Here is a 144,179-nt window from a genome sequence, read left to right on the forward strand (position 1 = left end):
TGGATCGAGATTAAAAAAGGTTGTGTTGTGAGCACATGGAATTCATGAGGTCTGAAGTGTGTTTTTAAACCGGGACAGTTAGAATAATTTCCCAAGCCTAGGAATCTCCAGTAGCCTTAACGGTAGGTCGGAGGGAGGGGGAGGGGGAGGTGGCTATCGAGCGCGCCACGATCTGCAGCCCTCTCCGACGTCGTCACGCAAGCGAAAACTGCCCCACCAACGGCTGCTCACATTCGAACAACATTCCTTTCCGGAAATTGGCCAATCAGCATTTACTTACCATATTCTGGAAAGCGTTTGCGCCTCAATAATCAAACCAATCACAGAGTTCGTATTATCCGAGCGTTGAAACTGACAAAATGAAGACGCTTTCGACTTAGTGCTAGATACTTTCGGTATTGAGAGCTTGAATTCCCTTCAGAGAGAAGCCATAACAGTAATTATAGAAGAGAGAAGAGATGTTTTTATAAATTTGCCCACAGAATTTGGGCAAACAAAACAGCGATCATTATCTGATATTTTCTTCGGAGTTTCGATGACATCAGATTCCATCTTTGGAAACTAACGTTAACGCGCTTCCTATGAATTCGCGGGAATAAATATACCGCGTGTTCATTGGTTGTTTGTCAGACAAAAACTTTATTTTGATTGGATAACACATTACAATGGCAAAGGAATACTGTTCGAATGTGAACAGCCGTTGGTGGGGGAGTTTTCGCTTACGTGACGACGCCGGAAAGAGCTGCAAGGGAGACTACGTGACGACTCTCGAACTGGCTTTGTCTTCTTTCTTTCATTACTCGAACCTCGTTCACAGGGTCTCTGAGGGAGAGAAGAAAGACCCTGGTTTAGGCTGGTGACGTGTCTTCCAGATCTTAGTAGATTACAAATCAGCGGTTTGAATGAGAAGGGGGGGGAGGGTGGGCAGATAAGTAGGAATTTATCCCTACTTAGTCCACTGGCGAGTGTAGCTTAACGACAATAAAAACAAACTCTACGTGAAGCGCTTCGAAGCGAATGATGTCAACTGAGAATATTTATGATGTCAACTGAAAAATTTTTGCCATGAAAGACGCTTCAAAAATTTTATTTCCTTCAGTGAAAGTCAGAGGTCTTTCGAAATGGTAAAGCGATGTACAAAAATATCACCATCTGTCCCACACACCTTGGCCATGAGTGCGAGGGAATCTGAGAGAAGACGTCGCGGTCTAAATCTCGTAACAGTACCAAAACAAGTGCAGTCTTTTCCTGGAAAGAGGTAAACAACTGTATTATCGATAGTGTTTTGCCATATTTGTTTCTAGTTACGTTTCGACGGGACCAGATACTTCTTTGCCGCTTTCTAGTTGCAAGTGTTTTTACGAAAGGTGATAAGTTTCTTTCAGAATGAGCTACCTTCGATCGACTCAGCCACTGTCGGATATCTTTGTGAAGACACTGTCCATGACCAGGAAAATTCGTACACACATTTTCTTTTTTTGTATGTGTGTTCGTCTAACTGATCTCTCTTTTTCTAGATAATTTGGTAGTGTCAACTAAGTTGAAATAGTAAATTGGCCACCCCAAAGAGTTTAAAAAGCTGACACGAATAAATGAGTAAACTTTAATAATTACTCCTGTACAGGCTTTTCAGAAACTATTTACAATGGTCGACAATTTACAATCACAACTGAACAACTTAAAATAGAGTAATAAAAATAAAAAAAAATAAAAACTATATATATATATATATATATCTAATGGGTATCATACAAAGACTATTAATGTGCCCCTCTTAGGGAGTCCTTCACAGAATGTTTCAGTGACCTTACTTAAGATAAGTTCACTAGGTCACTACTCAGGGAATTTAATAGTGAAACTGCTCTATAGGAAAAGGTTCGTTAACCGTTTGCGAAGGGATGTGAAGTTTGTTGCTATGCTGCGTGGCTCGATCATGTATGGTGGTGCGTTTTTGTAACTTGTTACCTAAGTAGTCGGGTGCTAAATTATTGGCACACTTATGGGCCATAACTTTATCTCTAAGGTGAAATGTCTGGCTCAGTGACAACCAGTTAAGTTGGTGCAATAGGAACAGTAAACTTTTGTATAGTGCAGAGCGTCCTCTATATGCACCAACCCCAAATCCAGCTATAAAAAAAAAATAAAACGGACTTTAATCTGCTAATATAAGTGACAAAAGCCAATGGAAATGTGGTTTAACTTCAGTCTGCGGCTTAGTCCTTTTGCTTATCTACCTGTCCGTCTGGATTTTTTTTTTTGTTTTTCTTTTTTTCCAGAGAGATGTGGTCTCCCTTAGAATCCAAAGACTCTTACGTTCATAAGTTTTTCCATTTCCGAAAAATCCAGTTTTGCAGGCACAGTGATAAGAGCCTACGGTGTTCTGACAATGAGCTTTAGTGTCACATACGGATGGAGAAGCGGTGCACTCGTCGATATCGGTGAAAAAGAAAATTTCTTTAACCGATTTTTTCTCAGACTCTTCTAAGAACTTCTGATCAGGGCTCATTCCTCAAAGAAAAGCGATTTTTCTTGCTTCCTTCCCAACTAATTTTATAACTTCAAAAGGACATCTCTCCTACGCGACCTTCTATCACCTTAAAATAACACTTAGAATAGCAAAGACGTGCGTAACAATGTATTGTGGAGTACCCTTCCTAAACTTCTCAAGAATCGGCAGCAATTAATTCAGCAGTTTGCTAGACTGGGCTCTTTCAGTTAAAATTTATTTGCAGTATCTAGCACCATGTTTGAGTTGGATCTAAGCCCCCTTCCCCCATTCCCCTCTCCCTCCTTTATCTCTGCCATCTAAGCGCATATTTTTCTCTTTTCCCAAAAGCATCATCCTGACATTAAATCGACAACGCAAGGGCCATCCATGCCCTAAAGACGTTTTGAGAGTATCGACGCAGGAGGCTAAATTGTGAAAGAGATCATCATGAATACCACTGGCGTACTCTTCAATATCTGTCTGTACAAATGGGTAGGTTGTTGAAAATTATGATAAACAGTGACGCAAGGTATCTCGTCATCAAAATTTCTGGTGTAATAGGACGCCTGACACAATTTGAGATATGCCGATTCTTTCCATCGCCCCGTCAAAGTGCTCCATGTGTAATGTTTGTTGAAAGAAAATATATGACATGTTAAATACTCGGTTCTCGTCAATATTTCTTGGATACGAGTGTAGCTATTTTTCCATCAGCATTTTATTCTGTAGTTTCAGAATCACGATAAGAAATCGTGTGCGTTTGTAAAGAGATCAAGTGTGCCAGTTCTGTCATGAGATGCAAATCCAGTCTACGATAACAACAGGGTTTCAGTATGACTTTTAATTGTGCATGTGTTTCCATTTCCAATAAAACCAGTTTTACAGGAACAGCGACGAGAGCGGCAGTCGACATTGATATTGCTGCACATGCCAATGGAAGCTCGGCACTCGTCAAAATCTTGGAGGATAACAAAATAAATTCAGTAATAATGATAATAGTAATCATCATCATCATCATAATGAGAAACGAAAAAAGAAATTAGACAGGAAGAATATAAAATATCTCAATTGCTCCTTTACTTAGTGACACCATCGCCCTTATAACGGCTTAAATGGCAAAACGTTCACGATACTGATAATGATAGCAGTACTAATGATGCCTGCTACAAAATGGGAGTTTCTGGATCATGTACTCCTACAACGATGCAGTTAACCGGAACAGGAACCGGGAGAGGAGCAGGAAAAGGAGAGGCAGAGAAGAAGGGAAATTGACGAAAAAGTGAAAAGCTGTGAAGACATGTCCGAGGGGGAATTTGAAGCGCACGTCTACAAGGTGTTGACGAAAGCAGCCAAACGACCAGCGGAAGAGGAAGAAGCCAAGATTCGCATCGTCAAGTTTTGGTCGAAAAACTTCGAGAAACGGATGCGAAACTGGAAGCCATCAAAATTTCCGTGGCGATACTTGTAAAAAAACAAGAGATGGGCAGGTTTTAAAATAAAAGTTGTTTATTATGTATGGTTTACACGTTTCTTTGGTATCCGCATGGCAATTTCCGCTCTAATATATCTAGAAACGGTTTACAGTATTCTTTGGTATCCGTAAGAAAAACTCGCGTCACTTTCCGCTCTAATATATCTACAAATGGTTTACACTGTTCTTTGGTATCCGTAAGGAAAACTCACGTAACTTCCAGGCTCTATCACCCTTTTATCGAATACTAGTTGGTAAGTTTTTATTTTCGGTTCCGTGCGAATTTTCTTTTCTACGAGATCTCTTACGAAATGCACCGGGTTGTACACTTGGGTGACTGCGTGATGATGATCTATGAGCTCTTGCAACACATCGTCTTTTAGAACTTGAAAATTAAGTTGTTGCCTACCCCTCACATTTAACGAAAACCCTTTCACTTTGGTACACACATGTCCGAGTCGCGTGCGATACCCGTAATTTTTCGCGCCTGCACTCACAAATTCCTTGATCCAGTCTCCCTCGTCCAATTCATTTGTCATACCGCCTAAATGATCGCCTAGCGGAATTTCGGCCAAACCGGGTTTCCAACGGTACAAGACAGAATCTGTGTCGTAGTACAACACCTGCTGTTGTACTGTTTCTAGCGATTCGTATAGTTTTAAACGCGTTAACGCCGTGGTAAACGCTGCGATGAAAATGTTTGTGGTCATACATTTGAGAGGATCCTTTCAATCTCGCTGATGCATGACTTCCACAATTTCAGGCGATAAAATTCTTACTTCTTGTACGTGCACTAACGGGTCGTCCAACATGTCCAGCAGTCCGCAGGCTTCGGTCATTTGGCAGGTTTGCGACTTGTTGGTCTGCTGTCGGAATTTTCTCCAAAACGAATTTAACATCAGTTTGGCGACTGCTTTACTCCCTGGGTTTCTCGTGATCTTGGCGGCGTCTAAACGAATTCCCTCTTTTCTCACGCATTCAATCACATATCGCATGCGATCTGTTTCTTCTCGACACCAGGGAGGATAACCGGCGCTCTCTTGTTTTATCTTGAGCCAAGTGTCGACGTACGGTGCAAACAATCCTTCTTGAGATTCTTCAAAGTGCCACACTTCGTGAATGCGAAGCACGCGATACCCCAGAGACACAGCTTTTTCCAGTTCTGACGAACACCAAGTGCGTCGCAAGGTGCGTTCGGCGTCTGCGTGAGCGCACTCGTAAGATTTTTCCAGCAGCGGTTTACCACTTTCTTCTTCAACGCACTTGGTGCATAAGGGAAACGTCAGCTTGTACGAACCAGAGCCCATTTTGTGTCTGTACGGTAACAAGGGGTGAAACAACTGAGCGGGAGGTAACACGTCCACTTTCAATAGACCGAAATAGGCTGAGGGATCTTGATTTTCGGGCTCGCACAACATGACGGGGTGCCCTATAGGGTACACACCATTCTTGTTCACCCACGGGTATTCGCTTGTCACGTCGACGTAACGTATCTTTTAATCGCCTGTGACCCGATGATAGAGCGAAACGGCACCAGTACGCCCACCAAAAAATGCCTCGCGCAGTTCTAACGGTTCCACCAGATGTAAATCTGATACAAAGTCACGGCACTCCCCAACTTGCTTTTTCAGATCGGAAAACTCGCATTCCCACATTTCCACGACCGTGTACCCGGCGTCACGAACACGCTTTGAGTTTTTGAACCGTCTGACGCCTTAGCGCCTCCACGTTTAAATCCCTGGTACAGTGAGGGACTTGTTTCCTATCGGGAAAGCAGGTACGGTATCCGTGGCACAAACACCCTTGAAACTCGAAACAGGTGCGCGATTCTTGGTGATATCCGTCCACGTGATAGGTGTGACGAGCCAAACGTAAGCCCACTTCACCGCCATTTCTTGCGTGACGTATGCGAATTCCACGCCGCCTCTCTTCCCACAACAACCACTCTAAAGATTTCAAAGAATGCGGTGGACGAGCCCCATGCCAACCCCTACACGATTCTAAGGCGATACTATCTTCCTCATGACTCGTTTGCACCAGTAGCGATTGCACGCATGGGCGATGGTGACGCATTTTTTTGAGCGGGTCAAAGCCAGCGACCGCGAGAAATTCGGCCACAAGTTTTTGACATCCGGCTTTCAATAATTTAACATCCGAACCGCAATATTCGATCAATTCACGTTTTAGATCGTACACGGCAAGCGGTTGACAACGGGCAGATTCTTCTCTGTACCACTCCTCAAACTCGGTCATTTTTTTCTCTGACATGGACGCTGGTCGAAATAAATGCGATCCGGTAAGGCACCCACATATTCCGCAATGTCGGGAGTGTGAAAAGCGTGTGGGAAAAACCCTTTCTTCAGTTATTCGATTCCAAACGTGCTGGAAAATTGGGCGAGCGAAGATGGAATGAAACAGAAGGAATCTTTGAATTGCACTCCTTCATATGATAGAGACAACTGTTTCGTTCCGTTAGGGATCATGAATTCAAATCCTCGGTGTTCTTTTAAGAGTTGTGCTTGTAAAAAAACACTATCGTATCCTTTGAGGTTGTGAAATATGCATATGACGTCACGGCTCTCTTCTTTAGGAATGGGGTGAGTGTCCGTGCCGTAGATCAGGGTATCTAAAAATTCCAAAAATTCCCCAGTGCATTCTGGACCGTAAAAGGTGTGGCACTCGTCCGAGTCCCCCGTTTCGGCGCGCACCAAGATGGGGACATGGGTACCGTCAGACTCGATCATCGCTTCAAAATCGGCGTAGACAAAAATGGGTGGGTCTATGTAAGGGCTGACATCGGGATTTTGTCGTTTCTCCTTTTTGTACAGGTCTTTGGGTTTTTTCACGGGCTCGTCTTCCTCTTCATCCACGCGTTGGATGTAACACTGATGTGATGTCAAATCTACATCTTCCCTGCATGCGCGATATCGCCCGGCATAACATTCATGCGGGTCGTCAGAAGGCGTGTATTCTTTGCAACACAGCTCGCAACGCATCCAGGTAGCGCAAAAACCTTGTAGGTCATACATCTCTCATCGTAAAAATGGCAATGTGGAAACGTGGTATTTCGTCCTGTGTGAGTTAGTTCAGGCAATTTTTTGCTTCTAAAGGTGCTCTCACGGACCTACCTTACCCTGCAGGAGTTCTTTCATTTCCTTACACAGGCTGAGTATATAATGGCATATCAATAAAATGCGTCTAAGTTTTCACAATACTGCCTAGGGGGCATGATACTGAGACAAACGTCTCTACGATATAATTGATGAAGTTTTTGTTTGCTTTTTAATTTTTCGCGGTAGACTAAATCCCATTTTCAAAATTTTCAAAGTAGTCTGTTTGAAACAGCTTCCTGGAGTTTCGACAAGCAAAGATATTGTTTAGGTATAGGGTATTTCTCAAATGAAGGAAGCGATAACGGAAATAAATAATTCTCTTACTAGCTTGATGATGTTCGTCTGTATGGCACTTTTGTGGTGCACGTAGTACTGATAAGATAGATACTTTAAACAAGCGAATTCTTAGAGTTATCTTGCAGGATTATAATTCTCCCTATGACTCTCTACTGAGTAAAGTTAACTCAAAATCTCTGTATAAAAGACGCCTTCAGACTTTCTTAATTATATTGTACAAGAGCCTGTTTTTTAACTGCTATCCAGGCTATCTAAGGAATATGTTTAGTTTCCGGTCAGTATCCTATATTCTACGCGGAAATTATAATTTGTCTCTACCGTCTACAAAAACTACTACTTATGGTCTTCACTCCTTTTCATATATGGCTTCAAAACTAAGGAACTCTCTTCCCGACTCTTTTAGAACGTCTGACTTTTCTGATTTCAAGCGGAAGATTCTACAGTATGACTCTTTCTCATAGTTAAATTTTATACTCTTATAATTTTACATTTTAGATTTTACATTTTAAATTTTACATTTTAGATTTTACATTTTACATTTTACATTTTACATTTTAGTAGTATTTAGAATTATAATTGTAACTCGAAGATACTAGCTTATCCTTTAGCTATTCCAAATTCGAGATTAAATAAAGTATATGTAGGTATGTATGTATGGCTTAGTTGTCTTGAAAGTTGAAGACTCTAACGTAAATGATGGAAAATATTACGGTGGTCTTCCTCATTGATCAAAAACACGTGAAGGTGTTTCCATGTAAAAATCATAATAATCGAGACGTTTTTCCTTGTGTTCCGCATTCTTAGGGATACCTTTGTTTCTTCCGTTCATAAAACGATTCGAATGAATACTCTGTTATTTTAAGACATGGAGATAGAACTGAAGTCAAACACTTTTGAACCACCTGCTGTTAAAAGCTACGATGATATGAAGTGCTACTCAGAGTTTTCTTACTCATTCCATTTGCTATAGCTAACGCAATGAGTATTTTTACGAATCTAATGGTTTTAGAGACTCAAATAAAAACTGCAACAGATAAATCTTGAGCATCAAAAACCTTTAGATATAACTACATTATTTGATTTTCTCTCCTCAAGTTACAAAAGTCTGTGTGTCTCTTATTCATTGCCATCCGAATAATTCATCAGTGTTTCTCTGCAAGCTTGATTTGAATTGCTGGTTAATAACAACCAGGTAAAATATTTCTTTCCCTCCAAAAGATAGTTTTTATTGCGTATTTCTGATTGTTTAATGATGAAATTGATCTGAATAAATATTGTAAAAATTCAAAACTTAGGAAACGTCGCGGAAAAGTTTCAACCAAAATACCCCAAATAAAGTTCCCGCACACGATCGAGTTTGTGCCAACTCGTTTTGAAAGTTTCTAAATTTTTCAGCGCTTTGTAAAAAACGTGGTTACCTTCTTCATCATTTCTAATTAGTTACTCTTATTGACAGTAGCAAACTTTTTTCACTTAAATTTCCGGCCCTTTCTTTCCTGCAACTCCAGATTTGCAGGCTTCGGGGTTGCCAAAGTTACATTTTCATCTAACCCACACAAAAGAATGTCAAACTTAACTCACCATGGTTTGCAACTGTTAAGGTGTAGAACCAACCTCCAAACAAAAAAAGAAGAAATATGAAAGCGAGCATCGGGCAGCGAAGGCGGACCATCTTCAGAGTATTGTTAAAAAAAAAAAAAAAAAAAAAAAAACCTTTTTAACCCACTATTCAAAAATATTTTCAATAAAGTGAGTAAAATCTAGCAAAAATCAGTTGCCCATCTCTGGCACTGCTAAGTTCTTGAACAGCGAAGTTTTATTCTTACCGTCATTTATTATTAATCAAAATTTGGCGGGATAATAAGATTCATAACCGTTTCATGTTTACTATCTTCTTCAAACATCATTTATGCATGAAGTGTGCCCATTACAAGCCTCTTGTTTTGTGGAATTTTAAAAGAGTAATTTCTCTGAAACGTTGATCAAAACGAAATGAAAGAACGACGGAAAAAAGAAAACAAAAAGAAGAAGAGAAAAATCCAGATACTAACTAGGGATGATTATTTCTAATGTTACTCATTAACTTCCCTTGGGGTACGTAGATTCTTAGCCATTGGAGCCAATTTTGACTAATGTAAGTCTTTTCTATTCTATGTCAAAACAATTCCACAATTGAAAAAACTCCTTAAATAAAAACACATAAGCGACTACCGGGTTTGGTGTTTTCCCATTCAATGACTTGGCATTTGGGGGTAGAATGATTATTTCAACATTCAATAAAGAAAAAGTTCTGAAACATCACGCAATGTGAACTAGGTCCCAAAAATATTCTTTTTGGATCTTTTCCCAAGCTTTTTTTATCGCCAATAAAGATAATAAGTTACATTGATTTTTCAAGGCGAAAATAAGTCTGTTTAAACGACAGCGGTGCGTAACAGTGAAAAAAACAAATTACTGTCATGTCAGCCAAGCTTTTAGAATATTCATCACGATTATTATCATAATGAAGTGTACACAAACTCATTATTTTTATTAAGTTCTTACGCAAGTTTGCAAGTTTTGTGGACAAATAAACCATTGGCTAAGTGAAGAAAGAACAACCTTACATGCCAGAAGGCCATCAACTTAAGTTCACAAACGTTTCTTTTCTAAATTACTTCATCTCGAATCAGTGGGTGGATCACTATCCATTTCTGGGGATGGAAAACGATCGAAAAAAAAATTGTTAGAAGAGAAGAGTTTGACAGCTGTAAAATCCCGTTAACGCCACTAGTGTTATAAAATACGATCCCATTCCGACTGTATTATTTTATCAGACAGTTTGAGGCACTTCTTGTAAATAATCAATGTAATCTCGAGACAATTTTCATCTTTCAACGCATGGCAAAACCAAAAGTAATAACATTTTAATCCAACATCAGATGTTATTAATGCAAACAATAAAAAACTAAGATTTAGCCCTTTTTTGCGACGCAATATCCCAAGTCTGATTCACGCTAGTGATAAGAGCTTGTGGAATAAACGTTAACGACATAAGAGGACTATTTTGTTGTTAAAATGTGTGGTGTAAACCCGTGGGCATAACGACGACACAATGAAACACGCTCTATGAATAAACAGGCTAGCGCTGAGCTGTACATGATAACATCACTGATTAGCACACTTATTTGGTTCGCTAGTTTTGGAAATTTTCCTTCGGTTCTGGCTTCACCCGCTTGCGCTCAACAACCGGCGGGGCTTCGCCACATGTGGTTAATTCACCAAGAACAGCCTTCGGAACTCAAATGGTCCATTCCTTTTCTCTTTTAAGATTTTCGTCATTGCACGTGTTATGATATTGCAAATTACGGCGCTTAGCATGCCTGCAAACTTTGGTTGGTTCTTCTTTTACTACCTGCCTGCTCGCTTATTCCGAAATCACACTTTAATTGATTAACGAACAAATGCCAGACACAGCACAAATTGGCAGATACCGTGACAGCCTTGAATCAGCTCCATGCTCTATACTCTGTTGTAGTTCATCACTAAATTTTCTCCGATTCTTGTTGGTTTAAATTGATCTCGTGACGCGATAGTGTTCATCCATGGAAAAACACTATCAACCCATAGTGCCCGGCCGCGGAAAATACCCGGATGGATAGTACCCGTCCGCTGAAAATACCCGGATGGATAGTACTCATCCGTGAACAATTTTGAATGCTTTGACGGCCGGGAATTTGGGGAGATCGGAAAAACAGTGACTTTTCAAGTCTGACATGTACAACTTATTATTTAGCCAATATAAAGTTGCGAATTATGACATTTATGACAAGCTGTACGCATGAATAAATATTTGATTGATCTGCGTTTAGTGGGTTTTGACTGTTTTTCAAGTGGCGCACAGAAGAAAATTTAGAGGTGAACAATAAAGACAAAAGAGTGTTTGTCTCAGCACTATCGGTCTGATAGTTCCACGACAGAAACACTCTATTGTTTAAATAGAGCACGTCTTTCAACCGACAATAACGCGCATTGTATCCAGTCTCTATCATAATTACAAATATTACCCAAATTTTTTTGGCATATTTTTCGGAAAACAGTAGGGGTCGTAGTTTTACGTTCCGATTCTTCTCGTTTTCCCGCATATTTTCATAGCACCCTATCCTCGGGTATTGATGGTATGCCCAACTTTGATTTTAAGCGTCCCTGTCTGAGAAAGTGTTCCAAGAGCCAACAGTGGTGGTCCACCTGAACCTTGAAACAAGCTCTATGAATAAACAGGCTAGCGCTGAGCTGTACATGATAACATCACTGATTAGCACACTTATTTGGTTCGCCAGGTTTGGAAATTTTCCTTCGGTTTTGCCTTCACCCGCTTGCGCTCAACAGCCGGCAGGGCTTCGCTACATGTGGTTAATTTACCAAGAACAGCCTTCGGAACTCAAATGGTCCATGCCTTCTCTCTTTTAAGATTTTCGTCCTTGCACGTGTTATGATATTGCAAATTACGGCGCTTAGCATGCCTCCAAACCTTTGGTTGGTTCTTCTTTTACTACCTGCCTGCTCGCTTATTCCGAAATTTCACTTTAATTGATTAACGAACAAATGCCAGACACAGCACAAATTGGCAGATACCGTGACAGCCTTGAATCAGCTCCATGCTCTATACCCTGTTGTAGTTCACCACTTAATTTTCTCCGATTCTTGTTGGTTTAAATTGATCTTGTGACGCGATAGTGTTCATCCATGGAGAGACACTGTCAGCCCATAGTGCCCAGCGGCGGAAAATACCCGGATGGATAGTACCCGTCTGCGGAAAGTACCCGGATGGATAGTATCCGTCCGCGGAAAATACCCGGTTGGATAGTACTCATCCGTGAACAATTTTGAATGGTTTGACTTTTCAAGTCTGACATGTATAACGTATTATTTAGCCAATATACAGTTGCGAATTATGACATTTATGACAAGCTGTACGCATGAATAAATATTTGATTGATCTGCATTTAGCAGAAGAAAATTTAGTGGTGAACAATAAAGAAAAAAGAGTGTTTGTCTCAGCATTATCGGTCTGATAGTTCCACGACAGAAACACTCTATTGTTTATATAGAGCACGTCTTTCAACCGACAATAACGCGCATTGTATCCAGTCTCTATCATAATTACAAATATTACCCAAATTTTTTGGCATATTTTTCGGAAAACAGTAGGGGTCCTAGTTTTACGTTCCGATTCTTCTCGTTTTCCCGCATATTTTCATAGCACCCTATCCTCGGGTATTGATGGTATGCCCAACTTTGATTTTAAGCGTCCCTGTCTGAGAAAGTGTTCCAGGAGCCAAAAGTGGTGGTCCACCTGAAACTTGGCGCAAAAGTCAGATGTGATAAGGTATTTCAAAAGCCACTTTGGCTCACTTCTCTGACTGTTTGTTCTGGAGTTTCAGAGGGGTCCCATTTGTGGCTTATGGAGCACCAAAAATTCATCCTCCTAAAGGGGTTAAAGTTAGGTCAGATTTGAGGTCAAAATCACTACCCAGAATTGCCATTTTTCAAAAAAACACAACATTTACCTGCCTACATGAATAAAATTGATACCAAATCCAGTGTGTACTTTAATGACCCATTTATCCAAATCAGTTGAGAAAAATTTGGCTTATTAAGGTTTGTTAAGTTTTTGGCACAAACTCTCCATGCCCCTCTAAGGCCAAGCAAAATGGAATTCTTGAGCATAATTCCTGCTATGAACAGACAAAAGCCTTGACATAAAGCCTTTATTTTGTATTTGGTGAGTGAAAAAAATATATTAAAGCCAAATCAATGTTATTGTCTAGAAATACCAGCTGGACTCATAGCTGATAATTACTCTTAGAAGGCCACTCACTAGCACTGTAAACACCCAGCGGTTTAGCAAAATAAAGGTAAATTTTTTTCCTATGAAAACCTAATAACCATCATAGAGTACAAATGATGATGTTCTGACCTTTAAGAGCTGGATGACAAAAAATTATTGTTGCTGTTTGAATTAAAAATTCCACACGGGACGTGAGATGATGCCAATAGGGCCCGCCATTTTGGACGTGAGAGTGTTAGGACTGAGCCGAGTTTCCATTCCTCCCCCTATTCAAGTGTAAATGTTTGTGTTATTATCAAGTCTTAAAAGTATAGCGATGAGATGTTTCAGGATAATTTTACGATGGCGCTTTGTTCCTTTGGAGGGGTAAATGATCAATGCGGTGCGGCGTCCTGGGCTCTGCACGAAACAGGAATGACTCCTTTGTTGTCTTGCGAGAATGCCATGACTACTTGGTTAAAACAAAACAATACCAGTGAAGATTTGAAACGGATCCAAAGAAGTGCACTCAGAATCATCTATCCTAACCTGCCATATAGTGTAGCACTAGAAACAGCTGGCCTACCGAAACTTCACGAGAGGAGGGAAAAATTTTCAACCAATCTGTTTGACGAGATAGTCCGTAACCCCACCCATAGACTCCACAGCCTCCTCCCAAAAGGAAGAGTTGTAGGTACGCACTGAGGCGCAAAAGTGATTTCACTCTCCCCATATGCAAAACCGAGCGCTTGAAGAACAGTTTTATTTTTAGCATATTTATCAGATGTAGATAATTTTCCTTCTTTCTTAACGACGAAGTTGTAATATTTTATACCTCCCTTTTTTATCATCTGTATTTGTAAATATTCCGTAATTCAGCCTATGGCTGCAAGATGTTTATAATAAAGTATCTATCTTTCTAATCTATCTATTCTGAGATATATGTTTCCTCCATGCATCAAAGGCCATAAAAGGCTGCAATGTTTGCAGCAACAATATCAAAACAAAGTCATCAGAATGCCTTTACAAAAATAATGACTGAGGTATTGATACCTCATTGGGCTGGACCCCTTGTCATGTCTTGAGCCTGGATTCTACAAAAAAATAATACTGCATTCCTTTCTTTTTTAAAACAGGTGAACTATTTCAAACAGTTTCACTAATATTTAATTTTTTTTTCTGTGAACAATGGCTTTACAAACCAAATGCAGTGAATTCACAGGGAAACAAGTAGTTTCCCAAGATGAAATATTTTTTTGGAAAAGTGCCGGATGAATAAAGAAAATAATATCAATTGATATGCCATTCATTTACCATAGAAATTATCATTGGATAATTTATACAATGTTGATGTAATTACATTGACAAATATTTATTAATTCCACATTTCGAATGATATAACAACTTGGTGAACCACTTGTTTCTCTGTGGAATGTAGTCAGCACACTTGATCACTTCTCAAAATTCAATGTTATAAGGCAATTTTAAACATGGAAATTGCAAACAGAAAGAAACCATTCCAGCAATCAAAACGGTGGCATAAATCCATCAGTTGATTTGCCAGTTAATGCAGACTACCTGAGAATCCAAGTATATCTCAATATAGCATTTTGGTTTAACTAATCGGCTAAACATATTTCCCATTGCAACATTGAGTTTCTATGGTGCATACTGCAGAGACTAGTAAAAAGTGGTAATAAATATGAACAGTAATGCCTAAATGGTATTTGATGTCGCTGGGACAGACATATTTTACCTGTTATCGTTTCATTTCCACTGTCTAGCCATTTTGTAAATATTTCTTGGGTGAACATTTTACAATCAGTTGGCTGAATACACTCAAGATGTCTTTCGATTTCGTGTCGTCTCGGCTTACCTGTGAAATCCACGCGTTTCGGAGAGCTTCTGTTAGCTGTTTGTAACTTTCACCGTTCTTCTCAACAACTATAGGTATACGGAACAAACAAATACCTTCCTTGTTTCCAGATTTTACTTCACAGCCAGGTATTATACAGAGAACTATCGCACCACAACTCACACCCATCTCTCTCTAAACGTCTCTATTTACTTTTTGAGGGGCTCCACAAGCCTGGAATGGCGGTTAACGATATAACATCAAGAAATGGTTAGATATTCTAGTCTTCTCGGATAGGGACGAATAAATGTAGGTCCCGTCTCCTGCAGGGCTGGGGTAGGAGACGTTATATTCCCACACACGAGATTACTGTGTGATGGATGTCCTCCCCTGGGGTGGGATGGGTGGGATATTGGGCGCACTTAATTTGGAGCCTCGCTCTGTTGTGCGACCCTCACCATACTCTGGTGAAAGTGATTAATAAATAAATGTTGTCAAGGACTGAGGTCACGTGGTGAAAACCAAGAGTTTCTTATTTACTGCCGATTGATTCAATTTATACAGCTCTGGGGAAATCGAATGGATCACAAAAACACTAAACTACATCTACCAGACAAGTGTTAGCTGTGTTCAATTTTTATTACCGTATGTAACTTTACAATCTGACTGGGCATGAAAGCCTTCGGAACTCAAGTTGTCCATTCCGTTTTCTCTTGAAGGATTTTCGTCTTTGTACGCGTTGTAATATTGCAAATCCTGGCGCTTGACGTGCCCACATACCTTTCATTGGTTCTTATGCCCGCTCACTTATTCCAAAATTTCACTTTTAATCAATTAACGAACAAACGCCAGACACAATAGAGTATTACTGTCGAGGAACTATTGGCTGGTAGTTGCCCCGCGAAAATTTCATGTTCTTAAAACAAATGTTTGCCTGAGAAGCGAAACTTCGAGGGCAAATATGCTAGTTTTAAGAAAATCAAATTTCCATGGGGCAACTATCAGACCGATACTTCCGAGACATAAACACTCTATTGTCTTTAATGTTCAGCGCACCAGTTGAAAAACAGTCAAAACCCAATAAATGCAGGTCAATCAAATATTTATTCATGCTTACAGCCTGTCAAAAAGTTCAATAACTCGCAACCGCACATTGGCTAAATAATACGTTATACCTGTCAGAATTGACAAGTTACTGTTTTTCCGATCTGCCAAACTTCGCGGCCGTCAAACTATTCAAAACTTTCCACGGATGACTACTACCGATCCAGGTATTTTCCGCGGACGAGCACTATCCATCCGGGTATTTTCCGCGGGCGGGCACTATGGGCTGAGAGTGTCTCTCCATGGATGAACACTATCGCGTCACGTGATCGATTTAAACCAATAAGAACCGGAGAAAACTTAGTGGTGAACTATAAGGGCTAATAGTGTCTCTCCACGGATGGATACTATCGCGTCAAGGGATCAATTTCAACCAATAAGAATCGGAGAAACCTTAGTGCACTAAGTTTCCAGTATTAACTATTAGCAACAGCTTTGAATGAAAGTTTTAACGTCACGTTTGTTTATTTAACAATCTATTTCTTAATAGTAAATGTAAGTAATGTCCCCGGCCATTACAGACACTGCTGCCATTTCATAAAACCCTTTTGACACTTATCTTCTACTTCAATATCGTTATAAGAAAATGTTTCTTTTCCAAATGTTACTAGCTCCCTGTAAGAGCCCGTGGTCTTTTTTGCAATTGCTTGATAGGGGGCTAAAACAATTCAGTATTCAACGGAAAGGTTATGGGTCAAACAGACACCTTTTTCGCCGATGGCAATGACATATTTCTATTTATAACAAGTACTTCTACGAAATCCATAGTATGTTTTTCTTAAATTCAGAACAGACTGTCAAGCGTATGATATAAATTATTATTACCGAGAGATAGGGAATATTATTCCGTTATTCAAATACTTAAGCAATATGTATACCTCACACAGCGAAAGGACCTTTTTTTACGAAACTAGCAATGCTTTTTAACAACTGTCGTTAAATGAAATACTTGTGAATACTTCCTACTTAATTCTGGTCCATAATTTACAATTTCACATGAAAATTTACAAAGTTGCCGTAGCAACTCATTGGGTTTTCCGGTTGTTATACCAATTTTCAAATGATATCCTTTCCCGATGGGCCCGGGAGGGATCTCAACTTTGACAAAATCGTGACTGTCATTATCCCCTCATGCTAGTCTTCATCATTTAACAACACATACTCAATGTTAAGATTAGTGCTACGTTCGAAAAGCCATACTGATTCCAGACTGTTACATTGTACTAGGCGTTTTTACTGTTTGATCTCAAAATCTCCACTGATCTCACTGAACATCGGTAAAAGAAGGTCAGTGAAGATTCGTATCAAAGGATTGATTTGAAAGAACAGGCAAAACTCAATCCTAGGCTTCCAGAGGATATAATCATCTGGAATTATTTCTCATCGTTCTAGGTTGTACAGTGTGATAATTGGTCTGTAGGATATTGTGACCCTTCCTTAAGACCCTCGTAAAAAAGTATAACGAGGGAGACTCGACTTCTAAAAAAAAAATTGTTCTTCATTATCTCCAGTTTTAGAACCCTATTTGTACTTTTCAACTATGAAAAAAGCACCGAGCTCATTTAATGTAATAGATGACCGAAAGAAATGATGGCTAAAAGTAGATCAAATGAAAAAATAAGATGCGTGACTTTTGGGTTTCACAGACGGTTAAAAAATTAAACAGTTACACTTTATTTGGGACTTTAACTGAGTGTTATCAGTCGATTAGAATGATTGTAAATTAATGAAAGCTGAATTCTAAGTGCTATTATCATATTAGATAAACGTTTTTTTACTCCAGGAACGTAATAGTCACTTGACCATGACCAGCGTTGTTATAACAACATTCATTGTCCTGGTTGTTTCCATCGTTGTACGAGCCTCCCCCACCCCCACAGGTGTCACGACCATCATTTCCACTGCTTCCCCAAGAGTACCCTCCTCCTCCTCCTCCTCCTCCTCCTCCTCTCAATCCATAAGCTCCACCACCTCCACCAAACCCACCATCGACATCGTTATACTTGGCTCTTCCACCCACCCCTCCCTGAATAAATCCCTTACCACCTTCTCCACCAGATCCTTTGGTTCCATTAAAATTCGTTCCACTTCTTCCACTGGAGTAAAACCCGCCACCACCACCACCTGAAATACAATGAATATATTTTAAGATTTTCGTAAACAGAAGCGAAACTATATTTAAATGGGATGCTAATCCATTCGATTTTTGGAATTTTTTACTAGTATTGTAAAACGCTTCAGTAACCCCATATCAGCTCGGCCAAACCTTACATAATGCATATTAATTGAGCCGCTATCCATGAGGTTTAATATTTGTATATAGCATCTGTAATACCTAGTTGTATAAACTGTTTTGTCTTACTTCCCCTGTCCAAGATATACTATCAGTTGATTTAACGCGTTACCTAATGCTAAATTTCAGGTTTATACCTGATGATAATTTGACCCGTACGGCCCCACGCGCGTAATCCCATTAAAAACCGTCAAAATGAAAGCTGACGTGTGTAAGGTCGGACGAGTTAATGAATAGTGAGTTTCTTGTTCTGACACGAAAAAACAAAGGAAAATTTTTTCCTCTAGGATCTTTATTGTGATTGTTCAGCGCGCGCTCTTGCACCGCTTCCTATTTAGGTTGAGACCAAATTTTTGAAGAGGTCATATGATAAGATGCGTGTTAATCAAGTTTGGTCGGGCTGGACGGGAAAATATTTGCCTCTCGGTCACGAGACACGGAACATGCTACATTCGGTCCGTACATCACGACCTTGATTCAAATAGTTTCTGTTCTCCTGCCAACACTGGTACCCATACCTAGACTCGTCTTTACAGTAAATATGACCTATACGAGGATCTCAATTGGGTTAACCGTCAACCGTCAAATAAGCAAGCCAATATTAACCGTCAAATGTCTCAGATATCCTTAAATAAGATTCATACGATTGCCTTAATAGGGATCAAGTTCCATTTTTTATGAATAAAATTTTTGATAATCACAAAAGTACATTTATGTAAGTCCTTTAACTTCTATTCGCAAGTAAAACTGGTTAGCAACAGAGCTGACTTCCGGTTTGGAAACACTTCCGGAGTCGTAAAACGTTGGTCAGTTATCAATAAAAGGTGTCATAAATTAGGAGTTCTTTACAAACGCGTCATCATGAAAATCTACTGCCAAATTCGCGTTTAATTCGTTTTCTAAACGACATTCCAAAAAATGTTATGCTTACAGTTGCTGAAGTGATGGAGGCTTTGTCGAATATTGATCCAAGTAAGGCCGGTGGACCAGATGACATCCCCGGTTCACTCCTAAAATATACTGCTGGTTAGTTGGCCCTTCATTATGCAGGCTCTTCAACATGTCGCTATCTACGGGTTCTTTTCCAGCAAATTGGAAGCGCACGAACATTGCACCCGTCTTTAAAAAGGTCGATCCTACTCTAACGGAGAATTACACGCCAATTCCTCTCTTATGAATTGTCTGCAAAGTTATGGAACGATGCGTGTTTAATCACTGCTACCCTCATTTATCGTCTATTCTTCACCAACTCCAGCATGGCTTCCAGCCAGGAAAATCCACAGAAACGCAACTACTTGAGGTGTATCACGATATATTATACAAACTAGCCAATGGCCAAGAAGTGGACGTAATCCATTTTGACCTGTCAAAGGCATTTGATAAGGTTGCACACAGGCTACTCAGTAAAGCCCGAAATGCGAGTTTGCTGTTTCAAAACTTTTATTTACGGACATTTGTAGCCCAACTAAAACAAAGAACCAGTTTAGAGCGACTGTACACTCGAAGATCATTTAAAGAAGAACGACTATTGATGTTTGCGTCGCCTCCTAAACACACCTTGAGCCAGATAAACCTAAATCTACTGTCAGCATACCGATCTAAAACATATTCAGACGGGACAGGAACTGGTCAAGAGTGGTTTTGAGGAAAAAGAGGCAGAATTGCTGTTTATGTGAGAAGTAACCTAGATGTTGTTGATGTTTATAGATTACAACTACATAGTTTAATTTTTAGATATGATCTTTTATAAACACGCAGCAAGTTCTATTTTTCACATATGTATAATGGTGCGCGTATCCCCATTAAAAATCATAGTGAAAGCTGACGTGTGCAGGGTCGGACGGGTTAATGAACTGTGGGTTTCTTGTTCTGACACGAAAAAACAAAGAAAAAAGTTTTTCCTGCAGGATCTTTGTCGTGATTGCTCTGTGTGCGCTCGTGCACCGCCTCCTTTTATTGTGAAACCAAATTTTTGAGGTGGTTAATCATGTTTGATCATTCTAGACGGGAAGATATTTGGCTTACGGTCACGAATCGTAGCACGGACCGCGCCGCATTCGGCCCGTGCGTCATGACCTCGAGCCAAAAACGCAATATTTTCACCGTCAGCTGCCAAATAAGCAAACCAATGTTAGCCGTCAAATGTCTCAGATATCCTTAATTAAGAACTATGCGACTGCCATAATTAGGGTCAAGTTCTACTTTTTGTAATAAAATTTTTGATATATCAAAAAAATATATTTATGGAAGTCCTTTAACTTCTATTCGCAAGTAAAACTGGTTAGTGACAGAACTGGCCTCCGGTGTCGTAAAACGTTAGTGATTTATCAATAAAGGTGTCATGAATTAACAGTTCTTTACAATCGCGTCATTATGAAAATTTACAGCCAAATTCGTGCGTTTAGTTCCTTTGATAAACAACATTCCAAAAAGTTAACCGTCAACCCTCAAATGACCTAAAGAATTTATCTGTCAACCGTCAACATCACCTTATCCCCCCCTATTGAGACCCTCCTAGACGACCCTCGATCATGATCATGACCAAATTATGACACGTTACATTTTACTGAAATGATTACATGGCATTCTGAAAATCTCGAGAAACTGAGGAGGATAAAGACGCATTAATTTTAACAACACAAAAGCTTATCGGATACCAGTGGTCATCACTCAGTAGCCTGCAGAGCGGGCGTTCTAGTAAAGTTTGGGCGAAAATTATAACGCGCGAAAAATTAGGAGGTGGGGGGAGGAGGAGAGGAGAGAAGGGAACATCTGCCAGCACTTATTGTTGTTTTCAAACACTCGTTCGCGGACGAACGAACGCTTCTGATTGGCTTTTCTTGTTTAGTTTGATTGATAGATATCAATCTCGCTACATTACAAAACCATTGGAGCAGTTTTAAAATAGCCGAATCCTTCGTACAAGACCCCATGAGGGCGCTAAACATTTCTTTGGATTTATCAGGAGTCGTTTACAGAATTTCGATGTGATCTCAAACTTCAACAACTACACAGTTTGAGGAAACTTGTCTATGAGGGCGATTTACTAGCTGTTTTGCCGACTGGCTTTGGTAAAATCCTTATATTCCAACTGCTCGTAGCTATGAGGAAGGGGATGCTAACGAAAAACTGTATTGTAATCGTTGTTCGTCCTTTGAAAAGTATTTTAGAGGACCAAGTATCCAAAGAGAATTCTTTGGGCCTCAAAGCAGAGCATGAAGCCAAATTACAATGGGAGAAGCAGAGCTCTCGTAGTTCGAATTGCTGTTTGGTCCTGGCATGACCGCGCGAAGGACCTTTTAGTTGGGTAGCTTTCGATCTTCGCCAACAAGGGCTCGCTAAAGGTCTTTTTCCCCCTTCCTTTACTCGCTTAGATGGAGTTGAAATCTGGATTGTTTTACCCTTTATAAAGCTGTAAAGTTGTCCTAAATTTATAACTGTACGTGCACACGGGTTGCAGCATCGTTCTGAACAGTTGATGTTCTTCATAATCTTAAGACCAACTTGCTCATAAATATCCTCAAAAACGATTCCAGTCGAGTCTTGTCTTTTCGATGGCTTGAATATATTTTCGAAAGATAGGAAAGAAGACTTTCCTGTCCTTGGTTTTCCGAATTTAATTCGAAAACAACAATTACAAAATCCATAATAATCGTTCGCCTTTGCTTCCATGAACGCTCGTGTTATTATTTGTATTTAACATCGTTCCACGTGTATTAATCTTTATTTCCGCTGGAAATATGCCGTTCCGTGATTGTTTGTTTTCTCGAAGCTCAAATTTCGGAATGCATTATAATCATCTGGAGGCGTGTTTGAAAACATTAATAAGTGCTGCCAGGCGTTCCCTTCTTTCCTCTCGCCCTCCCCCCACCTCCTAATTTTTCTTCTAGCTCCATTTTTCGCGCGGTCTCATTTTCGCCCAAACTTTACTAGAACGCCTGCTCTGCAGGCTAATCCCTGAGAGACATCCAAACACCACGGCTAAGCATGTACAGCGAGACCGCTTCCTTGTTTTAACCACCAGACAATCGACCTCTTCAACAAGTCTGCAAAGCCCGAAATGCGAGTTGCTGTTTCAAAATGTTTATTTACGAAGATTTGTAACCCAACTAAAACAAAGAACCGGTTTAGAGAGGCTGTACATTCAAGATCATTAAAAGAAGAACGATATTGATGTTTGCGTCGCCTCCGAAATGCACCTTGAGCCAGATAAACCTGAATCTATTGTCAATATACCTATATAAAACATATTCAGACGGGAAAGGAACTGGTCAAGAGTGGTTTTGAGGAAAAAAGGGGGAATTGCTGTTTATGTGAGAAGTAACCTTGATGTTGTTGATGTTTATAAATTAAAAGTACGCAGTTTAATTTTTAGATATGATCTTTTATAAATACGCAGCAAGTTCTATTTCTCACATATGTATATTTCAGCTCACCGCACATGTTTTTATTTATCTCGGGATATTCATATTTTATCCGAGATTTATTAAAGATTTATGTGCCTCCGATGCATATTTCGAGTTATGGTGCACGCGGAAAGTGTGGAGAGTACAAGAGAGGAGTTGCTCGAAGCGCAAGCGCGAGCGTTCGGAGTTATCAATGCAACACTAAAAATAATACCGGCCGTTCAGAAAACTAAGAGGAAATTTTCTAAAATGACGAGTCCCGTGTGATAGATTTACCTCCTTGAATTGTTGGTTACTAGAATTGACGATCAGAAATTGCGTCGCTTTGTGTTGAAAACATTAAAAATTGTACGATTTCAAAGGAAAATCATCTATTGAACAACACTTTTGGTACATACATGCAGCAGCTCTTCAGAATAACATTCACCCCAACGTCGCGAGGCCTCAGTCGAAGTAAAAAAACTCAGTTTTGTTTTCAGCCACATTCACACATCGCGTTTGGCATATAGAAAGTGTTGTCGACTCCAAAACTAACTCCGTTGCTTTGAAGAGTTACAAGCCCATTGTTTTTAGAAACGATTAACATTTTAGCACATTTTCTTTTCAAATATAGCTCCAAAAGGTTAAAGGGAAAACAATCTTGAAAGTTTAGAAACTTCGCGGGTAAACTCGATAGGAACTTTTCGCCGCCAATGAAGTCAGCCTGAACAATCTCTATCAACCATCCATTTTTCATAAATTATAAGCCAATTAGAGAGCACGTTATGATATGATTATGATATAACATTAAATGAACAGCTGAGATGTAAGGAATCATCACGATATACCCTTACCTGACCATTTATTATCAGCAGTCTGTGCACCATGCCCATTGCTACCCCCTGACCATGATTCGTATCCAGGATTCCCTGTTGTGTTTGTGCTGGCGTCACATCCTTCATGTCTTGACTCAGCTCTATGTACCCCTCCTCCGCCTCCAGCTATTATCAAAGGTGTGTTGGCTCCTCTCACCACAAACGTTCCTCCACCACCTCCAGAGGAGTAATCGAGCGTGTTTATTCCTCCTTCTTGATCAACAAGTATCTGAATGACTTCACCCTTGTTTAAGCGGAACGTTCCAATCGTTCTCACTCCTCTCCCTCGGTACTTAGTGGCAGAACCAGTCATTTTTGCTCCTCTTCCTCGGTACTGAGTACTGTTAGCGCATATATCGTACCCTCCTGCAGCTGCTATTGCTTTCATTCTGTAGTCACCAGTGTACGGCACAGTCCACTGTTGAACTCCGCTGGACAGTGTGACTTGCCTGTCATGATCCTGACCTGTGTAGTGACTGCCCAGCGTTGTTGGACCAATTCTTCCACTGGCGTTGAGGTTTGTAGAAACGGCCTTGAAAGCTGAAAGGGAAGGGTTAAGTTATCTACATCGTTATAACCATAATTGGTTTAGCTTTTTACTTTCATTAAAGGTAGATGTAAATGACAAGGACACATCGAAACCAGTCGCTAGACATTTTAATTTACCTAATCATTCTAAGCAACATATGGCAATCTGCGGTCTTTCCTTGCACTTAGGTGGCACGGAAGCCGTAAAAATCTTGAACAAAAGCTTATCTTTCAAACCGGCAGTCTAAATCCCACAGGGATCAATGAACGCTTTTCATTCCACTAATTTATTCATGTTTTTCTCGTTGCCATGCACCCACCAATAACGTAGCTCCATTTTCTGCCTTTAAAAGCACACACGACCCACAATTCCTCTTTTCGCTCCGACGAAGGGCTAACGCTCGAAACGTCAGCTTTTATAATCATTACGGTGGCCAATTTACCATTTCAACTTTGTTGATATATCCAAGAATTAAATCCCCTGGTTCAGTGCCCCTGAGATCAAAATTTTCGTACATCATTTTTTTTTCCATTTTCGTGTTCAGTGTGTCTCCTTCACCTACTCTGCCAAATATCAGTTTACACCGAGCACCAGAAATATCTTTTTTTGGGCCGTTAAATTCACGATTTCGCGTCTGCCATAATTTGATGATGTTCCGGAAGTTGATCACAGGACTCAGAGGAAGTGACGTCAAAGGCTCAACGCGAAAAACTCACATGGCAAAATGTCAAGCAAACATAACAGAGTGCTTTACTCTATTCTTACAAAAACTAAACCAAAATGACTGGGCATCGATGCGTAATTCAAAGCTGAAGTAATCGTACAGACCACGTTGCAGGTATTTCTCTGCATCGGAGCCTTGCAAATAGATCAGAGCGGGAAAAACGGATGCGATTTGTGCGACCTCGCCGAGTAAACTTCAATCCTACAGAAATATTTGTGATCTACTCTGAACACTTCTCGGAGGACTGTTTCGAGAGATCTGTGTACTTTGAAGGATCTAGGCGAAGAATTCTGTCGGGTTCAATGCCTACCTTTCAAGAGGAGAAGGGACGAGAAAAACCGTGCTCAGTGCGATCTCGACGTCGCAAAGCGAAGTCTACGAACCTCCACGGATTTTGTCACCTTTACATATGAGCTGATCAATATCTACCTTTAACAACTCTCAGGCAGAATACCTTACACAAAGGAAAGTACTCGGTGAACATTGAATGATAAAATAGCCCAATTGAGGACTGAGATTTCTGACCTCAAAGAGCTCACTTTTATACAAAAGAGATGAAAAATATAATTGTGTGCTCTGATTCTAAAAGAATCTGGCTTTAATATCAGCGAAAGCAGAACAAATAGCTTAAGACACAGAGCGTAAAAACACTTTAAAATGTAGGCTTGCAGCCAAAAAAAACAGAAAATTAAAATTTCTTTAAAAACCTGTCAAACTATCAACCATCTGACAGCCAAGTCAGCGTGCTATCAAAGTGTCTCAAATTCATCACAACGCCCTTGATGAAGGAATTTAAAATCAGGCCAACTTTTGCGAGATTTATTCGCAAGACGAATGTGCCTCCGTTACACCTTTTACGGACAAAACACAGAACTACTTCTGTTTCATATCAAACTGAATGCCACCGGTTCAGTCTTCTATCGTCCTTCAGAGCTACTTGGAAAATTGTCATAACGCTACTTGCGGACTGCATCTAAGCCAAAAAATACTTTGTAACGCAATGAGGTCAGGGCTCTAAAAGACTTGAAACAAACTCTGCTTTAAACCTCACCGATTAAGCATCACAACAATAGTCATCATGAATAAGACAGAAAAAACAACAGAGGCCAAAGTGCAACTCAACAACAGAGTTCACTTCAAACCTCTCAAAGCACCGATGGTAAGAAACAGGTAGGAAAGGGTTAATGAGATCATTAACCAAATGCATCGGGGAAAACACATTGATGGCTTAGAAATGGCTTTCACAAACTCCCAATATCTGCCTTCGGATACACAATTAGCCATTGCCGAGAAATATTTATACTAATCACCCGATCATTTCTTAGAAAAAAGGAAAATCCCTTACGACAAGCAAAAAATACAGTTTGAGTTTGCCACATGGGGAGTTCGCGCCGTTCTGTGTATATCTTTATTCGCATGGCAAAAATGCATCGTTTGTTGGCGCAAAACCATCCACAGAAGCTTCAGATGATTTCTGGGACAGTTCATCGTCTGAAAAAGTCGACATTTCCCGACTGACAACGAAACAGTTCTCAAAACAGTAATATGTGTGATTCTCTGTGCAACGAACAAAGAGAGTTGTGACAAAGCAAAGCATAAGTTTGTTGAGCCTTTGACGTCATGACGACGTTTTTGCGGGCTCGGCTGGAACATGTTTTCAGCAATGGCGGACGATTTTTGGACGACTTTGAAGCGATAAAATTGGTCATCGAAGGTTTGTTTTGAGTCTTTAATGGCAAACAGGGTCTTAACTTGACCCAATTCAACATTGTGTAGACAATTTCGGCCAAAAAAAAATGGTCAATTTTCGTCTCAGGGGCACTTTAATGAGTCATATTTCAACGGCAGGCATCACAACCTCATTACGTTCAAAAAGTTATTATAAATAAACCCTCAAGGGTTACCCCTTATGGGGAAAAATTTATAGGTAAAGAAAGCGGGGAATCTATCTATCCTAACTCTGGGTCTCCAGATCTCTACAAAGAGGCAATCCCCTGAGCGAAGATTGTACCCGACATAATTTGCGTTGCACAGAAAACATTACGGAACTTAAGCACCGGTCATTTTAGAGGCAACGGCAACTTTAGCGACCGAAAGAGCCTGGGAAGAGAACGTCGTTCCCGCCAAAATATAAACGTTAAGCAGCTAGACGAGGTTTGCGGCAGCGACGTCGGTAGTAAACTCTGTTCGCTTTTAAGATAAGCTGTATGAGAGCATGTCATCCTTCAGTGAGATGAGAAACCTATTTCTTTTTTTGTACGATAGTAAAATCATCAGTGATGAAGAATTTTTGACCTTGTACGAAAGTTACAGCCCCAAGAATCCAGAATTCCCTTACAGCTCCTACCCAAAGTTTGATTTCGACCAGATGGATGAATCAGAGTGTTTAGCGGAGTTCAGAGTGCGAAAACAGGACATAACGTTATTGGCAAATGTCCTTCAATTACCAGACACTACATGCTGTCCACAAAGAACAACGTGTGTCCGAACTGAAGGGTTTTGTATGCTTCTGAAGCGCTTCTCGTATCCATATCGCTATTCAGACATGATTCATCGTCTGGGGTAAAGTCCAAGGTAGCTAAAAGCGCGTTTTATTGGTAGAAAACGTCTAAGCACGTGAAAATTGCGTGGAAAATTGGCTCACTGTACCATTTTGTTCCTTGTGGAATATTTTTCATTGAGGTAGAATTATGTCATAAAAGCTACGTTGTTTTTCATGGAAAATGGCGGCATTTTCTCTGTGGAAGTCCAGTCCATACTGGTGAGTAAAAAAGTAAACACGTAATTGTAGAAAGAAAAGAAACGGATATTTAAGACGCCAGTCGAAGTAGAAAGTAAGTATAACTTGGTGATGTTTTCAACCTTTGCAAAAAGAGGAACCACAAGGCAAAAACAAGATAATCAATCAAATATGATTTATGCAAATGATTTCGCTAGTTTTACCTGAGTCAGGAAACCTAGCCCTTACCAACAACTCACTCTCGTGCTAAATTCGTGTTAGGCCTTTAGCTGACGATGCGTGCGTTTTGAGTGGTACACAAAACATGCACATTTTAACTTGAAAATGGTAGAAGAAAATTTCCTGACGACCTTTCTAATCCCAACAGATCATAGCGAAAAAGGTCTCACAAAGGACATGAACTGTTACACTGAGTAGATGAGCTCGCAATTCTTGTACATGTCATTCTTACCTAGTTCTTTACCCGAAATTCAAAATGGAGTCGCTGATTAACTCCTATATAGCAATGAATTATCCCTTAGTCGAGAAAACGAAATAAAGTAAGCATGGGACTGCGTCAACAATAGTTAAACTGTCCCTTTCTTTCAATTATTCTTCCACTTCGAAGGCGCGCAATTAGGGGAGCACTAGTTGAACTGCCCTCTCTTTTATCATTCTTCGACTTCGGGAGCGCGGGAATACGGGAGCACTAGTTTAACGGCCCTATCATTTCGTCATTCTTGGATTTCGAGAAAGCTGGAATGCAGAACCAATGGTTACACGTCCTTTCTTTTAATATCATTTTTCGAAATCGGGACTGCGGGAGCAATCCATTCATAACGGCCAAAAGTGGCCGGGTAGTCTGAAGTTGCTCCCATCAACATCTCAAGCAATACTTGCTTCAATGTTTTCTCTCATGTTTCACTTAGTCTCCTCCAGAACGAAGAGTAGCCATAGTCGTACAACGAAGACGCGAACCGCTCTCTCCGAGTCACGTATTGATTCGCTTAAATTTAAAGATCTGTCAAACCCCAAATTAGCACGAACGCTCTGATTGGTGCAACATACAAAATACTTTAACCTGATTGGTTTGTGATACACAAAAAAACTCGCCAATCACATTGTTTTGAGAGACACCACCAAAGAATACGCCTATCACACTGCTTAGAGATATACAAAAAACACACCCCTATATACGCTAAAATAGAGTTTTTTATTTAATAACTAAAAATTGGATACAGGCTTTTGCTGGTATGTTCTGATTGGATGACCTGAGATACTCGACAACACTGAAAGTTCCCTGAAAGAGCACCACGCAGAATGATGTTTGAGGACCAATCATTTTCTATAGATGATCACATGGTTTTCAGGGGGAACGGATACAAAGTGTGATACATTTATCTTAATAAAGGTCTTGTTGTGTAGAATCGCTGAGTATTTTTACGAGTTGCATTGTTCCGCATTCGGATGATATTGATACACGCAAGATGTTTGGAGAGCACTAGAGAAGTTCTCGTCATGTTAAGGTAAATACAAACCAACAAGGGTTATGAATCTATTGTTTTCGATTAACTTTTGATGGTAATAATAATAATAATAATAATAATAATAATAATAATACCTTTATTTAGACACGATAATGTTTAAAGCTGAAAAGCTTGTGGGGTCGTGTGTAAATGCAAATAAACTCTAAATTAAACAAATTCAAATGATGATGGCTTTTGAAGATGGTTAACTGTCATAGTTACCTGTACAGTTCTTGCCATCGCCATTAAATCCTTCTTTGCAGCTGCAGTTGAAGGAACCTTCGGTATTATTACAGTGAGCATGGACACCACAGTTGTGGGTATCAGTGGCACATTCGTTTACATCTGAAGAAACAAATGCTTTCCGTTGAAAAGAAATAATGACAAATGATAAAAGCATATTCAAGAATTAGTCTGATCGTTTAACCTGTGAGAGGCGACTTTTTACAATACTCAAAATATCACTGAAAGCGCCCGCGTCAAACAATTTTTATCATTTAATCCACATAAACAACCAATCCAAAAATAAACAATCTGAAATCAAATTAACATATACATCATCAAGAAAGGACACAAGTCTTCTAAAGCAAAAGAGGACGCGAGACGTGCGTGACGTGATGCTTACAATGATTGCAGAATGAAAATAGAACTGTGCTTAAAAACACAGTAAACTTGACTAAACTCCAAACACAAATAGTATATGGTAGCCAAAACTAAACCAACACAATTTGTCTTCCACGACTCGTAAATCGTTTGACAACAGGAAGTAGTACTCTAGACACGAAACGCGTAATGAAATGAACACTGCAATCGATGCAAAGCATGATTAATGACACATTAGCAGCTGACTGATCCCTCTACATTACTATACACAGCTTTCTTATGAAAATCGTTGATGTTCCTATACGCTCGTCAAATTTAGGCAATATAACAAACTGATTTCGATGCTTGGAACAATTTAAGTGGACAGATTTCGTCGTTACCTGTGCATTTTTTGCCATCGCCATTAAACCCAGCCTTGCAGCTGCAGTTAAAGGAACCTTCGGTATTGTTGCACTCAGCATTGGCATCACAGTTGTGCGCATCTGTGGTACACTCGTCTACATCTGTAGAAACAAATCCTTTCCGTTAATAATGCAATTAAAAAAAATTGGTATAAGCTTTTGCATGTATGTTCTGATTGGATGACCCGTGATACTCGACAGGACTAAAAGCTCACTGAAAGTGCAACTCGTGGAATGATGTCTGCGGACCAGTCATTTTCCATCGGATGGGGAAAGAGGAGTTTGGGAGGATCACATGGTTTTCAGGGAGAATAGATACAAAGAGTGATACATATATCTTGATAAACTTTTGATTGTGTAGTATCGCTTAGTATTTTTACTAGTTGTGCCGTATTATGACGAGCCCTTCGGGCGAGTCAAAATGCATACAACGAGTAAAAATGTTATTCTTGGCTTGTGTCAGTGTTGGGTTGATTCCATTACAACGTATAATGGAACCCTAATGATTGGCATTAGAAAGAGCATTCTGATTGGTGGAAGAATACCCTAATGCTATGATTTAATTGGAACGTGATAAATACCTAAAGTGGCAATCTGATTGGTTTGTGATAAATGAAAAATAAGCAATCAGATTGGTAGGTGATACCTACCATAGTGCAGCAATATGACCGGTTTGTGATCCATGAAAAAAGCAGCAATCTGATTGGTACGAGCGACATACCACTCTTAACGCTGGCATCGAGTTATTAATTAGTTAATTTTTTTAAAATAACTCAATAATGGATGGACTTTCTCCAATGAAAAGGCGGAACATTTTCATATTTACTGCAGCTGAACTCGGTTTTGCATTTGCATGAGTAGGATTCGTCTGTGTTATTGCAAATTAACGCAATATAGATACACGCAAGATGTTTTGATAGCAAAAGAGAGGCTCTCGTCATGTTTAGGCAAATACAAACAAAAAAAAGAATTACGAATGCTGGGTAAACTCTAGATGGACAAATGTCATTATCTCCTGCGCAGTTGTGACGAATCCGCGCCACAAAGGTGGGTGCCCCCTAACACAAACAAAACGCAGAACATAAACGAGTCCGAGAACACACGCCACAATACAACTAAACGTAGGCCTAGAGATATTTATTATGCTAATTAAAACAATAAAGCGACTAACAATAACGATAATACAATGATCTAATTAATTTACAGGAATACGCTAACTTAAACTACAGTACACTAAAACTATTTACAAGATTATTACTATTAAGATAAAAAAAAGGTTTTTTTTTTTTTTTAGTTCAGTTCGGTTGGGTTTCACCTTACGCCCGCGTCCGTGTTCTTCTCTTGTCCACAAATCACCACGCTCCACCAACAAACAGTGCCCTGCCAAACCAAACTCCCGTTTCTCCAACCAGGTTCCTGTCTCACCAGTTCTCAACTTTGCTCGTTTCCTTCGTTTCAACTTTGCTTCGTCTTCTGACAACTTTGCAGTTTCCAACTTTTTACTTCTCGTAACTTGACTCGCTCAGACTTGTTATTGAATTAGTTACTATCTCTTCTTCCTTTAGCTCACAGTCTGGTAGATTCTTTGCACACCCGTTCCCCCGCAAATGGTTTTCTACCGTGAAATGGAACGATTGTTCTGAATGAATTTCTCAGAAATGATACTGTGCCGAGTCTCCGTTGACTCAAATTTTTCCACGCTCTTCGCTCGTAACTCACAAACCTTCACCTCACTTCTTCAAAAAAAAACCCACACCGTACCAAACCACCCAAATCCTTAAATACACATGGACGCAAGGTGCCCGAAAAGAATGAAGAAAACTATTTGATATACACAATAAAGGTTAATTACACAACAGGTTACACAAGTGAAGAATAAAAATTACGTAACAGATACAAATAATCACGAACTACACTGATCCTAAGAGAATAAAAAAAATAATTTACATTTAATAAATAAATTCCTAACACTTCCATGACACCTCCCCCCTTAAATAGCTATTTTTTGGGGACATGGAAACACAAAAATAGTGCTTAATTAAAGATTACATTAATATACTGTAGAGCAATATGAGGTATTTACGCCCTACTAAGGGCATCTACGTTACAATTTTGCTTACCACTCTTATGTTCTATTTTTATGTCGTACTCCTGTAAGGTAATGCTCCACCTTAATAGTTTCCTACTCTTGTCGCGAACCTGATTTAACCACACAAGGGGATTGTGATCCGTTTGCAGCTTAAAAGTTCGGCCATATAAATAATAGCGAAATAGCTCTACAGCCCAAACAATTCCTAAACATTCTTTTTCTGTGGTAGACAACTTTTCCTCTCTAGGCTGTAACTTTCTACTAGCATATGCTATGGGGTGTTCCTCCCCGTCCTGATCTTTCTGACTTAAGATGGCCCCAAGACCTCTATTTGACGCATCTACTTGCAAAATGAACTCGTCATTCCAGTGTGGTGGCCTCAAAACAGGGGGAGTCTGCATTGCAACTTTCAAATCCTGAAAAGCTGATTCATGATTAGTACTCCATTGAACCTTAGAGGGATTTTTACCCTTAGTGAGGTCGGTAAGGACAGCAGCCCGTTCCGAAAAATTTGGGATAAATTTCCTATAATACCCGATTAAGCCAAGAAAAGATCTTACCTGCTTCTTAGTTTCTGGTCTGGGATATTCTTTAATGGCTTGAACCAAAGCTGTGCGGGGCTGAATTCTATCACCTCCAACTCTGTGACCAACAAAATCGACCGTTGACATCGCGATCTTACATTTGGACGGCCTAGCATTCAGTTTGCACTCTCGTAAACGTTGTAAAACCTGTTGGAGCTCAAAAAGGTGTTGGGGAAAAGATGTTGACGTGTCAACCTCGACATCATCAATGTAGGCATCTGCAAAATCTAACCCCTGCAAGACTTTCTCAGACATCATCCTCTGAAAGGATGCTGGAGCTGTTTTCATACCAAAAGGCATAACTAAGAACTCATACAAGCCTTTGGTAGTAATAAATGCGGACTTTTCGATGGTAGAGGTCTCCAAGGGAATCTGCCAGTAACCTTTTGTGAGATCAATTGTACTAATGTACTTAGCAGAGGCAATCTTCTCAATCATACGTTCCATGGAGGGAATAGGATAAGCATCCATCTTTGTGACAGAATTCATTTTTCTGTAATCAACACACAGTCGTATTGTACCATCTGGTTTGGGAACAATGACAACAGGGGCCGCCCATGGACTAGTAGAATGGCGTATTATGCCCATTTCCAGCATATTTTCAATCTCTTTGTTAACCTCCTCCTCAAGTTTTTGAGGGACCTTATAAGGGGTGCACCTAATGGGTGGGGAATCACCCGTGTCGATTTTATGCACCGCTACATTGGTTAAATTTGGTTTTCCTGAAAATACATCAGAATACTCATGTAGCAAGTTTTTTACCTGTCGTCTTTGATCTTCCGTCAAATTATCAGAGATCACTACATCTTTACAAGTCTCATCGTGACCAAATGGGAAAACGTTGCTTTCGTGCGGCAGTGGCATCTCTGGGGACTCCGCCATTACTAAAGCAGCCATTTCATCACGGCTCTGCCATTTGCTAAGCAAATTAATGTGATAAGTGCGATGCTGTTTGTACATCTTGCCTGTATCAAGCTCATAATTCAATCCGTCCTCTAGTGCTCTAGTGACTTTGAAGGGTCCTTGCCATCTCATTTCTAATTTACTCCCAGGGGTGGGAAGCAAAACTAAGGCTTTGTCTCCAACTTCTAAGTGTCGTTTTGAACTATGAATATCATACAACCGTTTCTGCTTACCTTGGGCTTGCTTCAAGTTTTCTTGAACAACTTGTTGCATCGTTGCAAGTCTTCTTCGGATCTCAAGAACATGAGTTATCAGATTGTCTTCTAAAGATGATCCTTCCGACCAAGTCTCCTTGATAACGGCGAGGGGTCCTCTCACCGTATGTCCATAAAGTAATTCAAAGGGCGAGTAACCAGTGGACTCACAAGGAATCTCTCTATAAGCAAAGAGTAAGTATGGGAGATACTTGTCCCAGGTTTGAACCCGCTCTCGAACAAACTTCCTCAGCATACTCTTTAAAGTGCCGTTGAAACGCTCCACTAACCCATTTGCCTGGGGGTGGTACACTGATGTCTTAATCTTCGTTATGCCTAATTGCTCATACAGCTGGGCCATAAGCTTACTCATGAAATTGGAGCCCTGGTCAGACACTATCTTATCGGGGATACCCACCCTAGAGAAATACTGAATCAATGCATCTGCGACCGCTTTTGAGCTCGTTGACCGTAAAGGAATGGCCTCTGGGTATCGTGTAGCATAATCTACGATTGTTAAAATGTACCTGTAACCCGTTGTTGTCCTGGGTAATTCTCCTACAATGTCGATGGCAATTTTCTTAAAGGGTTCAGTAACAATATCTACAGGCCTCAAGGGTGCCCTTTTTGACTTCAGCTTCCTGGCTACCACCTGACATTGCGGGCAAGTTGCGCAATATTTGCGAACATCAAAGCTTAGACCAGGCCAGAAAAAATGTGCGGTTATGCGTTCAACTGTCTTCTTGCTACCCATATGACCTGACAAGGGGATTGTGTGACCAACACGCAGGATTTCATTCCTATAGGATTCTGGTACTACAATTCGATCAACAAACCTTGTTCCATTATGTTCTTCGGGAAGATATTTACGGTGCATCAGGAGGTCGTTAGTGAAGAAGTACCCATCCGATTCTTGTGGTGCCATTTTGGATGATTCCTTGCGTACTTTCTCGAGAGTCACGTCTGACTTCTGATCCGCTATCAGCTGGTTTCTGTCTCTATCTAGGATGTTTACTGGAGGTTTAACTTTACTAGGTTCTATTATCAAAGTATCACTCTCAGGATTCTTCTTACTTGTCTCTTCCTGTACCATGCCCTCAAATAACCTTTGCAAATCTCCTTCCTCTGGAGCTTCAGGCTTTATTTCTTTCTTCGCTAAACTCTTGACGGCGAGTGAATTTTCCCTGTCAATTAGCTCGTCTGCTTTCAATTGGGCTTCTTGTAATGCTTTCTGTCTCCTAGTCATCACGAAGGCCTCATCTCCACCAATGTCATCAGCTAGAACATTTCTCTCCCATTGGTCCAAAACATTTTGTCTCGACAGTGTTCTTCCAAAAGACGACCTGCCAAGTAAGCAATCTACGGGTAGCCTCTCCAACACTCCTACTAATTCTACGTGTTTACCTTCTTTGCTGTCAAATTCAACGTTTGCAAGTGGGACTGTAAGACGTTCTCCCGCAGCTGTTAATACTGTGATATTCTCCCCTGTGAAGGCTGTATTGTTTACATATCTTTTCTGGACTAAAGTCCTAGTACAACCAGAATCAATGACCATTTCTGCAAATTTCCCGTTTATTTTACCTCTAAGATTGCAAGGAGGGAACTGAGATTGTTCTGACGTTAGGGGTGTCATACACAGGAGGTATCCCTGTGAAGGCTTCCCACGGCCCTTTCCACAGTTGAACGACATGTGACCTGGTTTACCACATCTGTAACATTTAATTTCAGGCCTCGTGGTTCTACGGGCTGGAGGGGAGGATGGTTTGGAGGGTCTTACATGGTATTGGTCTTGTTTCTGTTCAGACAATAAGTTATCCGCCTTAACATCTGGCCTCTTCTTTTTCCCAAATTTCTCATAACTAGCGGTTGACATATACTTACCATCAACAAGTGGCCCTTTCCTAGATTGAACATGTAAATTAGCAAGGTTGCCAAGTTCTTCAGCAGTTTTGGGCTTTTGCTCCTTTAACCAAGCTCTAAGCTCAGGACTTACCGCATCAAGAAGTCGCTCCATCAATACCTGTTCAATTATCTTATCCGCATCACCAGTAGCCTCGGCAACAGCTATCCAGCGGATGAGATACCTTCGGGTTCTGTTTCCCCACTGGACGAAGTCCTCGTCGGGCTTTTTCTCTGAGGTTCGAAACCTATATCTATAGTGATCTGCGGTTAACTGGTAGGCTTTAATAATGCTTGCCTTACTCTCGTGGTAATCCTGGCATGCAGGGTCTGGGATTTCTAAATAAATAGACTTAGCCTTTTCAGTGAGCTTGGGTACTAAATTACCAACCCATTCCCCCTCGGGTAAGGATTGCGCCCTTGCAGTCATTTCAAAAATCCGGAAAAAATCATCTATATCTTCACTCTCCCTCATTTCCCTGATTTTGATAAACTTGGGCCTTTTAACCTCATTGTCACTTACCTGTTTCCTTTCAAACTCCCTTACAGCAAATTCTTCCTTTTCAGCTCTAAGGTTTCTGAGTCTCTCCTCCTCTCGTACCAAACGCCTTTCTTCTTCTTGGGCTTTTTGAGTTTCAAACTCCCTTCTCTCCCTCTCTAATTCCCTTTCAGCCTGACGCCTTTCTCTCTCCACCTCCCTTTCTAACTCCCTCATTTCTCTGTGTTCCTGACTAATTCTCTTCCGCAGTTCTAACATCTGCAGCTCACGCTCTTGTAACTGTAATTTCTGCTCAAAACTAAGACCAGTCTCCAAAGTTTCCTCCGCAAGGTTTTCTTCTGGTGCATCGAAACTCTGACCTATGCGATCTGAAGTTCTGAGTTTGCTCGCTAAAGTCTTAACACCATCCTTAGGAGAAAAATGAATACCTCGTTTGATAGCCTCAGCTCTAAGATCTTTAAGGACCCAGGAATCATAGCCGATCGCTGCAGTAGCCATATTAAATAATCGTATACTATTACCTTGCGTGTCTCCTGTTGAGCTGTTTATGTAAACCATTAAGGAGCGATCCCACTCCTGACACCAAAATATGTGACGAATCCGCGCCACAAAGGTGGGTGCCCCCTAACACAAACAAAACGCAGAACATAAACGAGTCCGAGAACACACGCCACAATACAACTAAACGTAGGCCTAGAGATATTTATTATGCTAATTAAAACAATAAAGCGACTAACAATAACGATAATACAATGATCTAATTAATTTACAGGAATACGCTAACTTAAACTACAGTACACTAAAACTATTTACAAGATTATTACTATTAAGATAAAAAAAAGGTTTTTTTTTTTTTTTAGTTCAGTTCGGTTGGGTTTCACCTTACGCCCGCGTCCGTGTTCTTCTCTTGTCCACAAATCACCACGCTCCACCAACAAACAGTGCCCTGCCAAACCAAACTCCCGTTTCTCCAACCAGGTTCCTGTCTCACCAGTTCTCAACTTTGCTCGTTTCCTTCGTTTCAACTTTGCTTCGTCTTCTGACAACTTTGCAGTTTCCAACTTTTTACTTCTCGTAACTTGACTCGCTCAGACTTGTTATTGAATTAGTTACTATCTCTTCTTCCTTTAGCTCACAGTCTGGTAGATTCTTTGCACACCCGTTCCCCCGCAAATGGTTTTCTACCGTGAAATGGAACGATTGTTCTGAATGAATTTCTCAGAAATGATACTGTGCCGAGTCTCCGTTGACTCAAATTTTTCCACGCTCTTCGCTCGTAACTCACAAACCTTCACCTCACTTCTTCAAAAAAAACCCACACCGTACCAAACCACCCAAATCCTTAAATACACATGGACGCAAGGTGCCCGAAAAGAATGAAGAAAACTATTTGATATACACAATAAAGGTTAATTACACAACAGTTTACACAAGTGAAGAATAAAAATTACGTAACAGATACAAATAATCACGAACTACACTGATCCTAAGAGAATAAAAAAAATAATTTACATTTAATAAATAAATTCCTAACACTTCCATGACAGCAGTTCTTGCCATCGTCATTAAACCCCTCTTTGCAGCTGCAGTTGAAGGAACCTTCGATATTGTTGCAGTGAGCATGGACACCACAGTTGTGGGTATCAGTGGCGCATTCGCTTACATCTTAAGAAGCAAATGCTTTCCGTTGAAAAAAAAATAGTGACAAATGATGAAGGCATATTCAAGAATTAGTCGTATTGTTTAACCTGTGATATGCGACTTTTTACAAGACTGAAATATCACATATACAACTAATCCAAAAGTAAACAGTCTGAAATCAAATTAATTAACAGACGCGTCATCAAGAAAGGATACAAACCCTCTAAGGCGAAAGAGGGCTCTAGACGTGCGTGTCGTGATACTAACAATGATTGCAGAATAAAAATAGAACTGTGCTTAAAAAACATTAATTGTAAACTTAACTAAACTCGAAACACAAATAATGTAATGCAACCAAAACAACAAAGACACAATTTGTCGTCCACGACTCCTAATTCGTTTGACGACAGGAAGTAGCACTCTAGACACGAAACGCTTAAAGAAATGGATACCGCGACGGATGCAAAGTGTGATAAATGACACATTAGCAGCCATCTGATCCCTCAAATTACTATTCAGAGCTTCCTTATAAAAATTGTTGATGTTCTTGATACGCTCGTCAAGTTTAGGAAAATATATCAAACTGATTTCTATGCTTGGAACAATATCGATGAACAGATTTCATAGTTACCTGTGCATTTCTTGCCATCGCCATTAAACCCAACCTTGCAGCTGCAGTTAAAAGAACCTTCGGTATTGCTGCACTCAGCATTGAAGTCACAGTTTGGGGTATTGGTGGTACACTCGTCTACATCTGTAGAAACAAATTCTTTCCCTTAACAGGTATTTTCTGGTTGGATGACCTGTGACATTCGACAGCACGTAGAATAATGTTTGGGGACCAGTCATTTTCTATCTGGCGGAGGGGGGGGGGGGGATTTAAAAGGATCACATGGTTCTCAGGGGGAACGGATGCAAAGTGTGTTACATTTATGTTAATAAACGTTTTATTGTGTAGTATCGCTGAGTATTTTTACGAGTTAAGCTGTATTTTGACGAGCTCGTAGGGCGCCAAAATACAAACAACAAGTAAAAATACTCAGAGATACTTCGCAGCAAAATGTTTGATAAGAGATTTATTATCCAACGCATCAAACTGTGTTTCCAGTGCGGGCGAATTTCGCGGATATCTATTTACGGGGAGTGCAAAGCGGTGCGGAATCAGCGCGTTGTCTTGTTGTTGTTTCTATTTTCTTTAATAAATGATGAAATTTCAATGTCGTCTAACTGTTTTTCTTCCTTCGCTTTATCTAATAAATTTGGATCAATATTCGCCAGCCATTCCGACTCTTCGTCGTCAGAAAAAAAAATTTAAATTTTCCGCCAGTTTTGTTTGTAACTTCAGTCCAATTCGTCACTTGCGCGATGTGAGAAAACCTGTCTAAGCGGTTGTGTGAAGTACAAATACCGCGAGACATTTGTACTCGTCATGGGCCTTATTTCTACTCTAAGAAGCACAGTTGGATAATAAATGACTCGTAAGTCATCGGAAGACATGTCGAGGCATACGAGACCATGGTAACATGAATGCAAAAGAGACGAATAATTGTAGTAGCTAACATGATTATTAGAGCGCACGTGCAAAATAACTCTTGCCTTTTTCACAGTGTTCGCCCGTGTAACCAGGTGGACACAAACACTTGTATCCCTTGTTCGTAAATCCAACCAGGCAAGTTGCATGGTTGTAGCACACGTTGAAACAACACTTGTTCTGATGGAAAAAGATACTATGCTTTATTTTATTGCGAGCGATTTATAGTTTTCATCTCTACAGGGCATACTTACACTTTTTCATATTTTGTGTAACAAATAAAGAAGCCTCGAGTTTGCTCTGTTGTGTTGCAAAGTACGGAGTAAGCAGCTAAAGAACAAAAGAAGTGAGGAGGGAGAAATGAGTCGTTCTCCATTCTTGATACACTGATAAAACATGCTGTCTCAGCCAATCAGAACGCGCTTCATATAAGAACTTTATTTTTTCAATTAATATATCGTTTTTCCTTTTTAACCGATTCAGGTGTTTTTAGACTCATTTTGAAAGGTTTTGAAATGAAATTTGCCTCATCTGAGTTGCCGAGGACTCACAGAGGAGCGAGGAAACTCTATCAAACGGTACACAAGGCTTACGAAAAGCAGCAAACTCAAAAACAAAAAATTAAGTATGAATAAAACTCTTACCTCCGTACCCCTCTACATAAAGCCAGCCATCAATTTCAGATCATTTGGGTGTTGTAAGTGATCCGAGTCACTCAATTGACATAAAACTTTGTCTTTTTCTCCTGAGGGTCCCATGTTGATCGATTTACATCTGTCTTCCATAGTGCACCAATTTCTGCAGTGACTATATAGATGCATTCCGACTGGTAATGAAATGTTTTTAAAGACGTGGCCCACCAATGCATATCCGTCTTTCTGTTTCAAGAACTTGAGACGCCGACAGCTATCTATCAATCAGACATTAGAGGATAGCTTTGTTAGGCGTGCAGAACGTTTCACGTAGGCTGGCGAAGAAAATCTCATATAACAATAGAACAGAATATAATTGAGTAACTTGAATAGAACCATTATTTTGAGAAAACCGTGAGTTCTTAGGGATTTGACGATTTTCACGGACACCAATTCACGGGCTAAAACCTCTTTCCATTCGGATTTTGAGATCCACCTGCCCAAAAATTGGATTGTTAATCGCATCGTCTTCCCATGGTTAGTGTTCGGTCGACAAATATTGAACCGCTTGTTAGCCAGGCTATTTATTTCATAACCCTTCTGCGATATTCTTTTTCCTTTAACACCAGCAAAATAAAATTCTGACAATTCCGCCATATAAGCACCGGAGGTTATATTTTTTTTAGGTAAAAAAAAAAAAAAATGGTTGTAATGTTTTATTTCGTTTCCATTTTCATGCGTTTTTCGATGGATTAAAAGTTTCAAAATGTAAAATACTTTCGGAGAAAAACGAATCCCAGCTGATGTGGCTCAGAAAAAAATAATAAAGGAGAACACCGCAGAACCTTAGATAAACAAACTTTTTTTCTGATTTAAAACTTTTATCATTGCTATTGTTTTCACCACAAATTTTATAAGTAGAATGTTTCAAACAAAAATGAATTTGAGTGGTAGGGTACAGAAAAAAAAAAAAGTGGAAAAAGAAAGCTTTCCACAAGCTAAGCTGAGCGAGCTTTTTGGATTTAATTTAAGAATTTTTATCATTGGTATATTTCCATTCATCACAATGCTTTAAAAATATGTTAGTCCCCCGAAGTGGTCTCTTCCTTTCTGTAAATATTTCCCCATGTACTTTAATTAGTTATTAAATTGTCAAAATTTGAATTTTTGCAATCGATCATAGCGAATAATATATAATGTTATGCCCCTAAATGTGCTTATTTTGACGATCTCTGAAGCTTTATCCCAAGTTGAAATCACGGGTTTATTACGAATCAACTTAACGGCCTGCTCCCAGTTGGCTTGTTAGCTCAATTGGTAGAGCGCTCCACTAGTATCGCAGAGGTCAGTGGTTCGAATCCGGTACAGGCCTGCTTTTTTTCAGGTCTGATTTTCGCTATTGCTTCAATAGCGCTATCTACTGCGAGGATCGTGCATCATACGTATCTAATACCGCAGTTCAAAATACATGAACTTCATATATTTCATTGTATCTGATTTATCACTTTCACGGGTTTATTAATATTACGAATCAACTTAACGGCCTGCTCCCAGTTGGCTTGTTAGCTCAATTGGTAGAGCGCTGCACTAGTCTCGCAGAGGTCAGTGGTTCGAATCCCGTACAGGCCTGCTTTTTTTCAGGTCTGATTTTCGCTATTGCTTAAATAGCGCTATCTACTGCGAGAATCGTGCATCATACGTATCTAATACCGCAGTTCAAAATATATGAACTTCACATATTTCATTGTATCTAATGAACCATTGTTCAAAACTTATTTGTTATATACAGACATATAGGGAATAATAAAGGATTAATTCACATCGACTATAAAAACTTTGTTTCCCTACTTAATTTCCTTCACAGGCTAACACAGCTCAAGAAATGTTTGAAATGTCCTATTCGCAAGCTATTGCTTAGATTTCACGGAAGAAAGGTCCCTCTGCTTCAAGAGAGGCCATTGTAAAGAGGATGAAAATTTAATTTTTTATTAGTTTTCTTAATGTTCTAAGAGTACGAAGATGATTAAGATGATAAAAATTAAGGACGAAAGCGACATTAGAATGTTTCACCTAATTTTAGGTTTTTAGGATCGAAAAACATGACCAGGTGTCTGCTTAAAACTAATCGAAAATCATAAATACTCAATGTTTTTCCATCGACATTACTGTGAAATGTTATGAGTTGGGTTTTTTCTCTATGAAAAACATAAGAGTCTCTGCAAAAAAAATTAACTTGATGAGATTCTTGCAATTCTTGTGATGGAATCGCGTGGACTTACGTGAAATACTGACGTAAAATTCCTGCCACAGAGAGTGTTTTAGTAGCAAGAGAGAAACTGTTTTGTTGAAATTAATTGTAACCTGGTGTCGACGACATTTTTTTTTTCTTTCTTCAGAAGATTTCTATTTAAATTCCGCACATCTTGTGTTCTTGGCTTTCTAGATCTGGTTAGTTATTTTCAAAGGAGAAATTGTATGCTGAGTTAGTTAGGCAATTCTTTGTTTCTAAACGCTGCAGGAGTTTTTTTTAGTTTCCTTACCCACGCTAAGTAGTAATAGCATTTCAATAAAGTGCGTCTAAGTTTTCGCAATAACATCCTGGAGACAAAATACTGAGACACACGTCTCTACAATACAATTGATGAAGTTTTTGTTTGCTATATTCAATTTTTCGCTGTGGACTAAATCCATTTTTAATATTTTCAAATTTTTCAATTTTCAGATTGTTTAAAACAGCTTCCTGGAGTTTTAACAAGCAGAGATATTGCTTAGGTGTAGGGTAACGGAAATAAAGAATTCTCAAACCCGCTTAATGCTGACTTCGTTCTCTTACAAGTTGAAGGCTCAACTGTGTTAGTGAAGGTGTTTCCATATAAAGTTTATGCGGTAACGGAAATAAAGAATTCGCATACCCGCTTGATGATGACTTCGTTCTCTTGAAGGTTGAAGACTCAGCGTAAATAAAGATGTTTCCATGTAAAAACTATAATAATCGAGACTTTTTTCCTTAAGTTCCGTATTTTTAGAGATACATTTGTTTCTTCCGTTATAAAATAATTTGAATGAATACTCGGTTATTTTAATACATGGAGACAGAACTAAAGTCAAACAGTCTTGAATCACCTGTAGTTAAACGCTACGACGATATGAAGTGCTTCTCAGAGTTTTCAGACTCACTGCGTTTGCTATAGCTAACGTAATGAGTATTTTTACTAGTGTACTGGCTTTAGAGACTAAACTAAATTCCCCCCTTTGGTTTTTTTCTCCTTAAGTTACAAAGGTCTGAGTGTCTCTTATTCATTGCCATCCGAATTGTTAATCATCCCGATTAATCTTCTTGTTCCTGTTTTGTTCTTCTTGTCATGTAAAAAAAAAAACTTGCGCGTTTTTATGAACCACAATTCTGCCGGGTTTCACTGAACATTTCACGTTCAGAATTTGTGTTAAGACAAAAGCTTCATGCAATAGTGTTTCTCTGGAAACTCAGTTTGCTAGGTAACAACAAACAGCAAAAATATTTCTTTCCCTACCGAACAATAGCTTTTATTACGTATTTATGATTTTGTAATGATGAAATTGATCTGAATAAATTTTGTAAAAAATTTAAAACTTAGAAAACGTTGCCGAAAAGTTAAAACCAAAATACCCCGAATGAAGTTCCCGTACACGATCGATTTTGTTGCAATTCGTTTAGAAAGTTTCTACATTTGTTAGTGCTTTGTAAAATCGTAGTTTCCTTCTTCATCATTTTCAATTAGTTATCATTATTGATAAAATAGCAAATTTCTTTGCACTCAAGTTTCGGACCCTTGCTTTTCTTGAACTCTAGACTTTTATTACTTTAGGAGTTGCCATAGTCTACATTTTCTTCCGATCCACACAAAAGAATGTCAAAGTTAACTTACCATGGTTTGCAACTGTTAAGGTGTAGAACCAGCCTCCAAACAAAAAAAGAAGAAATATGAAAGAGAGCCTCAGGCGGGCCATCTTCATGTAATATGTCAAAAAAGGAAGTTTGTAACCCACTATCACGGCAGTTTACTTTTTAAAAATATTTTTAGTAAAGTGAGACAAAAGCAGGAACCGTCAATTTCCCATCTCTAGCGCTTTTAGGTTCTTGTAGAGCCAAAACTGCGAAGTTTTACAGTTAATGTCATTCATTATTAATCAAAATTGGGCAAGACAATAAGTTTCTTAACTGTTCCTCTGCACTACTTTATTCAAACATCACTTGTGCATAAAAAATGCTAATCACCAGGCCTCTTGTTTTGTGGAATTTTAAAAGAAAAATTTCTTTGAAACATTAATCAAAACGAATCGAACGAACGATGAAAAAGAAAACCAAAATAAAAGAGGAGAAGATAAATCTAGAGATACTAATTGTTATTGTGATTTTTAGTAGTATCACTCATTGACTTCCGTTGGGATACGTAAATTCCTAACTCTGCGAACCAATTTTGACAGACCTAAGTCTTTTGTATTCTTGACTATGTTGGAATCAAAACAATTCCACAGTTTCATTAACTCCTTGAATAAAAAGAAATCAAATAACCACTGGGTTTGGTGTTTTCCATTCAATTGGGTAAGTGAGAGTGAAGACTGTCAATCAAAATGATTATACAGTCAATAAAGGAGTCCTCACACGTCACACAACGTGAACCGATTTGCGAAAAGTTTTCTTCTTGCAACTTTTCCCATATATGTTTTTAACACCAAAAAAAAAAAGAAATTGAAAGGAATGAAAAATGCTATAAATTTGAGCGTGCGAAAGTAAGTCTGTTTACATGACAGGTGTGAATAAACATTTTAATCAACAAATAGACAAGCCTCCTTTGTGCTCTGTTCTATTTCAAGGCACAGCGGAAGCAGATAGAGCACGAAAGAAGTGTGGGGGGAAACACGAGATGTAGTCTAGCGTTTCTATCCACTTCGTGAGTGGTCTAGCCGCTTTCCGAGTGCCTAACAATAGAACAGAGTACAGTCATGGCTCTTCTATTTGTTTTATAATGAAGAATCCGTTAACTTCGCCACGCATTACTTTCAATTTTCAAAACAAGCTTTATTTCCATTCCGGACAACAGTGTCGTCAACATGTTGTATACTCTCATAAAGCAGGCTACAATAAGCCAGTCAGAATCACTACTAGAATGGTTCAAGTAATCTGATTGGTTAAACAAGACTAAAGCTGTCAAAAACGTCAAGCCATCAAAGTTCATTCATCATCGAAGTTCGTTCACGATCTACAATAGTTCACAAAAAAAAAAGGAAATAGTTCGGCGGGCTGAATTTAACACTATTGCATGAAGTTCTAACTTGTCTTACACAAATTCTGAAAGTGAAATGTTCCCTGAAACTCGCTTGCACTATTGTCATTATTGTAAGAGATAGACAACCTTTTTGAGAGACATGTTTCGGCATGCTTATGCCATCTTCAATCAATGAGTAACTGAACGTGAGTAATTATATAGCATACAAGAAGATGAATAAAATATTTACAGTATGATGTAATATAAAAGCGGGTACTAGTTACAAGGTGACAACAAACCTCATAGGTGTGAACTAAAACGCTAGAAAAGCGTTATAATGCTGTAATTGTTTGTTAAGTTTAGGTGTGGTCTTATTTATATAAAAAGCTTCTTTGAGTTTTAAATCAATTGAGTTGTTAGCAGAATCCAGAATACTAACGCATGAAAGGGAGTATTTGTTCTTACGAGAAGGAGATGTGTTGAAATGCTTAAAAATGTCGGGAACCGTGTACAATGCCTTATTTCGTTTAGTTGTTATTGTTCTTTGTTGGGTATGATCGGAGATGAGTTCACTCAATTTCCCAGAATGTACTTTGTACTCTTAGGTATCACGTAGCTACTTAGTTAAATATAGCGATCCTGCATGCGTTCGTGTCGGTTGATGCTGTAGGTAAGCCTGGAGTTTAAACGGAATGATTCTTAGAATAAAGGAGCTGAATAATTAGGAAACGTGTTGGTTAGTTTTCGACAAACTGGAGACCCAGAAGGGGCGGCTGAACGAGTATGCAAAAGGAAGAGGCAGAGTAAAACGCGAAAACTAAAACGTTAAGGTTTAGAGTCAAGAAGACAGGCGAAATCCTCCAAAAGGATGATCGAGCGGCGTTGGAGAGACACAGAACTTCTCTTGAGAGTGTGGTGACCGCAGTTACGACGACCCTGAAAGAGTCTATAGAGGAAAAAAAGTTTGCTGAAGGTGAAGACGAACAAGCCGTTCAAGAGTGGGCGGAAGAATTTGAAGAATCGGTTGACGAGGCGAATAAATGCATGCGATAGTTGGCAAGCAAAATAGAGCTAATCCATCGGAAATATAAACATGAAGCCGCCGTCTTTGAGCACAGGCAAGCCATTCGTACATTTCATCGACCGCAATTGAGTTAATAAAGGTACGCCCTGAGTCTACGGGGTTACGACAAGTCGCCATGCTGACAGGAATCACAACAAGAGCCATGCAAGTATTTGATGTGGTCATAAGTTCCGTCGCCGGTGATTTTGAGCTCGACGTGGACATTAGGAAAGTAAACAAGAGAGAGTTATTCGTCCTGGAGAATCCTAGCTCCAAGCACTTAATTGAAGCAAATCCACACCTCAAGGGAGTACGAATGGATGATGAAGACACGAAGCAAACGTTACCTGTTCACATCATATTGGAAGCCAATGACTTTGTCAAAATACACACTGGGGAGCGGCTGCGAGTAGGACGCCGGGGAGATCCTGTTGCTGAGTCCACCAGATTTGGATGGACAATTATGTCGCCTGGGGTTGATAGTGGTCTATCGCCTCCGCTGTTGGTTGTAAACTCTAATGCTGACTATGAGAAGTTGTGCGCTCTTGACGTATTAGGACTGGCGAACTCTGCAACCGGAGATCAGCGTGCTGTTTATGATGAGTTCAAGGAACAGTTAGTTCGTTCTCCGGAAGGATGGTACGAAACCGGGCTACCTTGGAAGGGAAACTACCCTCCTTTACCAAATAACCGGGAAGGAAGTTTGCGCAGATTAAACACTCTTGCACGGAAGCTGAGGAAGACTGACCTGCTAGATGAGTACGACGCTGTGATCAGAGAACAGCTGGAATAAGGCATAGTGGAGCGAGCACCAGTTGAAGTTACTGGAAGAGAGTTATTTCTATCTCATCGTGCAGTTGTGAGAAGAAATGCTGAGACAACGAAACTGCGAGTGGTGCACGACGCTTCTGCGCGTGCAGAAGAGAAAGCCCCGTCGTTGAACGATTGCCTCCATGCTGGACCTCGATTACAAAACAAGCTGTGGAGTGTCATTGTTTGAAAACGATTCCATCCTAAGGTAGTGGCTGGCGACGTTCGTCGTCGTGCATTCCTGCAAGTGCGAATCCGAGAAACCGAGAGATACCCTACGATTTCACTGAATCGCGGACTGGACAGCCAAGCAAGTTGAAACGCTGGGTTTCACTAGAGTGGTGTTTGGTCTCGCCCCTTCGCCATTCCTTCTCAATGGAGTGATCCAGCAACATCTGGCGAATTAGTTGTCCACATATCCTGGTGCTGTGAAAGAGATCCTTAAGAGCCTCTACGTGGACGACCGGTTCTGTGGAGGGCCTACAATCGAAAAGGCGAAACAGCTAAAACGAGAAGTCACCGAGATCTTCGCTGATGCCAAGTTTGAACTGCACAAGTGGTATTCGAACAGAAAAGAGCTTGAGACAACCTGTGAAGACTACGAGCCATCATTCACCAAGGAGCAGTTTGAGAACATACCGGCAAAGGGAGAATGTAAACTCCTAGGCGTTGGTTGAGACAAGGTCGAATATACTCTGTATGTGTGTTTTCGGCCACACCAGCCGAGTAAACGAGGTGTGGTATCCTGACCAACTTGGCTAAAGTGTACGACCCACTTGGAGTGGTGTCACCTGTCATGCTTGAGGGGAAACTTCTGTTTAGAGAGTCCTGTATCGAGAAGAACGCTTGGGACGCCCCCTTGTCAGAGGAGACCATGAAGAAATGGAAAAAGGGGGAGAGAGGTCTACTTGAGGCAGTATCGGTGAGACGCAGTATTCCTCTCTACCAAAAAGAAATTGACGAGATTTAACTTCATGCATTTGGTGATGCCAGCGGTCGTGGGGTGTGTCCAGCAGTTTCTGCCGTGGTCAAGCAAGCTTCAGGTACATCACAAGGGCTAGTTACTGCAAAGTCCCGTCTAGTGAAACAAGGTCTTACGATTCCTAGGTTGGAGCTCTTGTCAGGTCACATGATCGTAAATCTAATCACCAATGTACGCCAAGCGCTAGAGGGACTAACTTGCGACTAAAGACCGTTGCTGGTTGGACAGTTCTGTTGCCCTACACTGCATTGCCGATAAAGGGGAGTACCGTCAGTTTGTGCAGAATCGTGTTAGTAGAATCCAGTCTCATCCAAACGTGCTGTGGCGTCATGTTCCGTCAACTGAAAACCCCGCCGATCTAGGAAGCCTTGGTGGTAGTGTGGTAGGCGCAGACCTGTGGTGGGATGGACCTGCTTGGCTCTCAGAACCTGCTAAGTGGCCAGACGACAACATACCAGAACCAAGCCGTGAAAGTATGGCAGAACGAAAGCTCCAGCAAGAAGTGTTCGCGGTTGGATTCGAGACCCGTGATACCTTGGATTTGGTCCTATGGAAGTTCGAACTGCGTAAGGCCATGAGGATTGGTGCTTGGCTCATGCGATTCCTGCATAATTCACGTAGCTTCTCCAGCAAGACGAAGGGACCACTGACTACAGCTGAGGTTGAGAAATGTCAGATGTTTCTAGTCAAGAGAGCACAGCTACAGGGGATGATACACGCCAAATTTGACCAAGACCAAGAACAACTGAGCCTGCAGCCTAGTGAAGGTATGTTGGAATGTCAAGGACGGATCCAGGGTGAGTACTCAATACACCTGCCTGACTCAGCTCTACTAGTAGCGAAGATAGTGCAACGGGCTCACGTCACTACACTCCATGGGGGAGTTGGTCTAACCATGGCGAGAGTGAGAGAGAAGTTCTGGATACCACGTCTTCGGAAATTGACGAAGAGAATAGTGAAAAAATGCAACGGGAGCAAACGCTTTCAAGCCGTGGCCTTTGCAAAATTTACCACCAGCACCCTTGCCAATAGAAAGAACGGAAGGTAACACGCCTTTCAACGTGATAGTTGTGGACTTTTCCGGGCCTGTGAAATACCGTGACAAGCGCAAGGAAGAGAAAAAGGCCTATGTGGTGTTGTACTCCTGCAGTCTAACACGAGGAGTGTTTCTGGATGTGCTGCCCAGTTTGGAGACTACAGAGGTAATCAAGAGCCTGAAACGGTTAATTGCCAGAAGAGGACGACCATCCAAGATCTATTCGGACAACGGCCAGACGTTTGTCGCTGCAGCCAAGTGGCTAAAGAAAGTATAGAAAGATGAAAGATTCCACTCGTATCTAAGTGATCAGTCCATCATTTAGCATTTCAACCTCAGCCGAGCACCCTGGTGGGGCGGGAAATTCGAGTGACTGATCGGGTTAATGAGTCAGCGTTCTATAAGACAGTTGGTCAAGGACAACTCAGCTGGGAGGAGTTAGGCGAAGTAATCCTGGACGTCGCAGTGACCCTTAATAATCGTCCGCTGTGCTACCAAGAGGAAGATGTCCAACTTATTACATTGACACTAAACACGTTACTCTTCCTCAATGCCTATATCCTGCCTGAATTACAGCCACACCAGCTGGATGACAAAGATTTACTTAAGCGTGCCAAGTTCTTGTTGAGAACTAAAGATGCAATGTGGCTTTGGTGGACGGCCGAATACTTGCGGTCGTTACGTGAGCGCCATCGCCTTAAACACGGTGACAAGAAGTGTACCCTTGCTATTGGAGATGTAGTCGTCATCCAGTACGCTCGGTAAATAAGATATATATATACTGTATATCTTCCATCGTTCATTGCGAGTTAATACTGTTCGCCACTCTTCTTTCTCCGGTCAGAATCGAAATGTTGGAGTGTACTTCCTGTGACGTTACTTCTGCCGTAAAAGGGAGTAATTATTTCATTTGTACTTTTTTTCTTTTCTTGTTTAATGATATATCAATATGTGGTTAATGATTGCAGATCGATTAGATACTTGATTAATTCCGATTAGTACTTCGGACTCGTAGTGGGCTAGGCCGTTTAGCTAGGTCTATGCATACTACTAGTATACGAATGTCGAAAGGACTGACTGCTTCTGGACAATGATGGTATAAATGAAATAGCAAAGTTTAAGCGCGGTGATATATTTTTATAAGTATAATAAAGGTGTTTTTCGTCTTGTCACGAGCGCTGGACAACGAAAACATTCAATTCTGAGTCCCTAGGAAGATCTTTTGGATTCCGCGTTCCAATGCTCCCTCACTGAGCCATAGGGGCAATGGTGGGCTAGCCATTTCGAAGTGATACGAGCCCTGCATACTGCTACGAGCAGCAATGTCATAGCGTCATGTTTCTAAGTAGAATAGGAAAGATGGCTAATATTTTAGCTCAATAAAGAAGTGAGAAAGATGTTGTTGTGTATGAAGACGTTTTGTACAATTTTTCTTTGCTCCACGCGAGGGACTAGACGAAATACATCTTTCTTTATGTCTTCACGGAGCTCAAAACTCATCATCTTTCTTATTCCATAATCATTTATTGACAAGTTTTACTTTTCCTAGACAAAAGATGTTTAATGGAAAGGGCTGGACCATAAGGTTTTAAGTCCATCTCCTACCAAGGGCAAGGGCAAGGCAAGGGGGATAACTCGCGAGAATACTTTTTCAAGACAGACTTAATATAAATGATGATAGTGATTTGAAAAGAACTCAGTTAAACGTAGTGAAAGCTAACCATACCCTGACTATTCCATGACGCAATTAGGGTGCAATTCAAATGCAATCCTGCTGAACTGACTGAAAGAGGAATCACGGTGAGAACATAGAATGCAATCTGCCGTCAACACAAAGCTATGTGCATAATACGTAATATGTGATATGTGATAAACCTAATTATATAGTCTTTTGAATAGCTCACCACCCCGTTTGTTGTTCTCTTTATCCTTGATGGTCAGATGCTGTAATGATCCAGAGGGAAACTTTACCCTCTCATGAAATGGTATGAACGGAATCTCTGTGGCAAGTATGGTCGAATCACTGTCCCTGGCTCATATCCACTCCTCCTCTGTTATTCCGTATATGAGTCTATTCTGCAGAGGACGAACCTAATTCTTGAGATCCAGCGGACTCTAGACATAAGCTTGCCTATTAGTCCCAACTCCATAAACCGTAATTGTACTTTAGTCATAGCCCAGAATGCTTAGCATTTTTGCACCAAGACCTTTTAAGAACAAAAAGCAGACCAACTAAGGGTTTGGTTCGAGGTGTTTGAGGGGAAATATTGAGGGAAATAAGTTGGGAGGAAGAATGAGAAGTTTTGGATTTTTTTGTAGCTTTTTGAATAATCATTTTTCTCCACCCATGTTAAAACTGATTTCTATGAATTCCTAACTATTATGAAAATTGGAATATTCGCACCTAAAACATTGTTATTTTAATGGCTATTTTTTTCTATTTGTTCTTTTCAGTGAATGGTTTCTTTGGGGCAAACTTTGGCATAAGACCTGTCCTCCTCCTCCCCCCACTCCCTTCCACATCATTCTAAACTCCAAAGTGGAACATCTTTTCGCTTTTAGCTTTTGTTTTTACCATAATTAGAAGTAATGTCGCAATCTGATTGGCTACTCCTCGTGAGTCCGCAACATTTTGACCTCTGTGACAACGAATAGCATTGTTGATAGGAGTACAGACCACGCTGAGTCACTGTGGATTTGTGAATTTGTTTTTGTTTGTCTTTTTGTTTGAATTTTGTGACAATGTTTTGGAATATTTACCTCCCTAGTAATTCATCGATGATAGTTTTTCTTCTTGTCTCCTTTTATACCTCGTCTCTCCTTCCCCTCTCCCGCATCCTCCCCTCGCTCATCGCGTTTCTGGTTTCTGCCACTCACTGGAGTGGCAGAAACCAGTAAGTCTACTGAGGTCCCCTAGTAGGCAAAATGCGAAAACGGCCAATAGTGGAAAAAATGCTAAAGCGGTTCCTAGTAGGCAAAATGCGAAAACGGCCAATAGTGAAAAAAATGCTAAAGCGGTTCCTAGTGGGCAAAATGCGAAAACGGCCAATAGTGGAAAAAATGCTAAAGCGGTTCCAAGTAGGCAAAATGCCAAAACGGCCAATAGTGGAAAAAATGCTAAAGCGGTTCGTAGTGGGCAAAATGCCAAAACGGCCAATAGTGGAAAAAATGCTAAAACGGTTCCTAGTAGGCAAAATGCCAAAATGGTCAATAGTGGAAAAAATGCTAAAGCGGTTCCTAGTGGGCAAAATGCCAAAACGGCCAATAGTGGAAAAAATGCTAAAGCGGTTCCTAGTAGGCAAAATGCGAAAACGGCCAATAGTGGAAAAAATGCTAAAGCGGTTCCTAGTGGGCAAAATGCCAAAACGGCCACTAGTGGACAAAACGCTAAACGGCCACTAGTGGACAAAATTCTAATAACGGCCACTAGTGAACAAAATGCCAAAATGACCAACTAGTGGAAAAAATACCAAAACGACCAGTACTAGACAAAATGCTAAAACAGCCACTACTGGCGAAAATGCCAAAAGGCCCACTAGTGGACAAAATACCAAAACGGCCATTAGTGGACAACATGCCAAAACGGTCACTAGTGGAGAAAATGCCAAAACGGTCACTAGTGTACAAAGTACCAAAACGGCCAGTAGTGGACAAAATCCCACAACGCCCACTCGAGGCCAAAATGCAAAAAAGCCACTAGTAGACAAAATGTCAAAATGGCCACTTGTGCACAAACTACCAAAACGGCCACAAGTAGACAAAATGCCAAAGCGGCCACTAGTCTACAAAGTACCCAAACGGCCAGTAGTGGACAAAATGCCAAAACAGCCACTTGTGGCCAAAATGCCAAAACGGCCACTGGTGGACAAAATGCCAAAATAGCAAGTAGGGGACAAAATGCCAAAACGGCCACTAGTGGACAAAACGCCAGAACGGCCACTAGTGGACAAAATGCCAAAAACGGCCACTAGTGGCCAAAATGCCAAACGGCAACTTGTGCACAAAATACCAAAACCGCCAAGGGTGGACAAAATGCCAAAACGGCTATTAGTGATCAAAATCACTAACTATCTGAATTATTATACATCGTAGTCACCATCTGTCTTCTCATTGGTTAAACACTTACAGTTAATTCTGGGAAACAGCGCAACCTAAAGATTATTCACTAATCTGTACGTACAGATTAGTGAATAATCTGCAGTTTGAGCGCAATGCATGATTTCCAGTGAAGCAATGTCAAGTTCACGGACAGCGAAGTAAGAATGGCTTCTCGATTCGCTTCATCGACCCAGCGAGAAATTGAGAGATTACTTGAAGATAAAGATTCGTAAAATGCTAAAAGATCGACAAAAGTGGCGAAGGAACTTTTCTACGAATCATCGGCCTTAAAGAGAAAAATATTCAGGAGCCACGCTACAAAAAGGAAAGAAAATTTGACACAAAGAAAATTTGTTCACCACACAGTTGTACATTTTTAAGTGTTCGAAAATAAACTGTGTTCGCTGCGATAATGCGTTTAACGTTATTTTCATTAAAGCAATGTATAATAAAACAATTATTAGATTCAGTTTTTGTGATATCCGGAATAATCAAGGTCTCGGTTAGTGTTATCAGCCTCAGCCTTGGGCATCGGCTGATAACACTTACCTCGACCTTGATTATTCTGGACATCACAAAAACCTCATCCAATAATTGTTTATAATCCGAAATCGGAATAATCGAGGTCTGGTTAATCGAGACTCGACAGTATTATCTGGTGTCTCCAACATAACGAAAAATATTTACAATTAACCTACCAAGATGGCTTTTTGTTGTGGTATTATCAATTATACATCCATACAGGTCAAACTTCATATTTTTCTGATTTATCCAAGCATTTGGGTTTATCCAGACAAAGCGAGTTGTGATCGGTGGATCGATGGGAAGGATATAAATCTTGTCATAGTCGTAATGTACTGGAAATGTCTGATGATTAAAATAAATTCAATTTGATATTTTCTTATCACCACCATTGTAAATATACGTATAGGTAAAGAACGAAACGGCTCAACTGAATGGGTAGCAGTCGACTGGGTAGAAAACGCTCGGGGGTACTAAACGACTGGTAACCAGTCAAAATGAAGCACACTTATAATTGATGCTTTCCAGATTAATTTCTTTGTAAGGATGTATATAGTTTCCAACGAATTTCGTCATTGCTAGTATAGAAACGAAGATATATAGCTCTTTCCGGTTCAGATCCCTTTACAGCCAGCTTTTCAAGCAGAAAAAATATTAAAAGTTATATTTAATCGTACTCGATGAATAATGATACATTAAAACAAGGGCACTATTCGAATTTCTTTCGCTTAGGTGTAGGATTTCACATGATTTAAATTTTACGCTTATATCATTCATCGATTGGATGGTTTGTCGAGTGTTTTACATATAAAGGCTGATAGTTTCGAAAGAAACTGTTTGGGGCAGCGTCGGTGGGAGTAACGAAATAATTTGGATATATCAACAAAGTTGAAGTGGTAAATTGGCCACCGTAACGATTACAAAAGCTGACGTTTCGAGCGTTAGCCCTTCGTTTTATATATAGACTGAGAAGGACGTTGCAGAAATGAAAAGATTAAAAAAAAAATTAAAGAGATAAGGAAAGAAAAATTATAAACCTGTAGATTTCTTTTCTTTCTATGCAACATGCAACCTTCAACAAACACGAAGTGTTTGTTCTGAATAAATACGATTTGTCATCCAAATGAAAAAAAGGACAGGCCCGGTTGTCTCAGAAAGGTAGATAACGTGGATAAATCTCCATCCGGTCGATAGCGTGGTACTTTCCTGTCAACAGTTATCCTCTGGATAGCGAGTTATCCTTTGGAGTGAGTTATACGCCTTTTGAACATCTGGACCCAGGACTTTAATCGCCTCTCCCCCTCTGTAGTTTGTTGTATTAAAAATGTCTCCATGGCTAAAAATGTCTGTGCTTTTGGATTAAGGATGAAGTCCATGACCTCACTCACCATTTCAAAGCAAACTTTCTTCACAATTCCACTGCAATATCGGGAGCCTAACGATGCCTGAATTGTTATAGTCAAATTTAGGCCTCACTGAACAGCGTACGCACGTGAGTTAAGGAAAATTTCAGACATGCGCAGTTGACGTCGCTTGTTGTGTTTACTTCTCCCCTGTACGCTTTTAAAACTTTACCGTTGAATATCTTATCAAAACACAAAGTCTCTGATAGTTTAATACTTAAACTGCGAAGACTGCAACGGAGTTAAGGATTCCACCGTTTTATTGTTTTTCTTTTCTTCGACTTAGTGGTAGAAATGCTATTTTTTCGTACTGTTTTGTCATTCATTGCGCGTGGTTTTTATTATTTGGAATTTCGAAACGGACAAGTTCAAGAATTGGCATCGTAGTTTCAAGGCAAATTGAGGTTTGGAGTCCACTGTTGTTCGTATTAAAGTTATTTTCATGTTTTTAACGCGCGCTCGAGATGTAATGGAGGATTGAAATATATCGACTGAGTAAAGCAAGCACTCGATGCTCGAGGTAAGATTATAAACTAGGTTATCTTGACCCTTTCTTGGGGGTGTTGGTGGTAATGGGTCGATTAGCTTACATTTAATATCGCCCACCCAAGATCGAGAGTGAACTCCGGTTTATTCGTCAACAGGAACCAAAAGCAGTTAATTATCAATCACTTCTTGAGTTCTCGGTGGTACTATTGATGATGTTTGACTGATATCGATTGTTAAATCAATGCTTATTTCTTTTGGGCGCTTTGAATGTGGAGGATCGACCAATACACTGATTCTTTTTCGACCACACTGCATATTTATATTTGTGTTGGTCCAGATTTAGAGGCTCTGACAAGTTGCCTGTATGTGAAAAAAAATTCCATCGGTGTAGATATTTAATAGGGGCGAAGAAAAACGTTTAAAGAGGAGAGAGGATTCATTACGGGTCAGATTTGTACTACTTATCTTTTACACGGAATAAGGAAAGACAGGATAATGAACTTGGCACATTTTTAACAGTTCCAGTGTTTAAATCTAATTTATTACTGTTATGCATTGTACACTAACTGTATGTAACATAACATTGGCTGCATCACTTAGCTTTGCCCTTCCTGTACAAAATGATTCACCTAATGTACAAGAACACCTATACACAAGTCATGTACTTATCACATTAAAAGTTACCTACTGCTAATGATAATTTAATTGTACATGTGCAACATTAAAGTGATATAATCTACATGTAGTTAAATATTACATTTATTATGGTCTTAAACTGCTGTAGTGAAGTGACAGCATTTCAATGTTTGTTTAATATTCTACTAAGCTACAGTCATGCATAACAATTTAAAATCAGATATATTACAGCTTCATTTACCTACTGTTCATTTTGAATGTAATGTTCAATTCATTTAATTCAAGATCCAATACAACATGATTAAATACATGCATGTCTCAGCTTTGGCTCCATGCACTGTACTTAATACCCTGCAAAACCAGTTACAATGTTGCAAAGCTAACATACTACGTACACTAAAACTGATATTGAGCTCTGTTCATTTAACTGAGGTGGCATAGACAACATGCTTTTATCAGGTGAGTTCTAACACGTTGCATTGAAACATTTATTAATTTTTAGATGTGTCTCTTTGTGTAAAAATGCATTCATGTTGAGGTACATTTACTTCATGCAGTGTGGGTCAGTGAAATCAGTTCTTATGTACAAATCTAAAATGTTTAAAAATTACTGAGCCTTCCCCATGACTACTTTATTCTTCATGTGTAGGCAATGGTGTAATATGCACAGTCATGTGGGACCTGGAAAGACAAGTAGTTGGAGGTTGGAAGACATTTGGAAGGTTTTGTAAACACAACTGGCATTCTCTTGGTAGATCATAAATTGGTAGCTCCTCCCCATAGTTCCACACCTTTAGCGCTGGTAGCTGCATGAGTCTTGGAACTTGTCCATCAGGTGTACTGGTAACTCCCTCAATTACTGTTGGGCTGAATGACCTTTGTCCCTCCAGTGCAGATGTTCCCTTGGCAGAAGCTTTCCAGTGAAGTTTAAGTTTGTGACCATCAACTTTTAGTGACTGAATCATATCCGGTAAGTCATTGTTTACTTTCTTTTCTATCCAAGCTTTAGGGTAAACATCCTTGGCTGTAAGTGGCCCATGTGTGCTGTTTTCTCTAATCTTGTTTAAGTTCTTTCTTGCCTCTTGCAAGAGGTCTGTGGTGAGCATTTGGGCATATTTTTTCATTCTTTCTTCATGAACTTCACGTGCGGCTTCTGTGGTCCTGGTCTTGGTTTTTCCACTGTGCAGAATGTTCTCAACAAATGTGATTGAAGCCTGTTTTGATAACTCTGACATGTTATCACTAAGATACAGTTGCGAAAGGTTGAACTGTCTTTCTGCAAGAACATTGTTAACTGGAAGACTGAAAATGTGCTTGGCGTAGAACTCAAACAGGTTTGGAGTGGCTTCTTTACTTATGAGTGAGCTCTGTTGTGATAAAGCCATTTCTTTGATCTCACATAGCAACTGGGGTTCCTTTATTAACAATGAGTGGCCCATTTAATTAATCCAACTCTGTCCTTAGAGACCAATGTGAGAATGTTCTGTCCATGAACATGAAAGGGAATGTTCACTGACTTTTCTTTTTGATTATCAGATCTGACTGGAATTCCAAGAAGCTTTAAAACTGAATGTCAGAAATGACCTTGGTATCTCTGATCAGCTCCCATTCCAAACAACTTAGTAAAAGTTAACCACTCTGCTCCATGATCTTTCATTACTTTAAGTGCTTCTTGTAACATCGGCCTCTGCACTTGTTTGTGAAAATGGTCAATAGCTACTGGGTCTCTCAATGACATCTTTACCTGTTGTGATGTTACAAGAAAATGTTCTGATGGAGACTTCAACATTTCACTAATTAAAGTTTCGTGGTGCTTGAAAACAGTTGCTGGCCATAACTAGGCAAGGTAACCACTGGAAAAACCAAGTTCTGTATCACTAGCTTGGGATGTGTTCAGAGATGGAATGATGAACTTGTCAAGGAATTCAAACAAAAACTTGATTTCAACTTGAATCAAAGGACTTGAGCTCATCTTAATGACATCTTGCCAAATAGTGTGGTGGCTATCTGATTTTGGAAATCTTTGAAGGAGATGCTCAGCAAGCTGTAGACAAGCTTTTCCATACTTAAGATACCACTGGAGTATCATGAATCGTGATTTTGATTTTATTGTTTTGGGAATGGCAAGAAAGCCTTTCTGCGCAGAAGGTAGATCTCTTCATTTAGGATTGAGCACACTTACCATTACACCTTTCTGCCTGTAATAAGATTTGAATATTATAACACTTGGGTTGTATTTTTATGTGGTATCCTACAGATGAGGAAGAAGTTGTGCCTAAGAAATTAAAACCCTCTGCCAAACAGACAGAAACAAAAGCAACTAAAGAGGTCCAGCAAGTTAAAGAGAGGTAACATTCAGCACTCTTTTTCATTATATTTGATATATTTTAGTACCAAACCCTTGTGTTCATTTACAACATTGGATATCATTCTAGCTAGCAGGGCTCGACACTAACGGTAGCCCACTAGCCACAGACTATAGTAGAAATTCAGTTTTGGCCAGTTGTTTTCAATTTCCACTAGCCAGTTTGGCTGGTAAATAAACTGAAATTGTCATCAAAATCTAAGATGTCACTAGCCACTTGGCTAGTAAGTTGAAAATTTAGTTTTGAGCCCTGGCTAGGGATTCCTCTGGATTCTTTACAGAATTCTCTAGCTAAATTTTAATTGTACAAGTTTTTTTTTTCTTTTTTCACTCTATGTCATCAGAGGCAGAGAATGTTAGGCTTGCCTTTGGACACTGCTTTCGTGCTAACACATTTCACCCTTTGATCTTCAGGAGTGACCAGCATTTAATTTTTCGTTACAATTAATAATTAACAACCCGTGAATCAGACAGTGAGGTCCTGAGAATGAAAGAAGCTCTTGATTGTTGAATAAATTCCAGCATCATAGGAAATGTATAGAGAATGGTATGGAGAATATGCATACTGATGTTAGGGTGAAAAAAAAAAAACAACAACAACAACAACATGAGGGAGACAGTGTAAAACAGTCACCAAGTGAGAATTTTAACACAACATTCTTGACATTATTGAAATACTAATTCATGGATTTTTGTAGTTATCAAAGAATCATTTTTTTTTTTTTATTAATATTATTTCTGTTTCAGTCCAGTCAAACCTAAAGAGAAAAAAGTGACCTCTGCTTTTGATTTCTTTGGTTCAACTTCAGTGGAAAGGGAATCCAGGAAAACATTTGCTAATAAAAGAAAACAGGTCAGTGACTAACTGCACTTCTGTGTTATTCCTTTCTTATGGGGCTGAGGGGAGGTAGCAAGGATTGGTGTGAGGAGCCGTTCCTGGTTCACCCACAAAATAATTTTGAGAAAAAATTCAGGCATCATGTGTAGTTTAAACATTATTTCACGCATCACAAAATGTAACAAGGAAAACATTAAACCTCACTATACTATGTCTTTCTGTAAAATTCAGGTATCATGTATGAATCAGACACTCTCTCATAGTAAATTGTATGTCAGCTTGGACTACAGTTAACATTTTCAGTGTACCATCTTGCAAAACCAATGGATAATGGCCAATGCCTGAGTCACATATCGTATAATCAAATTATTGATTTTAAGAATTTATTTTAGGGCATGGAGAGAGGAGATGTTGGATAAAAGTTGTAGCCAAGAATACTGTTCTTCTAGCGAAGATTAACTAACCCTGGTTTTAAACGATTCCATTTATTACACCAGCCTTCTATCAGTCACTGTACTTTTCACAAAGGAAGTTGAATATGCTTCAAAATCTAAATTACACCAAATTGTGATAGTGATATAATAAACAGTTATCCCTTACAATCAAACAAAGATATTTACCCCATGGTATCTCGCAGTTTCTCGCAGTTCCTCGTACTAGCAAATGACTCAAGTTGTATAATCATGTCTATGACGTCACCTAACAAATTCCAATTACAAATTGTTGGGGATACAATGACGCCAACACCAGAGGCCTTATAATTACACGTACATGGGATTACACCCTCCTCTACTCCAAGATCTGAAATTAAATTCTCGGTACTGCCTTTCACATATGTCATATGATTTGTACTCTGAGAATATGGCATTGAATCAATCAATATTTTTCTTGCTTGATGAGTTTCTTCTCATCACATAATTGCCACTTGACATGGAGTCATTATTGTTATGAGAAACTAGAGGATGATTCTTAAGGGTGTTGAGCTCAGTCTAGAACCCAGTCTGCTTCATCCCTTAGTTCCATGCAGAACCATCTAGAAAATGTTTTAATACTCCTGCAGAGATCTGACGAGTTTGAGGAAAGTGAAGATACGCTGAAAAATAGAAAAGAAGAATCTAAAAACAGGAGAGATAAAGGAGGAAGAGAAAATGGGAATGTGAATGGTCAGACAACAGAGCAACCATCAAAGAAAAGAAAGGAAGACTTCTCAGAGGCAAAGCTTGATGTGAAAAAGCCCTCCCCTGAAAAGAAAAAGGTGTGTAAACTTTTTGATGATCACACGTTTAAAAGTTGAAAATTTAACCATTTTTATTAATTAATGCTTAAACCTACTATTCTGAAGGTTACTCAAATTGTTTGCATCTGTGAAGCTGTTCTACTTTGACAATAGATGGTTTTTTTCTCAGATACAGAATACATGTACTTCATTGTCAACAATCCTATTGAGAACAGCTCTTGCCCTGCCAGGACAGCTCTCAGCTGTTGGAATGTATTACATACATGTATGATATACTGAAAATCCTCTATTAAGCCTACCCCCTCTAATAAGGCTCCCTTCTTAAGAGAAAGAAAAGCAGCTCCCCTGCCCCCCCCCCCTTTCCCCTCAAAAAAACAAAAATTCAAAGTCACACTCCATGTTAGTACATACAATCAGTTTACTCAAGGACTGCAATTTTAATTTTTCATGTCCTATATTGTATCCTGGTCGTGAACTGCAGGCTAAATTAATAAGCCTCCACCTCTAATAACCCACTCCCCCCAAAGTACCTGAAATAAATAAGCCCCCTCCCCCCCCCCAGCGGGCTTATTAGAGGACTTATGGAACATGTATGATATGCAGACCTGTATGATTTACATGTGTGATATTCATCTATGATATGCATGTAACCTTCTAAACCTTGAAGAGTGACTAGCAGCTAATTCCCTTTAAGAGTAATACAGCTGAGTTGTTCATTAGGATCACAAGGATAAAGGAAATGATCGCCAACCTCAAAAGCTTTGATTGTTAAACAAATTCTCCCAGTCGGCACTGAAGAAAAATGTATAGAGAAGAGGCTAACCGCCTCCCGGTTAGCTCAATGGATAGAGCGCTGGACTGTTGTGCGGGAGGTCGAGGGTTCGAGCCCCGGCCGGACCAACACTCAGGGTCTTAAAATAATTGAGAAGAATTTGCTACCTTTCTATAACATCAAGAAATGGTTAGATATTCTAGTCTTCTCGGATAGGGACGAATAAATGGAGGTCCCGTCTCCTGCAGGGTTGGGGTAGGAGACGTTAATTTCCCACACACGAGATTACTGTGTGATAAATGTCCTCCCCTGGGGTGGAATTGGTGGGATATAGGGCGCACTTAATTTGGAGCCTCGCTCTGTTGTGCGACCCTCACCACACTCTGGTGAAAGTGATTAAATAAAGAGTATGGAGCATTTGACTGCTGATTTTAGGGTGTAAAGGGTTACCCTTTGTCCAGTTCCAAATTATATCTAAGTATGGACCTTTCAGGAATTACCAAAGACAACTCCTGCTAGCAAACTGGCCTCCAAAGCTACTGCATCTGCATCACCAGCAAAACCAACAACCACAATTCCGGAAACTCCAGTTAGAGACTCAAAACCAAGTCCAAAGAAAACTGTTACACCCACAAAGAATGAAAAAGATGACAGTAAGAAAACTCCAACCAAGGGAACGCCAAAGGTGTCAAGAGCAGAGGAGGCAGATGAAGTTCCTCCTTCTTTGGAAAAGAAAAAATCTGGCTACCGTAGTTTTATGGCAAGAGATGGTCCAAGGGCGCTTGGATCAAAGGAAATTCCTCAGGTGGGTTAGAAAGTCCATGATCTGATTGTTAATTCTCCTTTCTAGCTGTCACTCGTTTTCCTGTAACTTAGTGATAAGAATTTTGGTGTTACACAGGCATGTAGATCAAGATGACAACTTCTACTTGATTATTGAGTATTCTTATTACCAGTTTGCTGGATAATGTATGGATATTCAAGGGAGAGGTTACATGCTAATCACATCTGGTAGTTGAACAACCATTTCTCAAAGCTCCTAACGCAGGGCTTGACACTAACTTTTGAACCTACTAGCCAAGTGGCTAGTGACATCTTATAGTTGTTTTTAGAAATTACGGCAATTTCAGTCTGTTGACTAGCCAAACTGGCCAGTGGAAATTGAAAACCACTTGCCAAAACTGAATTTATACTAGTCTGTGGCTAGTGGGCTACCGTTAGTGTCAAGCCCTGCTAATGGTTTGTTTTCCATCCTTTTGTATTCTAGTAAGAGATGTACAACAAAGGAAAAAGAAGATTGTTATAATTAAAGCTGGTTTGGAAAATCTGCTGATAAATGTCACAGAGAAATGTTTTAAACTCGTAGTTTTATTTAGGAAAAAAAATAAATGTATTTTATTCTTTTACTCACAGTTTTTCTTATCAAATGTTGGATCAATGTCAGTGTCTGAGAAATCATGCACTCGTTAGGGGTGGGGTACATGTAGGTGTGCCATTACTCAGATACCAAATGTTTATGGTGCTTCCAAACAGATGGTACTAATTTTTTTGTCCCTTCTAACTTTTCAATTTGAAAGGTATTAAGAGGCCCTCAAGGAAAGAATTATTCATTTTGTTTTGTACATCTCCTTTAGTCATGCATACTCTTGTTAATTTAATGTTTAGGGAGAAGAAAACTGTTTGGAAGGACTGACGTTTGTTATTACTGGAGTCTTAGAAAGCATTGAGAGAGATGAAGCGATTGATCTGATTCAGAGATATGGTGGGAAAGTTACCCAATCAGTGAGCAAGAAAACAAGCTATGTCGTTGTGGGACGGGATGCAGGAGAAAGTAAACTTTCTAAGGTAATGGACAGTTCAAAACAAAGAAACAGATAGAGCTTTAGAAACAAAATTGAAATGTAAAGCAGGTTATTTGTTATGGCAGTGGACATCCAAAGGTTGTGTGTGGAAGTCGAGTGCTACATGGGCTATTCCACATGAGACATGAAAATTTGACAGATTTTCAAATTCAAAATATGAGAGCCAAACTTACTTTTAGTGAAAGCTTATACATAGTTCTATAAGAATCCAAATCTAGATTGGCAGTAGTGGACACACCCAGGTTGTGTGATGCCATTGTTTTTGAGGGTTTTTATTAACCGAATAAGCCATTTTACATACCAATATCTAAATTGCTATATCTCAAAGAAATTGATTGCCATGAATCAGATTTTGAGATCTTAACTACCCACTAGGATGAGCCTTTCAATGCAAAAAGAAAAAAATTCTCAAACATTTAATGTCTCAGACGTACAAAGACATAAAAAGTGTTGCGGACGTGACCTTCAGGGTATGATTCAGAGCAACATTTATTTAATTTCTATGTAGGTTCTCAACTGTTTCAGGTCTTATTTATGTTGCTCTTATTGTTAAGTATTATGATAATTTTGACACCCAGCTTGCTCAAATTTGTCAATTATTTAAGAGATATTGGGTTGCGGACGTGACCGTTGCGGACATGACACATTTGTAAAAACCCAGAAAACCTCATAAAATTTTCAAACATGAGAAGATATGTTGATATTTAATGACAGCAAATGATAGTTATAGACATATTATGATATATGTAAAGCTATCACTTTTTTACAATTTTCCAAAAATATATAAATGCCCTTTGACCTACAAAATGACCTAGATCATCAAAGTTTTTATATTTTGTTTGTTATTTATTTCCCAATTTACAGATAAAAGCAATAAAAACAGCATTTTTACTTCAGTGGCATTACTCTGAACATTATTAGTGGTGAATGAAAAGCTCTTTCTTGAACATCCCGAAAATGTCACCTCCGCAACAAATTTTGGTCATGTCCACAATACAACATCTTTATTCTTCATATATACTATTTGTTATTTATTTCCCAATTTACAGATAAAAGCAATAAAAATAGCATTTTTACTTCAGTGGCATATTACTCTGAACGTTATTAGGGGTGAATGAAAAGCTCTTTCCTGAACATCCCCAAAATGCACGTCCACAACAAATTTTAGTCACGTCTGCAACACAACATTTTTGTTAATAAATCCATGGTAACAAGTTATTTCTATAATATCTTTTCAGATTTATGAAGCACAGTTACTACTGCATTTAGTTAGTATATGCAGTTTTTTTTAAAAAGGTTTTCAATTCACAGGAAATTTGAGGTAACCAAAAGCAATTCAAATCAATGGTTGTTTTAGGAGTCACATCCGCAACACACTTTGAAAAATTATTTTCTCTGGATCTCTAAGAGATAGTCAAAATGTTTTCTGGCAAAATAAAGGGTACTTCACGGGTAATTTTATGACATGACTAATTTCAATTCAAATAGACTGGATCTGGCTTTAGGAGACATTTAATTCCCAAATTTTGCCTCTAAATGTTACGTCCGCAACGTGGAATTGACCACATGCAGAAAGGATTGATCAGTAGTTTGAAAAGTGTTCGTTTTACAGAAACTTATGTAGGAATTCACCATTTGATAAATTGGGTAGCTTGTAAAATTCTCATTTTTTTTATCCCAACACTTTTACTTTCAAAAAATTTTTTTCCTTAAGTCATTGGCCTTCAATTGAACATTATATTTTGAGTTTATGTAAAATTCCGTGCCACCACCACATGAAAATTGGTGATTATAGTTTACAAGCAGATATTCGGGAATATTAAAACAGTCTATAAGTGAAGTGTGGAGGCATGGTGGCCTCATGGTTTGTGCGCTCTACTCCAGATCAAGTGGTCCGGGTTTGAGCCCCGGCCGGGACATTGTGTTGTGTTCTTAGGCAAGACACTTTACTCTCCCAGTGCCTCTCTTCACCCAGGTGTATAAATGGGTACCAGCAATCTAATGCTGGGGGTAACCCTGCGATGGACTAGCATCCCATCCAGGGGGGAGTAGAAATACTCCTAGTCACTTCATGCTACAGAAACCGGAGTTAAGCACCGGCCTAATGGGCCACTAGGCTCGTAAACAGACTTTACTTACTTTTACTTATATTGAGTGAAGTAGCTTGAGGAATTACTGGTAGCTTGTGACTTTGGTTTCAGTGTTTTTTTTTTTTTTGTCTCTGGTACTTCACTCTTAGGCTAAGCAATGTGGAACATCACAAATAGATGAAGATGGTCTGTTTGAGCTTGTCAGAACAAAACTGGGTAATGCGACCAGCTATGAACCACCTAGTGTGGAGAAGAAGTCTAAGAAGAAGGAGAAAGCTGAACCAATGGAGGCACTCAGCCAAGGAAAAGATCACTCTGAAGGTGATTTGTCACAACTGAGTGAAAGATCTGTGACTTCTCCAGCGACACAAACACCATCATCATCACCTGTGCTGAAAGGTGGGTGCTGCGAATTCTTTCAACAATTAACAGGAGCATAATTTCAATAGAAATTTCCTCACCATTAAAAATTAATATCCTATTGTATGGTAGTTACATTTAGCAAATACTTTCTAGGCTCTTTCTTGTGTGTGTTCAGGAGTAAGTTGCTAATGAATTTTAAGTATGTGCTGTACCAAAACAGTGGCACATAAGCCATAGGCTAGTCTGTGATGACTGATTACATATGCTAATCATTCATTTATTCATCCTCTTGTTTATCTTTTCATTTATGTATCAGTTTGCGCATTTTTCCATCCTACCATCTATGGGTCTGTGTTTGTCTGTCTGTCTGTCTTTCTATCTGTCTGTCTGTTTGTCTATCTGTCTATCTGTACGTCTGTCTATCCGTCTGTTTGTTTGTCTATCTGTCTGTCTGTTTGTTTGTCTATATTTATGTCTGTCTATCTGTCTGTCTTTCTATCTGTCTGTCTGTTTGTCTATCTGTCTATCTGTATGTCTGTCTATATGTCTGTCTTTCTATCTGTATGTCTATCTGTCTGTCTTTCTATCTCTCTGTCTGTCTATCTGTCTGTCTGTCTATAACTTTGTCTGTCTGTTTGTGTGTCTGTCTCTGTCTGTGTCTGTCTTTCTGTTCTTGTGTGTGCTTGTTCATCCTTCCAATCAATGTTTATCAGTCTGTCCACTAGCCAGCATCCCCATTCGTTCCCTTACAGCAGCGCGAACCAATCAGTTTAATCAACTATTAATTTTATCAGGTCACTCACCCTCTTTCTTATTAGCTCACCCACCCACCCACTTTACCTATCAGTTCACTTCTTAGTCCAGCTGTCTGTCCATATAATTATCTGTCCTTCCATCTTTGCACACTTTTTTAAACAAAGTTTAGTTTGTTTTCCTGTTTGTTTGTTTGTTTGTTTTGAAATTTTTGATAGTAAAGGTCATTTGTTTCCTTTTATTGTTTGTTTACTTGTCTGTTTGCTTTTATACAGGAGAACCAAGTTTGCTGTGGGTGGACAAGTATCGGCCTCGTGCTGTAAAGCAGATTATAGGTCAGCAGGGTGATAAGAGCAACATGAGAAAGCTGATGAACTGGCTGAGAGACTGGGAAAAGAACAGAAAGAAACCAGCCTCTAAATGTGAGTGTGCATCTAATTCTAGGTGTTCTTTGTACAACATCCTGTGTCATGTAACTTGTTCAACGAAGGATCAAAAGGTTGTACTCCAAGCCCAACCCATGTGATTCTGATGTATTCTTGGGTAAGGTGCTTCGCTCTCAAAATACCTCTCTTTAGCAAAGAATGTGAGTGGTTTAGGCAAAAACTCAGAGGAAGCAGATGAAATGTTAGGGATGTCAGGGCTCGACACTAACTTTTCAACCTAGTAGCCAAGTGGCCAGTGACATCTTAGAAGTTTTTAGATGTTACGACAATTTCAGTTTGTTTACTTGCCAAACTGGCTAATGGAAATTGAAAACCACTAGCCAAAACTGAATTTCTACTATTGTCTGTGGCTAGTGGGCTACCTTTGGTGTCGAGCCCTGGAAGGTAACTTGATGCGGAAAGAGGAACCTTGTCTAGCGGGAAGTATAGCAATACTGTAACATACCTGATGCTACTGGAACTTGGATAAGCTTCGAAGAGAATTGCTTTCTGTCTCTTTACCCTTCAACTCCCATCAGTGACCAAGACTGAATTTCTCCTTACAGTTTTTTTTTTTTTTTGGCTTAACCCTTTAAGGGATAAACTTTTAAGAGTTTCAAGATTTTCCCTTGCTCACAAAGAACATGCTATGTTTTTTATTATTATTTTTTTTTTTTTAAGTTTCGTCTTTCCGCTCACCTTATGCGATCGATAAGATGCTGAGATAGGGCCTTAGAGGTGTTTCATAAACTAGAAGTTATGATGTCAGAAACAGAAGTAATTATAGTAGAATAATAAATCCCCTGTTTAATGGTGTTGCTCATCACTCGCAAAATAGGCCCGCATAATTTATGTTAAACATTCTAATAAGGGGCATTTGCTCAAATTACAAGCACGCATAATGATAAATGGATAACAGTTTTAATTCAGTTCCTTTTTTTTTTCCTACAGCTTCGTTTTTCAAGAAAGACCAAGATGGATCGTCCTGTAAGGCAGCTCTTCTGTCTGGTTCTCCAGGAGTTGGTAAAACAACAACAGCAACACTGGTTTGTGAGGAGCTTGGTTTTACTTACATTGAAATGAATGCCAGTGACACACGGAACAAAAAGACTTTGGAGGAACATATATCTCAGTCATTAAGCAATAAAACCATGGATGGTTTTCTAACAGGTAGCAAAATTTCTGTAAGATTTAGAATGACGAAGGGCGAACGCTCGAAACGTCAGCTTTTAAACTCTTTACAGTGGCCAATTTACATTATTAACTAACTTGATAAAACCAAATTACCTTTTCTTACTAAACTGACTTCACTGCATCATTTTCTTAATTTCACCTTTTTGCTGCACTGTACATGAATGAATTATTGCGGTAACCTAAAATGTATCATTCTAATAAACATGCAAACTATCTTTATTTTAGCATGCTTTGTATATACGTGTCAATTGTTTTGTTCTCAACTGTACACTGCACTATTGTACAGTTCCTCTCAAAAGTAAGTTGACAGTCTCGACTAGAAACTCGATCTTTGATACTCGAAACTATCGAGAATTGAGGTTCGAGAGATCGGGTGTTGAGTATCGGGTATGGAGAGTCCAGGTTCGAGATATTGAGTGTCGAGTATCGGGTATGGAGAGTCCAGGTTCGCGATATCGAGTGTCGAGTATCGGGTATGGAGAGTCCAGGTTCGAGATATTGAGTGTCGAGTATCGGGTATGGAGAGTCCAGGTTCGCGATATCGAGTGTCGAGTATCGGGTATGGAGAGTCCAGGTTCGAGATATTGAGTGTCGAGTATCGGGTATGGAGAGTCCAGGTTCGCGATATCGAGTGTCGAGTATCGGGTATGGAGAGTCCAGGTTCGAGATATCGAGTGTCGAGTATCGGGTATCTAGAGTCCAGGTTCGAGATATAGAGTGTCGAGTATCGGGTACGGAGAGTCCAGGTTCGAGATATCGAATGTCGAGTATCGGGTAATGAGAGTCCAGGTTCGAGATATCGAGTGTCGAGTATCGGGTATGGAGAGTCCAGGATCGAGATATCGAGTGTCGAGTATCGGGTATCGAGAGTCCTGGTTCGAGATATCGAGTGTCGAGTATCGGGTATCGAGAGTCCAGGCTCGAGATATTGAGTGTCGAGTATCGGGTATCGAGAGTCCTGGTTCGAGATATCGAGTGTCGAGTATCGGGTATAGAGAGACCAGGATCAAGATATCGAGTATTGGGTATCGGGTATCAAGAGTCCTGGTTCAAGATATCGAGTATTGGGTATCGAGAGTCCAGGCTCGAGATATCGAGTGTCGAGTATCGGGTATCGAGAGTCCTGGTTCGAGATATCGAGTGTCGAGTATCGGGTATGGAGAGTCCAGGATCGAGATATCGAGTGTCGAGTGTCGGGTATCGAGAGTCCAGGTTGGAGAGATCGAGTGTCGAGTATCGGGTATGGAGAGTCCAGGTTCGAGATATCGAGTGTCGAGTATCGGGTATGGAGAGTCCAGGATCGAGATATCGAGTGTCGAGTATCGGGTATCGAGAATCCAGGTTCGAGATATCGAGTGTCGAGAGTCGAAGGTCACGAATCGAGGGTCGATCCGCAGTGTCAGTAAAGCTATTTTATTATTGCACGCAGAGCAATAGTGAAGGACGAAGTGCTTAACATGCAGCTTCTTTTTTTTTTTTTCTTTCTGTTGCGTCAGGTCACAAACCAGACCCCAGTAAACATGTTCTCCTTATGGATGAAGTTGATGGAATGGCTGGCAACGAGGATAGGGGAGGCATGCAGGTATGGGGGGGGGAAATATCATGATATTTGGATATTTACCTGTTTTCTTTCTTTTTGTGTTTGTGCTTTTTCCTTGTTTTTGGTCTTTGTTTTTGTGTTTGTGCTTTTTCCTGGTATTTGGTTTTTGTTTGTGCGTTTGTTTTCAGATTTGTTCTTATTTGATTTTTTTTGTATGTTTCTCTTTGCTTTTTGTTGTTGCTATTTTGCTGTTGCTGTTTTATTTTTGTCCGAATTACCTTTGGCCTCATTTTCAAAACGAGGCCTGGTGCTCAACCATTCATGTGGAAGTGAGTTTGATATTCATGCAAATGAAAACTTCCAGGGAAAGGATGAGTACCAGGACCGCTTTGAAAAAGAGGCCAAGGGTATCTCGGAAATGGGCTATTGAAGTCATTGTTTCAAACTCTGATTTGTCTTCTTGTTCTTCACTTTGGAAAAAAGCAACCTTTGACAAAATATTACTGTTAATTCCATTTATTCAACAGGAACTCATATCGCTGATAAAGAACTCAAAGATACCCGTCATCTGCATGTGTAATGAAAGGAACAGTTCAAAAATACGCAGCTTGGCAAATTACTGTTTTGATTTGAGATTTCAGAGACCTCGGGTTGAACAAATCAAGGTAATACCAAGCGTGCCGTTTTTTTTTGTCTGTTTGGTTGGTTGTTTGGTGTACGCCTGCATGCAGAATACATATTATATCTTCTTTCCCAGTAAAGAATTTGAAGTTAGGAATAAACAGTACTGCTCTCGTGTATTACAACACCCCCACGCGCGTGTGTAATTCATGGGAATTACACGTGCTTCCAGTGCGTGTAGTTACGTGCGTGTAGTGGTTTACACGCCTGTATTTTGATTCGTCTTTTGTAGTTGACTGCGCGGAAATGCGTGTACTCTCACACGAATGCGAACGCTGTGGGAGTTTGTATTTAGACTTAACGATTTCAAATACATGTCTCAAAGCCTTCGTCAAAGCGAAATATGAAGCTATAATGAAACTCTGACGAAAGGCTAACGCTCTAAACGTGAGCACCAGAAGGTCTCTTCGGTGGGCAATTTGCAATGTCAACTCTGTTGATAAACCAAACTACAAAGTCTCCTACTGCGGGATACATGTTCGTTTTGAAAGTGTCGGCCTTCAAGTCTGATCTTACATATAAATGGAGAATCAAAGATGTGTTTGTTTTTCAGGGAGCCATGATGAGCATAGCATTTAAGGAAGGACTCAAGATACCACCCCAGGCCATGGAGCAAATTATCGTGGGCGCAAACCAGGATGTTCGACAGGTAAATTGACAAAATTAACTCCACTGACATATGGATAGAGCTGCTTTTTTGCATTCAACTACCTAGCACAATTTAGCGAGACTCTCTCCCACCCGAGTACCGATCAAAAGTAAGTTGATACTGTGTTTCAAAGTAGTATATTTTTATGCTACATAGCGACATAGCCTAAACAAAGAACAATGGAACTTCCATTGTAGAGCTTTTGATATGGAAGCGGGTGAGAAAATAGCATATTGAAGAAGAAAGGTGTGTGTTGAAAACCTGAAGTTCTAGGCAAACAAGAGGGGGGAGGGATTGTTTAAAAGAGGGAGATTTCTATAGTGGTTAGTATGGGGGTTCCAACGTGTTCACCGTTGCTCAAGACTTAAAATAGTGATCTCGTGATTGTTTGCTCGCGTTTTTTGTTTTTTGTTTTTTGTTGTTGTTTTTGTTGTTGCTGTGGATGTTTTGGTGTTGTTTTGTTTTGGTTTTGTTTTTTCCTTCTGGTTTGTTTGTATGTTTGTATGTTTGCCTTTGTGCTGAGCTAAACTTTCTTCAAATGCGAGAAAATGAAAAAAAAATACTAAAGAAGTAATAACAGGGAGGGAAAAGTTAACGAATTAGGGGAGTTCAGGATTCAATTAGATTGAAAATGGTTTTTGCCGCAGGTTCTTCATAACTTATCAATGTGGACAGCTAAAGAAAAGTCGCTTAACTATGACCAGGCAAAGGAAGAGGCTGCTAAAGCGCAAAAAGACATCAAAATGGTAACAAGTTTATCATCGAATGGTGATAAATTATTTATTGTATTTGTTTAAGATAACATTCTGTCCATGTCTAAACCGTTGCGATTCGTCTACGGTCGTTGACGAATCGTCACACCGGAAGTCGAGAGGCATAAGTAATATGTGAAAATGAGTACCATGGTTCGACGGAAGTTGAACCGTGTGTTAACGGAAGTCGAGGGGCGTGAGTAATGAGTGAAAATGAGTGTCATATATGAGAAAATGATAACATTAACCTTTCACGTTCTTAAGGCGTGAAACGACTGAAAGTCCATCGTCAGAAAATTATAAAAAATTCAGGGGTAGAAAATGTTGACGAATCGACACGATTCGCACGGGTCTACTCGATAAGTTGAGTCGATTCGTCTCACCGGAAGTCGATTCGCAGAAGACAATCCACGACTCAAGCCTCACGACTAACCCTGCAGATTTAGTCGCCGTTACTTTTTACCGGTGACCATTGCGGCCCAAACGGTAGCAGCTTGTTGGACTACAGGCTGGTTTTAAGTCATATATAACAGTTGCATGGTTTAGAAAAAAAGTGACAGGAGGCCTTTTGATCGTCAGGGTGCATTTGATGCCGTGAGGAGACTTCTCTCTGGAGCTGAAAGTTCGAAGATGAACTTGATTGAAAAATCGGACATGTTCTTTTGTGATTACTCCATGATGCCTCTCTTTATGCAAGAAAATTACCTCATGGTTGAACCAGGCCAGGGCCGGTGAGTTGAGATCTCAGTACTTTTGTTATTCGCTTAAGTTATTAGAGCAATTTTCAATTCACTTCCGAAAGTAATTCGGAATTTTTATGGTATTGCTCCACTCCGCTTTGTCATTGAATTAAGGAGGCGGCGTGGCCGAGTGGTTAGGGTATTTTGAACTTGTAATCCGGCGGCCCGGGTTCGAGTCCTCCACCCTCTACCCGCTGGATTTGTTCTCGGTTGCCCCGAGTTTAACTCCTCGGCTGCGTAAATAGCCTACTGGTCTGCCTCCTTCCAGTGGGGATTTTTCATGCACTTCATGTTTATTTAAAATCTTTGTTTGATTTATTTGAGGGCTACAAGTTCATCAGTCGAATTACTGTTATGTGTTACCCTCCTTAAATAAAGTTGTTATTGTTATTATTATAATTATTGGTCCAGAAAACTCACGTTATCCTCTCAACCAGTCAGATTCAAAACTTAAACCCACCGCGACTGCGTTTTTCCGCGCTTTGAGCTTTGAAGAGTAAAGAAAGCAGGAGGGATTGGATTAGGTCTGGTCGAGAACGACCCAAACCTCCCTCGTTTTCGCTCGGCCACTTCTATGGCGCCTTTACTATTTCGTTCTGTTTTACGAACTGAATGTTTGAAGCAAGTCAGTCATTTACCAACCATTCATTGAAACTTTTTAGGTTAACTAATAAGTTCATTTAGGGAAAAGACACATCCTCGTTAAAGAGTACTTACGAAAGTGGATTGATTCGTAATTTCGATGTTATTCTTATGTTTTTTTTTGTTTTTTGTTTTGTTTTGTTTTTTTCCATGCGTGATTGCCTTATCTAGTGGTGATATAAAGAAAACGCTGTCACTCGTTAGTCAGACAGCCGACTCCATTTGTGATGGAGATTTGGTCGAAAAACTCATCAGGCAAGGAGGCAACTGGTCCATGTTACCCATGCAGGTACGAGATGGCGCTTGACAAAATTTTGCCTTTGTGATTTGGGTTTTTATTACAATCCCTGTCGCTCTTGTCGTTCATCCACAGGGAACTAACCCGCGTAGCTGGCGTAGGAGAAATGCCACCCCCCCCCCGCCCCCCCCCCCCACACACACACACACACTAGGCATAAATTCGCAACATACCGAGAAGTATAAATTCCTTGGTTCGTGTTGCCCGCTTAACCCTTTTTTCCCCTAACATTAGTAGGATATGTTCCCATACAAGGTGCTAAGGAGAATTGGTCCAGCAATCTAGAACGTTTTTAATTGGTGATCATTTCCTTTATTCTCCTGACCTTAATGTGTGATTCAGGGGCGATATTGTAATGAGAAATTAGATGTAAGTCGCTCTTAAGAGGTTAAATGGTTAAGGCAGAGAGGAATAGCGCGAACCTCTCTGTCATGCTTATACTCGCTCAATAAATGCCCATAAGAATAAAAAGTAGCAGCCAAGTAACATTCCAGTTTGACCTTAGTGTTGATTTAGCGCTGCTGGATTTTTTTCAGGCCATGTTTTCGTGTGTGATCCCGTCAACCTTTATAAGTGGGGGAATGGGTCAGAGGATCGAGTTTCCTCAGTGGCTGGGAAAAAATTCCAAATATGGCAGGCTAGACCGCATGCTTCAAGAATTGAAGGGTCACATGCGATTGAGGTAAGGGTATTTGTGGAATGTGACCAGTGTAATAAAGAGCATGTCGATCAGGGTTATCGTAGTAAACTGTCAGAATAAAATAGAGTAATCAAAGGTAGCCAATGAGACGCGGAAGTAGAAACTGGAAAATTTCCTGAAGTGCGAAAAAACGCAAATAATTAAGACGCGTTTTACGTGTATTCGGTACAAAAGATTTTGGCAGTTATTGTTGTTGTCGTTGTTTTTTGTTTGTGTTGTGTGTTTGCTTTTTTAGCAGTCTGCATTAAGCATCAAAGCAAAACCAAAGCCTTTCTCACTCCTAAATTCGTATTATCATTGTTATCGTTATCAGTATCATTATTCGTTGTCATTATTATTACTAGTAGTAGTAATACGTATTGTTATTGTTATCATTGCATTTGATTTTATTTATTTATTCATTTTTTTTTTCTTTTTTGTATTTTTTCGTATTTTAATGTTTATTGATATTTTTTAGCACATCCGGAAGCAAGTTGTCAATGAACATGGACTACATTCCTTATCTCAGAAAAGTCCTCACCAGCCCGCTTATGACTCAGGTATGTTCGACGGAAACTCGTTTCTGGTGTGAACTTGCTCACTTGAAAATCAATCAATCAATCAATTTATCAAACAATCAACTAATAGGCCAATTGACAGTTGTGTAGTTAGTTGCCAAGCCTTTGATTTGGAGTGAGGCCGGAGATGACCTTGTTTTGATAGAGATCAGTATCTGGCTAGCAGGATAACAAAGTAATTTACATTAGAAAATCACCAACGTTTTTATTATAACCAGGTCACCCTTGGCCTCAATTCTTTTCAAAGGCTTGGCACCCAAGCATTTAACTGTAAAATGGACTATTCATTAATGGATTGACCAAGCAATTAGTCTGATTTATTTTAACACGTTCTCGGAACTGTCATCTCATTACTGTTTACTAACCATTTACATCCTAATCTATATATATAAATCTATATATAAAGTGTGACTTGATTTTCGTAGAACAGTGCTCAATACATAGAAGTAGAGCGAAGTATATATTGTGGGAGGAAAATATATATATAATATATAATTTTTTTTCCATACTCTCCGCATTTTCTTTGGCACTAAGAAGGAGAATTCGTTTGACAATCGTGGATTCTTAGTTTGGTGATCATTTCTTTCATTCTCATTGTCTTGATCCCGTTTCTACACTTAGGAATCAGACCAGATTAATTCTGGTGTGTCCAGTGTCATTCAAGTCATGGAGAACTATGATTTAACCAAAGAAGACTGGGATTCTATCATTGAGGTTGGTCAATTTGAAGGACAGAGAGATCCAGTCGCGTCGATTCCTTCAAAGGTTTGTGCATTCCTGTTGGCCGCTAAGACATGAAAATGCGTGGTGTTTAGATTTCAGTGGTGGAGTCATCCGTGGTGTATTTGGGGCAGTGACGACTGATTGCCTTTTTTTTTCTGAGCTTCCCGTGATAAATCCCAAGTTTAAAATTGCCCTGCAGCTTGCTCGCCAGCTACATTACTTTATGTTCTTTATGAGTAACTTGGGAAAATGTCATTTATAATCGCTTTGAAATTTTTATGACATTTCTCTTTAGGTGAAAGCAGCGTTCACACGAACTTACAACAAAGAAAGTTTTAAGACACCTTACGCCATTCGCACGGCGCCAAAGAAGGGACGGAAAGGCGGAGCAGAGGACGGACAAATGATGGAGGAAGAAGGGGAAGGAGATGTGGTTGAACAACAGGACGACGACGATGATCTGGAGAATAACCCCATGATCAAGGCGTCAAAGAAACCAGCCAAAGCAACAGCAAGGGGTGGGGCAAAAGGCGGAAAATCAAAGGAGGGTGCTAAGAAACAAGCGCCTACATCAAAGGGAAAAGGACGAGGAAAAAATAGAAAATGATAGGTTTGTGCGGGGAGGAGCACCTCACTGGGAAAATAATCGACTGGGAGGACAAGGATCGATTTTAAAATGTATAGCAATGGAATAATAGCTTTAGAGCGGATGACAAAAGTGAAAAATTTCAAGGAAGCCGAGGCGTGTCTTTCATTATTTTCTGCGATTTGACTGCTTGGAAAGATGTGTACATCCAGCCATCCGCGAAATTCTAACCAAGAAGTATGATTCTTTAATCCAGGTCTTCCTTAGCGTTGCCTTCCTGACTGCTTGAGGTCTCTGTCATCCGAAACATACAACGCACACTATAAAACACGAGCAATGAAAAAGTAGACCCGATGCTAAAATTACAGCGACGCATCATGCCGAGAGGGAATTCCTATTCAAAACTATTCCACTTAGAAACGTACGTTTCTGTGATTTCAGATTTGAGCTGCAAGACGTTTGTGAAACGATTTCATTATCCATGGTCTAAATCTACCATCGCTTTTAACTCAAATACCTGAATTACACGTGTGATGGGGATCAAGGAGGCATACTTGTGTCGCCCAGGACTTACATAGGTGGCTGTATAATTGTTCACTAACTTTACCCTCTTTTGACTCTGTTTGCGGAGCAAAAACTTTTTTAATTTTCGTTTTCTTTTTTTTGCCGTCTCACGCGTCCGCTTCCCTTTTTTTGTCAGCTGAATAGTTCTGAATGGATGAAATAGATGAGAGCAAAGCTGCTCGAAATGTCAAAATAAAATTAAAAAAATAACGACAACAACAAATATAAAAAAAACAAGACGAAGCGATGAGGCATCAAATACTTTGTAGCACTCACGCGAAAATAACATGGCTGAATTTTATAACCGTATAACTATTATCTTGACACCAACTTTCACCTTTGATGGTGTTATGAATTTTACATGCACCACTACCATACATTTCTTTTTTCTTTTATAAAACTTTGACTCGTAAACAACGTTGTTCTGTTGGTGTAACATTTTATTTCTTAAAAAAAAAAAAAAAAAAAAAATTGTTTAGCCACTTTATGTACTTTACAGTCCTCCGTCGTGTCCTGTTTCAGCTTTGTGCGAACTCTAAGAGTGACTAACATCTACTTTCTCCTTACAATTTCCCCTCTGAATCACACATTAAGGTCAGGAGAATGGAGGAAATGATCACACGAACTAAAGCAGCTCTTGATTGTTAAACAAATTCTCCTTGTCAGCACCTTAGGAAATGTATAGAGAACAGTATGGAGAATATGCATGCCGATATTAGGTTGTAAAGGGTTAACTCTGTCCAAGAGATTATAAAACTCGAGCGCAGACAAGCCTGAGGGGGTGTAAGCGCACAGTATGGAAAATTCCATTTTTATACTTGTGACAGCCTATATTATATTTTTTGAATTCGTAACGTTTAAGCACGTGAGAGAACTCGTAGAACGTGATATTATCCATGTTTTGTGTCGAGAATCATGATGGATAACTAGGAACAAAAATTCATACACCGTAGTTTCTCTGATTTAGTCCAACCCCTCGGTCTTTATAACTCGTAAGGATCAGCTGAAATTTAACGGACAAAATTAAAGTAAACAAGAGCGTTAACCTGTAGTTTGTTTTGTTTTTGTTTGTTTCTGCGTTTTTCCGTTTTTTTTTCTTTTTTTTTGTTTTTGTTTTAGCTCTGTTGATTGTTGGTTTGTTCGCTTCTCCATTTGTTTGTTTATCTTTTTTTTTTTTTTTTTTTATTTTCTCCAGTTCTTTGTGTTTATTTGTTTGTTTGTTAGGTTAGAATGGAGTGAGGAGTTCATGCCACTGCCTTTTTGCTGTCATTTGCTGTCCAATTTGCTGATCACCAAATAATGTCGTGATATGAGCGTTGTGGGGTTTGTAGGATATCGCTGAATCTATCTTACTCATCAAAGTGAAGTTAAGCGTCCCCTGCTTTTTAACGACTTTGAGGTGAATAATTATTTTAGTCTAATGCTCAGTCACTGTAGGCGTTTATTCTTTCCCCTCCTAAACTGAATTTACTCTCGCCTAAGCTATTCTATCAGCGAAAAGAACGACTTCTAATCAGCAAGTCGTTTCGTGGAACAGAAATTGTCTTCAGGATAAGTGTTCTTACCATTTCGAAGTGAACATCTGTACAGCTCCACTCTAAGACAGGGCTTACCGTACCACTGAACTGGGTTGATTCGTACAAATCGAGCTGTCACAGACGGTTCTATTGTATTGGGCTTTACAAGCAATGGGTGAGAGGACCCACTGAACACCTGAAATGTGATCAAATGAGAGAATAGAACAGAGCGTACGATTCTGTTATTTTTCATTTCTATGATGGGGAAGCCTTTCCAGTTACCTTTTTTATCTATAAAAAAAAAAAAAAAGTTTGCAAAGAAACATTTCGACATCATTCATTTCATTTCAGCTGCAAAAGATCGTGTTACAATTTGAACAGCATCTCGCCTAAAGAAGGGTATTTCTCTCGGCGGACATTAAAGTAGTAGCGTGGCACAGTTCTGATATATAGCAAACAAGACCAATCACGGTTTCGTCATGGCAAGCGTTCTCTTGCCTTTCGTGAAGTCTTCTTGTTTCTACTTGGAGCTTTAACTGCCAAATGATGACATCGAGGTTCCCTCCGATTGCATGTTTTGGTTTTGGGTTCTCGAAACGCGACTGAAAACTGCTCCATTTGAACAGAAACAAAAAACGGCAAAGGTTTGAAGCGAGGCGTTAAATACAGACACTGATCACAGAATAGTTAAGATTACATCATTCCTTCTACCTTAGTTCCCAGTCCGTTTTCGGTGTAGTTAAACCACGTGCTACCATCCATGCTGAAACTCAGAGTAAATTTGCGCACGAGCCAATATTTAGTCTCCTGACCTTGAATGGCCACGCCTTTTATTTCATCAGCGTAACCCAGGTCTACTTGAAAATATGGTTCGGCATTATCGCTGAAAGATAAGGGAGTTTGCATGTTGATTACATGCATTTTTTTCCATAAGGAAAGCAGTCAGGGCATAGAGGAATTTGAACGATCTTTAAGAACATTTTTCTGCGTTATGTGCATGGATTGACAGACGAAATGAAAGTCTGCATTGGCTTAGTGGAGATGGTTGCAAGATCGACATAAGTTAACAAAAAAGTAGTACCTGAGTACAAGGTAGTAGGGAATTTTTCGTCGACCGTTCAACTCGGTATATACAAAGTATCTCATGAAGTACCATAGCGAATGACTGAGATATCGAGTTGAACACAAGAAGAGAAATCCTATATCTACGAGTAACCTTGTATGATTTTTTTTTTTTTTTTATCGTATGAAGACCATAGGCCACAATCCGAGAAATTTTCGATAATCGACCTTGGATTGAAAATTGTAAACGGTGTGCCATTCATTCGTCAACCTGACAAAGTGGCGCGAAGGGTGAGTGACGTGTTAGCAGTTGACTGGCGATATGAAACACACGTGAAAAATGCCGTCATTTTACCCTTGCGTTGTGTCGGCTTTCTCAGGGCTGGAAATCCTTTTATAATACCGAAGTTTTTCAGTATACAGTATTTGCATTTCTATGCCTTTCGGAAGAGAGAGCTTTAATCATACCCATTTGGACACCAAGCACTTGTTCTGTTTCGAAGCCTTCCGTAGGATGCCGTATAACTCTCGCCTAATGCAGAGCTGCTGTAAAGTTGAGAGTAACTCAGTAAACCGGTCTGTAAACCATAACTGCAGTCTGAAGGTTCAAGACAAAACTAAGACATGAATGATAAAGTGAATTCTTATTAACCATGAATAGCGCCGAGCTTTTCCCATCTCTCGCAGCGTTGAAGAGAAAAAATAGTCAATAAAGAGAAAAAGTCGGCAACTTGAACAATCAGTCGCTGTAACGAAGAGCTGGAGCTCGACTGCAAGCATTAGAGACTCTTTACCGCTGCCAATTTAGATTACTGTCTTAACTCTGTTGAAAACCAAATTATCTTGCAATCAGAGTGAAAACCGACAAGTAATATTTTTGATAGCGCTAATTTGCACACTGCAAAACAAAACCTTTCAATATTGGTGTATAAAAATTTCATAGAGGAAAGATCCGAAACCTTCTATAACAAGACATTAAAAGATGATGCAAGAAAAAATAAACACATTTTTACCTGGATTTGGAAATGTGTAAACTCGTTTAAAAGCGTCAGATCCCTCGACACATTTCCTGCCTAATGCTACCACGTCTCCTTTCTCTGGAATATTACCACTGACAGACTGCAGGCACAATCCACCAGGGCTGTACTTGATTGCCTTCCCATAAGCCATTCCACTGGTCTTTTGAAATCTAATTCAAAATTAAAACTTAAATGATACTATTTTCTCTCGGCTCTGCGAAAACTGTTGTTTAAGCTTGCCAGTAGTTTTAGGGAAATGGAATTAGTAGTACATTTTACTAAGAGCGACTTCCAGAGGGTGAGACGGCGATAACAAAAAGGAAATTTTCCACCCTTTCTGTTCGGTTGGGTGTATTTTCTTATAAGCTGTTTGCTGGATAATGCATTGAAACTTTGAGAAGAAACACACAAGCCTCTCCCTGGGGAGCAGTGTCAAGAAATTCTTGACCATTAAGGAGAAAAAATCGGGTCATCCTCGGTGTAAAAACCTGACGAGGTTTTCTTTGTTTCATGAGGTATTGTTTGGCTGTACGCTATTGTTTATGATGATTTGTTGTCTTTGTTTTACGTCACTCGTGAACTTCACAGGTTTTTACACCGAGGATGAGCCAAAAAATCTCAATAAAATACATGGTTAAGAAGAGAGAAAAAAACACATCTGGTTGGCTTTTGACAGTGCACTGAAAACACTGCTTACTGATGGTGGAATATGACCATATCTGATAAGGGTGGTAAGTTTCTGAAGAAATTGTGGTGCTGCGTCATTGGGAGTAACACAGTAATTTTTATCAACTGAGTCGGATAATGTAAATTAGCTATCGTTAAGAGTTTCGCTCTCACGAAGGGCTAACGCTCGAAATGTTAGCTTTTAAACTCTTCACGGTGGCCAACTTACATTATCAACTTAGATGATAAAACATAAATTACCTTCTTATCCCCACCGACGCGCGCAGCATCACAGTTTTTAATCAGAAACTTGCCCCCTTTATCGATATCTGATGAGGTTTTTGTTTTCCTGCTTTTTAGTTAAATATAATTATGCATCAGTTTTTCAAACTTTAATTAAACCCTTGGATCCCTAAGAGTCAAAATCTTATTTTTCTTTACAATATCACCCCTGAATCACTCAGTAAGTTCACGAAAATAAAGGAAATGATCACCAACCAGAGGCTCGGATTGCTAAACTAACTCTCCTTGCCAGCACCTTAGAAAATGTAGACAACAGTATGGAGAATACGTATGATGCACGATCCTCGCAGTAGAGAGCGCTATTTATGCAATAGCGAAATTCAGACTTGAAAAAAATCAGGCCTGTACGGGATTCGAACCACTGACCTCTGCAATACTAATGTAGCGCTCTACCAATTGAGCTAACAAGCCAACTGGGAGCGGGCCGTTAGGTTGATTCGTAAAAAACCCGTGATGATAAATCAGATACAATGAATATATGAAATTCAGGTCTGATTTTCGCTATTGCATAAATAGCGCTCTCTTCTGCGAGGATCGTGCATCATACGTATCTATAACCGCAGTTCAAAATATATGAACTTTCATATATTCATTGTACCAGTATGGAGAATATGCATACTGATGTTAGGTTGTAGAAGTTGAAGAGAAATTATGTGAGCGTCAATCTTCACCTGTGTGTTTTATCATCGCAAGCACTAAACGACAACCCGACAGGGGTCCCTTCAGTTGGTAGGCTGTCATTAATCATTGGCTTGACGCACATTTCAGAGCATGCGTGCTGAAGGGAGCTATCCTTGAGCAGAAGAAACCATGACGAGTCACTTATACAGTCTGTGTCAAATACTAGAATTTCTGATTCATTGACTACACAAGAGTGGGATTTGGGGCTGATACATAGTCCATTCAGGCTTCTTAGTGGACTGTGCTTTGGAAAACCTAAACAAAAGGGAAAAAAATATTTTCATCCATCTATTCGTCTATCCGACTACCGCACATCGATTCCAGCCCTCCACCCCTCCCCCAACCTCCCATTATCCGGTCTGTGTATCGTCTGTCTGTCTTTGAGTCTATCTGAATCTATATGCCTTTTGTCACAGTTGCTGGGATCTGATTGGCTTAGCTATTGGATATCTACTCCTTTAGTAGATGGGAATCAAATAAACAGCCCGATTAGTGTGCTGTTACAAAACGAAAAAGAGTGAAAAAAAAAAAAAAACAAGACTAATGCTGTTCAGTTTTGCCCGATTGCGATTGATCATTCGTTCTCAATTTATATGCTCAAAATTTTAATTCGGGTGCCTTCCTCGTCAACTATCACATTAAATGCAAATTTCGAGCTCTTGGTATAATTTACCGAAAACCGTCACTCAGTTACGAAGCTGAACAAAATTTACTGCTTCAAGTTGCCTTTAAGTGATAACCAGGCAACGTGAGTTGTCGATGCCAGATCAGGAGAGTCATGGGCTCTTTCATCTGCGTCACACAGAACTAGTGACAGACTGCATGCAAAGGATATGTAACCAGCGAGGGTAATTTTGATTCACGCAGAGAAAACTCGCTACTAAGACAGCGAATAATAAGCCTACCACAGCAAGGGGCCCATGGCTTGCACAAGAGAGTTTCACGCGAGGGTCCCAGCTCTGATCAGTCTTTTCCACCGTTCGCAGGTCGTGGATTGTTGCAGTACCTCGCTCTGACTTTGTAACCGGTTGAACAGGTCTTGCTACAAACGCTCCACGCTGACCAAGAGCTGTAACCACCGTTGACTCAAGTAGTCATATGATATTATCCATAAATATTGGGTCAGAAAATAGAGAACTTTTAATAACTTACATCTGAAATGGACCGGTCAGTATCTATCACTCGAGGGTGGGGAGACAGATGTTTTCTGGTTGTGTTATAATGACCCCTCTCCTCTCTCCTCCCTGTATTATTCTAATGATCTCCCGTCGGTAGTCATTTTTCTCTAGTCCCCCCCCCCCCTTTATACTCGGTTGACGACTGACCTCTCTCAGTTTCTCTGAGAAACATATGATCCTCTAGGTCCTCCCACCCCCCCTTCCTTCTCCAGGGCGCTAACACTTATACATGTGTGCAGTTTGAAGCAATTTACCTCTGCAGTGAATCTTCCGAAGAGAGCAAGACACTTAAACTGATACCCAAGTTCTTATCTTATCTTTACCTGGCAGTGGTGTCTCTATTGGGCAAATGAGGTCTGGTTCCTTGTAATCTGAGAAATATAAAATCAAAGCTTAGTTCGGCATAGAAGTAAGATGTAAACTGCGTCGCTACTTGGTATACCACATCCCTAGTGCACTAAAAAACTCAAACAATAAACCTGCCTTGTCTTAGCTCCTTGAGCCAATACCATTTTCTCCTGGGAAAGGCCATTTTGCCAGAAATCCATGGAGAAGGAAGAAAGGGCCATTTTTGTTGCGCCACAAAGGTCCCCCAGGGTATATGTCCCACAGACGAATCACTCGTTGTAAGTAATGCCAATCGATTTCGCCTTGGGAACCAAGGCATTCGGTTGCTTATGGCAAAATCTCCACTCGACCAGTCGTTAAATCGTTTGACCATCATAACGTCTGCTTGATTAGGAAAGTTTCCAGTGAGGGTGTAGTGATTCGGAGCTTGCCAAACTCCACCCCAGCATCCTGGCTGAATTGCATCGAGTCGATACAGAAACGGGCTGTTATTGGTCGAATCATGCTTGATGATGTCAGCTTTTCCTAAAATGGAAAAGTCTGCCCATCTGAGCTTACCGGCCAGTGCGTACGCATTTCGCTGGAGGACTGTTCTTTCATTTCAACCCTTGTTGGTGAGTGCTTGTATCTGTGTATCGTACGGTTTTAGATTAAAAAATCGTTTTGCTTTTTATCTTTCAAATTCATTCAAATAGAGTGTATTAGAGCAGTTGAAAACGTGGAGAAATGAAAGGTAATTTCTCGTCCGACTCATCTACAATTGCAATAAACTTTGTGTCGTGTTCCCCTTAGTAAAACATTAAGTCATCAATTTGTGGGATCTGGTAAACCAGATCAACAAAAAAGTGACCCGTAACGGTGTAAGAATCAGAGCAGCCTTTCTGTACAATCAAATGATACGGATTGGAATGGTAGATTTACCAATAAAGTCCATCCCCCGCCAAACCTTCTGGGTTGATCACAAATTGTTTTGACTGGCTTTGTGCAGGGTCCATCCAAATGCAGCCGGTAAACTCCATCACGCTCAAAGCCATCCTCAAAATACTGCTTGCAGCTAACTGTAAAACAAAATCACAATTTTGAAATCTGACTTAAGATATCAAAGCTTTACTTGAAAACTCAGTACAGTTACTTTTGTCGGAAATTTGATGATTGGATGCTTTCAAAAGAATATAGAAAATTATCCGAGAAAGGCTTTGAACAAGGGGATAAAGAAACCGGATTAAAATTTAATCCTGGCTGAGTGCTAATGAGCCCTCAAACAACTGGGCCAAGGGTGAAGAGAGGAAACGTAAAAGTAGAGAGTCTAGCCCCAACAGCACGCCACAGAGTTCCAAACAGAGCCATTCTTTGTGGATTCCAACACACTCCCGTTGAAGCTACTTTGTCATTTAATGTTGGCCTCCTATGACTCAAGCATTCCAATAAGAAGTTACGGGAAGCGCAAAAGAAACGAAAACGAAACGAAGAAGTAAGTCAAGAGAGGGATTCGCTACTTCCCTGAGAGTAACTCGCAGAATCAGTTTAGTTCAGTAATTCTTACCACCGTTTTCTTTGAGAATACTTACCATAGCACTTGGTTTTATAACAAGTTGACATTTCAAGCGTCTGTCCTCGGCAGTCGCCATCACGAACACACGAACGAATACGATACCGCATTCCTCCTCGTCCGCAATACTGACTGCACGCTGACCAACGAGACCACGGGCCAAAATCCTGTTCATCACCTTCTGCAGTATAGAGAAAAAACTGGTCAGCTTCTGAGCTCTCACGAGCCTCTTTATGAAAACGAGTCCTTTTTCTGCAGTGACTCATACGTGTGCTGACATATATGTATATATATTCTTAAACAAGGTTTTTTTTCCTATTTTTTTCAAAATGATCACCACATAGTAATGTTCACACTAACGAAGAACGAGTTCATTCTTGTAAAGAGGAAAGGGGAAATGAAATATGCTTCGGGCTCGTTTTTTGATTTACCAGCCTTTCTTATTTCTGCAACACCTCTTTGACTTATTCTCCTTTTCTTCGGCTGGCGCAATCATAATGTGAGTAGCATGTCAGTCATGATAGATGCACGAAACTAAGCTACCACAATTTGGTGGCTATAACACAGTGGTTGAATGTCATGGGGCAAGGCATACGCGAGGGGATCAATTCTGGCCGGCTGAGCGCCAATTTCCCTACCCGCTGTGTCGCAAAATAAGCGAAAGAAATTGAAACGTCTGCAGAGATCTTTAATAAGATAAAACGTAGGGAGAGGGAGAAATCGACTTTTGTGGCTGTTTGTAACTCTTGTGAGACAACCTAGTTCTACATACATGTTATCACTGAAAACCTTCGCACATGCGCAGACGTCTGACGGCTTTGTTGGTAGCTATAGCTTGTCTAGTTTTTATTCTTCTTTACGAATGGGCGAAGACGAAAACCCTCCAGATGACATATTGAATTCAAGCAAATGAATTCATGAACATGTCGTCTGTCACTATGAAAAACCATAATTCTGAACAAATTTGCCGCCTGTTTACTAATTTCGTAAACGTTTACTATTGACATCTAAAGCAGGTTTTGCAATTGATAATTTTTGGTTCACAGCCTCCTTTGTGTACCTGACCTGAAATATCATCACAATTAACCCACAATATTTTCTAAAAGACGAAATTATTTCCTGATTAAGCATAAGAGTGTTTAGGGAAAAAAACAAACAAATAAACAAGCATTTTGACTTACCTGTTGTCGCCAAAATTGCGAGGATCCCAAACAATAAAACAGGTAACAAAACTCGTGACATACCGTACGCCTTACGACAAGTTGTTTCCAGTGTTTCTATGTAACGAAGTGTTATCATAAAAAGAAAGGTAATGGAGAGTAAAGTAAGAAATGCTGAGGCAGTTTCGGCCAAAATTTGTGAGTAAGAAGAGATTGACTAAAAAATAGTAGAATTCAATTCATCCCTTTATGACATCATTGCAAGAAATGACTTTTTTGCGATTCACTACCCAAGTCCATGACATTGACGTGAAAATGACATAAACTTGACATTTCTTATATCGTGTCACTGGCTACCATAATTTGTTACTAAGAAAAGAAGAGAACTCTTCAAAGAAATTTGAAAATTGTTTCTTAATTGCTTAACTTCCGAAGACTAGCAGAAGGTCTGGATGGGGTTAACTGACCACTGACAAATGGCCAAATTTTAACTGACAACTGAGAAATCGCTGAAAAACTAACTGACAACTGACATTTGTGGTAGGCTTTTACTGACAACTGACAAAAGCCCGGATCGCCCTTGGTATCCTAAAAACTGGATGTAAAATAAGGACAGTTGATCTATTGTGTTCAAAGAAAGTACATTTTCCATTACATATCAGTAGGAGTACGCCAGAGTGTCCTATTTCGTTAATAATTACCGCATGTGCCATCCACATGAAGGTCATGTGTCACATATCAGTTATATGGTCTTTGATACCCAACTCGATCGTCAACTTACGCGATGGCCGTGAATGTTGGAATTTTAAGAGCTGTTGTAAGCTTTTACTGAATCGAGTCGGAAACGACATTGGAGCGTCACAGAAGCCGCATTCCTATCAAAGATGTTAAAACCGCACTGGCGCTGATAAAGCACCCTACTTCGTTTCTTGGTCTAAAGGACTTGTCTAGTAAATATGGCCTCGGAGATTTTGATGTGAATCTTTATCACATGGCTCCGAAATCAGGCGGCAAAAGCGATATAATTTTGCGCTAACTACGGACGAGCAATGGAATTTGGAGCTTCCTACCATGCTGGCTGGAACAGGAAGCGAATTAAACTGTATGTATTGGAGTGGTTTGGTATTGGTAGATTTATATCAGTTAATAGCCTACTCTTTATCATAAAACGCCCATTAGATGTCGACTTATAAGCGCCGTCAGAATTGTCTCATTCTTGAATTCATGTAAATTATGCTTTATGTAGATTATAATGACATAGCTAAAGTGACTGTGAAACATTTAAAAATAATGATAATAATAATAATAATAATGATAATAATGATATTTATATAGCGCCTATCCAATGATAGATCTAGGCGCTTAACAAAGTGAGAGGAAATTCAAAATTAAAGTTAATTAAAGTCGATAAACTTAAAACTGAAGTAAAAGCATACAAAGTCTATTCAGTCCTAATGGCTAAAGAAAAATCTTATGTGTCTCATAAAACTCAAGTCTCACTTAAACTTCTCGAAGAAGGAATGCACCGCCTGCACAACAGCATAGCTTCAATTAACAACGATTATCTCCAAGATATTGAATTGAGCACATTACTCACAACAGTTGTGGAGAATCGACATGCAGTTTCACATTTTAAGCATGAGACCTTCACCTCATTACAGTATTCCCAAGACTTTGGATTAATTACCAAGGAGTCGTTGAAGAGAGTAACGAAATGGCCAGCCAAGTATTCATGAAAAACCCTACTATCCTGACCCTCAGACCAGCCCGGAGTTTTCAAATGTAAACTTTATGCGACCTCTACCTTCAGTAGAGATCGACCCCGAGATTGAAAGTGCTATGAAAGAATTTGTGGAGAAATATCGTCCTTTGAGGCAAAGGACAGTTCGGGAGGAAACTACCAAAGGCAGGGCAGGGGCTTTACCACCGGCCGTTAACACGGAGCAACAAGATTCCACCAAAGTGGACTTGTTGGCGGGAATAGGTAACGATTTCAACTCGGGAGATCAGTCAGTACGGTTCAGCAGCGACAAAGGAGCTGTTCAAGCTACTTCGAAAGGTGGGAATGTAACAGATATCATATTTGTTGACAACTGTATCGTCGCAGTGTCAGATAAGATCTGTTTTAGAGTACTGTGCGCCAGTTTTCCATCACGCGCTCCCACAGTATCTTAGTGACGGCATTGAACGAGTGCAAAAGAGAGCGCTCTCCATCATTTGACCTTATGCGTCATATTCCGAATGTTTGGCCAGGTTCGACTTAGTAACCTTGCACGCGAGACGCGTGGCTCTGTGTACCAAGCTTTTCGAGTCTATCACGTCATGCCCGGATCACAAACTCGTGCCTGTCTTACCTCCTAAGAGAGAACACAGACATAATCTAAGACAGTCCAGGGCTTATGCCATGCCCCGTACACATACAAATCGTTTTAAGAACACTTTTATTCCAAGTATGTGTACATTATTTTTTTTTTTTTAGACTAGTTTGTACATATTTATATATAGAGTTTTTCGCATTTGTGGTTTTATTATAATTTAAATTGTATTTATTCCTAGTTCTAAGTAATTGTAACGCAATTCAGTCTACGGACTGCCATGTTCGATATTCTAATAAACTATCTATCAGCTGCTGACGGTGCGAACACATGCAGACGAATATGACACGGACTCAGAAAACGACCGTTTCTGACCAAGAGGATGAAGATATTACCCCAATTACGGTTTCTAGATCTGGGCGGCCAGTTCGCGCCCATTTTCGCCTGGGTTTCTTAGTTACGCTTTCTCTAATAGCCTAGTTGAAAAGTACACAAAAGAACGTTCCTTTCCAATCATTTCATGAGAGCGAACCGCAACCGAAGCTTTGTGAAACAAAACATAAATCCAATATATTATGCTAGAGGACTCTTCACAAGTTTTGTTTTCTTTCTGATGATTGCACGGGAAAACGGAAGTTTGTTTTCAGAAGAGTCGTAACTGACCTAAACAATGACTGAAAGTCATTTGAAAGATCTTATTTCATTCCAGTACTAAGAAAAAGCAGTTCTTATTGTATCAGTTTTCAACTAAATTTTCGAGTGTACGCTATATATATGTGTTTTTCAGCTAAAATTATAGGGTCAGAAAGTAATAATTAACTTGCCAAGTTAATCATTAACAGTCATTTAACTGACAACTGACAAATGGCGGAAAATTTAACTGACAACTGATAAATGGCCGAAATTTTAACTGACAACCGGACATTCGTACCCACCCCCCCTTCCCCATCCAGACCCTCCTAGCAGTGTGGCGGTCAGGAAGTCGCGGTCAATATAATCGACAGCCTTATATTACATTATGAGACAAACGATTAAACGTTCATTTATCAACAAATCCACGATGAAGAACAACATTTTGTCTGACATGGTTTTAGTTTATACAATATTTTTATATGGCAAGGTAGTCCAGAGGAAAATCTCTGACCGTCGGGATCCTGCTATACAGACTGTTTCCACTGAAATGGTCATAAGCTGCGTATTTTTGTTCGCGAAAACCGGCAGACTCAAAATATAAACATACACGGAACATAAAAAAAGTTTGGTAACCTCGCTTGCTTGAGTCGTGCTGGGGAATATTGGCCCAAGGTCGCTTCGCTCGGCCCGTACTGCCACGACCTCGGACCTCGGGCGAACAATAATTGTGGTTCTATAATTCTACGATATTGAAAAAACGACTTCTTAGTACTTTTACAATTTTATTTTACAAAAACACAGATTTTTTTCTCTGTTCTTTAAACCCAATTAGTCCCGAAGCTTCAAAAATTTACACAACTAGGAGAACTTTCCTGAGTTCTAGAATCTATGATCAGGTGTTCTAACGACACATTCGAAATCTAAAAACGTGTACGCCTTAGCAGGTCAAGTTGTCTGGAAGTGGAGCATTCTACTCTTTTGTTCTCCACATCAATTATTCTAGTAAATATTTCAGTTTACCCAAAGGACGGCCGATGTTATTTCTGAGGCTTGCTTCATTGCAAGGACCGGAGATCACCATGATGAGCTGAACCGCGATGTACCTCAGCGTGATCGCAGTCGCTCTGACATCGTCAGGATTTGTATGAATTTTAATAGTAATGTCAGTTTGGATGCAGTTTTAAGTTTAATTTCATCAAACCTGTTTTGTTCTTTTTTGTTTTTAAACACGAAACTACATATACTAGAAGAGTGTTAGCTGTGTTCGAGTTTTATCACCGGATGATTCCTTTACAGTCTAACTGAGCCTGAAATCCTACAAAACTCTGATTTTCCATTTCGCTTTATCCTTAAGGATTTTCGTCCTTCCACGTGTTATAAGCATTACAGTTAATACTTATATTTTCATGGGCTTAGTTTTCCACCGGATAGTGTCTGTGTTACCATGACGTCATAATCTTTATCGTATTACAGTATATGAAACGTGATTAGTTAACAGATCAGTCGAGTTAGTGAACGCACGTGTTTGGATATCCTCTTGAGAACTAGAGCCGCAAATATTGGTAAGTATATTTATTTTATGGTGTTTCGCTTTTTAGTATCCTGTTACGTTTCTAAAGTTAAATACATCGAAGCAGTTAGCGTTTTGTGATCTTTTTTCAGTTGACTTTTTTCTATCCATGGACAATAGATAATGAAGTAAATGAGTGCGACAACGACCTTGTATCGAATACATATCCGATACAACCACAGTCTGTCTCGCACATGTCAAGTCATTTTCCTTGTCGATGTTGCCATCACAAATGCATGTTTTGATTCTATCAGTCCCCCCCTTTTCTTACAGTTATAACTTAGAGCGGTTGCTTCAAAACATAGATAATCCCCTCCCCACTCCCCCCGCCCTTCCCCTCTCCCTGCCCTCCCCCCTCTCCCCACCCTCCCCCCTCTCCCCACCCTCCTCCCCTCTCCCCACCCTCCCCCTCGCCTTACCCTCTTCTCCCCCGCCCTCCCCATCGACTTAAATCTATCAGTTTGTCAAGGTTTCGTTTCTTTATTCGTCCCTTTGCTATTATTCTTTATTTTTTCGTGTTTTTAAATCGAAAACATCGCATTATTAACCCGCACATATGAGGAAATTTGAAATATTTTCATTACAATATCATGAAATTCACAAACAATACACTGGAGAACCTTTTTTATTAATAGCTTTGCACTAAGTTTCCAGTATTTACTACGATGTAGCAACAGCTTTGAATGAAAGTTTACTTGGTAATATGACGTAATAACCTCGTATTTGTGTATTTAACAACATATTCTTTAATAATGAACGTAAGTGATGTCCCACCACAGATCAACATCGCTGCCATTTCATGAAACTCTTTGACACTTTCAAGATCTTTATGAGAAAATGTTTTTTTCCTAATGTTATTAGCTCACTGTAAGAGCCCGTGGTCTCTTCGTTAGTTAGTGTCTAAAAGAAATCAGAACTCAACGGAAAGACCATAGGTCAACCAGACACCTTTTAGGCTGATAGCAACGATATCTTTCTGTGTATCACAAGCGGTACCTCTACGAAATACATAGCGTGGTTTTTTTCAGATTCAGAACAGACTGTCAAAGCATATGATATAGATTATTATTACAGAAACAAAGGGAATAGTAGTCCGTTCTTCAAATGAGTAAGAAATACCTATAACTCATACATTAAACAGGACCATTTAATACAAAACTAGCAGTACCTTTTAACAACTGTCGTAAAATAAAATACCTGTAAATACTTCCTAATAATTCTGGTCCACGCTTTACAATTTCACACGTAAATTTACAAAGTTGCCGTGGCGATTCATTTGATTTTGCTGTTGTTATACCAATTTGTTGTTATACCAGTCTAATTCCAGACTGTTAAAACAGGCGTCTTTACTGCTTGACCTCAAATCTTCGCTGATCTCATTGAACATCGGTGAAAGAAGGTCAGTGAAGACTCTTATCGAAGGATTGATATGAACGAACAGGTAATACTCAAACCGAAGCTTCCAGAACATATAATCATCTGGAATTGTTTCCAAAATTTTAAGTTGCACAGTGTGATGATCGGTCTGTGCGACAGTGGGATCTTTCTACATAGCTAGGGTGAAAAGTTATAACAAGTGAGACTCGATTTCTGAAAAAAAAAAATCTCCGTATTTGACTTTTGAACTATAGATAAGACCCTTTTTTTTCAAGGTTTAGAGCGCTATTCGAGTGAGTACCGTAGAACAAAAACCAAAGAGATCACAATGGTCAACCAGAAATAAGAGAAACTATGCAAAAGTAAAAACAGCCGAGCTGCCTAAAGCGCGGGAAAACGCTGTTGACCAAGTCGTGATTGCTTTTAGTTTTGCATCTGATTGGTTGAGAGAGTGACACGAGTTTTCTGGACAGATCACAGAGCGAAGTAAAGCAAAGCTAAAGCAATCCCGAAATACTTTCGACATTTAACTGACAATTTCTCTAAACATCATGGGGGCATACAGTCCCATACAGTATGGAAACAAAACAAAAAAAGAACAACTTTCACCTTTTGAGTTTTTATATCAGACCGATCTTGATTTCAATCCACATTAAAAAGTAACAACTAAGATTCAGTTTATGATCAAACGAAAAAAAATAGCGCCCAATTTTTGATCAGACACAATTAAGAATCTGTTTGGCCGAGTAGGACTGATAGTGACAGTTATATCCCCTGGGAGATACTTAGTAATTGAACACTCTCTATATTATCATCATTGTCAAGTCGTATTTAAATGGAAAAGCCTTATTGGTTGGTTGTTGATCAAACATAAAAACTCTGGTCATAAAATACTTTTAAAAGATAATTTTCTAATTAAGAGATGCATTTACTGATATAAAGTACCGATTAGATTGTTGGCTATTTGCACCACTTTCCCTTCGCCCTCGCCTCCCACATCGTCGACCCCAATGAATAAATGACCTAAAGAAAGAATGGCTGAAAGTAAACCAAGTGAAAAATAAAATGGGTGACATTTGTGTTTCACAAAGGGTTAAATAATTAAACAGTTAAACTTTATTTGGCCTTTTAACTGAGTGCTATCAGTCAGTTAGAATGCCAATCAATAAAAGCTAAATGGTAATGCTATTATCACCACAGTAGATAAACTTTTTTTACTCCAGGAACGTAATAGTCACTTGACCATGACCAGCGTTGTTGTAACAACATTCATTGTCCTGGTTGTTACCATCGTTGTAAGAGCCTCCCCCACCCCCACATGTATCAAAACCACCATTTCCACTGCTTCCCCCAGAGTACCCTCCTCCTCCTCCTCCTCCTCCTATTCCTCCTCCTCCTCCATATCCATAAGCTCCACCACCTCCACCAAACCCACCATCGACATCGTAATTGAAGGCTCTTCCACCCACCCCTCCCTGAATAAACCCCTTACCACCTTCTCCACCCCATCCTTTGGTTCCATTAAAATTCTCTCCACTCCTTCCACTGGAGTAAAACCCGCCACCACCACCACCTGAAATACAATAAATATATTAAGATTTTTTTAGTAAACAAAAGCGAAATTTTGTTTTTAATAGGATGTTAACCCCTTCGATTTTTGGAATTTTTTTACTCGTATTTTAAAACGCTCCAATAAAACCGTAACCGGCTCGGCCAAACCTTAATACAATGCTTTTTAATTGAGCCGCTATTCGTGAGCTTTGATATTTGTATTTAGCTTCTGTAAGACCTAACTGTATAAACGGTTTTTTTTTTTTAACCTTTAACCTTTATTGTTATTATTTGTTCACATCAGATGGTCATTACTACGCCGGCTTGCAAATAGCAAAGAGCTAATCGCGGCAAGCCAGACAGTTGACATATTTTATAAAATAAATGCAATTACAACATGTAAACATTAACCCTTTGAATGCCAACCCAGGTGCATGCCTCGCAACCAGCGGCCATATTGGATTTTTCATAAAATAATTTTACTCAACAATTTGAGCCCTTTGGCATTGTATAACTCTTTTTAGCTGCGACATTGTCCTCCTCACTTTCACTATCTTCGTTATTTTCATTCTCGCTTTCGAGTTCGTCGATCTCTTCGACTTCTTCCCCGCTTTCATCTTCATCCTCCGAGCTCGAAATACTTTCATTGTACTCTGAAACATCTCCATCACTTTCGTCGCCTCATATCACCTTTCGCCTCATATCGCCTTTCGTTTCCTCATATCAGAGTCTCTATCAGCGAAAACTTCTACCAAAACTTCCTCAGCTGTCATTCGACGTGTGCTGGCCGCCATGTTGGATTTGGCAAGGATTTGCCGCGAAAATAAACAAAGCCTTCTGGGTGTTATGTTGTGCCACAGTGCAAAATTCTGTGGTCAGCGGATTCTCAAATTGTTCCCAGGTCCTTTGAAACAACCACGGATAAAAACCTTGAACGACCGAGAAAAGAAACAAAATGCTTGTCAGAGGACGTATATATACGTCCTCGGTATCTGAGGGTCCTATTTTAGGACGTATATATACGTCCTTGGCATTCAAAGGGTTAATCTTCGTGCTTACAAACATCTAGGTATTAGGATAATATATATGTAAAGAGGAAAACTACAGACTAAACATAATTACAGTTTGTAATTAATCTTTCATCTTATTAATTAGAGTATCTATGTCGACATAGGAGTTTTCAGTTTCAGGAATTTCGATTAATTTTCTTTTTTTCTTATCTTACTTTTCCTGTCCAAGATACTGTGAGTTGATTTAACACATTACCTAAAGTTTAATTTAGATGATGATTATTTGACCCGTACGGCCCCGCGCGCGTAATCTCATTAAAAACCATGGTGAAGGCTGACGTGTGTAGGGGCGGAGGGGTTAAGGAACTATAAGTTTCTTGTTCTGCCCCAAAAAACAAAGGAAAACTTTTGCTGTAGGATCTTTATCATGATTGTTCAGCGTGCGCTCGTGCACCGCGTCCTATTTAGGTTGAACCAATTTGTGGAAGTGGTCCAATGATAAGATGCCTGTTGATTAATTTGATCGGGCTGGACGGGAAAATATTTGACAGTCGGTCGTGAAGCACGGACCACGCTGCACTCGGTCCGTACGCCATGAACTCGAGCCAAATATTTTCCTTTCTCCGGCCAACACCGTTACCGCGACTCGTCTTTACAGTAAATATGGCCTATACGGCCTTCGATCACGAGCTTGCTGGCCAAATTATGACACGTTACATTCACTGAAATTACATGGCATTCTCAAATCACGAGGAACCGAGGAGGAAAAAGACATTTTTATTTTAATAACACGAAAGCTTATCGGATATAAATGGTCATCACTCAGAGACAACCGAACACTAAGGCTAGGCATGTACCGCGAGACCGCTGCTTGATCCCGAACACAAGACAATCGACCTCATCTGTAACAAGTCAGCAAAGCCCGAAAACTGACTTTGCTGTCCCAAAATTTTTATTTACGAACGTTTGTAGCCTGACTAAAACAAGGAACCGGGTTAGAGTGGCCGTACACTCGAAGATCATTTAAGTAAGAACGATATTGATGTCTGCGTCGTGTCCGAAACACACCTTGAGCCAGATAAACCTGGCCCAGTTGTCAGCATACCTAACTACAACATGTTCAGACGGGACAGGAACTGGTCAAGATCGGTTTTGAGGGTAAAAGGAGGAACTGCTGTTTATGTGAGCAGTAACCTAGATGTTGTCGATATTTGCAGATCAAAACTACATAACTTAATTTCTTGATATGATCTTTTATAAACACGCAGCAAGTTCTATTTTCCATATAAGTATATTTTATCCGAGATGTATTAAAGAGTTATGTGCCTCCGATGCGTATATCGAGTTATGGATTCAATGTGTCACGCGGGTAAAAACCCTATTACTGAAATAACATGTGGAAAAAGCCATTTTGTGCAAATTGACAACAGGGTCAATGGAGGGGAAGAGAATTTTGGATTATTCCATGACAAAGATGATATTTGCTCTACATCTGTTGTGGTGCGTAGTTGTTTGTATTTTAACTTACCCTTCGTGCTCTGAATTTGTTCCTACAAATGTCATCTTTAACGCATTTGCCCTTGTTTAGAGCAGGACAAATCATGATATATAATTTAGATTTACACCACATTTGTCCATATTTACACCCAAAAGCAAATGCACAATTATCCTATTTATCTTTAGGACAACTGTCATATTTGTCTTCAAGTCAAATACTGACAAATATGACAAACATCACATTTGAACCACATTTGGACTGCATTTGTCTGACGGCAAATCTGATTTTTCATCCAGTGTAATTTGAAGAAACATTACTTAGATCTAGCTTCAACTGTGTATGATCCTGCAGTTCCTTAAACTTTCAAAAGTGTCTGCATAAAATTTCATATAAGCAGACCACAAACTGCATTACTAGACAAACTCTGTTGTTAATTACCTGTTTCTAATCATATAATTCCTACTACTCGACTGCAATTTCTTGTTTTTGCTTTTGTTTTTTTTTTTTTTTTGGCTTTTTTAGGAGTCTCTGCATTATTAGCCAAACTCTGTTGTTAATTACCTGTTTCTAATCATGTAACTTCTACTACTCGATTGCAATTTTTTTTTTTTTTCGCTTGTTTAGGAGTCTCGTTATTGGAACATTAGTTCTCTCAGATCTCTCCTGCCAAATTGTTTTTTGCGAAGTCTATAAATAAATGAATAAATAAATAAAATAACATTCCCCCAACGTCGCGAAGCCTCAGTTGAAGTAAAAAAAACTCAGTTTTGTTTTCAGCCACGTTCACGCATCGCCTTTGGTAAGTAAAGTATCGTCGACTCCAAAACTGATTCCGTCGCCTGAAAGAGCTACATGCTCATTGTTTTTCGAAACGATTATCATTTTAGCACATTTTCTTTTCAAATAGAGCTCTAAACGGTTAAAGGGAAAACAATCTTGAAAGTTTTGAAACTTCGCGGGTAAACTCATGAAGTCAGCCTGAACCATCTCTATCAACCATCCATTTTTCATAAATCATAAGCCAATTAGAGCGCACGTTATAATATGATTATGATATGACATTAAATGAACAGCTGAGATGTAAGGAATCATCACGATATACCCTTACCTGAAAAACCATTATCAGCAGTCTGTGCACCATGTCCATTGTTCCAACCTGACCATGATTTGTATCCAGGATTCCCTGTTGTGTTTTTGCTGGCGTCACATCCTTCATGTCTTGACTCAGCTCTATCAACCCCTCCTCCGCCTCCAGCTATTATCAAAGGTGTGTTGGCTCCTCTCACCACAAACGTTCCTCCACCACCTCCAGAAGAGTAAGAGTGCGTGTTTATTCCTCCTTCTTGACCAACGAGTATCTGAATGACTTCACCCTTGTTTAAGCGGAACGTTCCAATCATTCTTGCTCCTCTTCCTCGGTACTGAATACTGTTAGTGTGTATATCGTACCCTCCTGCAGCTGCTATTGCTTCTATTCTGTAGTCACCAGTGTACGGCACAGTCCAATGTTGAACTCCGCTGGACAGTGTGACTTGCCCGTCATGATCATGTCCTGTGTAGTCACTGCCTAGCGTTGTTGGACCAATTCTTCCACTGGTGTTGAGGTTTGTAAAAACGGCCTTGAAAGCTGAAAGGGAACAGTTAAGTTATCTACATCGTTATAACCATAATTGTTTTAGCTTTTTTCTTTCATTAGAGGTAAATTTGCATCTACAAAAAGGACATGCAGCAGTTAAAATCTTGTAGATTGATCCTTAAAACTACTCACCATTATTGCAATTATTAAGTTATATTTAATATAACTTAATACAACTTTTTTTATTTGATCAGTTATTCAATTCTTTGTCTCTCAATGGACTTGTACCCGCTAGTCACGAAAATATTTTTCCCCGAACGTTTATCAAGCATCGCATCTGATTTTGATTGAAATGTTGTGTCGATCTTCTTTGTTAAAACAGATCGCTTTTGAAATAGGCCTTCAACTAAAACTGTCCTTTCTTTTCCTCGTTTCAGAGGTGACTAACATACTTCTTTAAACTTTCCCTTCTTAAGTTTGAATTATAGATAAACCCATCCTCTAAAAAAGCCACTCTTGGATTTCTAAGTTATTTCTTCTTTAAATCGGGAAAGCCAGATTTATCAATGCTACTGGGCTAGTTTAAGCCATTTCTCCCCTTCCTTTGGGCTTTTCCAGGCGCTATTGCATTAATTTACATTTTCCGCTTCAGTGCTGACGAGTAACTGATGATATCCAGCCATTCTGCGTGAAAAAACTCGAAAGTTGAGCAAACCGTAAAATTTTGATTTAGCGTCCGGGGCTATTGAACCAGGGGATTTAATTCTTGCTTTTCACGTGACGTCATCAAATTTAGAAATTAGGAATTATCGATCCCTACGAGAATTCGGTTTAGTAAGTTAATAGAACAGTTGAATTCTTATCTTTTGAAAAATTTTCCGTTCGATTAGGTTTTTCTTCTTGTGGTAAAGCAAGGTTAAATTTCTAAGCTATTGCTTGACAGGATATTAACATACTGGTACGTAGGTTAAAGAAAAGACTTGTAATATTGCCCTTCTGTTGTTGAGGCTGGGCATCCTGTGCCCTGCCCGCATTTTGCATGACCAGCGGTTTCACTTTATGGCTATTTATTATCGTGACCGCCATTTTTTATTTAGTCTTTAGTTAGGTTCTAAGTGAAGTAAGGCCTATTAAAGGTTCGAACTCAACATCAAGGACGAGACAATCTTTTAGTTCAACAGTAACCTTTTATTCTGGGTCAGATGAACAACTGACATGACCTCTAGCGTACTCAAGTTGGAAATCAACGATATAAACGACGATACATATATACATACATACATACATACATACATACATACATACATACATACATTCATACATACATACATACATACATACATACATACATACATACATACATACATACATACATAAACTTTATTTCCATAGGGATTTATGAATAGCACTAGATGTGCTAGTATCTCCGAACATATAACTACAAACAAATGACAACAAGTTTAAAATCGAAAGACTCATATAAAACCTCATATAAAAATGCTAATAATTATATACTAATCCCCACTAGATATATAACTCCTAATGGCACGTTTAAAATCGGCTAGAGTGTCCGACATTCGTAGTTCATCTGATAAGCTATTCCATGCAGAGGCAGCGAGATACCTGAAAGAGTGAAGTCCAAAAGTTGTGGTCTTCACCGCTGGTATCTGTAATTTCCTTTTACCCCTTTAATCATACGCACTTTGACTGCGCTCTTTGAGAAGTGACGTGATATACCCAGGAGCCATGTTGTAAAGGCCTTTGTAAACCATAGTCAATATGTCCTGGACTCTTTTATCTTTTAGTGATACCATACCAAGCCTGTTAAGTAAAGCTGAATACGAACTTTATCTGTCTCCGAGGACTCGGCGAAGCACTCACTATAAACGTAACCGTGTGGATCCAGAGAGAAGCTTTCCAAAACGCCCAATGACCCTAGACTGGTTATTGACCCTATCGCATATATGAGATACATGCTTCCAAAAACTAAGATTTGAATCAATGTTAATTCCTAGAAGATCTATATCATCATGCTGCTCGATTCTCATCCCATCAACTATAATTATAAATGAAAAATTACGATCAGTTTCTCCGAGTATGAGAAAATAAAATTTACTTGGATTGGCCATAAGACCGTTATTCCTAAACCAATCGACAACAATCGATAGTTCACTATTCATCCTATCATGCAGGGCAAGGTGATCCGTATCCGAGCTATATAATTGCTGATCGTCAGCGTATGCATTAAGCTTAACCTTTGTAATAAAATAGAAAATATCATTTAAGAATATGTTAAAAAGTAAGGGTCCTGGGACACTTCCCTGTGGTGCACCTCTGTAATTATGCCTCCACGTGGAAAACTCATCGCCAATTTTTACCCTCTGTTGCCTATGCTGAAAGTAGTCATTAAATAAAGCACAACCATGTGTATCTAAGCCGTACGCTCGCAATTTAGTAATGAGAAGATCGTGGGGGAGGCTATTGGATAACTATTTCGCACTTTCGCCTTTGATAAGTCCATTATTACAACAGCTATAAGCTGCCCGCGATCTAGACATTCCTTCCAGTCCTCAACAAGGCGTAACAGCGTCGTATTGCAGCTATAAAACTCTCTGTAGGCTGCGAGAAAATCAGAGAGAAGGCCCTGGAAATGATGGAGTAACTGCGACGAAAGGAGCCTCTGATAGATGTTGTTTAAGGCTGGAAGAGAGGTGACAGGTCGAAAACACTGCTTATTCATATTCTCCTCAGTACTTTTTGGTAGCGGAGTGACTTGTCGCATTTTCCATACTGACGGATACTTACACTAAAATTGTTTTGCAACAGACTGCAAAATGTCCGATCTCGCCGCATGCATTACATTTCTTGCCACAGGCAGGACAATCGGGTCGCGTGCCATATGGTCAGTGTAATTACAGCTAAAACAGCCTCTCACTTTTGTCTCCTGAGAGCCACCGGACGGTTTACCGGGCCTATAGCCTCTGCCCCTACCTTGTGCTGTCCCTTTTCCTTTTCCTTTGCAATGAGATCGGCCGGAAACAGCATTTACCGGACCGGATGACTGATCCATAGCCTTCACCTGAATGTTCACCGCTTCCTGCACATGAGCCAAATCTTTTAAATCTTTCAGAGTAACATCTGCTTTCTCAAGGAACTTACGGCGAAGACTTAGATCCTTGCATTTCTCAATAAGCTGATCTCTTATCGCCTCGTCGACATTTTCAAAATCGCAGGAGATCTCTTTCTGCCTCAACCGACAAACAAACTGATCCACCGACTCTCCTGACGCCTGCTTCATTTGCCTAAACTGGTGCCTTTTGAATGGAACATTCAACTGTGGTGCGAAATAGTTATCCAATAACTCCATACTCTCAGCGAACGGCTTGATATCCGCACCGGTCAATAACATGTAATGAAGCTCCTGTAAATTGAACCCTCCAGTATGCAACAGCAATGCAGTTTTCTGTTCATCCTTCGTAATACCTTTTGCCACCAAATACAGATTAAACGAGCGTTTCTACAACTTCCAGCGAACTTCAAGTGTCTTCGGATCTTCTTTTGGATTGAATGGAGGAAGGCTGGCCACATCAAGAAGAGGAACAAACGCTGCAGCTGGCGAAGCCTGTGAACTTGAAGTTACACTCGAACTCGTTCCACTGTCCACCATCTTCTGAGAAAATGGCAAGGCTTTCTGCACAAATGACTTCCAAAAATATCCCCTACCTCACAAAACGAATTGAATCCTCGTCGCCAATGTAACGATGTCACTTGGATGGCCGCACAGTAACCCAGATTAAACTATAAAACGAAACCAGTCTTTATTCATCCACCATGACAACCGGAAAGCATGGCCCATACAAATATCCATAATCCTTTGCAATGTCTCAGAACTTCGGCTAGGACAGCTTCCGGTAGGATTACAATCAGAACATTACACTGCTTACAGTCTGTATTCTGTTTAACCATTTCATAGGAGTGGCGCAAGTCTCTTCAATTGAGTGAAAAAGTCACAAAGCCACTCTTTACCTCACAAGCGTAACCACTGACCACTCACGAATTGCTCCCTTGGCGCGGAAATTGAAATCGTATCGAGTATACAAAGTTAAAGTGAGTTCCTTTAGATCTCCCGAACTTGTACGTATCGCGTTTAAAATCAATTACAAGTAAAAGAGGAGGTCTTAAAATCTGCTAGATAATTTTTTGTTATGCTTTCTGGGAAGTTAAAGAATTTCGGTAGGCTTCCTACAAATGAATAGAAATGGTAGGTCACAGACTTAGATTTTCAGATAATTTACAATAACTGAAAATTTGAGTCTGTTTGTAGACCTTACGTCCTGCCATGGTAACCGATATGACATCACCACTACCCTTAAAGTATTGCCCAACAATATAGTTGCAAAGATGTTTATAATTTTCCCTCAAGATTAAAGCTCTTTTCTTGTAACCTTTCATGGTTTCACAAACACTACGACAACGAAACCATGGAGAAAATGTCCTAAGGAAAATTCCAGCCACTGATGGCCCCGTAACAAAACGTTGAGAAGTTGCAACGTCTAATGAAAAAGAAAAATGTCCCAAAACAGCCGAGATGTCTTATCGGTTGGCATGCGGTGTAATCGCTCCAAATGATCCGGACAAGCTGTACGAGGCACTGGTAACGGCAACAGAGCAACGGAGTTCACACGACATACTTACATTAACAACTGCATACAAAGAATATACCGACAAAGAATCTAAAACTTCAAATTATTAGCCTGTATGTTCTGAACTTGAAGAGCTAAGGAATCTTCAAGAGCCTTTCGAGAAGCTAAGTTAACGGTAAATAAAGAAAGTGAGACATCACTATTTCACTGTTCACTGTTCACTTAAGGAAATCTGTAATTTCTACAAGCTCCCATTTGAATCTAGAGATTCGAAAGCTATTCTAATATCAAAACTTAAGGACTGAAATGACCCATGAATGCCAGTGCTCAGTGGAAGGATGGTTACACCATCAAGCAGTGTTGCAATGGACTTTGTTGCTGGCTATAAAAGCCATCATTTTGCTAGAAGGAAGTATATCTATATATAGCGTAGAATACACACACACACACAAAAACAAAAACAAAACAGTTTAGTTGTAAAAACCTTTGTGCTTTTTACATTTTTACATACTTATATATAATTGTGCAGGGTAACTGAAATGAAAAAGAAAAGGTGTCCTGCATAGCAGTCTTTCAAATTTCTCTCTTTAATTTAGCCAACAGGGAGTCATGCAGAGGCGTGTGGTGAAAGCAACAAACAAATTAGAAGCAGAGAGGAGCTTATTTAGCCGGCCTTTTTCATGTCTTTGTATGAAAAAAAAAATGTACAGTAAAACTGAAAATGAAAAGAAAAGGGTTTACTGATAATAGGTCAGAGCTGAAACTAACATGGCTCAATTGACAATTTTATGTGGAGCTTATAAGTGGAAAACCCTAAAAATTGCACATGGCTAGTCTTATTAACACCATACATAAATGACATTGGTTACTGTTTCGGAAAATCATATGTTAGAGTCAGCAAAGCGATGATTTTGCATACATTCTTGGGAACAGCAAAAATGATATAGAACAAACATTCTAAGTACAGTGTTCATTGCGTGAAATGGAACATAAATAAAAGGTTGTGGTAAAAAAGACGCCTTATCTTATTCCACTGAAGACAAGCAAAAGGTAATATGGGTACCCTGCTTAAAAATACATCAATAACTACTAATTAATACCAGTTCTAATTTAAAGGAAAGAGTTATGAGAATAAAATAAAGGTAGTCTGTACCACGAAGCATGCTTTCACTGTTTAGACGGAGAGTCCTAAAGTTCTTAAAGCATGTATTCGAATAACTTATGACGATAGCCCCACTCACCCCACCCCGCGCCGTTCTGTTTTTACTCAGCGGCTGGTCAGCGGACCGTTTAGATAAAATCAATGGATTTTACCCATCATCATTGTTGTCTCTAGGAAGGAGGGAAGGGGAACGAGGAGCTGTGCAATGCAAAACCAGATCTACGGCTTGTTAATCAAGTCGTGTTAGTGGAAACGTTTGTGTCTTAGATGTGATAGTCGGAGTACGTTATAATTAGGATTATAAAGCTTGTGTTTCTACAATGTTCATTACCAGTGCAGTTATGTATATCCCCGGTGAATCCACGTTTACAAATGCACTTGAATGATCCCTCGGTGTTTTGGCAAACGACGTTTTCATTGCTGCAGTTGTGGGTATCTGTAGCACACTCGTCGATGTCTAAAATAAAGTCAATAGACCTTTGGTCAAAATACTGAATTACAGAGGTCGCAGGAACTAGGGGGGGGGGGTGGGGGGAGAGGATGTATGATGTGCAATGCTATTTGTCGCCAGTGGTGTGTGAAGAAGCAAGTTAGAACAAAAAATGCGAGGCTTTGGAGAGGAACATTCTTCGCTCCACTTTTCTCGGCACGAAATGCCTGTAATAGGCTGGGGTGACACTACAGCTTAAAAACACATAATGGGGCTGGCTTGAGATCCTTTCTAAAGAAAAAGCAAGAAATTTGAAACTACGCGTCATAAGTAGAGCCGATCTTGAATTATAAACCATCCGAGGGAATAGGCCCCCATGTTGCAATGAAATACAAAATTAATTTTTATTATTTTAAGTCTTGCCTTTTTCACAATCGTGGCCAGTGAACCCAGACGCACATAGGCATCGATATCGTTTTCTTGTGAATCCCGACTGGCAGGTGCCGTGGTTTCCGCATGGAGATTTAGCACAAAAATTCTTTGAAAGAAAAAGAAAAAAAAAAAAAAAAAAGGAAATGGGATGTCACAAGTTATTATTCAATACCTTAACAACATTCTCCGACATCTCCCCGAGAATTTGAATACAAAAAGAAAAGGAGAATCGGGAAGGGATGCCTGTAGATAGGATTTAAAGAGTATAGTGACGTCCCTAAGAACAACATCTAGGAACCCCGGTCATAGCTCAATTGTATCTTTCTACCTGTTCTTAGCATCTCCCGGGCCATGAAATTGATCTAATTATTGCGACTGTTTTTAAGCTTCGAACCAATGGAATAAAACTACCTTTTGCAGAAATGCCTTAAAATGACCATTCCAGTTATCTTTTCTTCCGAGAATTTTCTTATTAGAAGCGTGGTTGTGCTTTCTTTAATAGAACAGCGATCAATTGTTTACTCAAGGCAGGTGAGCATGGCTCTAAAATAAATACGACAAAGTACTCGCTCATGTTAACGGTGTTGGGTGTCCGTCCTCAAGGCGCTCAAAGGATTTTTGTTTTTGGTAATTTATGTACAAAAGATCCGTAACGACGCTAGCAGGTGGTTAAAATTATGTAAAAATAACAAATAATGGATGAAAGTATCCCTCAGCTCTCATGAATGGCTTAAAAAGAGAGAGATGCAATTGACATTTAATTAACAGCTCGTCTATGTACCTTAGTTCCATGGTACACATAATTCGATGCTTGTACCAGATCCTCGTCATACTCTTTAGCAGTTGAGTTATTCAGTTCACAGTTGTGTGCTTCTGCCCCATTTTCTCCAAAATAAAAGTTAACACTGACGCAGTTATAGTTCAGGTAGCAACGGTATTCACAGGTGTCCCTGTCAATCACACTGATATTTGCTATGGTGTGGTTAATAAGACGTTCTCCCACGAAGAACAGGGTCGATGGAAAGGCTAATATACGGCATTGATCTTAAAATTCAAATCATTAAAAGTCAAATAGCGTCATGGGTTCTAAAGGTCTAGGTTGCTGTTAAACTCGTTTTCCGAGCGCTTGGGTCTTGCCTTGATAATTATGACATATTCAGTAAGATACCAAGATCATATTATATATATATATATATATATATATCCTTTAGTTTTTTTCGAGAGAAAAGATCTTTAGAAAAGGATTGTATGGACAGAAGACATGTTATTTGGCACGTTTATCGATTATCCTTTGATTTCCAGAACATTCTTGATTAGTCCTTTAGGAAAGTTCTAGTGGTTTCGACATGAGCACGTGACTTCTATTTATAGAAACTCAGGTTGTTTACCGTAAATTCTATAAAATTCTATGATGTAATTTTACTAAAAATAGTCGTGTTGTGGACCTGTAGAATCTTCTAGAAAGATTGTAAGCAACTATATAAGAAGGTGCTGTAGGTTGTTGTGTTTTGGAGGAAAAAAAAGAAGAAGAAGAGAAAAAGATGAAGGAAATAAAGGAGTTAGCGAAGACAATTCATTTCAAGGTTTATCCCGAAACCATTGTATGATCTCCAAGAGCCAAAAAAGTTTTTTTTTTCTTTCCTTTATATAAATGCAAACAATTTTCACGATGACCTCTGCTGAACCAGCTTACATTAAACAAAGTACATTTCTTTTTTTTCTTTTTTTGTTTTTGTTTTTCTCATCTCGGTCACTTTCTGCGGGACACCTCACACAAATAGCTTCACATTCGTTAAAAATGATATCGACAAAGTGTAGTTTTAACGAACCCAAACTCCGAAGAAAATTTGATCCAGATAACTTTGATAACCTCCATCAATGCTAAATAATAAAAGAGGCAAGAAGTTTCAGTCTTGAACTCCCAACTTGTATGCATTATGACAAATCATATTATTTTCCTCGCTCATCTTAAAAGTTATTATGCGCGCGGTAATTGCAAGTCCTGCCTAACTCCTAATGGGCCACCATGGTCTACATCTCTACGTATGCATGGCCGGAACACGACGTGTGCACTTCTCTTCAGCTGGCAAGTTCCTGTGTGGCTTAGCCGAGTGGTTTCAAAGCTCTCAAGAATTTTTTCTATGTTTCATCCCGATTGAGATACATCCTTTTGAAGCTCAATTTCAAAAGTAAATATATGCTTAAAAAAAAAACCATGATATGTTAGCTCTGTAAACGGACGAAAATAAGTTTGGAGTTAACATTATTTTATTCCTAAACGCGGGACGAGTTAAGGCCGCAACGAGGAAACTAAACTTTCTTTACTCTTCCCTGAAATAGTAAGAATTATTGAGCGTTGTTGAATTGATTATTTTGTCATAAAACCTTATGATAAGAGGTGCATCCATTGAACGATATACACGCGCCAAGCACCATCAAATTCTCAATTTTACGTTAAGATCTTTATTCCGTTTTAGTTCTGTTTTGTTTTTCTCATTGTCCATATCAATTAAGCCTCATTTCGATAAAACTTGTCCACGGTGGATTAATATCCAAAAAAACCCTTGGAAACCGTTATTGAAGTAAAAATCTTCCCGTTGCTTCATTGTGCATCGATTTTAATTCAATTATGAAAATGCACTAATAAAGAGTTGTGAAATATAACCAATTTCAATGTGTTCATGGTTAGACATCCACGTCGTTCATCTCTTAGTATAGCCACCTGTCAAGTGAGGATCCGGAGTTCTCATATTTCCGCCCATTCGCACTTAGTTCCGTGTGCATTATTGGAAACATAATTGCTCTGTCTGCATTTAACAATTTTCTCTCTGTTTTTATAACCTTTGAAAAAAAACCTTACTCATTAGGCTTCCAATGACTGCGTAATACATAACGCAGGAAGGTTGCTACGACGATTGAAAACAATATGCCTCGAATGCCGATTGGTATATGTTTAACACATGTCGGAAATATGTTTATGAAGTGTATAAATTTTACTACAAAAGTTTTCTTCAAATAAAAACAAATGATGTCAACTAAATATGATACCAGCGACTAATTATGTACCAAAGAGAGGTCGTTATTCCACAGGAGATTGTCAAAAGAAGGGAGGCAATTTTTCGAATTGAAAAAATTTCCTTTCCAACTAGTTAATATAACAATTTCTATTACCCTGAGTGCGAGGCTAACTATAGGCTCTTCCTTGGGTTCGTGCGAGCACCAAACAAATATATGGAATTTGCGAAAATATGTTCATTAGTTTTGGATAGCCTTGATAAAACTTAAATGGACCTTAGAGTGTCTCAAAAGAATTCGAGGGCATAAGCTGTAAAAAAGATAACCAATTTGGTAACTGCAGACATTGTTCGGTCATAACTAAAAGCTTTGCAGACTCACGTTCGCATATTGTAAAAAAAAGAATCTAAAACATTTTTGAGCGAACAGAAGGTGACAGCGCATTAAAATGGAAGATGAGTTTCAGTAGCCATCTTATACAATGTATATATGAAGTTCATATATTTTGAACTGCGGTTATAGATACGTATGATGCACGATCCTCGCAGTAGAGAGCGCTATTTATGCAATAGCGAAAATCAGACCTGAAAAAAATCAGGTATGTACGGGATTCGAACCACTGACCTCTGCGATACTAGTGCAGCGCTCTACCAATTGAGCTAACAAGCCAAGTGGGAGCAGGTCGTTAAGTTGATTCGTAACAAACCCGTGATGATAAATCAGATACAATGTATATATGAAGTTCATACATTTTGAACTGTGTTATTAGATACGTATGATGCACGATCCTCGCAGTAGAGAGCGCTATTTATGCAATAGCGAAAATCAGACCTGAAAAAACTCAGGCCTGTAAGGGATTCGAACCACTGACCTCTGCGATACTAGTGCAGCGCTCTACCAATTGAGCTAACAAGCCAATTGGGAGCAGGCCGTTAAGTTGATTCGTAATAAACCCGTGATAATAAATCAGATGCAATGTATATATGAAGTTCATATACTTTGAACTGCGGTATTAGATACGTATGATGCACGATCCTAGCAGTAGAGAGCGCTATTTATGCAATAGCGCACTCTACTGCGAGAGAGTACTAATGAGCTCTCTACTACGAGAGTGTACATTGTACATTATGCAATGTGCTCTCTACTGCGAGAGAGTACATTGCATAAGTAGTACTCTCTACTACTTATGCAATGTAGCCGTCTTGTTAGTTAAGCCTCTATAAACGAGAATTTTAGTCCTGGAAAATGTGCGTTTTCAATTTTTGTTTTTTTTTTTTTTAAATAACTTGCATAGCTGAAGAATTAAGAGCAGAAAAACAAACGTTCCTTGTAAAAAAAAAGCAAGCTTTAAAACATACCATCTGGGCAGAACTGAGATTGTCCGAAGGAAAGCACCACAGAGATAAGGAACAAGTGGGGAGAAACTCTCATGTCTGCCAAAAACAGCAGAAGAGAAATCCTTTCGATGTTTTGAAGCTGTTAAGCAAACTGAGGAGCTTAACAGCAGTTTGTTGACAGAGATGTACCACCAATATAAGGCTACGCTACCCTAGAAACGTGTTAACCAATAACATTTGGCCGTGATATATAAAAGATGTTTCACCGCCCGTCACAGAGAGGCTGTGAGATTAATTGTTAATGTCTACTGAAACAGTTAATTTGGTTAGTTTTCTCCTCAGGCAGCTATTTATATCTTTCACTCACTATCTCTAGGGAGGCTTCTTATCTTCTTCTAACTGTTTTAATAATTATTAGCAGCATCAATTGACAAAACTTTGTGAAAATGCAAGCGCATGAAAAGGTTTTTTTTTTGTTTTTTTTTTTTTAAGATTCAAATTGATACCTCTGTGGTATTTTGACCAGAGAGGGATTTTAAAAGACAATTTTAGAGATCATGGCTTCAATGAGGTAGACCCTTTTGTTAAGTGTCATTCGGACTGAGTTATTTTTAGCCTGATTTGCACCTGCATTTTAAGTATTCTTTCGTACAATTAGGTGAGTTTTTGATATGCAAATTAATTTCGAAGAGAAGGTTTTCCCCTAATTCCAAGTGAAGTTTCCATATTTTGTTTGTGAAATGACTAAGTGCATCTTTTAACTTGTAGCAAGAGAGAATTTCATTAGCGCGCTCGACACTTTAGATCGCTGTCCACACGAGTGGTCTTGCCAGAAATCAATTTTAGCTTGCATAGACACGAAAAAGTAGGATTGGAGAACAACCAAACTAAAAAGGAAAACTTTCTTTCGACGGAAATTCGAGAGGATCGCCCATAGAGAGAGTGGCATACATTGCCAAACCGAAATCTGGTTTATAAAATAATATCTACCACAAAAACTCAACTTGTTTAAAAGATAAAAGGTTTAGATATTGCATAAATAATTTTGAAAAGACCTTTGAACGGCTATAGATATTCCTCGCTTCATTGTGCATTGACAATTATTTAATAATGAAACTCTACGTGGAGGATTGTTTTATATCACTACGTGATGATGGTAAACAACTTTTTTTTTTTAACTCGTACTCATCTTATCAGATTAGGAAATTCTACAGTTAAAACTTGCTTAATTCATTTTTTGTGTGTTTGTGTTTTTTTTTTGTTTGTTTGTTTTATTATTTGGTCCACATCCCAATTTCTTAATGTCTTTTAATTTTGCTGGAACATGTCAGCTGATCTGTCAGGTTACCAAGCAACAGTAAGATTGGGAGCCTCAAGCCCATATGAAGACAATTTTCGAAAGAATAGGCTACTTTTTGAGATCTCATAATTTAATATACTTTTTGCCGGATGATGCATCCTTCACTTTGTAAGTTTGCTAAACATTGCTTATGTTTTTCTATGCAAATCGTCTACGTCTTGAGTTTTATTTCTCCAAATTTTGCAACCGACAAAGTTTTTATCAGCAGATCGTTAATGAATCAGTCTTGTGAAAGACATAAAACGAAACTTATAATTTCACCGCAGTAAACACTTTTTTTATCATATTACAGTTGTGATAAGAACTTCGAAAAACCTACGTACAGACCTAATCGAGTGTTGTCGCTCAGAAAACCTCATAACTGAAGTTTATCTTGTTTTTTTTTTAATAATGTAGTCTTTAAGTCCCGACTTTTTCACATTAATTTTTAAAATAGAAATTTCCATAATTATTCTCAAAGTTGCTTTGTATAACAATATTACCCATTCTTATTATTCATGTCAGTTAACCTTGTTCAAGATAAAACGTCTACACATCCAATAAACATTAGAAGTCCTTTGACTAAATTCGAAATCTTCTCTTGGCCTCACTGGATATGGGCGATAATCGAAATATGAGAAAGTCATTGTGAGTGTTTCCATAGTAATTGCATAGCATCTACAACGTTTATTGGGGGTCAGTATCAAAGCTATTCTAGGTAAAACACAAGATAGACTTAATTATTTATGCATGCGTTTCACAGTGCATCGATGATAGTTAGAATATTTCTCATGATTACTGTAACGAATGAAAAGGAAGAACCACAAGGATCTAGAATTAAAGGTGAAAAATCTCCTCAAAGTGATAGCAGACAGTGTACAGCAATTATTCTGACAGCCTCTAGCTTGCTAGCAGGCGATATTTTGCGTCTGCAAGCGCGAGACTCAGCGCGGCGAATATTCGGTCGCCATTTGAAAGCGCGGGGAAGGGAGGAAGTGGAATAAAACGCCTGCCCGAAACCCATCATTTCTCACCAACCGTTCCCTATACACTGCATGGTATCCCCGAAATGTCACGCATTCTTGAAGGAAGAATCAGATGGAATGAAATGGAACCTCGTGTCTAAAACTTACGAACGTGTCATACTGCCAAAATAAAGTATTCACGTGTCAGAGGTGATCGCGAACGGTACGGCGCAGTGACACCAAATTAAGCGGTAAAAAATTTAAAATCGACAAATAAAGTATTAAACGAGGAGTGTATAACCAGGCTAGTCTTCCGATAGGGAAACACCAACATTTCAACGAAAATTAATTTTTGAACCCCATAATAAAGGAGTACAGAGGCCTTGAGTCTCACGACATAGAGAACAAAACTTTGTACGAGTTATGTAGTGAACTTGGTTTTCGGTTGACGCATTTATCTAAGTTATCTTACGGAAATGTGCAGGCCATGAGGTCGCAAGTTAAGAAGCAATCATCGCTTTTTCAAAGATTGGAAGTCTGCAGCAAACGCAGCACTCAAGCTTCACCAGTGCTGTACAAACACCTACTTGTGCAAGTTGGTTGGCAATAATACAATTTAAGAGCAAATCCGTGCAAAAATCAAACATTACATTGCAAAGTTAAAAAACTACAATTCGCTGTTCTTTTACATACAAGTATCCTTTAGAAAGTATGCAATTGCTGAAGTTTTTTGCTTGAAAACATTATTTGTTTCAGAAAAAACGAAAACGTTTCGTTTTCAGTCCCAGGATCGATTTGGTGAGACCGAACAGGTTTAAAAAGGTCATGATTCGCGTATTAAAACAATTGTGCTATAAAAAGCTATCATAGTTCCAAGTGGTTGTACAACTTGTCACAGTCTAAACACCGCGATTTCATAAAGATTTGATCAATCCCAGTATTCAAGAGAAGTCAAAAGCTTATGGCTCTCCCGTGTTGCGTAAAAGTGTAGACGAAAAACAATGACAATTTTTAACATGTGCCTTTGTTCAGAATTTCGTAAGATTGCTTAAAATATGTAGAGTTGAGTTTGGGGAAATAAGTTTGGGATTTTTAAAATTTGTTTGAAAATCGTGAAGAAAGATATAAAATCACGCCATCCTCTTGTGTACATGCGATCATCAAGACATTGATAGAGTAAAAATTACCACGACTCCGATGCATATAGCAAAGTAAATATAATAACCTTAGCTCAAATATTATATTCTTAGCTGTTCGCAACAGTCCAAAGTTTTTTTTCCGTTTTGTCGTTTTCTCCATTCTGGGAACTCCGTAAGTTTGACATCGGCACCCTCGCTTTATGTCGCGCCTCGATCAAAACAGCTGCTCCGGAAAACGTCTAAACTTTGCAATTTGTGTTCCACGTGCGCTTGATACGACCTGTCGGTGTTCTTAGCGACAACATTCATTAAAACACTGATCGAGCCGACTATTTAATTAAAGCTTACGTTCAGAGTTTTCTATCTTCGACCCTGCGATCTCTCCCTATAATTCGTTACTTTGGGGCAGCAGATTTTTCTTTAGATGGCTAATAACTATTATAATATAACCAAAGTAAAGCGCGCGCTCTGATTGATCAATTTAGCGTCCCCCCTTTGCCCATGGATGTACGCTGCTGACGTGAGCAAATGCAAAGACTATTTTTCCGCGCGCGCTTGTTTTTTTCTGGTCACGTAAGATTTGTTAAATAAAAGGGAACTCTTTAGCTACAATGTGTTAATGTTATGTTATAAAACAAATGGTAAACACCACAGCGTACACTATTGAGTTATGGATGCACTTGGGAGGTTCGCTAAGCACTCAAGAAGCTACAGTCGCTCTCGGCTATCGCCTCGAGCGACTCTTACGCTTCTTTCGTGCTTAGCAACCTCCTGCGTGCATCCATAACTCAATAGTGTACGCTGTGATGTTTACCATTTGTTAATTTTACCACGAATTTATCGTTCTCGTTACTTACTTCTGAAGAATCGATCACGTCAATTTTATGTAATTGAATTAACCTTACTAGTGCGTGTTTATTTCCAACGAGGACTGAATAAAGATTATAAATTTAAGAAAGACAATACTTTTGGTGTTCCTGCAATTGAGGAAATGATGGAAGTTTTTTGCTCTTTCGGGAGTATAGTCGGCAGTCCATGTTCTTAGATTTATCATATTATATTGTCGCGCTATTCAAATTACGTAGGGTAGTTCTGTCAATTAAAACCATCGTGTCCTCTTTCCTGTTTTGAACTCATTGATTGAAAACTTCTGGACAACGATCGTCAAAAACAAAAGAGAAGAGACATATGGCAAAAAAACCCAATCTTTTCAATCGAGGACTCAGGGACTCGGGGACTCGGTGACTCAGAGACTCGGGGACTCGGGGACTCGGGGACTCGGGGACTCGGGGACTCGGGGACTCGGGGACTCGGGGACTCGGGGACTCGGGGACTCGGGGACTCGGGGACTCGGGACTCAGTGACTCGGGGACTCGGGGACTCGGGGACTCGGGGACTCGAGGACGCGCAGGGACTCAGTGACGTGATAAGCAAACAACTCCTGATTCTGTAAAGTATAATTTTCGGTGGCCTCGAGAAAGTTATTACACTTCCGAAACAGGTAGACTGCTTTTCCAGAGACGTGCGTAATGTTAACGACAAAAGTGATCCTTTTTGGTCAAGTGACTCAATATTCTTTCGCATTTCTTTGCCCGCGCTTTTGTCGGCTGTTGTAATTTATCCGCTTTCGTTTAGTAATACAACATGCTTCGTAATATTTCTTTTCCGGAAAGTCAATGCGAACTAATTACAACAGACGAAACTAAGGTGTCTACCTTCCATGATCTGATGCGAATCGTAAGGAATAATTATAAGTGAGAGTGTTTACAATTCATTCCTGAGGAAGAATTGCGGATTCAGTACAAGGACGATGAGGATACTTCCGTAACGAAGTAATCGCAACTTGCGTCCGTTGTTATAAGCTCGCATCAATCTTCCAGGAAAAAAAAAAGGTAAAATAAACTGCTAACACTCTAATTTATTAATTGTTTATCAAATATAAATTGTAAACGCTGGAGTTGTACTGAATCCGCAATTCTTCATCACGAATCAATTGTAGACGCTCTAATTTATTCCCTATGATTCGCATCAGATCATCTGAGGTAGACACCTCAGTTTTGTCCTTTGTTGCTAACGACAACTGTTACGCACGTCCCCAGAAAAAAAAAAAAAAAAAAAAAAACAGTGTGCCTGTTTCGGTAGTATAAAACGTTTCTCGAGACCATCAAAAAATACACTTTACAAATCAATGCAAAAATCAGGTGCTGTTTGTTTATTACGTCTCTGAGTCCCCGCGCGTCGCTGAGTTCCGATCTCCTCGCGCCCCACGTCCCAGAGTCCCGGCGTCCCTGAGTCTCCTAGTCTCCGAGTCTCCAAGTCTCCGAGTCTCCGAGTCCCTAATTACCACTTCCCTGAGTTCCACGTCCCTGAGTCCCACGTCCCCGAGTCCCCGTCCTACTTTTGGTCACAGCCTGATAAAATTCCACATTCATTTCCCCAAAAGAAACTTTACATATTTTGAAAGATCGTTACCTTGGGTATTGTCACTCTTAATCTTGCGAAATTCTAAACAAATGCACACCCTCAAAATTATCGTTATATATCGCCTACGGTTTTACGAAGCATGGGAGAGCCATGACTTCTATACTTCTCTTGATTACTCAGATATACCTAATGTTTATAAAACCGTGGTATTTAGACCAAGGCAAGTTATCCAAAAGATTGGAGGTAGGAGAGCTTTTTTTAACGCAACAGTTCTGACAAGCGGGTGAAGTGAATCATGACTAATTTCAACCCCGTTTGCACGTGATTGGGATCGCCAAACTGTGCCTAAATTGAAAACGGCTTCCACCGTTTTTCTCAGAAATGAATAGATATTTCAATTCAAGGAAAAAACAACATGGCACTCATGTTCTTACTAAAGGAATTGTGGGTTGTGTGTGGATTCATGTTCAGAAAGTGGAGCTACGCCATTGGTGGGAACATGGCGACGAGAAAAACACGAATAAATTAGTAGAATGAAAAGCGTTCGCTGATACATGTGGGATTAAGGGTGTGGATTTGAAAGATAAACTTTTGTTCAAGAGTTTTGCGGCTATCCGAGCTACCTAAATGCAAGGAAAGACCGCAGATTGCCATATGTTGCTTAGAATGATTAGGTAGGTTTATGTGTCTAGCGAACGGTTTTGATGCGTCCTTGTCATTCCTTTCTACATCGCGCAGGTGTTCTCAGAATCAGTCACCTAGCTGTCTTCCTGTTTCGCCGATGTATATCTCTTTGCAATACAGAGAATCTGTTCAAGAAAACCAAATTCAATGATCAAATAATGTTTTGAAATAAGCCCAGCCATTCATAAATTTGCACAGGGCCATCTTCATATGAGTTGCCACAAGTCAAACCGGAACAGCCTTCCCCATTACAATACGAGCCTCCTCCCCCTCCAGCTTGATTTCCATAGGTACCACTACCTCCCCCAGAGTATCCACCACCTCCACCTGATACGCAATTATCCTCTGATCCCCTTCCACCATCACCAAACCCTCCAATTGCTGCTGGTGCAGGGCCCCCGTTATTACCGCTATTCATTTTTCCGGCTTTACCTCCGACCCAGGCTTCGGCACGTGACTTACCTCTTTCCCCATGGGAGGGGACAAGTCAGGCACAATCCTTACCAAAACATCCCGCACCTATTCCTCCATGGTATCTAGCTCCCTCACCGTTGCATTCACCAGGCTGCGCTTCGGATGAGTTCCATCTCGAACTTGTGTCAATACTTTCCCCACACTACTGGTGCCATTTGATCCTGCCTGACCATCCATAGCATTGTATCCACCGGATGCACCTCCTCCAGCTCTGGCAGCCAATAACAGCACATCATCGGTAGTCTAAACAAAACCTCCTCCCTCTCCTCCAGTGCCAGCATTGTCCTTCCCAGCTTTTCCAAGCTGAGCTGCGGTTTGGCTAGTGTTTTGTCCGCCATCGACCTCCACCTAATCTCCTCCTTTTTGTCCCACCAATATATTTAGCACAGTTGCATTACTTAGTCTGAACTTCCCTTCTTTAAACACCCCTTTTCCACCTAATATGTCACTGGAAAGTATCCATAAGCGTACGAATGGGTTCCTCCCCGAGCGCCCCAAGCTTTGATGAGATAGCGGGCGCTCCGCAGAACAGTAAACTTTTGTATAGTACAAAGCGTCCTCTACATGCACCAACCCCAAATCCAGCTATAAAATTAAATAAAAGGGACTTAAATTTGCTAATATAAGTGACAAATGCCAATGGAAATGTGGATTAACTTCAGTCTGTGGCTTAGTACTTTTGCCTATCTACCTGTCCATCTGGACCTTTTTTAGTTTTTCTTTTTCTCCAGAGAGATGTGCTCTCCTTTAGAATCCAAAGACTCTTACGTTCATAAGTTTTTCCATTTCCAAAAAATCCAGTTTTGCAGGCACAGCGATAAGATCCTACGGTGTTCTGGCAATGAGCGTTAATGTCACATACGGATGGAGAAGCGGTGCACTCGTCGATATCGGTGAAAAAGAAAGATTTTTTTTCCCGATTTCTTCTCAGACTCTTCTAAGAACTTCTGACCAGGGCTCATTCCTCAAAGAAAAGCGATTTCTCTTGTTTCCTTCCAAACTAATTTTATAACTTCAAAGGGACATCTCTCCTACGCGACTTTCTATCACCTTAAAATAACACTTAGAATAGCAAAGACGTGCGTAACAATGTATTGTGGAGTACCCTTCCTCAACTTCTCAAGAATCGGCAGCAATTAATTCAGCAGTTTTCTAGACTGGGCTCTTTCAGTTAAAGTTTGTTTGCAGTATCTAGCACCATGTTTGGGTTGGATCTAAGCCCCCTCCCCCCATTCCCCTCTCCCTCCTTTATCTCCGCCATCTAAGCGCATATTTTTCTCTTTTCCCAAAAGCATCATTCCGACATTAAATCGACCACGCAAGGGCCATCCATACCCTAAAGACGTTTTGAGAGTATCGACGCAGGAGGCTGAGTTGTGAAAGAGATGATCATGAATACCACTGGCGTACTCTTCAATATCTGTCCGTACAAATGGGTAGGTTGTTGAAAATTATGATAAACAGTGACACAAGGTATTTCGTCATCGAAATTTCTGGTGTAATAGGACGCCTGACACAATTTGAGATATGCCGATTCTTTTTATCGCCCCCGTCAAAGTGCTGCAGGTGTAATGTTCGTCAAGTTTTGGTCGAAAAACTTTGAGAAACCGAGGCGACACTGGAAGCCATCAAAATGTCCGTGGCGATACTTGTAAAAAAACAAGAGATGGGCAGGTTTTAAAATAAAAGTTGTTTATTATGTATGGTTTACACGTTTCTTTGGTATCCGCATGGCAATTTCCGCTCTAATATATCTACAAACGGTTTACACTATTCTTTGGTATCCGTAAGGAAAACTCACGTAACTTCCAGGCTCTATCACCCTTTTATCGAATACTAGTTGGTAAGTTTTTATTTTCGGTTCCGTGCGAATTTTCTTTTCTACGAGATCTCTTACGAAATGCACCGGGTTGCACTCGTGGGTGACTACGTGATGATGATCTATGAGCTCTTGTTCTTGATCTATGAGCTCTCTTAATTTTCAAGTTCTAAAAGACAATTCTTTTAGAACTTGAAAATTAAGTTGTTGCCTACTCCTCACATTTAACGAAAAACCCTTTCACTTTGGTACACACATGTCCGAGTCGCGTGCGATACCCGTAATTTTTCACGCCTGCACTCACAAATTCCTTGATCCAGTCCCCCTCGTCCAATTCATTTGTCACATCGCCTAAATGATCGCCTAGCGGAATTTCGGCCAAACCGGGTTTCCAACGGTACAAGACAGAATCTGCGTGGTAGTACAACACCTGCTGTTGTACTCTTTCTAGCGATTCGTATAGTTTTAAACGCGTTAACGCCGTGGTAAACTCTGCGATGAAAATTTTTGTGGTCATACCTTTGAGAGGATCCTTTGAATCTGGCTGATGCATGACTTCCACAATTTCAGGCGATAAAATTCTTACTTCTTGTACGTGCACTAACGGGTCGTCCAACATGTCCAGCAGTCCGCATTCTTCGGTCATTTGGCAGGTTTGCGACTTGTTGGTCTGTATTCACTCACATATCGCATGCGATCTGTTTCTTCTCGACACCAGGGAGGGTAACCGGCGCTCTCTTGTTTTATTTTGAGCCAAGTGTCGACGTACGGCGCAAACAATCCTTCTTGAGATTCTTCAAAGTGCCACACTTCGTGAATGCGAAGCACGCAATACCCCAGAGACACAGCTTTTTCCAGTTCTGACGAACACCAAGTACCTCGCAAGGTGCGTTTGGCGTCCGTGTGAGCGCACTCGTAAGATTTTTCCAGCAGCGGTTTACCACTTTCTTCTTCAACGCACTTGCTGCATAAGGGAAACGTCAACTTGTACGAACCAGAGCCCATCTTGTGTCTGTACGGTAACAAGGGGTGAAACAAGTGAGCAGGAGGTAACACGTCCACTTTCAATAGACCAAAATAGGCTGAGGGATCTTGATTTTCGGGCTCGTACGAGATGACGGGGTGCCCTACAGGGTATACACTATTCTTGTTTACCCACGGGTATTCGCTTGTCACGTCGACGTAACGTATCTGTTCATCGCTTGTGACCCGATGATAGAGCGAAACGGCACCAGTACGCCCACCAAAAAATGCCTCGAGCAGTTCTAACGGTTCCACCAGATGTAAATCTGCGACAAAGTCACGGCACTCCCCAACTTGCTTTTTCAGATCGGAAAACTCGCATTCCCACATTTCCACGACCGTGTACCCGGCGTCACGAAACGCTTTGAGTTTTTGAACCGTCTGACGCCTTAACGCTTCCACGTTTAAATCCATGTTACAGTTGGGGACTTGGTTTCTATCGGGAAAGCAGGTACGGCATCCGTGGCACAAACACCCTTGAAACTCGAAACAGGGGCGCGATTCTTGGCGATATCCGTCCACGTGATAGGTGTGACCAGCCAAACGTAAGCCCACTTCACAGCCATTTCTTGCGTGACGTATGCGAATTCCACGCCGCCCCTCTTCCCACAACAACCACTCTAAAGATTTCAAAGAATGCGGTGGACGAGCCCCATGCCAACCACTTCACGGTTCTAAGGCGATGCTATCTTCCTCCATGACTCGTTTGCACCAGTAGCGATTGCACGCTTGAGCGATGGTGACACATTTTTCGAGCGGGTCAAAGCCAGCGACCGTGCGAAATTCGGCCACAAATTTTTGACATCCGGCTTTCAATAATTTAACATCCGAACCGCAATATTCGATCAACTCACGTTTTAGATCGTACAAGGCAGGCGGTTGACAACGGGCATATTCTTCTCTGTACCACTCCTCAAACTCGGTCATTTTTTTCTCTGACATGGACGCTGGTCGAAATAAATGCGATCCGGTAAGGCACCCACATATTCTGCATTGTCGGGAGTGTGAAAAGCGTGTGGGAAAAACCCTTTCTTCAGTTCTTCGATTCCAAACGTGCTGGAAAATTGGGCGAGCGAAGATGGAATGAAACAGAAGGAATCTTTAAATTGCACTCTTCCATATGATAGAGACAACTGTTTCGTTCCGTTAGGGATCATGAATTCAAATCTCCGGTGTTCTTTTAAGAGTTGTGCTTGTAAAAAAACACTATCGTATCCTTTGAGGTTGTGAAATATGCATATGACGTCACGGCTCTCTTCTTTAGGAATGGGGTGAGTGTCCGTGCCGTAGATCAGGGTATCTAAAAATTCCGAAAATTCCCCAGTGCATTCTGGACCGTAAGAGGTGTGGCACTGGTCCGAGTCCCCCGTTTCGGCACGCACCAAGATAGGGACATGGGTAACGTCAGACTCGATCATCGCTTCAAAATCGGCGTAGACAAAAATGGGTGGGTCTATGTAAGGGCTGACATAGGGATTTTGTCGTTTCTCCTTTTTGTACAGGTCTTTGGGTTTTTTCACGGGCTCGTCTTCCTCTTCTTCCACGCGTTGGATGTAACACTGATGCGATGTCAAATCTACATCTTCCCTGCATGCGCGACATCGCCCGGTATAACATTCATGCGGGTCGTTAGAAGGCGTGTATTCTTTGCAACACAGCTCGCAACGCACCCAGGTAGCGCAAAAACCTTCGGTAAGATGGTAGGCCATACATCTCTCATCGTAAGAATGGCGATGTGGAAACGTGGGATTTCGTCCTGTGCGAGTCAGTTCAGGCAATCTTTTGCTTCTAAAGGTCCTCTCACGGACCTACCTTACCCTGCAGGAGTTCTTTCATTTCCTTACACAGGCTGAGTATATAATGGCATATCAATAAATTGCGTCTAAGTTTTCACAATACTGCCTAGGGGGCATGATACTGAGACAAACGTCTCTACAATATAACTGATGAAGTTTTTGTTTGCTTTTTAATTTTTCGCCGTAGACTAAATCCCATTTTCAAAATTTTCAAAGTAGTCTGTTTGAAACAGCTTCCTGGAGTTTCGACAAGCAAAGATATCGTTTAGGTATAGGGTATTTCTCAAATGAAGGAAACGATAACGGAAATAAATAATTCTCATACTAGCTTGATGATGTTCGTCTGTATGGCACTTCTGTGGTGCGCGTAGTACTGATAAGATAGATACTTTAAACAAGCGAGTTCTTAGAGTTATCTTGCAGGATTATAATTCTCCCTATGACTCTCTACTTAGCAAAGTTAACTCCAAATCTCTGTGTAAAAGACGCCTTCAGACTTTCTTAATTATATTGTACAAGAGCTTGTTATTTAACTGCTATCCAGGCTATCTAAGGAATATGTTTAGTTTCCGGTCAGTATCCTATAATCTACGCGGAAATTATAATTTGTCTCTACCGTCTACAAAAACTACTACTTATGGTCGTCACTCCTTTTCATATATGGCTTCAAAACTAAAGAACTCTCTTCCCGACTCTTTTAGAACGTCTGACTTTTCTGATTTCAAGCGGAAGATTCTACAGTATGACTCTTTCTCATAGTTAAATTTTAGACTGTTACAATTTTACATTTTACACTTCACATTTTACATTTTAGTAGTATTTAGAATTATAATTGTAACTCGAAGATACTAGCTTATTCTTTAGCTACTCCAAATTCGAGATTAAATAAAGTATATGTAGGTATGTATGTATGGCTTAGTTCTCTTGAAAGTTGAAGACTTTAGCGTAAATGAAGGAAAATATTAGTAATGGTTTTCCTCATTGATCAAAAACATGTGAAGGTGTTTCCATGTAAAAATCATAATAATCGAGACGTTTTTCCTTGTGTTCCGCATTCTTAGGGATGCCTTTGTTTCTTCCTTTCATAAAACGATTCGAATGAATACTCTGTTATTTTAAGACATGGAGATAGAACTGAGGTCAAACACTTTTGAACCACCTGCTGTTAAAAGCTACGATGATATGAAGTGCTACTCAGAGTTTTCGTACTCATCCATTTGCTATAGCTAACGCAATGAGTATTTTTACGAATCTAATGGTTTTAGAGACTCAAATAAAAACTGCAACAGATAAATCTTGAGCATCAAAAACCTTTAGATACAACTACATTATTTGATTTTCTCTCCTCAAGTTACAAAAGTCTGAGTGTCTCTTATTCATTGCCATCCGAATAATTCATCAGTGTTTCTCTGCAAGCTTGATTTGAATTGCTGGTTAATAACAACCAGGTAAAATATTTCTTTCCCTCCAAAAGATAGTTTTTATTGCGTATTTCTGATTGTTTAATGATGAAATTGATCGGAATAAATATTGTACAAATTCAAAACTTAGGAAACGTCGCGGAAAAGTTTCAACCAAAATACCCCAAATGAAGTTCCCGCACACGATCGAGTTTGTTCCAACTCGTTTTGAAAGTTTTTTAATTTTTCAGCGCTTTGTAAAACTGTGGTTTCCTTCTTCATCATTTCTAATTAGTTACTCTTATTGACAATAGCAAATTTTTTTCACTTAAATTTCGGGCCCTTGCTTTCCTGCAACTCCAGATTTGCAGGCTTCGGAGTTGCCAAAGTCTACGTTTTCATCTAACCCACACAAAACAATGTCAAACTTAACTCACCATGGTTTGCAACTGTTAAGGTGTAGAACCAACCTCCAAACGAAAAAAGAAGAAATATGAAAGCGAGCATCGGGCAGCGACGGCGGACCATCTTCAGAGTATTGTTAAAAAAAAAAAAAAAAAAAAAAACTTTCTTAACCCACTATCACGGTAGTTTGCTTTTTAAAAATGTTTTCAATAAAGTGAGTGAAATGTAGCAACCATCAGTTGCCCATCTCTGGCACTGCTAGGTTTTTGAACAGCGAAGTTTTATTCTTACCGTCATTTATTATTAATCAAAATTAGGCGGGATAATAAGATTCATAACCGTTTCATGTTTACTATCTTCTTCAAACATCAATTTTGCATGAGATGTGCCCATTACAAGCCTCTTGTTTTGTGGAATTTTAAAAGAGTAATTTCTCTGAAACAGTGATCAAAACGAAATGAAAGAACGACGGAAAAAGAAAACAAAAAGAAGAAGAGAAAAATCCAGATACTAATTAGGGATGATTATTTCTAATGTTACTCATTAACTTCCCTTGGGGTACGTAGATTCTTAGCCATTGGAGCCAATTTTGACTAAAGTAAGTCTTTTGTATTCTATGTCAAAACAATTCCACAATTGAAAAAACTCCTTAAATAAAAACACATAAGCGACTACCGGGTTTGGTGTTTTCCCATTCAATGACTTGGCATTTGGGGGTAGAATGATTATTTCAACATTCAATAAAGAAAAAGTTCTGAAACGTCACGCAATGTGAACTAGGTGCCAAAAATACTCTTTTTGGATCTTTTCCCAAGCTTTTTTTTATCGCCAATAAAGAAAAAAAGTTACATTGATTCTAAACGTCTCTGTTTACTTTTTGAGGGCTCTACAATGGCGGTTAACGACGGTTGTCGAGGACTGAGGTCACGTGGTGAAAACCAATGGTTTCTTATTTACAGCCGGATGATTTGATTTATTCAGCTGTAGGGAAATCGAATGGATCACAAAAACACGAGACTACATATACCAGACAAGTGTTAGCTGTGTTCGATTTTTATTACCGTACGTAACTTCACAATCTGACTGGGGATGAAAGCCTTCGGAACTCAAGTTGTCCATTCCGTTTTCTCTTTAAGGATTTTCGTCCTTGCACGCGTTGTAATATTGCAAATCCCGGCGCTTGGCGTGCCTACAAACCTTTGATTGGTTCTTCTGCCCGCTCACTTATTCCAAAATTTCACTTTCAATTAATCAACGAGCAAACGCCAGACACAAAAGAGTATTTCTGTCGAGGAACTATCGGCTGGCAGTTGCCCCGCGAAAATTTGATGTCCTTAAAACAAATGTTTGCCTGAGAAGCGAAGCTTCGAGGGCAAATATGCTAGTTTTAAGAACATCAAATTTCCAAGGGGCAACTATCAGACCGATACTTCCGAGACATAAACACTCTATTGTCTTTATTGTTCCGCGCACCAGTTGAAAAACAGTCTAAACCCACTAAATGCAGGTCAATCAAATATTTATTCATGCGTACAGCCTGTCACAAATTTCAATAGCTCGCAACCACACATTGGCTAAATAATATGTTATACCTCTCAGAATTGAAAAGTTACTGTTTTTCCGATCTGCCTAACTCCGCGGCCGTCAAACTATTCAAAACTTTTCACGGACGAGTAGTATCAATCCAAGTATTTTCCGCGGACAAGCACTATCCATCAGGGTATTTTCCGCGGGCGGGCAATATGGACTGATTGTGTCTCTCCACGAATGAACACTATCGCGCCACGTGATCGATTTAAACCGATAAGAACCAGAGAAAATATAGTGGTGAACTATAAGGGCTGATAGTGTCTCTCCACGGATGGATACTATCGCGTCACGTGATCAATTTAAACCAATAAGAATCGGAGAAAATTTAGTGCTGAACTATAAACTCCTATAAAGCACGCCCTTTTGACCAATGATAGCGCACGTTGTATTTAACCTCTATCACAATTATAAATATTACCCAAATTTTTCAGCATATTTTTCGGAAAACATTAGGGGTCGTATTTTTACTTTCCAATTGCTCTCCTTTTCTTATATCTTCATAGCACACGGCTATCCTCGGGAATTGATGGTATGCCCAACTTTGATTTAACACCTCTGATAAATGAGTCAGCCATAAACTATGAAAGCTTACTTTCATGGTAACTCACTTTCATGATCTGGAACTCCATAATCAGACGCATACACTTTTTTTTCTCGGATATAACATCAACATTACAAATATTACATTACAGATAGTAGTTAGAAATGTTAGTTATATTGTCATTGGCTTAGATTCCCACAGGGTAAAGTGTCTGTCTCGCACATGTAGAAGTCATTTTCCTTGTCGACCTTCTCATCACAAATGCATGTTCTTTGATCCAGACGCCCTCCCCCCTCCTCCCCCTTTTTTCTCACAGACAAGGTTTGGTGGTAGGAAGGAAGGAATAAATTGTAACTTTGTGAGGTGTCTCAAAATATAGGGAATCCCCATTCCCCCCACCCCTCCCCCAATCCACTTAAATCTGTCATTTTGTCAAGGTTTGTTTCTTCAGTAAATGACTTGAACCCGGGGGTAACATGTGAAAGTATAATGTGATGGTCAGGGTAAGTTTAGTCCTGAGAAGGACTGTTGTCGGTGGTCGTGACTGACATTTCGACAACCTGTGCGAAAGTCATCTTGACTCTTGACTTCTTCGCTTGTCCCTTTGCTATCATTCTTCTTTTCTCGTGTTTTTAAATCTAAAACGTCACATTATTTGCCAGCAGTTGTAAGGAAATTTGAATTATTTCCATTACAAGACCATGAAGTTCACAAACAATATACTGGAGAGCTTTTTTTTTTATTAATAGCTTTGCACTAAGTTTCCAGAATTAATTAATAGCAACAGCTTTGAATGAAAGTTTTAACGTCACGTTTGCTTATTTAACAATATATTCCTTAATAGTAAATGTAAGTAATGTCCCACCACAGACATTGCTGCCATTTCATAAAACCCTTTTGACACTTATCTTCTATTTCAAGATCTTTATAAGAAAATGTTTCTTTTCCAAATGTTACTAGCTCCCTGTAAGAGCCCGTGGTCTTTATTGCAATTGCTTGATAGGTGTGCTAAAACAATTCAGTATTCAACGGAAAGATTATAGGTCAAACAGACACCTTTTTCGCCGATGGCAATGACATCTTTCTGTTATCACAAGTACTTCTACCAAATACATACCATGTGTTTCTTAAATTCAGAACAGACTGTCAAAGCGTATGATATAAATTATTATTACAGAGAGATAGGGAATATTATTCCGTCATTCAAATAATTAAGCAATATGTATACCTCACACAGTGAAAGGACCTTTTTTTTACGAAACTAGCAATACTTTTTAACAACTGTCGTTCAATGAAATACTTGTGAATACTTCCTACTTAATTCTGGTCCTTAATTTACAATTTCACACGCAAATGTACAATGTTGACGTAGCAACTCATTGAATTTTCCGGTTGTTATACGAGTTTTCAAACGATTCCTTCCCCAAAGGGCTCGGGAGGGATCTCAACTTTGACAAAATCGTGCGTGTCATTATCCCCTCATGCTAGTCTTCATCATTTGACGGCACATTCTCAATGTTAAGATTAGTGCTGCGTTCGAAAAGCCATACTGACTCCAGACTTTTACAGTGTAATAGGCGTCTTTACTGTTTGATCTCAAAACCTTCACTGATCTCACTGAACATCGGTAAAAGAAGGTCAGTGAAGACTCGTATCAAAGGATTGATTTGAAAAAACAGGCAAAACTCGATCCTAGGCTTCCAGAAGATATAATCATCTGGAATTATTTCTCATCGTTTTATGTTGTACAATGTGATAATTGGTCTTTGCGATATTGTGACCTTTCCTTAAGACCCTTGTAAAAAAGTATAACGAGTGAGACTCGACTTCTGAAAAAAATTACCTTCATTATCTCAAGTTTTAGAACCCTATTTGTACTTTTCAACAATAAAAAAAGCACCGAGCTCAGTTAATGTAATAGATGACCGAAAGAAATGATGGCTAAAAGTAAATCAAATGAAAAATAAGATGCGTGACTTTTGGGTTTCACAGAAGGTTAAAAAAAAAAATTTACTCTTTATTTGGCACTTTAACTGAGTGTTATTAGTCGATTAGAATGCCAATCAATGAAAGCTCAATACTAAGTGCCATTATCATATTAGATAAACTTTTTTACTCCAGGAATGTAATAGTCACTTGACCATGACCAGCGTTGTTGTAACAACATTCATTGTCCTGGTTGTTTCCATCGTTGTAAGAGCCTCCCCCACCCCCACAGCTATCATAAGCACCATTTCCGCTGCTTCCCCCAGAGTACCCTCCTCCTCCTCCTCCAGCTCCTCCTCCCTGTCCATGAGCTCCACCACCTCCACCAAACCCACCATCGACATCGTTAATCTTGGCTCTTCCACCCACCCCTCCACGAATATATCCCTTACCACCTTCTCCACCCCATCCTTTTATTCCATTAAAATTCTTTCCACTTCTTCCACTGGAGTAAAACCCGCCACCACCACCACCTGAAATATAATGAATATATTTTAGGAGTTTCATAAACAGAAGCGAAACTATATTTAAATGGGATGCTAACCCATTCGATTTTTGGATTTTTTGCCGTCAACCGTCAAATAAGCAAGCCAATATTAGCCGTCAAATGTCTCGGATATCCTTACATAAGAATCATACGATTGCATTAATTGGGATCAAGTTCCATTTTTTTATGAATAAAATTTTTGATCATCACAAAAATACATTTATGTAAGTCCTTTAACTTCTATTCGCAAGTAAAACTTGTTAGCGATAGAGCTGACTTCCGGTTTGGAAACACTTCCGGTGTCGTAAAACATTGGTCAGTTATCAATAAAAGGTGTAATAGACTAACAGTTCTTTACAAACGCGTCATCCTAAAAGTCTACAGCCAAATTCGCGTTTAGTTCCTTTTCTAAACGACATTCCAAAATATGTTATGCTTACAGTTGCTGAAGTGATGGAGAATTTGTCGAATATTGATCCAAGTGAGGCAGGCGAACAAGATGACATCCATGGCTCACTCCTAAAACATACTGCTGCTGAAATTGCCCCTTCATTATGCAGGCTGTTCAACATGTCGCTGTCTACGGGCTCTTTTCCAGGAAATTGGAAGCGCGCGAACATTGCACCCGTCTTTAAAAAGGGCGATCCTACACTAACGGAGAATTACACGCCAATTTCTCTTTTATGCATTGTCTCCAAAGTTATGGAACGATGCGTGTTTAATCACTGCTACCCTCATTTATCGTCCTTTCTTCACCAACTCCAGCATAGATTCCAGCCAGGAAAATCCACAATAACGCAACCACTTGATGTGTATCACGATATTTTAGACAAACTAACCAATAGCCAAGAAGTGGACGTAATCCATTTTGACCTGTCAAAGGCATTTGATAAGGTTCCACACAGGCTACTCCTCTCGACCCTTCAGCTCCTTGGTATATCCGGTCCAGTTTTGTTGTGGTTCTCAAGCTATCTTTCTGACAGATACCAACGAGTTGTTGTTGACGACATATCCTCAGACTGGCTCCCAGTCACATCAGGAGTACCCTAGGGCTCCATCCTGGGTCCGCTTTTATTTTTGGTCTTCAATAATGACATGTCGTGCCCCATTACTTACGGAAGTAAACTTGGCCTCTTTGCGGACGATAGCAAGCTATATCACCCTCTTGTTTCCAATAGATGCGCCTCCCTCCTGTAAGCTGACTTGGACAACTCCAAAACTTGGTGTGACGACAACGGTATGTCTTTCAGCACTAACAAATGTAAAGTTCTACACATGTCAAAGAGAACCTCGCGCCAAAGAGAGAAGCATACATACCATTTAGACGGCCAGACCTTGGACTCGCCTGCTGACACCAAGGATTTAGGCGTGACTGTCACTACTCTACTATCATGGACGACGCACATCGAAGAAATATGTGCCAGGTGTAACAAAGTTCTTGGTCTTGTAAAGCGTGTATGCGGCAGAGACATTGTTAACGTATCAACTCTGAAAATGATGTACACTGCCCCAGTTCGCCCAATCGTCGAGTACGTACCCTCTGTATGGTCTCCTTACACAGCAAAGCATCGTAGGCTAATCGAAAATATACAACGACGGGCTACTAAATTCATACTAAATCACCCAGATAGGATTACCAGCTACACTACGAGACTGAAAACTCTTAGCCTACTGCCGCTTGAATTCAGAAGAGACGTCCATGATCTTGTCACTTTATGCAAAATTAGGTCAGGTCTTATCAACGCTAGTTTTGACCATCTTCTACCTCCTGCCAACCATACATACCCAACCCGACGTCATCATCCTGCAAACATCCGCCATTTATTTACTCGTACTCAGCGGTATTTTACAAACTCTTTCTTTCCTCGCACAATTAAATTATGGAACGATTTACCGAGCAACATTAAGCAAACGAGCTCTTTACATAACTTTAAATCCTTAGTTAAGCGGTTTTATACAGAAAAGCTCATGCTTTATACTCCGCCCTAAATAAGTGTCGCAGTTGGTCGGCAAATTATTTTATACTGTAGACAAATTACATAAGTGCATATGTAACCCATATTTTTCTATTATTTGTATTTTGTAAGGTGACAAATGTCAATTGGTACTCGCCCTGTAGTCCTGCCATTATAATTATGTTTATTCATTGCGTGTCTCTGTTCATGTATTTACTTGTAAATTGTATTTTTCAGTGGCAAATCTCAATAAACTAAACTAAACTAATTAACAATCAACCGTCAAATACTTATAGATTGGATACCATGCCAGTCGTCATCACTCAGAGAGACACTGCCAAACACTACGGCTAAGCCTCTACAACGAGACCGCTGCTTGATTTTGAACACCAGACAATCGATATCATCTACACAAAGTCAGTAAAGCCCGAAATGCGACTAGTTTTCTGTTCCAAAATTTTTATTTACAAACATTTGTAGCCCGACTAAAAGAAAGAACCAGTTTATAGCGGCTTTACACTCGAAGATCATTTAAATAAGAACGATATTGATGTTTGCGTAGCCTCCTAAACACACCTTGAGCCAGATAAACCTGAATCAATTGTGAACATACCGATCTAGAACATATTCAGACGGGACAGGAACTGGTCAAGAGTGGTTTTGTGGTAAAAGAGGCGGAATTGCTGTTTATGTGAGAAGTAACCTGGATGTTGTTCATGTTTATATATTACAACTACACAGTTTAGTTTTTAGATATGATCTTTTATAAACACGCTGCAAGTTCTATTTTTCACATATGTTTAATGGCGGGCGTATCCCCATTAAAAATCAAAGTGAAAGTTGACGTGTGCAGGGTCGGACGGGTTAATGAACTGTGGGTTTCTTGTTCTGACACGAAAAAACAAATAAAAAAGTTTTTCCTGCAGGATCTTTATCGTGATTGTTCAGTGTGGCTCGTGCATCGCTTCCTTCTAATGTGAAACCAAATTTTTGAGGTGGTTAATCCTGTTTGATCAGGCTAGACGGGAAGATATTTGGCTTACAATCATGAATCGTAGCACGGACCGCGCCGCATTCGGCCCGTGCGTCATAACCTCGCGCCAAAAGCGCAATATTTTTACCGTCAGCTGCCAAATAAGCAAACCAATGTTAGCCGTCAAATGTCTCAGATATCCTTCATTGAGAACCATGCGGCTGCCATAATTAGGGTCAAGTTCTATTTTTTATAATAAAATTTTTGATATATCAAAGAAATACATTTATGGAAGTCCTTTAAATTCTATTTGCAAGTAGAACTGGTTAGCGACAGAACTGGCCTCTGGTTTGGAAACACTTCGGTGTCGTAAAACGTTAGTCATTTATCAATAAAAGGTCTCATGAATTAACAGTTCTTTACAAACGGGTCATTATGAAAATTTACTGCCAAATTCGTGCGTTTAGTCCGTTTGATAAACAACATTCCATAAAATTAACCGTCAATCCTAAAATGACCTAAATAATTCAACTGTCAACCGTCAACCATCAACATCACCTTATCCCCCTCTATTGAGACCCTTCTAGACGACCATCCATCATGACCTTGCCGACCAAATTATGAAACGTTACATTTTATGAAATGATTACATGGCATTCTGAAAATCTCAAGAAACTGAGGATTGTAAAGACGCATTAATTTTAACAACACGAAAGCTTATCGGATACCAGTGGTCATCACTCAGTAGGCTGCAGAGCAGGCGTTCTAGTAAAGTTTGGGCGAAAAATATAACGCGCGAAAAATGGAGGGAGGGGAAAAATTAGGAGGTGGGGGGAGGGGGAGAGGAGAGAAGGGAACGCCTGCCAGCCTTTATTGTTGTTTTCAAACACTCATTCGCGGACGAACGAACGATTCTGATTGGCTTTTCGTGTTTAGTCTGATTGACAGACATCAATTTCGCTACATTACACAACCATTGGAGCAGTTTTAAAATAGCCGAATCCTTCGTACAAGACCCCACGAGGGCCCTAAACATTTCTTTGGATTTATCAGGAGTCGTTTACTGAATTTCGATTTGATCTCAAACTTCAACAAGTACACAGTTTGAGGCAACTTGTCTATAAGGGCTATTTACTAGCTGTTTTGCCGACTGGCTTTGGTAAAATCCTTATATTCCAACTGCGCGTAGCCGTGAGGAAGGAGATGCTAACGAAAAACTGTACTGTAATCGTTGTTCTTTCTTTGAAAAGTATTCTAGAGGACCAAGTGTCCAAAGAGAATTCTTTGGGCATCAAAGCAGGAGCATGAAGCCAAATTATAATGGGAGAAGCAGAGCTCTCGTAGTTCGAATTGCTGTTTGGTCCTGGCATGACTGCGCGAAAGACTTTTTAGTTTGGCAGCTTTCGATCTTCGCCAAGAAGGGCTCGTTAAAGGTATTTTTGCCCCTTCCTTTACACACTTAGATGGGGTTGAAATCTTGATTGTTTTATTCTTTATAAAGTTATAAAGTTGTCCTAAATTTATAACTGTACGTGTCGATGCCTTAAATATATTTTCGAAGGATAAGAAAGAAGACTTTCCTGTCCTTGGTTTTCCGAATTTAACTCGAAAACAACAATTACAAAATCCACAATAATCTTTCGCCTTTGATTCCATGAACGCTCGTGTTATTATTTGTATTTGACATTGTTCCACGTGTGTTAACCTTTAATTCCGCTGGAAATATGCCGTTCCGTGATTGCTTTCTCGAATCTCAAATTTCGGAATGCACAATAATCATCTGGAGACGTATTTGAAAACATCAATAAGTGCTGGCAGGTGTTCCCTTCTCTCCTCTCCCCCTCCCCCCACCTCCTAATTTTTCTTCTCGCTCCATTTTTCGCGCGGTCTAATTTTCGCCCAAACTTTACTAGAACGCCTGCTCTGCAGACTAATCACTCAGCGACACCCAAACACCACGGCTAAGCATGTACAGAGAGACCATTTCCTTATTTTAAACACCAGACAATCGACCTCATCAACAAGTCAGCAAAGCCCGAAATGCGAGTTTGCTGTTTCAAAATGTTTATTTACGAACATTTGTAACCCAACTAAAACAAAGAACCGGTTTAGAGAGGCTGTACACTCAAGACCATTTAAAGAAGAACAATATTGATGTTTGCGTCGCCTCCGAAATACACCTTGAGCCAGATAAACCTGAATCTATTGTTAGCATACAGATCTACAACATATTCAGACGGGAAAGGAACTGGTCAAGAGTGGTTTTGAGGGAAAAAGGCGGAATTACTGTTTATGTGAGAAGTAACATAGATGTTGTTGATTGTTTATAGATTAAAACTACATAGTTTAATTTTTAGACATGATCTTTTATAAATACGTAGCAAGTTCTATTTTTCACATATGTATATTTCAGCGCATCGCACATGTTTTTATTTATCTCGGGATATTCATATTTTATCCGAGATTTATTAAAGATTTATGTGCCTCCGATGCATATTTCGAGCTATGGTGCACGCGGAGAGTGTGGAGAGTAAAAGAGAGGAGTGGCTTGAAGCGCAAGCGGGAGCGTTCGGAGTTATCAATGCGACACTAAAAATAATACCGGCCGTTCAGAATACTAAGCGGAAATTTCCTAAAATGACGAGTCCCGTGTGATAGATTCACCTCCTTGAATTGTTGGTTACTAGAATTGACGATCGGAAATTGCGTCGCTTTGTGTTGAAAATCTTAAAAATTGTACGATTTCAAAGGAAAATCATCCATTCAACAACACTTTTGGGACATACGTGTAGCAACTCTTCAAACTAACATTCACCCCAACGTCGCGAAGCCTCAATTGAAGTAAAAAAACTCAGTTTTGTTTTCAGCCACATTCACACATCGCGTTTGGCATATAGAAAGTCTTGTCGACTCCAAAACTAATTCCGTCGCTTTGAAGAGTTACATGCCCCCATTGTTTTTAGAAATGATTATCTTTTTAGCACATTTTCTTTTCAAATATAGCTCCAAAAGGTTAAAGGGAAAACAATCTTCAAAGTTTTGAAACTTGCGGGTAAATTCGATGTGAAATTTTGGCCGCCAATGAAGTCAGCCTGAACCATCTCTATCACCCATCCATTTTCATAAATTATAAGCTAATTAGAGCGCACATTATCATATGATTATGATATAACATTAAATGAAAAGCTGAGATGAAAGGAATCATCACGATATACCCTAACCTGACCATCCATCATCAGCAGTCTGTGCACCATGTCCATTGCTCCCCCCTGACCATGATTTGTATCCAGGATTCCCTGTTGTGTTTGTGCTGGCGTCACATCCTTCATGTCTTGACCGAGCTCTATCTACCCCTCCTCCGCCTCCAGCTATTATCAAAGGTTTGTTGGCTCCTCTCACCACAAACGTTCCTCCACCACCTCCAGAAGAGTAAGAGTGCGTGTTTATTCCTCCTTCTTGACCAACAAGTATTTCAATGACTTCACCCTTGTTGAAGCGGAACGTTCCAATCATTCTTGCTCCTCTTCCGCGGTACTGAATACTGTTAGCGCGTATATCGTACCCTCCTGCAGCTGCTATTGCTTCTATTCTGTAGTCACCAGTGTACGGCACAGTCCAATGTTGAACTCCTCTGGACAGTGTGACTTGCCCGTCATAATCCCGTCCTGTGTAATGACTGCCTAGCGTTGTTGGACCAATTCTTCCACTGGCGTTGAGGTTTGTAAAAACGGCCTTGAAAGCTGAAAGGGGAGAGTTAAGTTATCTACATCACTATAACCATAATTGTTTTAGCTTTTTTCTTTCATTAGAGGTAAATTTGCATCTACAAAAAGGACATGGAACGGTTAAAATCTTGTTAAAACGGTTAAAATCTTGTTAAAACGGTTAAAATCTTGTTAAAACTACTCACCATTATTGCAATCATTAAGTTATTTAATATTCAACTTTTCTTTATTTGATCTTTTATTCAATTCTTTGTCTCTCTATGGACGTGTACCCGCTAGTCACGAAAATATTTTTCCCCGAAAGTTTTATCAAGCATCGCATCTGATTGTGATTGAAATGTTGTGTCGATCTTCTTTGTTGAAAGAGATCGCTGTTGAAATAGGCCTTCAACTAAAACTGTCCCTCTTTTCCTCATTTCAGTCCAAAGGTTACTAATATACTTCTTTAAACTTTTCCTTCTTAAGTTTGAATTATAGATAAACCCATCCTCTAAAAATGCTACTCTTGGATTTCTAACTTATTGCTTCTTTAAATCGGGAAAGCGAGATTTATCAATGCTGCTGGGCTAGTTTAAGCCCTTTCTCCCCTTCCTTTGGGCTTCTCCAGGCGCTATTGCATTAATTCACATTTCCGCTTCAGTGCTGACGAGTAACTGATGATATCCAGCCATTCTTCGTCAAAAAAGTCGAGAGTAGAGCAAACCGTAAAATTTTGATTTAGCGTCCGGGGCTATTGAACCAGGGGATTTAATTCTTGCTTTTCACGTGACGTCATCGAGTTTAGAAATTAGGAATTATCGATCCCTATGAGAATTCGGTTTAGTAAGGTAAAAAACAGCTGAATTCTTATGTTTTGAAAAATTTTCAGTTTCATTGGATTTTCTTCTTGTGGTAAAGCAAGGTTAAATTTCTAAGCTATTGCTTGAGACGATATTAACATACTGGTATGTAGATTAAAGGAAAGAAGACAAAGAGAAGTGGATAGACAGATAGATAGATAGATAGATAGATAGACAGATAGATATGCTTAATCAACTCTTTTGTAGGCAGAGCTGAATTACAGTGCAGTATGTACACACTATAACAATGATATAAATAGCACTGATAATATTTGAGCAATTTCTCATGTGTGAATAATTTATATATGGGTTATCAACCAAGCGTGAGGTCAAAATGGCTGGATATTGGCCGAGTTCTTTCTTTGCATTTTTATAGACCGAGACGAAGTCGAAGTGCATAAAATTTTGAAAAGGAGCAAGGCTAAAATCCAGCCATCTTGACCGGACAAGCTTGTTTAATAAAGGATTTATTATATTACAAAAGATTTCGCTTTATTACGAGTTAAGAATGACCTTTTTCCTTCGAGAGCTGGGAAAGAAAGCCAACTGTGTTTGTTGCACAACAAACTCACGAGAACTGCTTCTATTTTCTTTGTTTTGACTATCTTCTGCCGCTTTTTGCCTTTCCGTTGCCGAAATTTTCCAAGAGTTACGAACGTAGTTCTTATTCTCTTTTTTTTCATGCGCGGGATCAATGCGGGCAATCCTGAGCGGGCAAGATGGGCCCATCTTGCCTGCTCGAGTAGCCAATTAGAACGCAGGATTTGCTCCATCTTGCCCACGGGCGCTGCGTGCAATGTGATGAATAATCCTTAATGAGTCATATTTCAAAGGCATGCACCGCAGTTTCATGTCATCCTTCAGTGAGACGAGACACCTACTTCTTTTTTTGTACGATAGTAAAATCATCAGTGACGAAGAATTTTTGACCTTGTAAGAAAGTTACAGTTCCAAGAATCTAGAAATCCCTTACAGCTCCTACCTTAAGTTTGATTTCGATCAGATGGATGAATCAGAGTGTTTAGCAGAGTTCAGACTGGGTAAACAGGACATAACGTTATTGGGAAATGTCCTTCAATTACCAGACACTATACGCTGTCCACAAAGAACAACGTGTGACCAAACTGAAGGGCTTAGTATGCTTCTGAAGCGCTTCTCGTATCCATGTCGCTATTCAGACATGATTCATCGTTTCGCAAGACCAGTTCCTGAAATAAGTATGATTACCAATACAATGATGGATCATATTTTTTTGAGCCATAGTCATCCTATTTCACAATGGAATTTTGATAAATTGATTCCACCAATGCTACAGGAGTATGCAGATGTTACTCATGCAAAGGGTGCACCTCTCAGCAACTGCTTTGGGTTTATTGATGCAACAGTCAGACCAATTTCTCGCCCAGGCCAACACCAAACAATAGTGTACAATGGCCATAAACGGGTACATTCCCTCAGGTTTCAGTCCGTCGCTTTACCAAATGGACTCAATGGAAATACGTATGGGCCTGTCGGTAAGTTATGTTCACTGGGATGCCATGAATATAAGCTGCCACATAAAGTTTCTTTAATTTATTAACTTTATTTATCCGTCTTGGTATACAGAGGGGAGAAAACATGATGCAAGCATGTTGGTAGATTCCAATCTTCTCCAGGAATTGGAAAGGAATGCATTTTCCCCAACTGGCTAACCCATGAGTGTTTTTGGTGATCCCGCCTATCCGCTGTGAGTACACCTACAGGCCCCATTTCGCCATGGTGTCCTAACACCGATGTTGGAACAATACAATTTTGACATGAGCTCTGTTAGAGTAACTGTGGAGTGGCTCTTTGGTGACATCAATTATGACTTCAAGTTTTTGGATTTTAAGAAAAACCTGAAAATTGGAATGAGTTCAGTGGGAAAAATGTATCTTGCATGTGCACTTCTTAATAATACTGTTACCTGCCTATATGGAAACAAAGCCTCAGAGTTTTTCGGTCTAGACCCTCTTTCATTGCAATATTATTTTAGATAAATTCTCTTTTATAAACCGAGCAGAAACGAAGGCCATTTTAATTATACATAAATTCATTAAGTACTTGAATTCTTCCTGGTGGTCAACAATGCAGAGGTGATCAAACTTGTAACAATAACAATGAATGAACTTCGTTTTTTTTCCAATTCACAAAACGCAAGTAAATAATAAGACATCGATTTCAACAAATACCTGTCTTTTCGCCGAAACAAATAAATACTGAATGTACATATTCATACTTAGGGAAAATGTCATTCTTTCTTCTAAAGAAGCTTTTGAATAACCGACAGAATGGCTTGATTTGTTTGTTTTTATTGCTGTGTGACAGTCACCATCGCCTGCTGATTCTGCTCTAGCTCTAGTCCTCTTAGATCCAGCTCTTGTTGTCGTAATTCTCGCTCAGTCTTGACTTTCTCTTGCATGAATTCAACTAGTGGTTCAGTGCGAGCTCTTCTCCTTTGGCGCTTTGGTTTCTCCTCGCATTCATTGCCATTCTCTGTTGACTTGCGCTTTTTCGTTTCGCTGTATCGCTCTAAAGCTTTCTGCCTTATGTCCTCTACCTTGCTTTTATCTTCTTTCTGCTTTCTTGACTGAGCATCGCCAACTTTGTTTAAGCTTTCTTCTTTCCCGACGAGTTCTTTTAAGCAAAACATCTATTTTAGACAGGTCGTCCATGGATATTCCACTTGCAGTTTCTTCTTGATGCATCATAGCGTTATACTTCTTCTGGAGAAGAAACCATCGGTCTCTTACTGCCCTCTTATCTTTGAAATGAAAACAGAGTGTCTTCACTTGATTTAACTTTTCTGTAATCGATTCCCACCTTGCTCCCCAGGCAACACTTCCTTGTTTGAATGAAAACAAATCGCTCTCCAGGATTTCTCGAGGCAAAATAGCTTTATGATCTTGAGTCCACTCCATAGCTCTAAAAGCAAAACAGAACAATTCATCTATTTGACTGAGGGTCGAGGAAAAATGTAAACTTATTAAGATAAACATAAAAATATTTTCCGTTGAAATGTCTTCGAAAGACGCAATAGTTAAGCTTACTTTGGCTTTCCATCGGGGGCGGGCGCCGACATCTTTTTGCTCAAAGCTACGAGAAATGAAGATGTCTGTGTGTTTATCTATGTTTGAGTATACAATTTGAACAACATGAAAGAAAATAATTTTAAAAAGGTAACAAGAGCAAAATGAAATGTTAAAACAAGTTTGAAACAAGCTAGCGAGGGAAAAATACTCACGTTCGGAATACAACGCCAAAATGAAGGTTCTCACGTTCGCGCGAAACGAAGGCGACTTGACAAGACAACTCCAGAACGCCTAACGGAACAAAAAGTCACTTCCGGTCGCCGTCGCCGTCGCCGTCGCAAAATAGCCTGGTACTTAAGTTCTCTATTTAAATATGTAAAGCACGCATATTTTCATCTTGTTATCTGTGTCTCCTTGGAATTCTTTCATATTTTTATTCGTTCTCATTTCACTCATTCAAGTTAAGTCAAGTCAATTTTTATTTAAACTTACACAGAAATAACAATCATTATTGACTTGATAGTGACGCTAAGCGAACGTCGAAACGTCGTAGCATTTGTCTTGAACCTTTAACCAAGATGGTTTTTAATTTTTTAAACTTGTCCACCTAATCGCAATTCTTTATAGTTAAAAAGTTTTCAGGGCTTTGAAGAAATGTTTCTCAACTCTAGTCTGTCTAGATCTGCTTTAGGACAATTTGTTAACTGCTGCTCAAAAGCTGTCTTTATATTTTTCTTTTTTCTCTTACTTGTTTGGTTAATGATTAATTTGACTCGTCTAGCTCTATGCAGATGTGAATGACTTTTTCATCGCAGCCTGTGCATCTTTTGGACAATCATTTTAATACTTACCTTTCTTGCTATCGTTTCTTTATTCATAATCCTCTCCTTTTTCTCTATTGTATGTGTAGTTTCGATGGTTCATCAAATCAAGCCTTGGCCAAGAAACTCTTAATTGAAGTACAGGCAGTTTAGGGTAAGAAGAAGTGGAGGAAGTCAACCATCAAAGGTAAGCCTCTATCATAACTTTTTAAACAAGAGCAGTGGAACTTCCTCCAATAAGATACCAGCTGGCCATATCGAATTTATGTTGCTATTTTTCTATAAGAGCCGTTTTGAAGGTACTATGTACAGGCAATCGAGCCTCTCAGACAATTGGGTCAAAATAGATTACGAGCAGTCTCTTTACTCTAAAATCCGGGGCAGTGAAGGTGAAAATATCGAAAATGTGCGTTACACATCTTTCGGGCGCCAGCTAAACTCTGCCAGTACTTTTACTTATTTTCTTATTTGTCCTCACTAGCGTTCTTTGGAGCAAAAGAGAGACTGCTTGTAGGCTTTGGTCAAATTAGCGTCATAACAAGTAAAATTCATCCATTCAAATCTTGATTCGCCCTAGACTACACGTATGGTATGTCTCGGCGAGATTGCTGGTTTAATGTAGCAATATAAAAAAATGTTGTTTCAAAAATAGATTGAAGGGTTGAAACGGTTGAATCTATATTTGAACACAAGTCAAATTTTAAAGCGTGTCAAAAACTGCCAAAGCTGTTAAGTGCTATCGGTGAATAAATAATGTTGGGCGGCAACCAATTTTTCTCCGAGTAATTTCTACCAATTCGTGTCGAGAGCATGCTTCGTCAACTAACATAATCTATTTGTTTTAAATTAGTTGCGGTTCATCAGCATTGGAGATCTATACGAGATGATAAATAAGGAAAGCAAACAACAGCTTTAAGAAGCACCGACGGCGAGTCAAGCGAGGCAATAGTTTCAAGAGGGTAAGTATTTTACATCAATTATATAAGGCCAGATTGTTAACGGTTACTACTTTGTCTCTTATGTTTTGGGACAAGTCAGTTAAATCCAGTACAACAAGAGAAAATATGATTAATACCGTTCTTATTTTTTCTTGGTAACAACTCTGCGCGTGTATTAAATCAGTTGCTTAATAGCTGTTTAACTGCTACAATGTCAACATGGTTTTCTTCCAAAGCTTGAGCTAAGTGGCTGATTTTTGTGTCTTTCATCTATTTCAATCTTAGCAAGATCATAATCGAGCTTTTTGTGTCACTGAAATGGCAGTTATGGCAACTTTGGCAATTATTTGACTTCTCGACAGTGCTCTGACAAGGCTCTCACTTGCCTCGATCTTTTATTCCCTTTAGAAAATTTCTCGACGACTGTATACTCTGGACAACTCAACAGTGCTGTTTGATGGAGACAAGAAAAGGGCACGAGAAATTCTGTCTTCCCCAGACGCATTACATTATATGTCGTCGGAAGAAAGCTGCGAAGAAGAGGCAGTAGAACCAAGGGGTGGCCCAACACCACGAAAAGTCAGAATACTTTCATGGGAGAGGAGAAAACTGAGGAACATTAAAGTGATACTGGATGAGGCGTATTTTGCCGCACTAAATGAGAAGCAACGCCGTACAAGTGCACGTGTCAACCGGACTGAGGATGAATCATCACGCCTGATCACGCCCTCACCCAACTAACGGCCTGCTTTGGGCTGTCCGCAGCGACTAAGTCGAGACATCTTTTTCAGCATATTTGACATTTTCTATATACTAGCTGCAAAATTTTTTTTGATGTTCATTTGTTAAGAAAGGAATTGTAGGCACATTTTGCTCAATTAACGAGGACGACATTCGAAGACGATGTACTTTTTAAATAACAAAAATCAATTATGTGTCACCGATCCATCGACTGAAGTATATGTGTGATTTTACATAATATTAATGAAGCACAGATTTCGCAAATGAACGGTATAAGTCTGGTATGGGTTATAGAAAAACGCACGATCACAACATATTAACCTGTCCTGTAATAATGAAAAAGAAAAAAACACTACTGCGCACGCGGAAACAAAAAAGAAGCGTTTCTGAAACAGAACACTGTAATTCCTCCCCTCCAAGTCTGAATTCAGCAGCAGAAACAAGAGGAAAATATGTTTCCGAAATGTAACCTTGTATTTCCGTGAACGTTTCGGTCTGACAGAAATATAAAAAATTCATATTTCCGGAACGTTACCATGTGTTTCCGCACTTGTGAACATGAAGTTACATATGCAGAAAGATTTGTTTCCTTCAACTGAAACCTGACGGTAACATGTAAAAAAGTGATTCGGTTCCGTTGTTACCGCAGCAACGGAAACACGAGTAAACGTCACCAAACCGCCAGCGGATACACGTGTTACCTGTCATGTTTCCGCAACGGTTTCACAAATCTCTTTCACGTTTCCGATTACGGATCCTTGATATTTCGTCGTGTCAAGGGCCTTGAAAAACCTGATGCAGGCAAGATCCCTGCGCTGACTTAGGGTTGGGAGGGAAGATAAAACAAAGGATTCCTCATAACCATTATCTGGAAAGATAATCTTCAATGCCCTCCTCTGAACGGCTTCAATAAGATATGTACATAGGTGATGCATGTTCACTAAGAGATCTGATTAATGAACAATGTATCTACACTAGGTCATTATGATAGGGCTCTGACTTCTTAGAAAATCTCAAGGCATGCAGCCTTTTGTTAGCTCTTCAAATAATATACTCAACATGCAGATGCCACTTAAGGTCATTAGACTTATATGCCTCTTGGAACTGATAACTTGAGACTCTTTCTATGTCATTACCTAGTATATTAATGGTATCTGGAACCATAGGTTGGTATTCAAGAAAATTAAAAATCATCTCTTTGAACCTCTTGGGATTTAAGCGTATACCTCTGCTAGTATTATAACCACAATGACCTGAAAAACGAACGAAAGATGCCTTCGGCTACTTCTGGATATTCACTCAAACACTGTTGTGTCATCCACATACTTAGTGCGCAGATGCTAATTGTCATCCAGCTTCTCAACCAAGTTAGCGAAAAGGATAGGGGCTAGCTTTGTCCATTGGGGGATACCCGGTTATGAGGATAGACTGGGGCGGATAAGACCCCACCAAGTAACTATCTGAGATCTGCTGGTAAGGAAAGGATAGATCCATTTGACTAATTAAGACATGGCTCACACCCAGATGTTTAAGCTCAAGTTGTAACTTACTATGATGAACTGTATCAAATCCTTTACTAAACTCTGCAAAATAAATATTTGGATATAATTCCCAAGACAATCAGGAAACATCAGTATTAAATGCACGAGACAGAATAATGCATGGATTGTTGATTTTCCACCAATAGAAAATTGTTTACAGTCAGGACTATTCCTTACCTGCTTAAGAGCAGCCGTTAGTAAATATCGCACGGAGGTGTGCAATATGAAAAAATAAAAAAAAATCTCCAAACCTTGCCAGAATATAGGTCTGGATGAACTATTTCTAGAAAAAAAAAAAACCTTTGAGTTGAATTGCATTTTTATTTTTCGCGAACGGTGGCAAAATCGGTTTTGCGACTCTCACGTCACCTTCACGAGGTTTAGACAACCATCATCTGAACGTCGCTTGAAAACAAACAAAACAGTAAATGTGACCAAATATTTTCCTAATGAAAAGAACAGGTATTTATAAACAGTCTGAAGTGTTCTTTGTTCGATTCCGTTACAATCAAAATTTTTGGGGAGTTTTTGGTTTTTCCCGATTTCGCTCATTTTGGCGGACAAGAAAATGGAAAAATTGAGAGGGTTAAATCGCACCTTGGTACATGGCATGGGGTTATATCAAGTTAATCCAGCAAAAGAACAATGTTTCTTCTTCAAATAACTCAAATAAATTTTTTTGGGTTACTGAAACTACGAAATTTTAGGACCCCAAGCAAAAGTGACTCAGAGGTCAAAACGCACCAATACTTGTCACGCAATTGGAGGTGAAAAATCCACAATGCGCACGTGGAAAAGATAACAGACCACTTTGGGAGCGAAATATCGTTACCAAACTGAATAAAAAGTTAACTTTGTTCAACATTTGTCGTTTCTGCTGCTCAGCCTAACTGAGATTTAAAACTTTAGCGGTTATTTTCGAAACAAAATAAGCCAAAATGTAACAGGGTCTAGTTCGAAGCGGCCGAGGACGGATACAAACCGTAAAATAAATGTTTGCCATATTTACACTTTGATTTGAGTATTATTTATAAATTTGTACCTACCGTGCATCAGCGCCAAATGTTGTTTGTGTATTCGCTGCCGTGAACTGTCCTCCGCTGTCTCGAAATGTCCAGTAAGGATTACGTGACAGGGAGATCTTTACCACAAACAGTGGCACTCTTCCTTTATATTCAGTATTATTTTTTGGGAACGTTGAATTATGCTTGAACGTTTTTTGGGGGACTCGCGTATGAAAATGCTTGTAATAACTAAAAGCATGCCTTTATCCGCTGTCGTCACCGCGGTCAACAACTTAGTTTTCTCATACTATTATTAATGAATAAGGGAAATATAAAAACTCGGGAATAGAAAACTGAAGCAAAATTACATGCACAAGGCCTTCAATAACCATCGTTAGGTAGCTTCTCGAGTTATCTTATTGTTTATACACTACATAACGTCAACAGAATTAATAAGAAATCGTGAAAAATATTGAGATGTTAACTGCCCTGGTGAGAAGTAAATGTGCCTCCGTTTTCAAAGTTGAATCAAGGCAGTCGTATAACTTCAGGTGACTCGACCTTTCTTCTGCATGTTTTATCGCCTCGCAAAAAGCATTTGTCGGGTTACACCACTGCATCCACAAGGCCCTCCAACAAGTTCAGAGTCGCCACAGATTGCCATTACATATACACAACTGTGTAAAAGCGTACCGTGGTACAGATAATCGACGCAGAAGTACTCTGATTGTGTGTCACACGGGAAGAAGTTCATTTTATCTATGTATATCGTAAGAGCCACAGTGATCGTATCAGTTATTGCGAGCTAAGCGCTTGATGTTTCGACAAGATTCCAAGACGCTTGTAAACAGGAATGAAAAAGAAGAGGGGGTAAACTCAGTGGAAAAAAAATCCCCCACAAGCATTCAAGTATAATTTTAAGGTTCCCAAACAAATAGTATTGAATATGAAGGAAGAGTGCTAGTGTTTAAGATAAAGACGCGTGCCCTTGCCGCTTGTCACGCAATCCTTACAGAACATTTAGATCAGCGGAGGGTAGTCAACGGCTGCGGCTTTTGAAGCGAATACACAACTCAGGTTCCTGCACTAGTCAAGAAGTTAAAAAATTACAGACCCCTGATTAGATAAGCGTTGAAAGCTTATTTGATGAAACCTGTAAAATGTCAACAGATCAGTGGAATGAAAAAGAGGAGGGGGGCCAATAGAGGGAAAAGCTCCCCCCTAAAGTATTCGTGCATATTCAACTTCCCAAACGAAAAAAATAATTAATTTAGAGGAAGAGTGATAGTGTTTCTGGTAAAAGACACTTTCATTTGCAATATTGTGGCCCAGGACTTGTGTGTCTGTCTGTCACGCAATCCCCTTCTGAACATTTCGAGACAGCGGAGAGCAGTTTACGCACAATCAATATTTGGCACTTCCCCAAAAAGGATTTTCAGAGGCAACACAATTAAGGTAGAAATTAATTATAAAATTAAGCTAAACATTATATATTAGACTTAAAATAGAGCGATGACTTAAATGACTTAAATAGCGGAAGTGCTAAGGGTACCTCAGAGGCGAGACCTAGGGTGGCGTTTAAACACATTAACCGATTCACAAAGTTGAAGATCGTTAGATAAGGAATTCCATAAAGTAACTGCTCTAT

The 144,179-nt window shown here is 39.6% G+C and overlaps 5 protein-coding genes and 4 pseudogenes across 11 annotated transcripts; 3 read left to right on the forward strand and 6 right to left on the reverse strand.

Moving 5' to 3' along the window:
- Positions 1–16,602: 16,602 nt before the first annotated feature.
- Positions 16,603–115,841, reverse strand: LOC111319198 (uncharacterized). Its single transcript, XM_088749251.1, has 9 exons — positions 115,655–115,841; positions 115,498–115,548; positions 104,512–104,658; positions 103,990–104,115; positions 38,693–38,815; positions 30,172–30,294; positions 29,411–29,533; positions 23,670–24,230; positions 16,603–18,261 (listed from the first exon to the last, which is right to left on the reverse strand). The coding sequence occupies exons 1-9, from the start codon at positions 115,839–115,841 to the stop codon at positions 17,912–17,914; spliced, it is 1,791 nt and encodes a 596-aa protein (XP_088605377.1). The 3' UTR covers positions 16,603–17,911.
- On the reverse strand, positions 31,315–37,942 carry LOC148737064 (uncharacterized). 2 transcript variants are annotated; one of them, XM_088747769.1, is made up of 3 exons: positions 34,859–37,942; positions 33,628–34,204; positions 32,779–32,923 (listed from the first exon to the last, which is right to left on the reverse strand). In XM_088747769.1, exons 1-3 carry the CDS (start codon positions 36,976–36,978, stop codon positions 32,912–32,914), a joined length of 2,709 nt encoding a protein of 902 aa, XP_088603895.1. In that variant the 5' UTR covers positions 36,979–37,942; the 3' UTR covers positions 32,779–32,911. The 2 variants fall into 2 exon arrangements, with proteins under 2 accessions (XP_088603894.1, XP_088603895.1); XM_088747768.1 differs by having other exon boundaries at positions 31,315–34,204.
- LOC148737065 (replication factor C subunit 1-like) lies at positions 55,518–77,655 on the forward strand. Of its 6 annotated transcripts, XM_088747773.1 has the most exons (22): positions 55,518–55,904; positions 57,159–57,479; positions 57,697–57,843; positions 58,046–58,657; positions 58,767–58,857; positions 59,622–59,727; positions 60,773–60,967; positions 62,215–62,526; positions 63,387–63,566; positions 65,823–66,072; positions 67,065–67,211; positions 68,166–68,384; positions 69,905–69,990; positions 70,476–70,613; positions 71,183–71,278; positions 71,926–72,024; positions 72,610–72,761; positions 73,584–73,701; positions 74,247–74,392; positions 74,868–74,949; positions 75,589–75,732; positions 75,986–77,655. In XM_088747773.1, the coding sequence occupies exons 4-22, from the start codon at positions 58,597–58,599 to the stop codon at positions 76,295–76,297; spliced, it is 2,934 nt and encodes a 977-aa protein (XP_088603899.1). In that variant the 5' UTR covers positions 55,518–55,904; positions 57,159–57,479; positions 57,697–57,843; positions 58,046–58,596; the 3' UTR covers positions 76,298–77,655. The 6 variants fall into 6 exon arrangements, 5 of the variants coding, with proteins under 5 accessions (XP_088603899.1, XP_088603898.1, XP_088603901.1 ...); XM_088747772.1 differs by lacking the exon at positions 57,697–57,843; XM_088747774.1 differs by lacking the exons at positions 55,518–55,904; positions 57,697–57,843 and adding an exon at positions 56,942–56,968.
- Positions 78,239–86,405, reverse strand: LOC148737066 (uncharacterized; annotated as a pseudogene).
- Positions 91,449–97,843, reverse strand: LOC148737067 (uncharacterized; annotated as a pseudogene).
- A 2,517-nt stretch (positions 115,842–118,358) lies between the features above and the next one.
- Positions 118,359–119,153, reverse strand: LOC148737068 (uncharacterized). The gene has a single exon (XM_088749252.1). The coding sequence runs from the start codon at positions 119,151–119,153 to the stop codon at positions 118,359–118,361; it is 795 nt and encodes a 264-aa protein (XP_088605378.1).
- Positions 119,154–125,199: 6,046 nt separating this feature from the next.
- Positions 125,200–133,490, reverse strand: LOC148737069 (uncharacterized). Its single transcript, XM_088747788.1, has 2 exons — positions 133,094–133,490; positions 125,200–126,930 (listed from the first exon to the last, which is right to left on the reverse strand). Exons 1-2 carry the CDS (start codon positions 133,383–133,385, stop codon positions 126,584–126,586), a joined length of 639 nt encoding a protein of 212 aa, XP_088603914.1. The 5' UTR covers positions 133,386–133,490; the 3' UTR covers positions 125,200–126,583.
- A 1,796-nt stretch (positions 133,491–135,286) lies between these two features.
- On the forward strand, positions 135,287–136,651 carry LOC148737070 (uncharacterized; annotated as a pseudogene).
- Positions 136,652–138,388: 1,737 nt separating this feature from the next.
- On the forward strand, positions 138,389–140,017 carry LOC148737071 (uncharacterized; annotated as a pseudogene).
- Positions 140,018–144,179: the final 4,162 nt, after the last annotated feature.

This window comes from Stylophora pistillata, chromosome 2 (genome assembly GCF_964205215.1).
Source record: "Stylophora pistillata chromosome 2, jaStyPist1.2, whole genome shotgun sequence".
Lineage (NCBI taxonomy): Eukaryota > Metazoa > Cnidaria > Anthozoa > Scleractinia > Pocilloporidae > Stylophora > Stylophora pistillata.

What these genes read in the sequence shown, in the direction of transcription:
- LOC148737064 (XM_088747768.1), bottom strand. Translation starts at nt 36,978, where the DNA reads ATGGTTTACATAAACAGCTCAACAGGAGACACGCAAGGTAATAGTATA. An exon ending in GAAGAACATAATGGAACAAG is followed by an intron (nt 34,205 to 34,858) that starts GTTTGTTGATCG and finishes CTTTGCTTATAG; the next exon opens with AGAGATTCCTTGTGAGTCCA.
- LOC148737065 (XM_088747773.1), top strand. Translation starts at nt 58,597, where the DNA reads ATGAATCGTGATTTTGATTTTATTGTTTTGGGAATGGCAAGAAAGCCT. An exon ending in TTGCTAATAAAAGAAAACAG is followed by an intron (nt 59,728 to 60,772) that starts GTCAGTGACTAA and finishes ATACTCCTGCAG; the next exon opens with AGATCTGACGAGTTTGAGGA. An exon ending in CAAACCAGGATGTTCGACAG is followed by an intron (nt 71,279 to 71,925) that starts GTAAATTGACAA and finishes TTTTTGCCGCAG; the next exon opens with GTTCTTCATAACTTATCAAT.
- LOC111319198 (XM_088749251.1), bottom strand. Translation starts at nt 115,841, where the DNA reads ATGAATAGCGGTAATAACGGGGGCCCTGCACCAGCAGCAATTGGAGGG. An exon ending in CGAAACAGGAAGACAGCTAG is followed by an intron (nt 104,659 to 115,497) that starts GTGACTGATTCT and finishes ATCCCATTTCCT; the next exon opens with TTTTTTTTTTTTTTTTTCTT. An exon ending in CGATGGCAAGAACTGTACAG is followed by an intron (nt 24,231 to 29,410) that starts GTAACTATGACA and finishes CTTCCCTTTCAG; the next exon opens with CTTTCAAGGCCGTTTCTACA.
- LOC148737068 (XM_088749252.1), bottom strand. Translation starts at nt 119,153, where the DNA reads ATGGATTTAAACGTGGAAGCGTTAAGGCGTCAGACGGTTCAAAAACTC.
- LOC148737069 (XM_088747788.1), bottom strand. Translation starts at nt 133,385, where the DNA reads ATGATTGGAACGTTCCGCTTCAACAAGGGTGAAGTCATTGAAATACTT. An exon ending in TGCTGATGATGGATGGTCAG is followed by an intron (nt 126,931 to 133,093) that starts GTTAGGGTATAT and finishes ATTATATTTCAG; the next exon opens with GTGGTGGTGGTGGCGGGTTT.